The 135,860-nt window shown below is 28.6% G+C and overlaps 1 protein-coding gene across 9 annotated transcripts; it reads right to left on the bottom strand.

Moving 5' to 3' along the window:
• Positions 1-14,531: 14,531 nt before the first annotated feature.
• On the bottom strand, positions 14,532-107,463 carry LOC129973069 (protein CBFA2T1-like). 9 transcript variants are annotated; one of them, XM_056087431.1, is made up of 10 exons: positions 106,907-107,463; positions 31,332-31,454; positions 28,208-28,455; positions 27,803-27,892; positions 26,397-26,584; positions 22,568-22,803; positions 21,020-21,084; positions 19,492-19,690; positions 17,908-18,149; positions 14,532-15,348 (listed from the first exon to the last, which is right to left on the bottom strand). In XM_056087431.1, the coding sequence occupies exons 1-10, from the start codon at positions 106,983-106,985 to the stop codon at positions 15,115-15,117; spliced, it is 1,704 nt and encodes a 567-aa protein (XP_055943406.1). In that variant the 5' UTR covers positions 106,986-107,463; the 3' UTR covers positions 14,532-15,114. The 9 variants fall into 9 exon arrangements, with proteins under 9 accessions (XP_055943406.1, XP_055943407.1, XP_055943412.1 ...); XM_056087432.1 differs by having other exon boundaries at positions 31,332-31,451; XM_056087437.1 differs by lacking the exon at positions 106,907-107,463 and adding an exon at positions 99,803-100,017.
• Positions 107,464-135,860: the final 28,397 nt, after the last annotated feature.

The raw sequence follows: 135,860 nt of genomic DNA, 5'->3' as shown, positions 1-135,860 counted from the left end.
AATTTCTTGAAAAATGACATTATTTTTAATCGATGAAAATTTGAAAATAATCTCTGAAAAAGACATGTTTGCTATAATAACACTGATTGAGTTTTAAGAAATATTGATACGAATAATAAGAAAAATTGTGAATCAGTGAATTAATTGTTTTGTTCGGAAAAGTTGAAGCTATTTTTAATCGATGAAAATTCGAAAATTATTTCTGAAGAAGATATGCTTGTTCAGGAAACATTTGTATACTTGCCGTAATTTAATTTGTAGCTACTGAATGGGTTTTTAAAAAAGAATTGTAAATCAATGAATGAGTTGTTTTGGCAATGAATTGTTTTGCGCAGAAAGTTTAAAGTTATTTTTCAATTGATGAAAACTTGAAAGTTATCGCTGAAAAAGAAATACTTCTAAGGAACTGTTTGATTCATGCAGAGGTTTAAATCAGATATATTGATTGAGTTTTGTAAAATATTATAAATCAGTCAATAAATTTATTTGTTTGGGAAAAATTTGAAAATATTATCTAACGATGAATGTTTCAAAATCATCTCTGAAGAAAATATGCTTGCGGAAGAATCGTTTTGATTCATGACATAATTTAAATTGGAGATATTGATTGAGTTTTGAACAAAAATGTAAATCGGTTAATGAATTGTTATGATTGGGATAAATTGAAGCTATTTCTCAATCGATTAAAATTTGAAAATTATCTCTGAAGGAGAAATACTTGCTCTGGAACCATTTGATATTCATGCTATAATTTAAATTGGAAATCCTGAGGTTTGGAAAAGTATATATCAATCAGTTTTTATAAGATATCTGGGGTTTGGAAACTGTAGAAAATAGCTTTTCATAAAGCGACAGGAACATTTTTTTTTGTTGTTGTTTTTGTCTTTACATCTATACGAGTTATTTGAAATATGCACTCAGTCTTTCACTTTGTTAATGTGGAACGAGATTTGTGATATGTTTTGCTACAAGGATTTTTTCAGGAGACCAAACACATGAAAATCGCAGGGTGACATATCCAGGCTATAGGGTGGATGGTCGAACTGCTCCCACTGGAACCTGGCCAGTTCTGTGTGTGTGACCCTGAAGACGTGTGGACGCGCGTTATCATGTAACAGAACCACACCTTCCGTGAGTAGCCCCGGTCTTTTGTTCCTAATGGATCTGTGTAGTTTTCCTAGTGTCACATGATAGTGATCATTCGTTCGAATATGCTTGTCTTTACATTTACTGCCACTTGAAATGGACGGCTCTCTTTATAAGCGTTCGCACATGCTCCGATCTACGTCGGAGACTCCAATCGCATCTCTAGATGTCTCGCTACGTTCTCCCATAGCGACATAGGCAAATATGTTAACGGTTACGCTTTTACGACGTTCCGTACCTTTTCATTTGAATACCCCTTGTAAAAAAATATTGAATCTCTCGATTTAATCCTTAGAAATCAGATAAATTAGAGCTATCCAGCAATCATTTGGTTTGTTGTTTTCCTATTGCATTGGAAATGTAAGTCATAATTTGAAAATTTTATCAATCGTCTTTTCATATATTATTGAATATTTCCCTTCAAAAATAGTTTGAATTTATTGATAGTTTGTGGAAATAACACTTTCCTAAAGGAGTAATAGCATCTTTACTTTCGTTTGTACGAAGAATAAAAAGAATACAAATTATTGTAATCCTTAAAAGAATTCGAATTCAAGAGTTTACAGAATTCCCATGTTTGGTTTGAATTGAAACCATACTTAATATATGATGCTACGAAACTTTGTAACCTAAAGTGATAACTATAAAACATAAAAACTAGATAGCTAAACATTGTACACATTTTTTGCATTTCACATGAAATTTTTTTATTTTATTTTGAACCAAAGCTTTCAAAAGGTTGATCCTTACAATCAACCATTTGATAATTTCGCGTCCTTGAAATTACGTTCATTGCGCACTTTCAGTCACAATGACTTCATTGCATGATATTCGGTATGTGATCTCTTGACTACAAATCTTGATGTAATCTTGTGTCAAATTTTAGTTTTAAAGCCTCCAAAATACAGATTAGCATGCCAGATTCTGTAATAATGATAGATCCATTACAAAAATTATTTTCACCTTTATTTCATAGCTATGATTTGCTGAGGTCGTGCAGAGCATCCGTGGCCTTACCCAAAGTCCCTAATTTTATTCGTGGTGTAGGAGATTAGAATTTATTAGAGTGTTCTTGAGAAAGTTTCAAGGAGAACACTGCCATGGTTGCAAATACATCTGTCCTATAATCTGTCATCTGTCTTCAACAAACTCGAAAATCTCAAAAGATAACTCAAAAACGGCTTTTGTGGTAGAAAGATAAAATATGATATATGATCTTTAAACTAATTTTTTCATTTCTGTAGAATTTTGAACGAAATCTGTTCACAAGAAGTCTGTATGACTGCCGTTGCAAGAACTGATGAGGTTACGAGAATTATTAAACAGCTACATGAAGAAAATTTAATTCACAGATTTATTATTTAAAGTGTAGATTTATAACAGAATTTTAAACAAATACAAGAAGCGACTGACCGTCCCTCAGTATTACATGTACAGTGGTGGCCAAAAGTGTGGACATTTTTGAAAGTTTCATGTTTTTCAACTTTGCTTGCTTGTAGAATATATAACTTTTCACTTAAATACAAATGTTTATATATCAAATTGAAGGTAATTTAATGTAGAATTTAATAACAAAAATAGTATTACAATATCTGTATTACAAAAACAGTTACGCTCATTTTAGTAAGATCTATCTTAAATTTGCATTTTTTAAAGTGATACTTACACAATCAATACTTAGAAGGATAACCCTTATTTTTTAAGACAGCTTCACAGCGCCTTTTCATCGAGTGAACGAGTGTTTGGAGTTCATCTTTCGTAATCACATGGTGCCAAGAATCAATTATAGATTCAATAAGTTGTCTTTTATTGGATGGATGTTTTTTTCGTACAAGAATTTTCAAACGTCGCCACAAATTTTCAATTGGATTGAGATCAAGGCTGTTTCCTGGCCATGGTAATACATCTATGCCTTTATTTTGAAACTATGCTTTGCATACTTTTTTGTGTGGCATGGAGCTGAATCCTGCTGAAAAATAAATGGTGCTTTGTTGGGGAAGAAATCTCTGATGGAAGGTATCAATTTTGGTTCCAGGACAGTTTCGATGTATTTTTTGGCACTCAGGATGCCATCAATCACTTGAATTCGGCCCACACCATCTGCAGACATACATGCCAAAATCATGGCATTTGTTGCTGTTTTCATAGTTGCTTCAATGCAATCAGGATGAAGCCCTTCACCTACTCTAGGTCTCACGTATTTTCTACCATCACTACCAAAGAGCGATATTTAAGTCTCATCGCTCCAGATTACTTGCTTCCATTCATTTTCTGACCATTTAATGTGTTCTTTTGCCCACTTAACTCGTTTTTCGCGTTGCTTTTGATTTAAATATGGTTTTTTCCTTGAAATTCTAGCTTGTAGTCCAAATCCTGATAACTTTCTTCTTATTGTTCTTGAACTTACTGCAATACCGGCTGCATTCATTTCACATCTAATGGCATCTGATGAAATTTTTCTATCTTGAAGGCATAGTAGTTTAATTTTTCTATTGGCAGTAGCACTTGTGCATTTTCTTCGGCCTGATTTGGCCTTATTTTCCACTGGTTTCGTTTTTTCATAACGTAAACAGAACTTTCGTACACCAGAATAAGTCACTGAACCACCAACTTGTTTTGCAATTTCAGCATAAGAGAGGCCATTTTCTCTCAATATGACAATTCGGCTTCTTTTTGTAGATGTCACCAACAAGAAGAACTGATTGGACATTGTTTAAAATTAGTTTAATTAAAAAAAGGACTTAAAATATTCAAAAACAGCAATACTCTATTTAATTGTACTAGTATGCATCATTCAGCAAAATATTTCCACAACAATAACTGTTTTATCATCCAAATAACCCAAACTATAGTTACAGACATTTGATGGGTCCTCAGAACAGCGTTTGTGATTGGCTAGTACGCTTTTATTACAAAACACGTCATTATTCAAAATGATTTGTGTTTGTTTGTTCTACTAAAATGAGCGTAACTTTTTTTGTAATACAGATATTGTAATACTGTTTTTGTTATTAAATTCTACATTAAATTACCTTCAATTTGCATTTAAGTGAAAATTAATATATTCTACAAGCACGCAAAGTTGAAAAACATGAAACTTTCAAAAAATGTCCACACTTTTGGCCACCACTGTATATGTGTATTATTACATGTATATTTCTACATACATTTAAGTGATATAATTCAAAAACATAATGGTTTCGATACATAAAATTTGGTACACAGTGTTTTGCAGCTGAAGTGTAGATTCTTATTAAATTTTGTATCAAATACGTCATAGAAATGAACGTCTGTCAGTCAATACAATCTCAGGCATGTAAATGCAATAATTCGAAAATGCAACGACTTATATTAATGATGTCTAGTAACTAAAATTACTGTAATGTCACATTTTTTTCATTTTCTCGAAAAATGAATGTTTGTAATTCGAGGTATTTTTGTACAAGGCACAATTTTTTTTAGTACAAGGTATTTTGTACGAGGAACAATTTTTCAGTGAACGAAGTCTTTGAATGTTAAAGGTCTCTTTTCTCAAGGTTAAAAGATTTATTGGGGGGGTCAAGCTTTAGTAGGGATTAGGGGGGGGGGATTTCGGCAATACCATTCTGGCTTGTTTCAATATGCTGTTAATAAGAAATTATATTTTAAAAATTAAATAGGTATAGACAAAGGGTTATATTTGAGGAGTTCAAGGCATACATGGATTACAAATCAAGGTGATTAAGTCATCAAATTATTCAGTACGCATTGGAAAACTTAAATAAGTTTATTCAAAAACATTTCTGCAACTGTAATATTATTTATAATCCACTGTTTTCAAGAGTACCATTAACTACTATTACTCTTTTCACTACTTCTCTTATTTTACAAATAAAAAAAGAATCAATTTTTTAATAAATACGCTTAAGAAATATTTAAAAAAAATGAACCTTCAAGCTTGCGATTTTTAGAAAATTTCGTAATTCTATTCAATTCAAATATATTTTGAAAATATTGCATAAAAAAGATTTAAAATATAAATAACAAAAGAACGAATTTAAAATTGATATTTTTCTATAAAGGGAAGAATTTATTTGCAAAAAATATATAAAGTTTAAAATATTTTTTAAGCAATATTTCATGTTTTTATTTCCTTCCAGTCAATAGTCTTTGAATTACAGATCCGTTTTTATTTCCGTCTACTAATGACATTAAAAAATAATGGAATGAGCAATTAATTTTTATTTTAAATCTAATCCTAAAATAATTCCATTATTTTAAAGTCATAAAAAAAAACTATTTCAATGTATGTTGTGAAATGAATTTTCATTTTCTAAACTATCGGCAGATGGCAGCACCAGCAGCTCAAAACTGTCCATCTGAAAAGGGCATCGAAATATTGCTTACATTTTTAATTAAAAAGATAAGAAGAAGAGAAAACTGAAATTCACAGAAATAACAAGAAAATAACTGCCATATACTTCCAATATAAATTCCAGACTATGCTTAATTAGTTTACCATTTTATATATATCCATCTGATAATTTCAAAAATCCACAATAATGTGAATTTGTAGTGTAGCTGGAATTAACGAATTAAAATTGGCAAGTTAAATATTTCCAAGAATAATATTTCATGGAAATCTCCTAATAAAATTCCATCATAATCTCCATATAAGATGATTTTGATTGCGTAATATTATTTGAAAAATAATACAAGACCACCAGGAGTGTCTTCCTGAACCTTCCTTGCATTCTAATAACAGTTATACTCTCCCTCATAATATTTTGGTCTTTCTGAGAAGCCTTGAATTCCATGAGTACTCAGATATTAATTTTGAGAATTCTGCATATGAGAATTTACACTTCCTAGAAATATAAAGAAAACCGGTACATATGTATTAACGGCATGCTATTGGAGAATTGGTTAAGAGTCTGTCTATAAGAGTGCAATCATTAGGGCTTTTTTGTGGCAAAAAATTAATGGAGTGCGGTTGATACGCAATTACCCAACAACCGGCAATGTGTTTTAAGCGGCTTTTTCCGGATCAATTGAAAGCAAATTTTGGCACAAAACTATAGTTGTAGTCATAATATTATTTATATACTAAATTTTATTTGTTTAAAACTTTACATTTCTCAGTTATTACATTTACATGCAAGCAAAAATATAGATCGAGAGATGTCAATTTTCCAAAACGAGTGTAACTAGATAAGAAATATACTTTATAATTTTTTTGCACAATGCAGTTCTAGAGATAAAACAATTTGAAATGCTGCGAGAAGTCTTTAAAGTTAACTGCTTATCAAAATCAAGAGTGCTCGAATGGAGTAAAATATTTGAAAAAGATAGAGAATCCATCTTAGAGAAATCAAACTTTGAAAAATCCTCTACTTCGCCTCATTTTCTGCATGTTAATCAAATCAGAGAATTGTTGCTTAGTTATAGTTGTTTAGATATTGCAGATATTATTGAAAATGCTCCTACTTCCGAAGTGTCAAAAAAAAAACAAAAGTTGTGTCAGAATAACTCAAAGACTTTGCATGAAGATAAAGCTTCACAATAATATTACACATTGTCAATATTATTTATAAAATTTTGACAGAAAAAAAAACCTATCAAATATGGCTTTGCAAGCTCTGTATTATTTCCCTCTGCTATAAGCGTGCAATTTTTTTTTACTTTAGCTCTTAAAACTGTCTCTTCGTTGTCATTAGTTTGAATCCATTTAATTCATAAAAGAAAATTAGCTACACATTTTTAATTCGTTTCATAAAAACGATTTTAAGGTTTCTTTTTCATGATTGGTAAAAACGTTAGCCGAAGTGCATTGCCGTTAATAATGCTGTGCATTGGAGGAAATTACTTTGAAGTATTTGTTATAAATATAGACCAATAAATAGATATGCCATCATTCTCAATATTATTTGACCACAGAAGTATCATTCAGAAAAGTACATACATGCCTACTTCCATATATAGAGAGTTAAATCTTTTCCAACTGCGCTGCTCATAGAAATATAAACATTCCATTTTATTATTATAGATAATTTTAAAAATAAAAATGATTAAACTATACTTTTATTTTTGTGCAAACTAGTATAATTTTTTTAATTTTTAAATAAATATGAAGGACAAAACAAAATTGCAAAATGGCTTTTAAAAACTTGCATCAAACTAAAATGCAAATGACATTTAAAATATGTTTTAATTTTTAAAGAGTATTTAGAGATTTTTCTTTATATATTATTCATTGGGTCTTAATTTATTTAAAGATAAATTTTCTGCACTTCCTGCTATTTAGTTTTTTAATCGATATTTTTAAATAAAAATAATTAATGTGTGTGTGTTATTTAAATTCTAAAAATATCTTTCTAATCACTCGACCAGCTTCACTTTATTTTTTTAACTGTTTGGCTTATTTCCCATGAAAACTGACGTGTTGTGTTGACAAATTCCTTTTAAAGACTATATAAACTCAGCATACTCTCTCTTTCCTGCTTTATGCCTTCCAATTCGGTACGCTTCTCATTCCCACCGCAGCTTGGACAAAGAATCATGATAATTGATAAAGCACTCCACTAGTGTTTCACCAAATCTGATATATTTATATATCGATAGTTTAATCTTCGATACCTATTAGAAACGTATTGTTATAAATATTATAGAATTTTTCAATCATATTTTTATCAGTGGATGGAGCTTTAATTACATAATCTAAATTCAATAAAAATTAATCGATTAACTGATAATTAAAACTCTTAAAATATCAAAACATTAAGTTGATATCTAGAGAATGTGACTTTATAAATTTTCAAAGCCTTGGTGTATTATAAAATAAATGAAAACTGTATTAACCTATGTTTTCGGACACTTAAACAATCAAATTAACCCTTTAAAGGGCCATTTTTTTAGCCATATCATGTTAAAATATTTTGAGGCTTGAAATTAGAATAAGAAAAAGGATACCTTTAGCTTATTAGATAAATTTAATTAATTAATTAATTAATTAATTTGGTTAATTAATAATTAAGTGACAAATCAAGACACATCATTTTGTGTGATATAAAGAACTAAAGCATCTAAGTTTCTTTCTTTCTAAAAAAAATTGTCAGAACTTATGCCAAAATACATAATTTCATACAAATATTGATAAATTTGGTGGGAAGCATACTTCCCACGGCCCTAGAAAGGGTTAAATAAAATTGCATAAAATTGTAATCACTTCAGACAGTTAAGTTACTTTTTTAATGCATTCTGATTAGTTAATTCTATCCATTGAGGCAACTTAAATCAATTTATAAAGCTAATAAATTTTTTTAGAAGTAATAAATGTTTGTTTATTTGACGCTTAGCAGTTATTGGAAAATGTTTTGTTTGTTTTAAAATGAATGAATTGTTACAAAACTTCAATCTGTCTGTTTTATAAAAGAATTTTTGTACAGTATAATAAAAGGTTAATTCAAGAATAAAATTTTCAGACAATTTGACATTTTTATCACCATATTTTGTTAAAAAATTCCTGCTGAAATAGCAAAATATTTTTTAAAAACGATTTTATCTAATAAGTCCATAAATAATATTAGTTCTTTTTATAATAATTAAAGAATGATATGCAAATTATTGAAATTACAAAGCATAATATTTACATTACGGTCGTATGATGTGCAAAAAGGGATTACAACGGTATGGTTGTGTACTTTTATAAAATTGTTCACATGAAAACCAATTTCTTCCTGTAACATTCTGATATTTTTTTTAAATAACTCTGTAGTTTTAGAAATATATTAGAACTTTCTGTTATGTAAGAGATTTAGGATTTTTATTACTGCCTGTCTTTGCACATTCTAAATCAAATTTACAAGGAAACAAATTATGGTCTGTTGCAGAAATAGAATCATTATGAAAGAATGTATGTGTACTTTCTAATACAAATTCACTTGAAATCAAAGTCTTGCTCACTACTCATTTCGACTATATTCCTCTTGGTGCAAAGTTATAATACGACCATTTTCACAATCAAAAGAATTTAAAACATCTAATACTGTTAAGCTTATAAATGATTGTTTGTGGACATTCGAAAATTGGTTCACTTTAACTTCCAGATCAATTGCAGGCAAAATTTAGTTTCTGCCTGTAATAGATTTGGATCTTTTATAAATATCTATGTAGTTTCTGCACTATTTCTAAAAACAGAATCTGGTTCATAATAAATATCGACTCTTTATCGTGTTTTTTCCATTATATGTAGGGTAAAATTGAACTTTTGGGGGTTAAATATATGTATCTTACATTTGTATAATGTCTAAACTCAATTTACATGGAGCTATTTTCTGTTTCACAATAAATCACAACTCAATAGTAATGCTTTATACAGAATTTTACCATATTACGCGATGACTGAAATACTGTATTATATAGAAGAGTTGCAAATGAATATCTAAATACGTTAAAGTCAAATCAGATGGAAAGGAAGTCTTATTTAAAAAGGGATCTGGGTTCTTTATGAATTCACACCTCTGCAGGTTCAAAAATAAAATAACATCAAAACAAAATCTGGTTCTTGGTTTAATCTCATTTTTTTAAAGATCTAGTTGATCAAGTGTAAAACATTTTACACCATTTTTCAAAAATAAAAATAATGTACCTTAAAATTATGTGCTTGGTACTTTAAAATTTTTTTAAACAATATGAACATTTAGTTTTGGTCTAAAAACAATTTGAACACTTCGTATGCTTGTACTGTTTTTAAAAGAGTTCATATCTGTGATATTTTATTTATTAATAAAGATATTTCACAATATTTTATGATAAAATTCAATATTCCTAAATTTTTTTGATAGTTTGCATTATATAGTTTTTTAAATATAGAAATGAGTATTTTCCAAAATAATTTCTCATAGAAGCATCCTCACTGCGATATCTTTAGAGGCAACACGATTGTTTAGAATATCGAAAAACGTACAATATCACACAATATCTTGTGCTAGTAAAGTAACACGTTCCGATTATTTTTGAATCTTTTAAATGTGTGTCTGTGCAATTTCTAATACAAAATCCGGTCCTATCAGATGTTGGTTATTTATCTGGTAATGTCAATATATTGTACTAATTTTTAAAGGATTGCAAATTATAGTAGTCATTTTGCAGTACTTAGACTATAAATGCATGTTTGTGTACGTTTTAAAATAAAATCACATGAAAACAAAATCTGGTCCATAACATAATGCTATGCAAATAAATAAATTTAATAGGAACCTTTGTCAAACTCAGTTACTTTTCAGTTCAGATTCGAGTTACATGAGGGAAAAAAAAATAAAAGAAACATTTTATGGTGAAAACTTCTGGAGATGAAAACTATACAACAATGCTAATAAAAAAACACACACACTAAAATTGAATACATCTTTGAAATGATACATGTATAATACTTTTAATTTGATTTTGATTATATCAAAAGAAAAAAAAGAAACATTAATTTCATTCATATTTACAAGAAATCATCCGCATTTGATGCTTTTTTTTTCGGTGACAATTGTGTAGCAGCTTGACTAGCGTTACCCATCCTGTTGCAAAACAATGTAGCATTTTGGTTAATATTGCTGTGCCATGAAACACATTGGTATTGTTACAGTGCAGCACCGGTTACAGTCAGTGGCGTAGCAAGGTTAATTGGGGTTCCGGTTAAAGTCGCCCCAATTTGCAATATTTCATGTAATGAAGTGAAAAATGGATGATTCGCTTTTTTGCCCCAGTATCACACATATATTGCATAATATTGTTGAATATTGTATAATGTAATATCCTAGAATATGGAACAATATTGTGCAACAATATATGCTACCTGAGTGCTATTATGGCGCCCTCTAATGGAGCTAGGGGTATTATACTTCTTTTTCCCTCCCCATTGCTACGTCACTGGTTACAGTAAATGAACAATAAATAATCTATACACACAAAACACAATTTTGTACAAGCAAATAGTACAATAGAAAGGTATACAGCATATCTTACAACGAATCAATAATTTCGTACAGCCTCCATGTCTTATGTTTGAAAACAGTCTTTGCAAGCAAATTTTAGTGCACAATCAGTCGACTAAGAAAGACTTTTTAACAGCTGAAACATAAAATGCATTATCTGTCTGTAAATAAAGTACATTTTTGACGTTCTGATTCTTGTATGTACAAGTATGTAAATAAAAGTAAAATATAATTTCTTTCATCATCAACGTCATAGATTCACTAACCTTAAATCAAATAAATGTTTTTAATGAATTAATAAAAAATGATGGAACAAATCTAAAATTAAAATTTTGCAATAGAATTAAATATTTTATACGGAATAAAATTTAAAACTTTACGACCAAATTAATGAGGAAATTCCTTTCAAGTATTTCTCTTAATAAATAATATTTCCAGATGAACTTTTGAAAATAAAATAATAAAATGAATTTTTTCACGACATTTTAAATAATAATTTTTTAAGAATTTTAAATAATTACTGTTTTAAAAATTTTACATAATTTACATTGTAGGAAATTTAAATAATTAATTATTATTAACATTAAAATTTCTAATCACTAAAATTTGTTTAATTATTTATCAATCAATTCTGAATAATTAATAATGATATTATAAACGAAACTAGCTTTTAATAATTTATTTGAAATAAATATTTTTCAAATATAGTTTGTACTTTAAGGATTTTAATGCAATTTAATTCAGTAATTTATAATTAACGACAGAAAATATTTACTATTAAATTTGGTTGCTTTCTTAACGAAAGATAAAATACAAGATTAATACATTATCTTGCAAATATAGTGATATTCCCCTGAAGATTTTGAAGCTAATTGAAAAATACTGTAACTAAATACTTTGATTATTTCAAATAGAAAAAAATGAGAATTCTTTATCGAAACAATTTGGAGTTCACAATTTTTTTCTTACAAATATATTAAATTTTATCAAATAAAAGATTTTGTAAATATATTACCAATAAAAATAAATAACTTATATCTATATGACTAGAAACAATTATTCAATACTTTTCTTTCAGGATTTTGAACTTTTTTTTCTGATAACAATTAAATAGGTCTGTGCTTTTTAACATTCTTTCATAATCTTTGGTTGATAAAAATTCGGAAAATTTTGTTGCTGTCATTCATAAACAACTTAGAGGGCTCAGATTCAATAGTTATTAGTTTCACGTTAAGTTCATAATGAAAATTAAATAAAGAATCCTAAACAGAAAAAAAATTTTTTATGACAAATTGAAGTTATAGTATTTTATAATAAACCATATTGTATATTTTTATAATATAAGCTTTTCACTCAGATAAATACAAATTAATATAAATATCATATTATAATTCTTTCAACTTAAATAAAATAGCTTTAACTTCTTGTCCCCAGAAATAATTTTAAAATTATTTTTTATTTATATTTTATCTTTTTGTTTAATATTAGAACAGACAGTTCAGTTGACATTAAAATATTTATTTTGTTGTTAATTAAAAAAAAACTATTTTCATCTTTAAATAAATCTCCATCTTTTAAATTAACATAAATATATATTTACTAATTTTAGATTAGTTTAACTTAATATAATATTAAATATTGAGATTACATTTTTAATTATACAGATAAATAAAGATCTTACAATTAAATAAATTCCTTTTAAGAGTAAAAAAAATGTATATATTTATTTATTAGATTTAAATTGATTTTATTTGATGCTGAGTAGATTTTGATTTCTTATAATTATATGTAAATAAATGCAAATAAGCATATTTTTAATTTATATTTTACATTATTATTATTTAAAACATTATGCATCCTGATTTATTTTCGAATTATATTTTAATTAATTCTTATTAATAATTAATTATTATAAATAAAATATTAAAATTTCTTATCAATAGAAAATTTTATCTACTTATGAAGAAATTATGAATAATTAATAACGATATCTTAAACGAAACTAACTTTTAATAATTTATTTGAAATAAATTCAAAATAAAAAAAATTATTTTGATATGCATGACACTTATTTTCAAATACAGTTTTACTTTAAGAATTTTAATGCAACTTCATTTATTAATTTATAATGTTTAGAAATTTAGAAATTATCCCTTTAGAAATTTATATATAAAAAAATTAAGAAGTATAGAAAAAATCTGATGAAACTATATTTCAGATTTTTTTTCTACTTTGAAATAAACTCAAGTTACAAAATGTAATAAATAAATGCAGTGATAAATATATTAGTAATTAAATATACTTATATCAATAAAATTTCTCAGTATGGATGATAATTATTTTATCAAAAATTATTAATCAATCGAATTTCATTTTTTACTAATTCAAGAGACAAATTCATTTTCATTGATTTTGAAGGAAATTTCTATAATCTTATGGAAATCTATAAAAAGAAAACACTTTCAAAATTTTATAAATACTTTCAGAATTAAGTGATTGTAAGAATTAAGTATATAAATGAATCATTGCGTTTTTATGATTATATATATATATATATATATATATATATATATATATGTATATATATATATATATATATATATATATATATATATATATATATATATATATATATATATATATATATATATATATATATATATATATATATATATAACTTTAAAAATCTTATAACAAAACTATTGAAAATAAAATAACTGTTGAAAAGAAACTTCCAGATTCTTATAGAAAAGTATCAAAAAAAAATTGGGGGAATTTTATGGAAACTTCCAGAATTCTGAGCCCTCACCACGCATGCATCTCCGAAACAGACAGTTGCTCAAGACAAAACTTATGTATCACTACTAACACCAGCAAAGCTTTACAAAACATCGAAGTTTCAAAATGAAAACACATAAGTATATCCTTCTTGACTAGCAGCAAAATGGAGCACAAAACACACCAACACTTGAACAGTAACAGTAAAATTGATAGTTAATCCATGTCCTTTATAATTTTTCACAGTTATTTTTTTACACACAGATGCTCTTTCAAAGAGTCTCTAGAACACTTTTTTCAATGTCTCTTTCTCCAAAGTTTAGAGAAGATTGAGAAAGTTGTTTGATTTTTTTTTTCCATATTGGATTGTTTTCTGGAACACACGTTTCTGATTTGTTCTCTTTGGATGTGGGATTCACAATAATCAGTAACTTGTGGTTTGAAAGATTTTTGTGAGTTCTTTTGAAAGGCACAATTTCAAAAATAAAAGATTTTTTTTATTTATTAAAAATTAAAATTATTTTTTAATTATAAAAAAATATTTTTAACAATGTACATTTAACGTGTTTAGCTTTCAAAAATAAAGTTCAGTTAAAAAGTATGAAAATTTTTATTCTTGTAATTGAAAAATGAAAAGTATTTCACACTATAATAAGAATGCCATTATTTGGTGAAATTTATTGTAAAAAATCTGCTAAAGTGATTTTAATAAACAAAATTTCATTTTTGATGCAAAATTTTAAATATTGTATATCAGTTTTATACGATATATATGAAACCATTGATATCAATTTTATAGTTAAGTTGCATTTGTTAAAAAAAAGTATACAATTCAGAACAAGTTAATTAACAAAGGAGTTGGAATCAATAGAAAGAAATTTTGCATAATATCGCTTTTTTATCATTTCTAACTTCTCCCATTTAAATCATTTAAAACAATATCAATTAACTTATAAAATTTAGTAAATCTGAAATATTTTAAAAACTCCTTAAACAATTTATATGGTTTTTATGTATCATTGTAATTAAATTCTTTTATCGTCGGATTTTACCTGGACCTATTGTGGACAGCTCTAAAATCTCATGCAACAAATGCCTTTGTAAAAATCTTTCAAACCACATACTCTTAATTGTGGCATCAGTTCAACCTCGTAATGCGAGTACCGTGCTACCGCCACCTGGCGGCATGATCTTTGGTATGGACAAAGCAAAGTTGCTTATGGCAATGTCAATTTTTGGCTTCTGTTTTTGGTCCTTCGGCAACAATTGTCCTTGCCGGAGGACTTTGCTTGCCAACAGGAGGTGTGGATGAGGGTGAGGCGTGGTTGCTGGCGCTGGTGGAGGTTCCACAGGCTCTGTGGTGGTTTTCCCAGTCTTTATGTTGGCAGAAAGCACCACAGTAGCGAGCAATATTGCACCCAGAGCAAGTTTCATTAGCTTTTCTTCCACAGTTCCAGCAACTCTAGGGAGAAGAATAAAGCTATAATCAGTGATTAAAAGAATACAATAAGTTTTTAAATGCCAATTTCAAATTATTTTATGATAAAGCTAAAATGACAGCAATCAGCAAAGAAATTTCCCACCAAAATTTTTAAATACCGTATCATCAATTGATATAATAATAGCAGTTTTCATAACAACTTCAGAAAATTATCATACAAAAATAAAATAATGAATGCAATTTTCATAATTAAATATAATATATAACGACAGTTAGTACAAACGGTTATTTATCTTTTCTCTTATGTTCAATCTATCAATCAATGTTCACATTTATATCTTTTTTTTTCGTGTACCACTTGAGATTATTTCACATACCTTTAGGAGGAAGCATGCCACAGATTGAGAAACGCTACTCTAATTAGGTAATCCGTATTATATTATACGGATAAACAAATCCGTATTATATTCTTAGAATTCTCTAGCTTAAATACTCCTAAGGATCTAAATATTCGATAATAATCATTCGATCAAAAAGAGCGCTTTTCTACGCTGATTAAGCTTATTATATCTAATTCTCAATTATATCTCTTTTTCCATGCACCCCCTGAGACTATTAAGCATACCCTTAAATGTAGACTTACCATAAATTGAGAAATCTGCTCTAATCAGAAAATTCGTATTTATTTATATTCTTGGGATACTCTAGCTAAAATATTCCTAAGGATCTAAATATTCGATAATATTCATTCGATCAAAAAGAGCGATTTTCTACGTTGATTAAGCTTATTATATCTAATTCTCAATTATATCTCTTTTTCCATGCACCCCCTGAGACTATTCAGCATACCCTTTGATATAGACATACCATAAATTGAGAAATCTGCTCTAATCAGATAATTCATATATATTTTTTTTTATTCTTTGGATTCTCTAGCTAAAATATTCCTAAGGATCTAAATATTCGATAATATTCATTCGATCAAAAAGAGCGATTTTCTACGTTGATTAAGCTTATTATATCTAATTCTCAATTATATCTCTTTTTCCATGCACCCCCTGAGACTATTCAGCATACCCTTTGATATAGACATACCATAAATTGAGAAATCTGCTCTAATCAGATAATTCATATATATTTTTTTTTATTCTTTGGATTCTCTAGCTAAAATATTCCTAAGGATCTAAATATTCGATAATATTCATTCGATCAAAAAGAGCGATTTTCTACGTTGATTAAGCTTATTATATCTAATTCTCAATTATATCTCTTTTTCCATGCACCCCCTGAGACTATTCAGCATACCCTTTGATATAGACATACCATAAATTGAGAAATCTGCTCTAATCAGATAATTCATATATATTTTTTTTTATTCTTTGGATTCTCTAGCTAAAATATTCCTAAGGATCTAAATATTCGATAATATTCATTCGATCAAAAAGAGCGATTTTCTACGTTGATTAAGCTTATTATATCTAATTCTCAATTATATCTCTTTTTCCATGCCCCCCCCCTGAGACTATTCAGCATACCCTTAAAGGTAGACTTACCATAAATTGAGAAATCTGCTCTAATCAGAAAATTCATGTTTATTTATATTCTTGGGATACTCTAGTTAAATTATTCCTAAGGATCTAAATATTCGATAATATTCATTCGATCAAAAAGAGCGCTTTTCTACGCTGATTAAGCTTATTATATCTAATTCTCAATTATATCTCTTTTTCCATGCACCCCCTGAGACTATTAAGCATACCCTTAAATGTAGACTTACCATAAATTGAGAAATCTGCTCTAATCAGAAAATTCATGTTTATTTATATTCTTGGGATACTCTAGCTAAAATATTCCTAAGGATCTAAATATTCGATAATATTCATTCAATAAAAAATAGCAATTTTCTGCGTTGATTAAGCTTATTATATCTGATTCCCAATTATATCTGATTTTCCATGTACCCCCTGAGACTATTAAGCATACCCTTAGATGTAGGTATACCATAAATTGAGAAATCTGCTCTAATCAGATAATTCGTATTTATTTATATTATTGGGATTCTATAGCTAAAATATTCTTAAGGATCTAATTATTCGATAATAGAACTATTTTTCTACATTGATTCAACTAGAAGAGGCTAAATTATATCTGTTTTTCCATATATCCTCTGATGCTATTACATATTCCCTTATGAATAGGCATAACACAGATTGAAAAACACTGCTCTAATCAATATATTTCATATCTACTTATATTATTGGGATTCTACAGCTAAAATATTCCTATGGATCTAAATATTCAATAATATATCAAAAAGCGAGGTTTTTTTTAGCACTGATTAAGCTAGAAGATGCTCATTTTAAATAGTTTATTGTTTGGGAGGCAAATGCTACAATGATGTCAATGGTTTCTTGGCTATCTAATATCATGTAATAATACCACACATGAATAAGAACAACTTTCAGAAATTATGTCATTTTAACGCCATTTTTTCAGCAAGCAAAAGCAATTCTCTAAACAATATCGAATATAAAATGTTTCTATAATCTGTAAAATAGATTGCTTGGCGTTTATTTTTACCTCGGTTGATTCATCCTGATGATTGATGGCAGCCATGGTCTCTTCAGCCGCTTGTCTCCTGGCATCGGAGAGCATTCGTTCCATTTTTGCCCTTTCAGCTGCCAGCAGCTCACTGGCCTTGGTCTCTGCAGCTGACACAGCCTTCTGAAGTTCGGCGACCGCTTGTCGCTTTACTTCATGTACGGCCTCTTCTGGCAAGGGGAGAAGAGGGGGTTGACGAGCCCCAACAAGTCCTTCCGGCACTGTAAAAGGAAAATAGTCATGTCTGTTATATAATAAAATTTAAATGCAAAGCACCAGAGTTTAGCAAAATAATTAAATAGAGAAATAAATTGGAATTTTTTAGAAAATAAATAAGTATGCACACATGACACACTTTTGTCAAAATGATGAATTAATCCATGTATAAGAATTATCTATAAAGTAAGCAAGCAATTCTTAAATTGCACTCTATAATGATATATGAATGACATTAAAAATTGTATTTAATTTTTGCCCATAATTCCAACACCACTTAAGAAAGTTTCTACTAAAGATTGTTAATCAATTTACAAGTTTGTTTTTCTATTAGATAAAAATTATGTTTTAACCTATAGGAAATTTCATTTTATCTTTAATATTGTAATTCCTAATTAATGAAAATGTTATAAGATTGGCAGTGAATTTATAAATTCATTTTTCTATTATTTAAAAATAATGCTTTCATCTGCAGAAAAGTTTAATTCATTTTTAGCATTGTAATTCCAATTTAATTAAAAAATATTAAAATTGAAATCACTTTATTTATTTTCTTTTGGGGATTTTCATATATCGATTAGTAGGATTTGTAATTTTAATCAAGATTTTTAAAAAAATCGTTTGGTGCCAATATTATTCTTTGCCTCTCTCTCTCTCTCTTTTTTTTTTTTTTTTTGCAAGAGAAAGAAAGAATTTAATGTTTTACCATAATAATGAATACGTCAAATACTTTTTTTCATACAGATATATCAAATCCGGTTTCAAATTCCTTCTGCGGTCTCAAACTCCTGGAAGCAATCCGCCATATTTATTATTAATTCTGAAAACAATCAATTCTTTCTTTCTTTCATAAAATGTGAAAACAACTGATAAATGTTGTTACTTGTTACGCGAAAAAGGCTTAATAAGGCATGCATAAAAGACTCCTAGATCAGAGTAATTTAAGACTTTTTTCCCTTAAGCAATCGCTTTATTATAACATATTTAACCCCTTGACCTACGAATTCATTTAAGTGCCTAATTTATTTACTGTACCCTATCTGGGATATTTATTGTTATTTTAATTCCTGTGGGGCATTTGAAATACTGAAACGTTTCTAAGTGCAAGTATTCAACGAAATATTGAAACGTTAATAACCATTTTAAATTACTTAATACTTTCATTTATTTGCAATTTCAAAACTAAAAAAACTAATACTTCAATGAGCGTGTTTATATCTGTTACTGTATGCGAAGAGGTTAATATCACGGCCATATATGTCATATAACAGATATAAAAACCTTATTTTAATTAACTATAAACTTCTGAACAAACACTGGAATTAGAAATCATTCAAAAACTAGTACCTGTTCTCCGTCTGACTTCTTCGGTGGACTTATAATGCGGCAGGATATCGGCGGCTCGTTTTTTAATGTCGAATTCCGTGCCATCTAGATGCCGGCTTCTCCAAAGTGCCATATCCTGTCTGTCTGAATAGCTTCGGTGTTGTAGAATTGCTAAAGCCCGCTTTGTCTTTTCCACCATGCCCAGTATACAGTTGAGCATCTAGAAGTAGAATGAAATGAAAAATTTTAAGAAAATACACACCTTTTCATTAATGGGCAAAAAATAGCAATTTTTTTAATTTTATTTTTTCACTTTTAAATATCAAGATCAATTGTTTCCTGAATTTATTTGCAGATGGCGCCGCATCTAATTTTCCCTATTTTTTAGTTTTTAATTTATGTAAAATGTATTATTACAAATGTTGTGAAATTTAGAAAACACTTTTTCCTACCATTAGCACAAGCATTATAGAATAAACATTTCATTAAATACATCTATTAATTGATAACTAAATTTTGAAAATTTTAAATTAGTCTATTGCCATCAAAAACCAACGTGTGTAAAATTTCAGATATGGGTAAGATTGATATAAAGATGAGATCATCACATTATATTTTAAACTGTGCAATTTGTCTTGCTGTATATGTATTACGCAAAAAAAGTGAATAAACAGGATGAAGTTTAAAAATTATAATCAATGTATTAATTCAATTAATTTTAATTTTCTATGTTAAATTTGGATTCAGAATACTATAAACTGTTTAACATTACAAAATTTTCTTCTTAAATAATATTATATCTTTTGAAATGTGTAGATGTTTTGGTAAACAAAGAAAATAGGACTTACATTATTCTTTATTAATTTCAACCTTTACCAATTTAACTTTAGCTTTCTTTATTTTTATTTTATCTTTTGCACCAAAGTTTTATATTTCGCAACTATTGTTCATTGATACGACGCAAGGCATTTTCTGCCTTACCCAATGTCCATCATTTTTTACAGTGACTTTGAAAAATTCAAAAATTAAATGTTGGACTTAAGTTCCATGTTAAAATTTTGATCACATATTTAATCAATAAATTATCAAGAGTCATTAATACATAAACGCTATAAGAAATTTATTAAATATGTGGATCTGCATGGATTTAACTTTTGAAATTTTGTTTGACCAGTTCGAAATTAACTTTTAAAAAAAATTTTCAACCTAATTTAAGCTAGTTGGAACCTTCTGATTTTACAATTTATAACATATTTTCACCAATTTAAATATCATATCATCTTATTTTTATCAATTTATCAATTTAAATATAAATTATCTTTCTAAATAATATAGATTTTATTCATCATTTATTCATCATCAATAGTATAGATTTTATTCGTCATATATACTACTTTAATTTACATTTTAATGAGTTTAAATCAAGTATATTGAACCCATTTAGAAAATAATACTGATTTGTAATTTTCAATATTTTATATACATATTATATAAATTGCACTTTGTATTCAAATTATAGTACAGTAGATTGATTGTTGATTGTTTTTACCGTATGAATATTTTTCCATTCATCTTCCATGTCTCTGTCATCCGTAAAATCTCGATGCACTGAACCTGAATAATAAAAATAAAAAATAAAAAATCAGCTGGTTAAAAAACTTATTCATTTTTATTAAAAAATAATGCGAGATAGTTATTTTTAAGATATCATTTAAATTTCATGATGAAATAAAATAACTATAAGTTAAAATAACTTTTCCTTAATAAATAAAAGATTCATAAATATTCAAACAGTAAACCAAATGCATAATTTTTTTAAAGATAAATGTGTCGATTATATGCCTAATTTACAAAAGGAACAAAATGGCTATAAAACAAATAAAACTATATGGGGGTTTTTTTTCGAAATATTTTGTTAGTTGATAGTTTAGACTGTATATAAGAACATTTTCATTTTGTGAGCTAAAAAAATTAAATGAATGGTGAAAATTTACAATTCTGCATGTTTTTTTAACTTAATGAAAATATAAATATTTTCGGCCACTAAGAAAGATATTCTAGCTATTAATGCAATCAAAATTTTATAAATAAAAATTATTTGCTTTTGGAACCTTTATATTTCTGAAAGAGACATGAAATCATAAAAATGCTAACAGCTAATTAGATGTTCAAGTCAAAAAATAATTGAATCTTTCTGTATTGAAAAACAATCATAAAACAGAGTTTTTAAAGATAAATAAAATTACAAATATCATAAAGTAATGCAATTATGCAATACACCAATAAATATATATAATAATATGATTGACAATAATACTGAAAAGATAATAGGATGACTATTTGTCAATTATCTACTTACATATTTGAGATAATACAGGGTGTTTGAAAATTATTGAACACTTATAAGTTCAGATAAATGAATAATTAGGGATAATTTATTTTTTACGATGCCACATATTACTAGCATTGTGCATAAAATTTTATTTCACAATATTGTCGTTTTTTAGTATCTGATAGATGGCGCTATGTATGGTATGATGCTGATTTAATAAGCAAATTTCACTATGTAGTGTTGCCATGCGATTTTCAAAATGAAGTAAATTAGATTTGTTTTCATGGATAGCTATGGAAAATTAATGTGTATTTCTAGCATTTATTTGTAGAGTTTGAAGCAATACGTCACAGCTGCTCCTTGATCTACAATTCCGAAGCGCTTGCATATACATATGTTGAGAGACTGAATATCGCTTGGGCATGCTATGCTCGATCAAAGGACATGCTACGTTCAATCAAAGTTAATACATTTTACATAGAAATTAATTAACTTTAATAGCTCTAGTAATAAGTAATTAAAGAAATTTGTCTCTATACCTTATAAGTTTTGTTTTACTTAATTTTGCAATAAATCTAAGATTTTCCCAATACTCTGTGTACGCATTTATTATGGCGAATATTTATAATAATAGTATAAATATTCTTTCTACTTTTCTAATCACAAATTTTGTTTCGATTTCCATCTTAATTTTTCAGTTTATCTATGCAAAATACATCTAGAATAAATTATTATTGAAAAATACTTATTTACTCAAGCATTTACCATAGTAAGGCCTGCAGAGATCTCTGTCGTAACGGTCAAACCTCTCATACCTATCCCTTTCCCGGTCCCTGTATAGGCCCTCTTCGAACCTGAAGTTAAGACTTGGCGGCAGGTGGTTTGGTGCCCCCGCTGGACTCATACGGGATCCCAGAGTGGGGCTGGGCAGAGTCTGTTGGCGCTTCGCTGGTGGAGGACCATCGGAACTGTTGTCCGAATAGCCATTCTCACGGGAGCGACTGAAATTTAAAGAACATGTTTTAAATTCAGATCTCTGTATATATATAGAGAGAGAGAGCGAAATAGAACTTCCAAAAATGCAAACACTGTTTTAATAAGCATTATATAAGCAATTACTAACAACAATCATAAATTCGTAATTCAAAATTATCCATTAAAGTTTAAAATTTCGTCTGTCATAGAATGCTTACAATTATCTATGATGATAGTCCAGGCATTCTAATAAAATCGAATAATAAGATTGCAAAAGTCAGTCGGTCAGAACACGATGCAAGATTGCAATCGGTCAGATGACGATGACGACGCCTGAATTAGCAATCCCTCTTCAAACTTCCACACTACACCAGTGGAAAGGAGAAGTTTTACTCCGGTGCAGACTTAACATGCACAAAGCTCGGATATGTGATGATTTAATGAATCAGATTTCGAGTCTATAGCTCGAAGTCCGGCTCGAGGCAAAGGCTTTACCACTAGGTTTACAGAATCAAGCTGTGTCATCCAACTTAAAAAATATAAGATTGAAATTTGTGAGTGGGTAGAGAAATTCAGCAGGTGTAAACTCACCTCAAAGATGAAAGGAAGTGAAATGACAAAATATATATACTACAAAGAAAAGAGTCATTATTTATAAAAAAAAATGTAATTTATAATGTAACAAAAATCAAAGGTTATTTTTTATTAAATAAAACTTTGAAATTTCTCAGAGAACGCGATTAAATATTGTTTTCATTCATTTGTATTATGAAATTATCTTGTGTGATTCTAATTGTTATGCAATTATAATGAAACGAATATCAAAATTTTGGGAGTAATTTGCATTATGTTTAAGGTAATGTTGCATTGTGGCTAATTTGTAGGATTTGCATATACTATTGACTAAAATTTGAATTTAAACTGAAAATATCAGATTTTTTTCTATTTTATATCATTAATTATAAGAGGGCTATTAGAGATTTCATATTTTTTTCTTAACAAAGCAAAAATTAAATTTTATAATAAAAGCACACACATTAAAAGGAAATTTGCAGGTATAATTAGATAAATTTCCAAATGAATTAGTAAAAGAAAAATTTTAAATCACATGAATTGTGCAAGTCTTTATTATTATTATTATTTAAGCATTTCAATATAAGACGTTTCCGTTTCTTTCAAACTTGCAATGATTCTGTAAAACCCTCTTCACCGTATGAACATGCTCCTAACAGGAAAGTTGCTAAAAATCGTCCTTGAAGCCAAAAAATACATATTTTTAGACCTTAAATTTAAAAAATTTCAAAGTCGTTTCCCAGTTTTTGCATATAATTTGGCAAACAGAGCTATTAAATAAACAGCTAGTGAGTATTTAAAATCTATTTCATACTCTGTTGCATGAAGATTAGCTTCACCTTTTAGTTGAAAACTGCAATTCTTGCAAAAAGAAAAAAAAATCATCATTTCAAGGTGCAGCAACAAAACGGATAATCCTTTATATCGTAATAACTATAAAAAAAAGTATAATAGTCTCCAAAATAATTAAAAATATAATGCAAATCCTCAAATCTAATGTGGCATCCCCAAAATTGGTGAGCATTTTTCCATTTCACAACATTTCTACATTTGGCCTTTACAATATTTGCCACTTTATCACAATTATTTATATAAATTCACAAAATGTACAAAAGTATTTTTAAACAGCTGTAAATGTTATAGCATAAAAAGTTCCAAATAATAATAAGTATAAGAAAAATAATAAATACTAAGAAATTAATTAATCTTAGAAATTTGTGGAATAAGGAAAAAATTCTCATATAATTATTTAAGAAGTGTATTTGTTATAGAGTTTGAAGGAAAAGGGTGCCAAAAACAATAAAATAGTAATATAAGTGTTTTCTGGATTTTTAAAATCGTTTCAATTATTACACGCAAGTTAATTTACCAAAACTTAAATCTGCTTTCTTATTAAAAATATATAATTTAAATTGATCATGAACTATTACAATCACATTATAGGGAAATTATTCTCAATCCATTTATGTGTTTATTATTATTTTTTTCACTATATAATGCTATTTTGTTTTAATTTTAATTGCAGTTTAAAATTATAAAATAAACGGTATCGAAAACTTAATTATTTTCTCTTCATTTCATAGATTTAATAGTTTTTGAAATTATAGCGGAGTCTTCTATTATTTCATAATGACTATGTGTTTGATGAAAATTCATCGAAAAGCTTGGACTTAAAAAATTATCGCTGTATATTCATTTTTCATTTATTAAAATGGTTTGCAATCCATTTAGTGCATTTTTTAGGATAAACTTTCACATAAACTTTAGCCTGCACTTTTATATATTTATGAGTAAAAGTGCTTAATTAAAAAGTATTACTGTGTATTCACCTTTCATTTATTAAAATGTCTTACAGCTCATTTTCAGTGCATTTTGAGCATGGACTTTTATATATGATTTAAAGTGCTTGATCCAAACAAGATAAAATTACATGGATATAGAAATAACAGATAAACAACAAAGGTGATTTTAAGCGCAATTTGTCAGTCACAGATTGTTATTAAGAATTTTTCTTCACTGATTTGAATATTGTGTTCTAAGGAATATTCCATACATTCTCATTTCCTTTCGCTTTCAAGTAAAAAAATATGAATATTAGATTTTCACGAAATATTAGATATCCCAAAATTAAGATGTTCCATTTAAATAAATAAAGAGTATAGTTTAGATTTACTGTTTTATATTTGAGTTAATTTTACCATCAAAATTAAACGAAGTCATAGATTTATAAAAAATATATATATATAACGAATTCCTAATATTTCTATTAATTAAAAAATTCCATTCCATTTTATTTACAAAAATTATAGAAAACTTGGCATTATAAAAAAATCTATGAATGAACTATTTTCGAATCAAAAGAATAATTACATGTGACAATTTATAACTATTAACAACATTAACTTTCAAGATCAATATAATGATGTATTAATGCATTATAACATCATACAATTATTTTTATAGATATTTAATGTATCATGTGTCTCATTCACTGCATTTTTAAATATAAGAGGAGCATATCAAAACAGTTATTACTACGAAAATAGAACAAAAATTAATCTCTGTTCATTATCAAAACAGTTATTACTACGAAAATAGAACAAAAATTAATCTCTGTTCATTATCAAAACAGTTATTACTACGAAAATAGAACAAAAATTAATCTCTGTTCATTATCAAAACAATTATTACTACGAGAATAGAACAAAAATTAATCTCTGTTCATTATCAAAACAGTTATTACTACAAAAATAGAACAAAAATGAATCTCTGTTCATTATCAAAACAATTATTACTACGAGAATAAAACAAAAATTAATCTCTGTTCATTAACAAAACAGTTATTACTCCGAAAATAGAACAAAAATGAATCTATGTTCATTATCACATATACATTCCAAAAACATTGACTCGAAATGAAATAGATTTACAGGGGTTATTCTAACATCAAAGCTGAATTATTAAATGACCCATGGGAAAAGCAGGGACTTCAAAACACATAATATTTATTTAATAGTATAGTAATGAAAGAATATTTAATACTCACGATTCAGGTGGTGTCCGTCTTTTCACACTTTCTTTGACGTCGGTCTGGAATATCTCGAAAGGCTCACCGCTAACGTGGGAACCAGACTCTATGATGAGCTGTTCGTGCTGTCGGATGTACTGCTGAGGGGTTTGCTTCGCTAAGCGTGCGAAATGAAGCAGCTCGGCGTGAAGAAGGGGCAGATTGGCCTGTTGAAATGGATTATTAATTTAATGTATTTTATTACAAATTTTGAGATAATATATGACTTTTATATAATTGGTAATAATGAATTTTTGTATTGTAATGATTATGTTAGAAAATTTGCTAAATTCAATAAAATCAACAATCTAAAATGGACAATCTAAGAACAATTACAGTCATGGAAATTGTAAAAATTTAGTGGCAATTATAAAACAAAATCAAACGATATTATTAATGGTAGCGCGTTTTTTATTTAAAAAAAGGTAAAAGAAAACATAGAGAAAAACAAGCCATTTTTATATGCAGACGATATTTTTGACTGTAACTTGATTCAATTCCAATAAAAACACGTATTTATATTAATTTTCTTTCTTTGATATTTATTGAATCTTGGTGTCGCTGCACTTCTACTCAGATTTTGATTTTTTTTTATTGCAGTTGAAACAGTAAAAAAATTTCAATATAAATAAATTTCTGTCTTTTTTTTATAGAAACTAAAAGTCTTAATTTAATTGGAAAGACTCTTTAAACAAGGAGATTTTGCTCTGTCTTATATCAGAATAACAGAGCGATTAAGAAATGGCTAGGTATTACCTAAAATTTATAATCTACGGCGATTATGTTATGATTTCTAATAGCATAACTGCCATAGGTACAAATCTTTATATAGTATGAGACCAAAAAATTGCTCAAGTAAATTTTTATGTAGCTTTTTATTAAGAAAATTATTTTCATTTCTTAATGTTCTCTATGTATATCAGTTAAAGGTCTAATAATATTTTATCTGAATTTGTAAATAAAATTTTACTCTCACAGCTGTTCTGAAACAATTAATCTTATACTTTAAAAGAATTAATAAATCTTATCATTAATAATTAGAATGCAGATATTTTATATTGACGATCACAAAGGTCGAAAGAAAATTCATAAACTAAACGCTTTGTGAATAGTAAAACTAATTATTAATGTGTATCACTAACTATTGGAATTTTCTTTTCAATTGTTTCCAGAATATTTTAATAGTTAAAGAATAAAAAATATTTCCTTTTTTAAAATTTACATTAATTTATGGTACTTTCATCACAGTTATTTCATAAATATGGCAAAGAATAAATGCATCTTATTCATAGAAAAAAATCATATAAAATTTAAATACATCTTATAAATAGAAGAATCGTTATCTATTAATTTTACATACGTTCATAAAAAAAATGAAATCTTACTTTCAAGAAAGGAATGACGAAAGGCCTTAAAGGATAATTCGTCAAGTCTTGGACTTTTTGATGAAATTCTTCGATGGGTAAAGATGAGCTCTGCAGGAAAAAAAACAGCATTGTTTGACAAAAATCTTTTATTTTCAAAAGAAAATGAAATAAAATCAACATTTTTTAGTATGAATCTTTAATTCTTCTATTTTCTCTCTCTCTCTCTCTCTCTCTCTCTCTCTCTCTCTCTCTGTGTGTGTGTGTGTGTGTGTGTGTGTGTGTGTGTGTGTGTGTGTGTGCGCGTGCGTGCTTGCGTGCGTGTGTGATTGTCTTTTAAATTATTACGTGAATTGATTAAAATGGCTGACGATTACTAAACCAAACATTACCGGTCTTCAAAATTTCAGAAATGGTTTTACTTACAACGAGTCCCAGAATGAGAGTATGCATTCGTTCTCCCGTGTCCGGCGAGATATCCGCTCCGAATTGTTGCAGTGTCGTAAGGAACCTTTTGAGCTTGCTGAGGGGCCTGACATTCAGGCCTAGGCCAAGATCTTGGGGACCGTTCACTGAAGAAGGAGTTGGGGCCACGGAAGAGGAGGTGGTTCCCGGGGGAGAAGGAGTGCGCCCTGCTGGAGTAGTAGAATGCGGAGAATGAGACCCGTTCATACCTGCAGATGAAAAAGAAAAATGAATGGTACAGATATACAACATAAAAAATTAAACTACATAAAATTTTCTAGATTAAAATTCAGATATAAATATCAAAAATTTAGCATCCATGCTGCACAGTTTCAACTGGCAGTTTTGCCGCTCTTCATATTTAATTATAGCTCAAGATTGTATGATCCATTCAAAAACAGAATTTGAGTAATATCGAGAACAGAAGGCTAATACAACTAAACACTGATAATACTTTTGCAAAAAAATTTAATTAAACTGTGGCTGAAGTTCGTAAAACAGTTTTGGTCTCCTCATTATTCATTTAATGAAATGAGGAAAAAAGCACTTAACTACTTTAGGTGTGAATTCTGAAATCTAAAAATCTAATAAGAAATTGCTATATATTTTAAAATATAATCGAGAATATTTATTATAGATAGAATTTATCTTAAAATTCTATAAGATAAAATTAAAGCAGTTAGAAATAAATCAGCATAAAATAAAATTTAATGTATAATTGTTTGTGTATAGCATAATGAAGTTATTTAAGGCTTAAAAAAATTACTTTCTACGCTTAAAGCCAAATGTCTAAGATATTTTGTTAAATTTCGGATTTTTAATGTGATTGACTATTTGCAGATTTACGCAACAACAAATGGCCTCGAAAACTCAATACATCTTACGCGAAGGGCATTAATGTCTAAATTTCTATAATAATAAGGATGAAAATGAATAGTTTGTGAGAATTTTTGCCCATGAATTATTTCTAAAGAATTAAAAAAATTGGAAATTGCTAACAAAAACAATAAAAACAATTCGATAAGAAAACCTGATAATAATAAAATTCAAAAAAAAAAATTAATTTGGGTCAGAGTTTATTATTCATATTGTTGATAATATAAAATAAAACGTACTTAGAATATCCACAGAAATTAATGCTCTGGTACTAATACTTTTCTTGCAAAATTTAATTCTAGATCCTTATAGTTACAGTTATGGTCGAAAGAATAAATGCATCACTACTTCAAAAAATAAAAAATTTAGATTTTTTTTTCCAAATTTAACAGAATGAGATTCGAATACTTTATATTCAGTAAAGCATCTTAAAGTTCTATTGGATTAAAGTTCTACTGTCTTTTTCAAAAGGAACAACTACATTTCTTTTGTGTTTAATTCAGAAAGAATTTGCTTAAAAACAGACCATAAATGTGAAAATGGCTACAAGTTGTGAGGAGTCACGGAGACTTTGTTGCGTGACAATAAAGCATTGATTCTACGTTTGAAGAAAAATGATGTATATATGCTGCGCTGAAAGCAAGCTGGATTGAAATAATGATAATAAAAAAAATTACTTTAAAAAATATAAACAAAAACTGCGCCAAATGTAGCCAATGGAACAACTCCATTAGACCATCTGCAAAAGTGCACACGGATTTTGTTCTTTTTTATTATTCTTTTATTTGTTTTATATCGTTTTTTTCGTTTGGATTGAGCGGAAATGTGAATTAATATTTCACTGATATAAGCAGGTGGGTAAAATTTAATGGGAAACAAGATTAGAATCGTCTGTTGTTTCATTTCATGAAAGCATTCGAAATGCTCTTTGTAGAAGTGTTTTTTTTTCGAACAGAATACTGCCTTTATTTAAATGTAATGTTATATTTTTCATTTTATCGTTTTCATATACTTCAAAATTTTTGTTTTAAATAAATAATTTTTTTATTAAACTGAAATAAGAAAATAAACTGGCAAGAAAAACTTAATCCAAAGTAATAGTTCTTAATTCTTGTAGTTTATAATGCACATAAAAATTTTGCATGATTCATTTTTTTTTTAAATTTCATTATTATGTAATACTGAAAGAAACTTCTAAATCAAGTTTTCAAAACTGCGATCAGTAAAAATTTTAATACTGTATTTAATGATTTAGATGTTGTATAATTTTTAAGCCAACGAAAAAAATAAAATAAATATTCATTAAAATATACTTAATAATTCATAAAATATACTTAATTATTTCTCAAAAAATTAAACTAAAATATTAACATACTTTTGCTACAGAGTTCACTTTTACCTCATTTACCTCATGTATACAAGAAAAATCTTTAATATTATATTTATAACTAAGTAATGTTTGAAAAAAACTTATAACGACTTTTTAAAAAGAGATGATGATTCTTACGAAAGAAAAATAAGAACTTATGCACAAAAAGAAAAGCAAGAAAAAAATATTTATGCAAAATATATTTATTTATGAATTGTAGATTTGGGCATTCATTATGACTTCACATACGAGTTTACATCTGATAATTTTTTAACAAATAATTAAATATCTATATATTTTTTTTATAAATTCGATAAGATTTTTAATCATATATCAAAAAAATATAATTGATTTCAAAAACAATGACTAATAACTTACATATTGGCTTAATTTATGAAGTTTTTATTGTATATTTTTAAAAAAATCTGCTAGATATTATTTTGATTTATAACGAAACATTTTATAGCAAAGAGGAAAAATTATAAAATAGGTAAAAATATTTCGTGGTGCTAAATTTCAAGAACGAACTTTCTTTAGATACCTTATTAGTTTTTCTCAAATATTTTCCATTTCAGCAATCTTTTCATCTATTTCTTGCTAAATAAGCTTTAAACTGTTTAAGCAAATAACTTTTCCGCTGAAAAACTACTAAACAATTCCGCTATCCAAGTGTCCATATTTAATTTTTCTGCATTTTTAAATCCATTCCAAACATCAAGTACATTCCGTCTGTTCTCTCTCTGGGCGGTTTTAACTCAGCATCCACTGACCAAACAGAATTATTTTAGATTTTTCTAGCTCAAAGAGAAAAGAAAGATGAAGTGTTGAAAAAGAGATTACCTGAGCTAGATTTGTGGGAGGAAATGGGAGCAGAGCTCCTGCCGCTAGAGGGCGCCGCAAGATGTTGTTTCACTGCACTCGGTGACTCCGGCATCCTTGCGGAATCGGAAGTAATCACATCTGCTGGAAACAAAAAAAAATAAATTATAAATCGTTTGCTCGTTTCTTTTTTTTTCTTTGTTATCTGTGAGTGCATATTGTGAGAAGAGAAATAAAAATATATATATAATTGAAAATAACTTTGGAAAAAAATCGTAAATAATCGGTACAACACCAAAATAACAATGTGAAAAAAGGAACTCGATAAACAGATGTAACAACAATATCGGATGATAAAATGACAATTTATGTTTTTAAATAAAAGTCGCAAAATGTTTATTTTTTAAAATTGGCATCAAACATGTTCACAGAAACTTTTTTTCTATTCATAAAACAATAAATTAATAATTAGATATTAAACAAAATCAACAAATTATAGTATGCTTAAGCGGATTATAAATTTAATTTCAAATGCTTTTTTTAATAATGCTTTTACATTACCAAAGAAAAATATGTAATAATTTACTTATTTTTTTTAATTTCGTTATATCAAGTATTTATGAAAAATCTAAGAGAAAAGAGCACAAATAATTGAATATAATTATTAAATATCATGAAATTTTTTAAATAAATAATTAAATTATTATCATTCCTTTGTATGTTATATGTTATATTTATCTGAAGCATTAAAATAATTATATATGTGTTGCATGCATAAATAGTTAATAAAAGTTTGCTTTAACCAACGATAGACAAATCAAACTCATGGAAAACTATTCATGTCATATTTTAACTATAAATTTTTTATGGCAAATGAATCGAAATTTAATCTAATATGGCCTATACGTTTTCAGATTACTCCTGTTAAAGACATATTTCCAAAACATATACACAAAAACAATACGTAAAAAACGTATGCTCCAGTAGTTCAACTGTATCCAGTATATTTGTTTAAAAATATGGAGAATTACACTCTATGCATTTTTAAACAAAACTGTAAATGTATATGGCACACAAATTATTCTTTTTTCAAAAAATTATAGCAATATTACATATAATATTTAAATGAAATAAACAAATTATGATAGATTTTTAGTTGATTTCATATCAAATGAACAAAATTTCTCGCTTGATAATTTAATAAGTAGCAGAACGGTTCATTACAATTGCATAAAATATATACTTTGGGGAAACATGGAAGATTCGTCTTTGATGACTGTCACATTAAAAAATAAACTGTAAATTAATATTTTATTATCATTTTGTTTTAAAATTAAAACAACAGTTATGATATTTAATTTAAAATTATTTTTCAACATTCAAAGAATCAGTAAGCATAAAATGGCTAAAGGAAAAAATTATTTGTCTTTTAAATAAATAAAATAACCAATTAAAGGAAAATAGCGATTGATTTTCAATTATTCATCTCTCAAAAAAACCAATAACGCTTTCCATTTCAATAGGAAAAAAAAAAAAAAAAAAACTTTTAAACATCCAATGCATGAATTTTAATTTTTTTTTTCTCTTCATAATATTGGAAACACACCATTTCTATAAAACAAACAAATAAAAAATCATTTTTATGCTACGCCTGCATACGATAAATTAGCAAGAGAGAAAGATAGTTCATAATCCCCACCACAACCCTTTGTATCGAGACAAACAGTCGATATCTCACCGTGCCCCCACACATAATACCGGCTGCAACCGGCCGTTCAGGTGGTCAAGTGTCCAGGCTCCCACACCTCCGGTGTTAGAATTCGTTGGTCAATTAATTGAATGGCGGACAAGTTTGCGGAAAATCGAAATTCTGGTCGATTTCTCCAATAGTTGAAGACAGTTCCTCCCAGATCCGGGTGTTTATGTCACACAACAGTGCTCGAATAGTCAGCCTCACACAATCAGAGTATTATTATTCAAACATAAAACTATTCGTAAATGCATTTAAATGTTCATTTTTGTTATACTCCCAGGGAGGATAATTTTATAATATTAACCCCTTAATTGTAACGCACTCACTGGCATAATTTCTACAAAGTTTATTGAATTTTATATAGTTCTAATTTAGTTTCATCTAATTCTAAATTAATCAGAAAATTGCACAAATTAATCAAAAACTGCTCAATGGTTGACATAATTTCTATGAAGTTTATTGCATTTTTTAACGTTCTTATTAAGTATACATAGAATTACAAATTAATCCCGAAATTGCTCAAATTAATAAAAAGTTGCACCATCATTGACATAGTTTCTACGAAGTTTATTGAATTTTAAATCGTTCTTATTTAGTTTCATAGAATTCTAAATTAATCATAAAATTGCACAAATTAACCAAAATGTGTATAATTATTGACATAATTTCTACGAAGTTTATTGAATTTTATATCGTTCATAGTTAGTGTTCATAGAATACTAATTTAATCATAAAATTGCACAAATTAATCAAAAATTGCACTATCATTGACATAATTTTTCCGAAGCTATAGAATTTTAAACCGTTATTTTTTAGTTTTCATAGAATTCTAAATTAATCATAAAACTGTTAAAAATTAATCAAAAGTTGTACAATCAAGGACAAAATTTCTACGAAGTCCGTTGTATTTTATATCGTTCTTATTATATATTCATTGAATTCTAAATTAATCATAAAATTGCACACATTTTTCTTTTAATTTTTTTTAATAACAAAAAGGAAATATCACTAATGTGATTTGTCAGTAGAAATATGAAGTCAATTTTACTGCTTTTTTAAGATTGTTCCATTTTGAGAAGTTTTAATCAATATATGAACTCAAAACTAAACAAGATAAATTATCTTTAAATAATTTTATTAATAAGCAGATAAATTATTTGAAATCTGCAACATAAGATAAAATGCTTTAAGCGCGAATTTCTTTTTGACTATTATATGATTTCAACTAATTTCTGAAAAAAACAACCATTAATAATTTTTAAGTCACATAATCTGATTTTTTTTATTGATTTGACTCATAAATTGGGTTAATTTCACTTACAGAGTTTGAAAAATATCTTTTGAACTAAAAACGACAGTATTACAAGAACGATGCCTTGTCGTCAACTGTCTCAAGGTCTGTAGAAGCGAAACTAGATGAGAGTTCTCTCTCTGTTGTGGCAACATTTCAGTTTCTGAGAAGGATGGATGATCACTCTATGTTTTCATTTCAAAGTTTAAAATGTAAAATTGTTGATTATCTTACATTGTTTTGCCCTAATGAAATTTCAAACAATGTTTAATATTTAACTTTCTTTGTACATCATAGCTTGATGTACAAAGAAATTTAAAAGAAAAATTTTCTACTCAGAAAATTGAGTAGGAAAGTTTCGATTCTGATATTAATAAAATATATCTAATATTTTATCATCCGTAAATAACTACGATTAATTTTTTTCAAACATCGGTAAATAATTATGTTAATTCATGAAACGATGGGATTTTTGCCAATTATCATTTTAATATAAGATAAAATTGATGAGAATAGAAAAATGCCAGAAATGCATATCCCGTAAAGATACAGAAACGATTAAATTTGTTGGAAATCAGTGTTGCCAAAATTTATTTCGATACACTTAAATACAAATGAAATCAAGAAATCTAATAAATTCCTTTAGCAATGTGACGATGTCTTTCTTCCATAAATGTACATTATCATCCAACATTTTTTAATTCTTTGCCTAGCTGTAATACTTTTTTTTACTATTTAATTCATTGTCAATCAAATCTTCTTACTCTTCTTTTTTTTTAACTGAACCGAGAATTTCTGCCAAGTTTGTAATTTTCTTTTATTGGTTAGTGGATATACGTCTGATTCGTCGATTTTTATTGTAAATATTTGCTCCTGAATCTCTATAGATTAATGATTCTTTTCGACTCTTTTTCACTCGTAAGAATCTAGTTGCTCATTGCCATCATAAACACTAAATTTCCAAAAATAATTTACAACTTATATTTAGTAAGATGACATTCTCAATTATAGCATTTCCGAATTATTTTTGAAATACGGCAATAAGTCAATCATAAATCATACACTTTCAATAACAGCAGACGATTTTAGTATATGTTGCCATGACGACTAGGATAAGTTATTTCTTCACGTTTCAGCAAGCTTCAAGTAGTTTTATTATTTGTTGTTTATTTATTTATTCGTTGATACAATGAAGTACTCGAAACTACTTGTTAATACAATGAATTATTGTATTGTAGTTTTACAGAAAAAATTACTTTTGTTTTAATGGCAATTTCAAACCCATCGAAATTTGAATGTCTGTTTTGATAATGACATCCTATTTAGAATAACACTTGAATATCTTCTATATAGACTAGATTCGTAGTCATGAGAGATGACTACACTCATGAACGATGCAGAGGATGTTAAAAGGAGAATCGAAAAAATGATAGATTGTTTAATTAGAAAATCGTGAGAGAATATTTCTGCTAATTATCATACAATAACGAGAAACCTTTCAATATGTTAGAAAATGTATAATATTAAAGTAGTAAATGATTATATTCGGGATGACTTTTTCGAAAACCGTTATTTTTTATAAATTTTTATATAAAATATTTTTTTAAAAAAACCACACAAGGATATAAAATGTACTAAATAAATAATAAAAATCTTCTTGGAAAAAAGTAGGAAAAATTATGATTTTTTTTTATTAAAAGAGAGATATAAAACAAAACATTTTACTTTAGAAGTAAAATAGCATTCAAAAGTACATTATGCAAATAAAAAAAAATCTATACAATTCCCCAAAGAATGAATTTAGAAACAAAATTCAAAGCGTTTTATAAAGAAGAATGTATAGAAATTTAGAATACTGTATAAAAACCATTTGGCATTCTCGTCAAAAATCGACTTTTTATCGTATTCACGTACCTAAGAGTATATATAAAAATATAAAATTATCTTATTTTATTAAGTAATAATTAAAAAAAAGATAATTTAAAAGATCTTTGCTTATATTTGATCCAATAAGAGACTCAAATTTTCAATGGATTTTTATCATTTCTTTTATTTCCGAATTTTAAACATGTATAATAAAGAGAAGTAACCGTAACCGGAGAAAAAAATTAAGGAACTATACAACTTTAAATTATCTTAAGTCGGTTCTTTACTCTGTTTAAATCTCTCTGCACTTTTCGGAGTGAGTTTAAAAATAAATGAGCTGGTAAGATTATTTAACGTTTGCAGCGTGAGCATGAATTGACTTCAGTTTGTGCAATCATATTTAAATCTTCGTCTGCTTCTAATTCTGTGAACGCAAAATAAAAATATAGGCGCATGCGTAATTTCAAATGCTAATATTTGAATATTGTTAACATTGGTGATAAAAAGAGTCAGAAAGTTTATTTATGATAGTTATTCAATTTAACTTAGATACCATAACAGAGTACCAGCACTCCAATGTCGAGACATGTCCAAAGAAAGGGATTGTCTTGTGGCCAATGATAGGCTTTATGGACTCAAACATAGTTTCCACAAGTGTGCTATAGAAACAATCATGGTCCTTTAATTTAACTCAGTTGCTATAGCAGCGGAGGGGCAGTAGCTCTTTTGTTGTTACATTAAATGTCGCGATGAATCAGAAAGTATAAAAAATGTTGAAAAAGAATTCAAAATTCAAACAGATTTAGAGCTTTTTTTAACTGGTCATATTAAGTTTTTCAGAAATTTTTAAATTTATTTAAAGAATGCATGCTGATGGAGTAAGGTTTGATTTAACAAGTTATGGCACAATCTTTGATTTCAAAACAATGCACTGTTTTGAAATTTCGGAATATATGATTAATATACCTTATCTAAATAAATGAATTTGGAAATTACATAGTTTATGTATTACTACATTAAATAACAAAATATAATTTACGTAGAAGTTTCAGTCGGTGGTTTTGAAGTTTATTTTCACTTTAAATTTTCTCAAAACTTAAAAATTTGACGACAACAGAGCATGTATTACTATTTTGAAAAAGAATTCTCTTAATAAATATTGTCATTTGAAAATTTTAAATTTCTTTATTATGAATGTAAATTTCTTGATAAACGCTTCATTTTAATCATCTGTATAAAATATTTTATTTTTATAAGGATTTTTTTATACGAATTTTATTTGGAAAGTGAATTTTCTTGCCAAATTCATCACATTATGTTTCGTTTCTCAAATAAATTCTAATTTAATTTAGACACATACGAAATATGATAAGTACGTTTCTTGTCAACAAGGATTTTTGGATACAACTTTATTTAAAAACTAATATTCATCATGATTATAAAATGTATAAGAAGTATTTACAGTACATTAACAACATAAATTCAACTAATAATTAATTAATTAGAAGTTATTATTTATCTCTTTTGAACTCGAACGTCAAAAAAACCGTTTGTTTCCGAAATACCAAAAATAAATAATGGATGATTGATGTTAAAAAATATTTATTAGTTTCTCCATGGTTAAATATAAGGCATTTTTTTTAAATCTGTTATTTATGTTTGTTTAAATCTAAATAGAAGTTTTTGTAGAATCAAACACATGATTTTAAGCAAATCTCTGTACTAATTTTATATAATTTTTCCATGACAATTGAAACATTTTTGTAATTTATTTAAAAAGTCGACGCCTAATTAGATTGCAAAGAACAACATTCTAGAATGATATAATACATTTCATTTTAAGAAGCAGATTAATATATAAACTATTCATTATTCGATTTTTGTAAAAATACTAACTTATGTGTTTGGGATTTTGCAGGAAATTACTCATACGGGAGAAAAAAGCAAATTTTTAGAATAATAAAAGATTAAAACAGTTTCTTCTGTATAAAGTAAATGCGGAATTATTTCATTTTTCCAAACGAATGTTGAATATAATTTTTTCAAGAATATAATTTAACGAAAATAAGACTAATAAGAAATAACCAACTAAGTCGTGAAATTAATGGTACATCCAGTTTAATATTAAACTTTAGATTTTTCAATAATGTAGCTCTCAGTAAAAGAATTATGAAAATCTCTACTGGTATTCCTAAAACTTACAAGATGGAAAAATTATTTTCTTTAATATAAATAAGAATAAACACATACACTAATGTTTCATTCAAGATTTTAAAATTTTTAATGAAATCATAGGTATTAAAAGAGAGAGGCAAAAATACCCCTCGAATCAGATAGCTATTAAATATATTTGCAAACATGTTAACTATATTTCATGCAAATGTTTGTTTTGATTAATATTAAAATAAAAAAACATTTATTTATGACTCCGGTATATTTTATATATAAGAATATGATGTTTTATTATTGATAGATAATTAATTTTACATCAAATATAATTAAATTGTATTAATACTAAATATTGAATATATATTGAAAAAAAAACCAACTGATCAAAATTTATAGCTTAGTTTAGCCAATTCCAGGAATCTATAAAAGATTTTTTAAGATCTATAAACAGTAATTTAATAACTAATATGTTAACTATTTTTTTTGGTATCTCAAACTTAGTAGGGTCCTTCAGTAACAAAACAAGCTTTCGTATATTTTTGCATTTCGTCTGAAATCTACATATCCAACTATACGTTGTTTTTATTATCATTTTTATTCATTCCAAAATACTTTTTAAGTAACCAACTTACAAACCATTATAAGTAAGCCACCCCCAAGAAACAAAAGAATATTCTATTTACCTTCGCATAAGATCATCGGGGATCGTCTACCCAAAGAGAGCCAGAGGAGAGAAAGAGAGAGAGAGGATGGAGAGCGATTCCGCTGGGAAGAGCAAGAGCAGCTGCAAGAGAGCGTCACTTCGAGCCACCCCACTCTGCTGACACAGCAGATGAACTGAGGAAACGGAGATCAGCGAACTGTTTTAGGTTTACTGGAGGCTCCACTCTCGCCAAGCTTGGCGATGGACTTTAAGTGGTTGGCGACTAAAAGGGTTTTAGTTTCGTTTTTGATGGATGAGGATGAGTGCTGTCGCTAAAGAATACTGATGCGTTTCTAGGTATGCTCTGTTAAAGTCAATGCAGATGTTTCTACTTCAGAAAAATGGGGGGGGGGAGGGTTCCACTGGTTTTAAAAAACTGTATAGATTTTAAAATTTTCATTCGGTTTCAAATATTTTTTAACAGAGTTGTAAATTAAAATTATAATTTGTAACTATAAGATTTAACTGGAAAAATCTTAATAATTAAGAAAATTTTATGAAAATTGTAGATCCAATTTTTTTAATTAATTAAATACTAAATTAATATACATACTCGAAAGCAAATAAATAATAATTGCATCATTTATATCATCTTCTTATAAGCTCACTCATCAAATCATTACAACATATAAAAAAAGAATTTAGATGTTTATTTCATGAATTTCATATTAACTAATAACAATCTTTCATTAAGGAATTTCAAAAAAAAAAAAAAATATTTAATATGCATGTACGGCTTTTACAAAAAGCATGTGATGTAGTGGTGAACATATACCGGATAGATATTTTGTTATATTTGATCTCATATTATATATTTTACATTTTGCAAAAAAATAATTCTATACAGCTTAAACTATTAATTATACAGCTTTGAAAGGCATTTTTGGAATGTGAGTAAAATTCCTTTAGTTAAAAATGTTTTCTCCCTTTTTTTTTTTTTTTTTTTGCTTCTATACTGACAAAAACCTTTGTATAGTTTTGCATTCCACGTTGCCTGTTATTACAATTTTTGTTGTTAAAGTTTTGTAATTCATTAAGTTTTCCTAATAATAAAGAATATAACTTTAAAAAATAATTTAGAAATACTTTTTTTTCCCATCAACATGAAATATAACATATTCTATTTATTTGTTATGTTTTTTCCAATATGTAAAATTTCTTTCGTAATATAGATAATTTATTGCAATATAACAAGCATATATAGGATTGTGGAAATTACTCTATCATACAGAAAAATTACTACAAAAAATAAGAAATATCTTAATTTAATCAATCACAATTTTAATTCCAATCAACTACAATTTTTTATTCGTATTTTTCAAAAAAAAAAATTTTTTTAATCAGTTTTTGATGCACTTATGGTGATGGTGATACATTGCCAAAAGTAGCAAGCCAATCTTTTTCTTAACCAGCAATCATTCTTCAGTTCGGCACTAGATGGCGCCAGGCATGGTAAAAAAAGGATTAATAAAAGGAACAAGGAGTGAAGGAAAAGGGGATCCAACAATGACGGTGCCTGGGGGGGACGACATAACTGGTGGGGTGGGGGTCCTAGCGACACGCTCCCAGCTGGCACTCTCCTGTGGAAATACACCAGATGGGCCGACGCAGTCTTGATGAATAAATGCCACCCCACACAGGCGGTACATACTTTTCTCCCCCCTCCCCATTTCAGTGCCCCCCCCCTTCTCTTTTCCAGTTTTCTTTTCCTCCCCAGCATCCTGAGAACGTTCCGCCATCATCAACGTTTGGAGAAATTCTCTCTCTCTCTCTCTCTTTCTTTCTTTCTCTCTCCATAGTTTGGCGCAGCTGAATCCTTTGGTCTAAAGAAGTAAAGTGTTTTTCCATTGGGGTGGAATTTTTTTTTCCATTCCCCTCGCCAAGTTGTTATTTATTTTTTGTTTCTTTTGGCGCGATGGTGTTAGCACTTGGCGATAAATGGGCTCTCGGAGATAATTAAGATCGTTTCGGATGTTTAGATAGGGCGGTGTTGGAGGTTTGTGTGTGCCTGAGATGGGTTCGCGAGAGGTGATGTATGTACTGTTGAGGGGTCACGTGATGGGGTGCGAAATCGTTTTGGAGGTGTCGGCGGTGTCATTTGTCTTTTTTTCGTCTTCCGGAAGGCTTTACAAAATCGGGAGAAAATCTTTTTTAATAAATGGAAATGTGTTTTATGTTTTTCAGCCATTTTTAAAAGCAGACGATTTCCTTTTTCATAGCAAAAAATATATTTTAATCCAAATGCTCATTAAAAGTATTATGACACTGTCGTCCCAAAATGGAAGCTATGTTAAACTACCATTAAACTTTTAGATTTTTTTATAATAAATAATAAAAGGAATACAGGAGATACCTAGTTTCCTGTACATGTTTCATTCACTTCATAATGTATTATTCCTTGCTACTATTTAAATAAGTGAAATTTTGAAACTTTTTAAAAATTTGTTTGCCTTTATAAACGGAATAATTTGTTACCAGTGAACATCAGTATTGAAAAAACCAGCTCATTGTGATAATCATTTATTATCTAGTATTATGGTAACATCACTGCTGGTGATAATTAACTGGCCGCGGAATAATACGCTCACTACGATGTTCTCTTATTATACGTGACGTAATAACAGACAAACGTCTTGTACGGATAATTACGCTTACAGAATCAAATAGGTAACTAGAATAATAGATTCAGATATATTTCATAAACAAATGGACTCAAATTATTAATTTTCAACACTTTAAATAAGTTTAAGGAATGTAGGTAAATTATTTTAGAAAAGGAATTTTTAATTTATTTAAAATACTGCAAATGCTTGTTTGAAATTGCTTCATTTTAAAACTTTCTTATTTTAAGTTAAAAAAGAAATTACAAAAAAATGTGAATAAAATATTTAATTAATCAAATAATTAAAAATAATTGTATAAAACAAAGATTTTAGAAATCGTTTTTTAATTATTAAAAATTAATTTCAAAAAGAAAAACATATAGGAAAAGAATTCATATATATCATTATGTAATGAAAGGTTAAATAATATATAAAACGTATTTTTGTTCAACTATTTACTTACGAAAGAACTGCACATATTTTCTTTGAAAAAAAACGCCCACTGATTTCTTTGTGTCTTATTTTTAGAAAATGAAAACATTTTATCGAACATAACACGAAAGAGAAGTACAGAAAACACCTGCTTTTAAAATCGCTTCACAATATTTGCTTAACTGCAACCTGAATTTGAACAAGCTCAGTTTTCACATTTATTTCGAATTCTACAGCTTTGACTCATTTCTATAGAAATCGCTCTTTTCTGTTTGTTAAAGTACGAGTGTTAAGGTGTACTCACTTGTGTAATTCGGTTAAGCATTCAAATGAATTCGGTTATATGACGTCATTTTTTTCAGTTAATAATTTCAAATATTTTTTTTAAATATTAGGGTGTCCCTTAAGCTTCTCATAAAGTGTGTGTGTCGTGCGTGCGTGCATGAGTATAACGCTTTGCCCATATTATTTAGTGAACAGAATAACTAGAGTAATTTTGTTTGGATTTTAACTGGCTTGGAATATGTTGTTAGAAATGAAAAAAATCCCGGACGAGTTCGTAAATGGCCCAACTAGCTCAAAGGAAGTGGAATGGTGGGGGATTGAAATTTTCATTTCCCTATAACTTTCTTAATACTGAAAATAGAAAATCAAATCTAATGAGCCAAATTAGCGTCTCATTAAAACAAGCAATTTTTATAGCTAAAATTGTCTGTTAACTGCAATATCTTAGAAGTTAAGGGTTAAAAAGTTATTTTCACGAACTAATTTTGTCTGTTTTTAACATCAAGAATTTGTATTTCCAGATAGTAACTTAGATGTAAAGGAATCTACCTTTTTTTTCAGTGGTGAACCAAAGTCAAATTGCACCGGTATATAATATATTTTTCCACCACGCCCTCATTCCTCAACAATGGCTTAAGAAGCATATATGGTCAGGGCCGATTATTATTTTTCAAATCTCAATATCTTTTGTCTAAAATGTTATACAAGTTTTGTCTCGAACCTTCAGATTAGAGACAGAACTAACTGTACTACCCCTAAACGCTACCGTCGCAATGCCATTGCTTAGTTTCTAGGGAAAATATTTGGTTTGCAGGAGCTTGTAAGCAAGTGTTTTGTTCTAAAACCCAACTCGGCGTTCAACATCCCTCTCTGGAATATGAGCAAATTGTATGAGAGAGAATAATCAAAATGAAATATTTAAAGTTATCCAAATATACTAACCAATGGGAAAGTTTTCCCTCTGATTTTCGTATACGCAGCTTAATACATTAAAGCACACTGAAATAATACTTTAAAGTTGTAATAATAGCAGTAATAAAGCAGCTGTAATAATACTAATACTGTAATAAAGCAGCTGTACTAATACTCTAAAGCATACTGAAGAGAATCGAGTATGAATATTAAACATTTTTCTATTAATTTATTAAATATAAAATTTGTTATAGATCTTTAATTTCTGTGATAGGACCATTTACTAATTTCACTTATCTGGGAATCTATTCTGCGTTTTTGTACTATCGCTTTCATATATGCATAAATATATAGATTTGGAGACGTTCTACGCGTTGATGACTTGATTCAAAATTTAATAGAAACCTAGTAATAAAATAATATTCCCAATTTCATCCATAAATCTCTCCTAATATACAAACAGGGTGGTGTTCATTGCTTTGATGGATTTGATCCAGAATTTGATGCAGATCTATTGATAAAACCATATTTTAAATTTAATCCATAAAGCTTCCATAATATGTAGACCTGGTGGTGTCTAATGGCTTGATTGTATATTTATTACAACTCTAGTTACAAAATCATATTCTGAATTTCATCTGTAAAGCTCTCCTAATATGAAGACGGAGAGGCTTCAATGCGTTGGAAAATTTGATCCAAAATTTGATACAGATTTCTTAATAAAAACATATATTAAATTCTATCCATAAAGCTTCCCTAATTTACAGACTGGGAGGCGTTCACTGCTTTCACGGATTTGATCCAAAATTTGATACAGATATAATGATAAAACCATATTCTAAATTTTATCTATAAAACTTCCTTAATATGTAGAACAGGAGGTGTTCAATGCGTTGAAGAATTTGATCCAAAATTGGATACAGACTTAGTGACAAAAACACATTTTTAATTTCATCCATAAAGCTTCTCTAATATGTAAGACAGAAATGCTTTCAATGTGTTGACGGACTGGATCCAAAATCTGATATAGACCTAGTGACAAAACCATGTTCTAAACTTCAGTCATAAAGCTTTTCTTATATGCAAACCTGGAAGACAGACTTTGCAGAATTTGATCCGAATTTGATACAAATCTATTAATAAAACCATATTTTAAATTTAATCCTTAAAGCTTCCATAATAAGTAGACCTGGAGGTGTCCAATGCAATGATCGAATATTTAAGACAAATCTAGTGCCAAAATCAAATTCTGAATTACATATCTAAAGCACTCCTAATATGCAAACCGGGAGGCTACAATGCGTTGTAGAATTTGATCCAAAATTTGATACAGATTTAATGATAAAACCGTATTCTAAATTTTATCTATGGAGCTTCCTTAATATGTAGAACAGGAGGTGTTGAATGCATTGAAGAATTTGATCCAAAATTGGATACAGACCTAGTGACAAAAATATTTTTTAAAATTTCATCCATAAAGCTTCTCTAATATACAGACAGAAATGCTTTCAATCTGTTGACGGACTTGATCCAAAATCTGATACAGACCTAACGACAAACCATGTTCTAAACTTCAGCCATAAAGCTTTTCTTATATGCAGACCGGGAAGACAGACTTTGCAGAATTTGATCCGAAATTTGATACAAATCTATTGATAAAACCATATTTTAAATTTCATCCATAAAACTTCACGAAAATGTAGACAGGGAGCCATTTAATGCGTTCATGGATTTGCTCCAAAATTTGATACAGATCTAATGATAAAACTAAATTCTACATTTCACCGATAAATCTCTCCTACCATACAGACTAGGAAGCGTTGAATGCGTTCAGGGATTTGCTCCAAAATTTGATACAGATGTAATGATGAAAACATATTCTGAATTTCATCCATAAAGCTTACTTAATATACAAAAGTGAAGATATTCTATGCGCTGATGCACTAGAAGTTTGATGAAGACCTACTGATAAAAATATATTTTAAATTTCATCCATATAAAGCTTCCCTAATATACAGACCTAGATATATTCAGTACGTTGACGGATTTGATTCAAAAATTTGATATACACATAAATATATAAATCAAGAGATATCTAATGCATTGACGGAATTGGTGATAAAACTATACACCAAATTTCATTCATAAAGCTTTCGTAATCGTACACGATATTGTACGATACCTTCTCAACATTGATGGATATTATAAATATTGATCAAGATCATCAAGATATCGTAAAATGTTGTTGGGCTTTTGTGCAAATAGGGGTTTTACATTTCTGAGTTATAATCTTCGAATCTACGTAGACAGACAGTCAGATTTCACTCAAAATTATACAGAAATATGCAATTTTAGTGTAATGATCAAACACCAAATTTCATACATCTAGGTCTTTACGCTTACGAGAAATCATGATCGCAAAAGAGACAAGGTTATTTCCAATATATATTTTTCTGATGCTCAGAAAGTTCTAAACCATGGAGATTCATCAAATCTTGAGGTGTCACGTTCTATATACATTTTACATACTTCATAGACATAAAACTTAGTAGTTTCTATATATATCTTTCTTTTTTTATGAAAATATCAAGAGTTTTATTAGACATTGAAGAAAAAAGATCAGAAAATAAATGGTATAGAAGTTATCGTTATTAAATTAAGAGTTGTATATGTCTAAATAATTACGTTTCATCTTTATTTCATAATTAGTTCGATGATTTGGTAACACAAGCAACTTTAAATTGGCAGCGGAAATTAATGCAATTCATATTGTTATCCTATCAAATATGGTAGAATTTCATAAATCAGCACGTAAAATTAATATTAGAAGAGCTGTAGTAATGTTTATACTTTCTCATTACCAAATTTAGAGAAATATTGTAATCGTCAAAAAACTCAAACTCAAGGTTTTGACAAATTTGATTTGATTTTCTGAATCCTAAAAACATGTTTTTAGCTTTCTGCCTTCTGTTTGCAAACACTAGAACTCAAAATTACTTTGAGGTAGATGAATGAAATTCGGTTCATTGGCTTATTACTAAATTTGTAGTTTTCTATTGAATGTTGCCCGAAATAATTCGCAAGATGCCTCTTTGCCAAACTGTTCGAGTACAAATGAGTTCTATAACAACAAAGCCCAAAGAGTTAGGTAGATACATATAGTACACAGATTTATTCTCCAAAATATAGATTCTATTTCGATTTTGAACCAAGTCTGTCAAACGGTTGACCGTCTGTCGGTCTGTTCTTTCGCATGCATATAAACTCAATAAATCGTAAACGCAACAGCTTAAATCAATGAAATACGGTATGTTGTCTTGTGACTACAACTGTAGTTCTGTTTCAAATTTTAGTGTCAATCGATCAGGAAAAAGGCATCCAAAATACATATTCTCCCGATAGATTCAGAAAACTTGCTATGTTTGCGCAAAAAAAAAAAAAAAAAAAAAATCTATATTTTATAGCTATATATCATCAACTCCATGCAAGGAATTCGCACCCATACCGAATATGTACAATTTTATGCTGAAAGAAGGAGATAAAAGATTTATTAGAATGTCTGCGAGAAAATTTCGAGGAGAACATTCCTACTGGATTGAATTGAAATCATACTTCCCTGTGATAAGATACTATGAAAATTTTAGGAATTTAAAGTGCACTTTATATGTGCATATAATAATTTTGCTTGTATGAGGTTTTTTGCCTGCTATTTCAAATGATACAAGCAGGCAATACATTTTTTTTTTGATATCCGTATTTAGGTTGCTGTGAAATAGTTCTAATTTCACGTAATGATACAATTTCTTGGTTACAGCTACAATTTCCTTCGTAAAATATGTTATCAGAAACCAAGTGGTTCCACTCCAGAGAGGCGTACTATCAGAATATGCCATTTCTGAATCACTGAATTGCTTGTGATGAGTCCATCTTTTGGTTTCCCAGATCAACATATCTCTTCTGTCTCTATTAATATTTGTAGAGACATCTGAAAAATCTAATGTAGAATTGATTTGGGAAACTAAATGGTATTTAAACTATTCAAAGGGGCAATTATCAAAATGAAAATCATACAAATGATTAAATAGTTTCCAGTTTAAATCTCCAAAAATTTGACGGCAAAATATATTTCAAAATAATCTATGAAAATGATTGCCTATTTTATCTTAAATTACAGTTATAAATCTATGAGGTAAATCAATTGAAAACAAAAGCAATGTATAATTTCAGAAAGTTCGTCAAGTAAATTTGGAATTTTGCTTAATTCTTTTTACAAATAAACTTTTTGCTTCCATTCTAAAATCGATGTTTCAAACCATAATAAGCTTAACCAACTTTTCAGCCAATAAATATTAATTTCAGAACAGAATTAATAATGAATAAAAAATTGAATAAAGATTGACAATTTTTAATATTCTAATATCTTAATTATCACAAACATATTATAAAAGAAAATGATCAACTTCTTCTTTCTAGTTTTATTATCTAAATTAGAGAGTTATATTGAAAATTATTATCATGTTATGCTTATTTCTTCCTGTCGGATGATATGCGCCGTCATTTTATTATCATTGCCATTATTTTATTAGATATTTTTAACTTTAATTTTTAAAAATAATTTATTATTAAGGTTGTGGCAACAACAAAACACTTCCCTTGATAAAACTGCATTTAAAGTTTATAAATATGATTCTGAATCTATTGTTTTTCTGCCGACGTTGAAATAAATTATGAGAGTTTTATTAATTTTTGCATAATCAGACAAAACACTGTATTACAACGATAGTAATATTTGCAGATATTATATGCAACTTTCTAAATAGCTTTTTTCTAAGTACACAATGGACCACCCTTTTTGATAACTGAAACGCTGAATATTCTAAAATCAATTTTAAAAAATTGCAGTATTTCTTTTTCTTTGTTAATGTTTACAATTTGTTGGGTGCCTATAAAATTTCTTTTAATAAGTTGAAAAATATTAGTTGTTTTCTGAATTATCATTGTGTCAGGGAAATCTTGCTCCAAATCTTTGCCTATTTTATCTTATTGTACAACGTTCATCCAGTAATCTCAATTGAAAAGTAATTAAACTAACTTCTAGCAAATACCAGCCAAAAAAAAAAAAAAAAAAAAAAAAAACGGTGTCATTGATAAAATTTTTGGTTTGCGATATATATTTTTTTAAATCTTTTCACTAATAAAAGATACCGTAACAATTAGAGTATAACCTACCAATAAAATAAAAAATAAAAAACCGCTTTTATGCATTTTAGCACAACTGTTTTGCCCTTCTTCTTCTTTTTAATTCTTCACATAAAAAAATTGCAAAAAAAGGAATATCGTAGATTACAAATAAAAAAACATAACAAAAGGATTAAAAAAAGCTTTTACCAAGCAGACGATTCTTTCCCGCTGCCAATTCTACTCACGTAATTCTTCCTCCTAAGCCTAAGCCAATCAGTCACCCGAATTAAACATTCAACTCCAAAACGGTTTTATTTATTTATTTACCGGCGTGCAGGTGCAATTTTGTTGAGTGGGAGTGGGGGGTTGGGGAGGAGGCGAACACACAGAAACGAAGCAATGCAATCTCCCTACACCAAGCACCTTACTAACCAGGCATTAAAACAAAAGGTAGTGGAGTAAGTAGAAAGCGATCCGAGCTGAGTCACCCCATCGGGGCAGGTGCACGCCGCTTTTGGCACGGGCTCGAGCTCAGCTGCAGCGGTTCTGCACCTGTGCCGAGTTGTGACTGTTTGATTGGCAGCTGCACCTGTCTTGGCAGTGGAGTTGCCGCCCAGGGAGAAAAAGTCGTATTTTATTATTTGTTTGGTAGGATGGGTTATTGTTGTTTTTTTACACGGTGACGCGTGCAGCCACGCGTGTGGGGCTGACTTAATTAGATGGCCTTTAAATAAACACGCAATGCTGTGTGATGGGTTGGTTATGAATGGGGAAATCAGATGGTGAGCATTCAGGGCTGAATGTCAAGGGGATAGTACATTTTTTTAAGATGCCGGCCTCTTTTTAACCCTTACGTAAGGTGAGTACGATACAATTGTACCCCTGAATACTCATTAGAGGATTTATTGCAATAAAATAATACTGTATCACATTTATTATTTGGTTAATTATATATTTTATTTTCATCTGCTAATTCCACTTTCTAAATCATTTATTAATCAAATACATACACAAAAAGTGGTAAAGGAATTAGTGCCATGCAAAAGGAGAAAGAAAGGAATTAGGAGGAAAAAGAATTAGTATCCTTTATTTGTCACAACAGGATAAAATAATACACTATCCCATTCACTATTCTTTTAATTACATATTTTATTTTCATCTGCCAATTCCACTTCCTAAATATTTTACCAGGCACAAATACACGCACAAAAGGAGGGCAAGGAATAAGTATCTTTTATTAGTTACAACAGAATAAAATAATATTCCATCCCATTCACTATTCTTTTAATCATACATTTTATTTTCATGCACTAATTCCACTTTCTTAATCCTTTATTAGTAACGAATATATGACTAATAAAGGATTAAGGATACTAATATTAAATAAAGGATACTAATTCCTTTACCGCTTTTACAAAACTAAATGAAGGAATTAGTATCCTTTATTATTCACAACAAGAATCTATGGCATCCCATTCAGAATCAGTGGTTCTTTTCAGTTATATAACGTTTTTCTTAACCTTTTAATAATCGCCCTGTGTAAATAATAACATAACCCTGCGTTATAAATAATAATACAGGAATAACTTTGTTAGTTGTATTTCATTCAAGATTCGTAGCTATTTTTTATATTTACATATTCTCATTTTCATTCCTTTTATTAGTATTCGAGATCCAATAATCCCCCACGCCGAAACAAAAGAACAGTAAAAAAAACACTGTTTGTTTAAGTATCCTGAGACGACCAATTTTCGACGATTCTATCTCATTAAGGGGCTACACGCAGAAAGATGTGGAGTTTTTGTGACTACAAGTGTAGTTATGTGTCAAAATTTATCCAATCGGTTTATCAAAACTCGTCTAAAACACAAATTTGATTTTTGGAGAATATGAACGCATGCCAGGGATAAGTCACCAAATAATCGCCAAGGATGTCATGAGATTCAGTAAAAATGCTAAATTCAGTCAAAAGTTAATATTTCGTAAGTATGGTACGCCAATGCCATGTAAGGAATCCTCTGGCATGACAAGTTTATTAAAGAGTATGAAGTATACGAGAAAGTTTTGAGAAGACAACTGCCGCTGGATTAATATATATATATATATATATATATATATATATATATATATATATATATATATATATACTTAAAAGCTTTCGGCCTTTAATTCGAGGCTGAACTCTAAATCTTGAGAAAATAAGTCTACACTGAATATAAGTGAAAAAAAATAAATACCAAGATCACTAAAATCATATGCACAGCGTGATCTTTCAGAAAAATTAAGTTTTTAAATCAAACCAGAAAAAAAAATCAAACGATAAAATAGAAGATAACTTTAATATTTAGATACACATGCAACGAATCGAAACAATTTATAAAAAATATTTTATGGAATTTTAATAATTTTTGATGTTTTTTTTATTTTACATTTAAATTGCGATGATTCTATTAATTTAAATTTTAATTCTAGAATTAATCGACATTACGAAGACAAATAGGAACATAACTTTGAAGCAAAGCAAATATAACTTAATTAGATAATTTAAATATTTGCAGCAAAAGGAGAAGAAAAAAATTACTAATTGATTAAAAAATTATTCGTAGAAAAAATTTTAATCTAAATATTAGCTAAAAGAAAAGGGGTGATTAAAAGTTTTATTTCCTGCATCCAATATATTAGTAATTTTTTTTTAATTTCATTCAACTTCTCCAACAAAGTCTTTTTTTTTTGTATTATGAAATTACATTACAATCTCGGATTATAAAAATTACAATAATAAATTAAAAGGAAGTTAAGCAACAGCTTAAATGTTTCTAATTAGAAAGGACAAAATAAATTTATGAAATAGCGATCTGAAAATTTTCATTTAATAATTCTGAAATTTCACAAAAATTTAGCAAAATTGCAAGCAATTGTCGGAAATTTTTGATTTTTTAAAATTGTATTTTCTTTTTACATAAAAATTAAAAAATATTATAAAACTCAGCATAGATTATTCATATAACAGGGTATATAAGAATGCAAATGTGCAACTTTATAAATAACTGCAAATTAAATTAACAAATACTAACAAAAGTTGAAGAAAACATTTGATAAAAAAAGTTATTTTTTGGGATCAAAATTCTGTTTTTTTTTATTTTATTTTTAAATAATATCTGTTATAAAATATTCTTTAAAAATCTTTTTGGATTATCCATATCGTAAGTTAGAATGAAACCTCATAATATTACAATAACAAGTCAACTAGTTAGAAAAATATTTCCGAAAGCGGTGAAAAAAAATTTCAACTGATATTTCAATTTAAACCTAAGTATAAAGAAAATAAATAAATAAAATTTGAGATCAAAAGTTTTATTTTTGTTATCTAATTTTATGTATTTATTTATTTATTAAATTTCGAGCAACCTCCCCCCATTATAAAATTTTTCTTTATAGCGAAAACTCCACTCCATTTAAAACCAACTTTAACTGCCTTTCCTGCTGTTTGTTTTAAAACAAACTCGAGACATTTATAAATTCCAAGTCCTCATCCCTTCACGACTTAAACCAGTTTCCCTCCAACTCCATTCCGTGCAACCGAGCCTCCATCGGTCGCCATCTTGTGACGTCATAGCAGCACCGTAACAGCTGGTCAGACCCTCGGTATGCTCGTAGCAGGTGCTATTGATGCCTAACGTGCTTTATGGAGGTAAAAGCAAAGCAAAGGGGAGGGAAAATCCTTAAAAAAATTGGAGGAAAAAGCAAAATTTCTTACTCCGGACTGCCACTATTGAAGCGTGTTTCTGATATATTAGCTTTCTAGAACTAATAATAAAAAAAAAGGCTCCGGGCCTTCGTAATATTTTTTAACGTTATTTTTCTTCGTCGGATTTAAATGTGCGAATGCTTATTGCAAAACTGTCAGCTTCGGAAAGGATAAGTATCGATTTTGGGATCATTTGATTGTTAAATCTGAAAAAAGGCTCACTCGCAGTATAAGCAACGGAATGAGAAAAATTCGTTGTGTTTATGTTCTCCGATTGATTTTGTAGACTCATTTTCTGCTTTTGATTTTTTAAAGTAAATTGCCCATTGAATTACGAATTGCGCAATTCAACAATAATACTAATGTTAACTATTTAAATAATTGGAAAATTTAAAAAAAACCACTAATATTATTCAAGATATTTCCAACTTCATAAAAATAAAATAAGAATAAGCAGACGATTTTTTAAAATGAAAGAAATTCACTCAGTTTGTGTATTTGATTCATTTTATTCGTACATTTTCTATCGTTGACAGATTTTATGCAAGAAAAATTCTTTATTTATATTTTTTAATATGGTAACACTATTATTTTTAGGTGTAAAAAGCACTTCCTAAAAGAAATTTTGTTTATTCTAATAACTGCTGACAAAGATGTTCTGATATTTTTAAAAACAAAATAAAATGCAAATTATTTGTTTTATCATGCTCGAATTGACGGCATAATGTCTGGATACTAAAAATTAAATAAAGTGCTCGTATAATAGTCATAAACACTTTATCGATTTACAAACTTTATATTAAATTTATTTTTCCAATATTAATTTAGGCTAATTAGGCTTAATTTATTTAATATTTTAATGTTTTTATTCATTTGATAAAGCCTTTTTAAAAGAAGCATATTGTTACTTATTATTATAGATAGTACAATAAAAGAATACATAGTACATACATTATACATAGTACAATAAAAGAAAATCATAATTTTTTTTAATTGAAAATGTTTCACTTTCTACAGAATTAAAATCTTATATTTAAAATTAAAAGTACTAATTTAAAAAGAAATATCTGCATGTGTACAAAGAACTGTAGTTAATTTTATACCAATAATTCAAATTCTCAAGAAAATCAATGATATGCAATTAATTTTAATTATTATTTTGATTATAAAAAAAAGATACGAAAGTATACCAATCTACGAAATTCAAGTTAATGCTTCAACTTCGTGATAAAGACATATGTTTTTTAAAGTTCAATAGCCTTGATGAGGAAAGAACAATATTATATCATTGATATTTCAATTAAATATTATTGAGAATGTATGCAAAATGCAATTTTAATATATAACCAGAAGTATAAAGTGCATCTTATGTTTTTCTTCTATCTAAACAAATAAAATGCTGAACAGCTAGTTATTGTCATAAGTACACCAATTGCTGTTAATTTTATTTTCCTCGTTCCTTACTGCATAATTATTGTTCATAGAAGAAATTCATCGATCTTTTACAAGTGAAATTATCCATTTAAATGAAACTAAAACGCCAATTTTTATATTCTTTACAATGCGACAAACACTGCAACAACTTTTCTTCAAATTTTTCTCATATAAACTATAAAGCAAAAAATATTTTAAAATAGTTATTTTTCATTAATTAAAAACTATATTTATTTTGTACATAAGCAATATTGCGCTAGCAAATCAAAAGGCGAAGAGCCAATATTTGTTTATTAAACTGAATTTAAAATAGCTTTAGAGATACTTAAATAAAAATATTTTTTACCTTATAAATTCGAAAATTTTTCTTTAACTTGAAAAATAGCCTTAAACTTTCTTCCTATTTAAAAATTAATTCAAAATCTGACTATCTGCTTTTAACGTCAACAGAGATTGAAACTCACTATTAAAAATTTTGTTTATATTCCACGTTATAAATGCATATTTAAGTTTCCAATCACAATGCTTAACTAAATTTTGTAATAGAATTAAGTGAATCCTAGAACTGAACAAAAAATTGAATTAAATTAATTAAAAATAAAATTGCAGACGATAAAAAAATGTATTGTATTATCTTATATAAAATTATCTTTTGCTTTAAAAATAAATTAAAAAGCGTTTGATTATATACTCGAGATTTTGTCAAATGTTAATATAAAATAAAATTTTGTTTGTTCGTATAATTCAAAATTATACAATTATACTAAAATATTATATATATTAATTATCAAAAACTATATTAATTTCATATTTAAATTTAGTTTTAATGTAATTTTTTTTCTTATTCTGTTTTTTTATCACGTTTTCTCTTATTCTGTTTCTTTATGACGTTTTTTCTTATTCTGTTTCTTTATCACGTTTTCTCTTATTCTGTTTCTTTATCACGTTTTCTCTTATTCTGTTTCTTTATCATTAATTTCTCTGTTTTTAACATAAATTATCTTTTTTTAATATTTCAGAGAAATTCAATTTTTAAATATAATCACAGTTTTTCTAATTAAAAATTTTTTATAACATATCAGATTGCGATATGTTCCTATCGCAATTAATTAGCAGTTGTTTTAAATCTGAATTTAAAGAATTTAAAAATAAATCTTTCTAATCGCATTATTAAAAGTAATAAATTTATTCCGTCATCAATAATCTTTAATCCCACAAAGCAACAATGTCATATTCTAAACATTTTAAATTCAATCCATATTTGTTCATCTTAATTTACATGATAAATCATACGACAAATCAAAGATAGGAGAGAGATCCATATTTTACGTTCTGGAAGGATAGAGTATTTAAATAAATTTCTTATCCTAAAGGATTCCGAACTAATAAAAGACCCACACATGCACAAAATCCATTATATTCAATCGGCAAAAAAACAAAATAAATCAATTCTCAAACGGACAAAGTGGGAAGAAAATTCGGTCGTTTTCTCTGCACCCGCCCTATTCTATATCCTCCACCCCCACCCCCATATTCCAAAAGGAATACACAAACAATAAATCAATGGAACGATGAAAGATTTCACGTAAGACATAAACAAAATGGCGCTGACAAAATGTGTTTATCGCACGTTTGTTCACACAGCAAACGACTCTGAAAGAATAATAATAAAAAAAAGGTGTCGACCATTTTTGAGTGTGCTTGTGTTTTCAAACGTTCCTTGAACAACCATTTCTTATTGATTTTGCATTTCTTATTTGATTAAATCATGCATTCGACATACATAACACATTTTCTTAATATTGATTTGATTTTTTTTATTCTGTCTCGATTTGTTCGCGCAAATTGCTGAAATTCCGATAGGAAATAGTTTTGCGAATCCTATTTAAGATCGCTGAAATCTTCTATTTGCATTACATTGGAATTGTTACTTCAACTCTAAATTTGCGAACCTCAAGTTTTGATTGAAATATCGTTTTTATTAAAATTAACAGGCAAAAGTGCAAACGATTTTTAATTGTGCGTAAGTTCCAATGTTTCTCTGTTATTTTTCCTAAAATAATCATTCTAGATTCATATATTTTTTAGCTGGAAATTTGGTACTAATTAGAATTCAAGCGAAATAATTAAGAAAATTATCTGCAACATTTAATCAATAATGCAAAATGCAAATAGTTTTCGAAGGAAATTCAGGATTATATTGTTTTAAGACGAGTTTCATTACAAATTCCCAATCAAAATTTTTAAATATTTTTTACTGCGCTTAAAATGTTAAAACGATGTTTTATTGCGCATAAGTTTCTAACGTTTCTTAGCTCTTTTTCCTAAAAAAGTAATTCTATATTCATATATTTTTTTCTCAGAAATTTGCGAAATACTAATTAAAATTCTTACGAAATAATTGGCAAAATTAAGTGTAGCATTTTATTACTAATACAAAATACAAACAATTTTGGAATAAAATTCGTAATTATATAGTTTTAAATTCTATTTAAAGTATTTATTAAAAATTTTAATAAATACTTAAGATTTTGGTTGTATTAAGATCTAGATTAGAATTCTAGACTTTTAAATATTTTTTTATTTATTTATCTTGATTTGTAATTAAAATTATTGCTTTACTGTTTTAATTTATAAAAAAATAATTTTATTGTATTTTTGGTAAAAGTGTAAGAGAAAACGATTATTTTAAACAAAAATGTAAAGATATAAAAAGTTTAAATCGAAACACATACTATTTTTTTCAACCAGTTGTAAGTTGCATTATAGTCAATTTTAGATATATTTGTATTTCCTAATTTTAAGAAAAAAAATTCTAGTTTTAAAGAATTATGAAATACATTTTTAGGTTAATTTATTCTTGAAATAACTTATTTCAAGTTTGAAAATATTAATAATGTTAAAATCTATATATTTCAACAGCATAAACAAATAATAATTCGCTCATTTACAAAAATAGTTCATTCTCTTAGCAAAATTTTTATTCGATGTCAAGCTATTTTTTAAAAATTCAGATGCTTTAAAATCAATAATTTTTCAAAATTTTCTCTGAAAAAACGAAATAAATTTCCATCTATAATATGAGGTATCATTTGACTACTGTTTTAACCATTTTATCTATATTTTATAATTTAAAAATAAATAAAATCCGTCTTAATCTGCAGAGTTAATTGGTTTTACTTAGAATTTTACAGACTTTTTTTCTTTAAATGCTAGATTAGAATTGCATAAAAAACATTAAAATTCCTACCAGATTGTTATTTTTGACATAAAAAAAACTATAAGTTGGTAATTTATTTGTTTAAAATATGCCATTACTTCATAAGAATAATAGTCCAGGATTGCTCTTTTCCTGAACAACATTGCTAAAAATAGCTTTCAACATTTCTCTGACCACTAGTCTTGAAACTTAAAACAGAAATTACCAACATAAATTATTCTCGGAGCAACTTTCGGCATTTCCGGTAAAATATTCGGTAAAAACAACGTTTCATAATAAATGAATTTGGTAACTAATGGACGCAGGAAACTTTTACCCGTTGCATGCAAAAAAACAATCTCCCACCCATATATTTCGCCCCCCCCCCTTAAAAAAGATGGAAAAAATTGAGTGCATGTCAGTTTTTCAACTCTTCGCCTGCACTTTTGCATTTCGTTTTCGGCATTCCAGAAAAATGGTTTCCCACGTTTGCAGATAGAATTCTAGAGCAAAAAATGGAAGGCGGTCGCTTCTGTCTGTCCGAAGGCGCTAAACTTTACTTCTCTACGCTGCTGGCAGTTCTCAAGATTCATCTGAAAATCCAATCATGGCGGAGAAATAGGGTTTCTTTTTTAGGCTTGGCGAGCAAACATTCTTGCCATATTAGAATCGCATGAATTTGAGGTATTAATTTCTAATCAATGTGGTAATTAAAATACTTACTCTCTTGCATCAAATATTTAAAATTCATGTAATTTAATTATCATATGCAATTAAAATAGGATTTTGAAGAATTGCTTTTACTTCACGATATGGTAATTATGATTGATTGTTTATGATATTTCGGTAATTTTATATAATTTATCTAAGATATGCTGATTTGAATTTATTCGATTATTTTAAAATTTATTTTAATGGAGTTATTAGTTTAGTTATATTAACATTCAATCTTCAACAAAGCACTTGAGGGTTATTTTAGAGCTGATCTCAAAACTTTATTACATACAAGGCGACATCTCAATTTTCTAACTTCTTTTCATACAAGACAGAGATTATTTTGATGGAAATTAAGTGATATAATTATTAAGATTTTTGTGACTATTTATTGTAGTAAAAACGCTTACACGAACATTTATTTTAACCTTTTTCTCATCTATCAAAAGGATATCGCGAGTACGCGGATGTGAATTCGCCATATAAGTAGATTGCTCTTTTTCTAGAAAGCTCATTGATATCATGGTTGTGTTGACTGCGTCTCTCTGATGGATCATATAGCCAAAGGGAAGGATCTGGTACATGGGCCGGTGATAGGTATTTTGCGACTGATGATAAGATGATTCACAGTTTTCGATGATTCGGATGCCCCATATAGTCTTATAATGGTTAAGGCAGGGTAATTTCTTACAAATAATTCTTCTAACTCGAAAAACTTACAAATGCCGTCGCATCGTAACCAATGAATGCATCTCGCTGATTTATATCCAACAGGAAGGGTATGGTACATGGGCTGGTGACGGGTATTTTGTTACTGACCTTAGATAAGTATATTATTCAAAGCGAACGACCATTCAGATTCACTTTATTGTCTTAGAAAAGTTAAGTCGGCATAATTTCTTATGAATAACTCTGCGGCGTCCTGGCACAGGGGTAGTGCGTCTTCCCCGTGATCTGGGCGTCCTGGATTCGAGTCCCAGTTTGGGCATGGTTGTTCTATCTGTGAGATGTGTGAATGTGCCCTCCTGTAAAAAGGGGTTGTGCAAACGAATGAGTGATGTTTGAGTAGCGAAGTCGTACTCTTGGCCCTAGTTGGCGCTGCTATAAAAAATAAGAGACGTCCCCCTCAGGCTTAAATCGCTGTCTTCGTAACAGCGAGCTTGTCCATGGCAAGTGCCATAAGAAACAACAACAAACAACATGAATAACTCTTCTAACTCGGTAAACTTACAAATAACGTTGTATCGTAATCAATGCATGTTCACATGATATATGGCTATTCTAGCAAGTGGCTCATTAACTTGCACCGTGCAGTCTTAGTACAGCCAAATTGGGATGATTTCTTATGAATTATCTTTTTTCATTAAGCTATTTATAGTCATTTCTATGACCTGTCCAAATGACAGGTCATATCTCCACCAGAAGTTGTCCATTTATCTTTAATTTGTAATTTACCCAAGATACTATTTGCTGTTAGCTACAAAATGATCCTTCCTACTCGGGAAGATTCAAGAATAGAATCAAGTCAGAATCAACGACTGCTCATGTGGTATACTTCAAATGACAGATTATACCTGCTATGAAAGAAGTTGAATCATTTAGATGTGTTGTACAGCCATTATGCGGACAGGAAGGAATAAGTTCCAATGAATTATTTTTTCTGAATCGGATGACTTACAAATAGAAACTCATCAGAATAATGAATGTTCATAAAGCACATGACAAATGCAACTCTTAAATTAACCCTTTAAAACCGAAGTCACTTTTCTTGTCATTAAGTGAGTCATTAGCAAGTCATTGTCATCAGTAAGCATCTACTATCCCGAAATCGGTCAAACCATTAGTATAAGATTAATTTTTTTATTTTTGCGGACTGTAAATGGAAAATGGAAAACAAGAAGCATTCTCCTCTCGACTTTCTCGTATACTTTATACAATATAGCATCTTTTTTTTGGTTTTTCTATATAAACAACTGCATTCCTTCAGAGAATAAAGGAATTGGAGATGGAAGTGGAAGGGGAAGCCAATCATCCGAGGTACTGCCAAGTCCAGAGTTCCAGTTTCTTCCTTCATCCCACTTCAGCTGGTTATAAATTTAGTATTTGGCATTTTGTTTCGAAATATAAGGAAAAAACTCGATTATAAATTTCAGACTCGAAAATTTACTCTCAGCCATCTGGGTCCTTAATTTATTACATCTATGAAACTTCATAACAAATATCTTTTATTAAAGTCATTGCGGTTTTAAGCTACCATGTTCACATATATGCAATTAAGCGAAAGACAGATATACTCCCTTAGACGGATTTGGTACAAAATTTAAAACTTGCACAAATTTTTGTTGCTAAAATTAAGTACGAAATTTCATCTATTTATCTTTTTAAATTTTCGAGTTCACATGTTCACGGACAAACAGATTTCTTTTCTGTGATTTTTTTTTTTTTTTTTAATTTTGTAAAAAATTTTTAACTTTGTACAAGGTACATGTACAAAATTTTGGTTAGATGTATTCTGTTAAATGCACTTTTGAGTTATCATGTCCAGAAATATGCAATTCAAAAGAGATGTAAAAATTTATCAAAAATTTTGAGATACAATTTTTTGAAGATTGCAAAATTTTCTCTTTCTGTATTTTGTAATTAAGAAAGTAAAAGAGTGAAGTGATAGCATAGTTTAAAAAAAATTTTAACCTGGTATCAGATTTTATGCTAGTTACGTTTTTCGTTTGAGCATGAAGATACATGAATAAATTCTTTTATTTAATACAGTTTGATAGGCAACACCACAAAGAAGTTACATGTAACAAGCCCTTACCTGCAAGTTTTTGTAAGAGTAGTCGTGCATAACAATTAGAATCCCCCCCCCCGCTGAGAGACTGTTTATTTTATAAACAATCGCTCAGATTGATTAACTAATACAAAAAAAAACATTTATAATTTTTAAAATCTTTTTTAAAATTATTCCTTCAGTTATTTCTTTCTTGCGTATGAAGTATACAAAAAAAATGTTTATGAAATCAATAATAATTCGACCCTGTCATTTTGCTGAAACTTTATTTTCGAATTCAGACTCTTTCCGAATCCTAAAAAAATAATTTTGGAACTACGCTCATAAACAAAACTCTAAAATACACCAAAATATATAGAATGAACTTGCCTTATATAGTTTAGATAATACAGCCTATTAGCCTTTATATCTGTTTATATGCAATTACATAAGTACACCTACTATAAGCTTATAAATTAATTAAAACAATAATTATGCAGCTTAAGGGCACTGTTATCTTCTCTCATATGTAATAAATTCCATTAATACTTGTAGTATTATCTGCATCTAGGGAACTAATCGAAATAAATACAAGGAAATAATATTATTTTTGGATGATTAGAAATTAGACAGATAAGTGCTGCAAGGTTGTGACATTATAAAAATTTAGCACATTATTTGTCACGATTCCGATTGTAATTCAGACATTTTCAAATTAAATAACCTCCTCTTTGCTATCTGTAGTAGAAATGAGGTCATCTAATTAGAAAATAGTTATAAATCACAGGCTTTTAATGCGGCAGCTAACATGTTAATGTTACAGTATATCTTTCATTATTAAAAGTACCCTTTTTTTATTTTTAAAAAATTGTTCCGATTATTCCGATCCGATATATCTGTAAAAACGATGAAAAAAAACTGAAATTTAAAATCAATTAAATGCTTATTATTGAGCTAATCAGAGAGATAAATGACAGCCCCCCCCGAAATGTTCCCCCTTATTCTCCAAATAATGTACTTGTATATTATTAACAATATCCATTCAGGGAATAATAATTATGAAAGAGCCTATCCGAGTACGATCTTGTTTTTATTTGTTTGGCGATTCATCGCAGTTATTTTATTCGAGAAAATCGAAGGTATACATTAGACGCCCTTTATAAGACCAGTAAAAACCAAATTTTGACACAAAACTACAATTATAACAACAAATTTACATACCGAACTTCATATTTCTAAGGCAATCCGCTCTTGAATTATCATTTCTAGGTGCATGTGAAAACACAAACTAACAGACGGTGCACCCTTTTACGGATTTGGTTCCAAATTTGGACACTCCAGATGTTAAATCTGTGTACTAAATTTTATACATTTAACTCTCTTTTCTTTGTAGTTATTGTATTAACTAACTTACATTCGGACAGCCAGGCAGACAGTTTCATCTGTATGAATTTCCTTCAAAATTTGATAGAAATCTTTAAATTCAGAGTCAAGTTTCATTTGTCTAGACCAAAGAATTATTGAACTATCGAATTCATAGATAGGCAGACGTAATTCCAAAAAATGTGTTTTTTCGTACTGAAGGAGAATTAAAACAAGGAGATCCGTCAGAATCTCGAGTTCGAATTTTTGGACGATTACTATATTGTGTCTGCAAACTTCAAATACGAGGAAAGAAAAAGATTTAGAAATATTAACCTTAGAAATTAAATTGAAAACCATATACTATAACATCTAATATACTATATGTATACATTATATATCTAATCTATATACCTCATCCATTCTTTATCTAAAAAAATAAGAGATCATCACAACAGCAAGCAATAAACTTTTCATAATTTCCAAATTTGAAGAAAAAAAATACCGATTATTATGTTTAACACCATCAATAATGTTAAAATATATGTTCTGTAAAAAGTTTTTCTTTCTAACGCTTAAAAATGTTTTTTAATGAATTAATGTATTCGCTATGAATTCGTTCTCTTATATTGCCGCATTTAATGATTTCACAACATTCATCAGAACAAATAAAATTATTCCAACAAGTCAAAAAACTTCAGTTCTAAACCAAACGATTTATTTTGATCACAGTTGTATTCCTTTCTGATGTCAACGATATTCTTTTCGTTTTCAAAATGTGAAAAATTGGTAATTTTGAATAAAACTGCATTTTATCTATATGCATATATATATATATCATTATAAAGTTACATTATAGCTTTTAATTCTTCGAAATAATTTTTCATGGAACAGACTAATAACATTTAAAAAAAAAAGAACATGGTTTTAAAATAAATGGAAAAAAATCAACTAATTATAATGAAATTAAACTTCTTTGCTGTATCAGAGAATAATGTAACAATAAATGCACTTACCAAGTGCAATACAGTAAGCCATTTATTTTTTATAATAAATACTGGATTTGATTTATCAATACGATAATTTATTTATATGAATAATTAAATAATTAAAGTTCTTCATCATGCATATTTTAAAATAACTTTTCAAGTAATCGTATACAAGTAATTAAGTGAATTAACGAAAGGTAATTTTAAAAAATGTCAAAACCCAAAAAAAAACATCTTTGAATTTCTGTAAAACGATTTCCTCAGCGAGATTTAAGCTTCTGTGAAGAAACAAATACACAGGAGCTACATTGGTAAATGGGAGATGAAAAATTACTGCATCTATTGTGGTAAGGTTTTTTCCCTCTATTTTTCTTTCTTTCTTTTTAATTATTAATAGAACAGTAAAATAACTTTATTTCACTTAAAGTTTAAAAATTTTCTAACAATTAAAATTTAAAAAATATGCAAACATGACGAAAAAAATTACTTTAAATTGCTAAAAATCTCCTTAATATTGTGAAGGACTAATTTTTTTTCTCTAGTTTCGACTTTTATACTGTTTTGAGAATAAAATGCCAAGTACAATTCTGCATCATTATTACTCATAGGTAACAGAAAATTAGCTGTGATATATTCAAAGTATTTTTCATATAGACAATACAAATTCTGTACCTCTAAAGTGTTAAGATTTCTATCTTCACATGGAACTAACCTATTGTGTCATAATCATTGGTAATTAATTTTACATTGTTCTATTGCATCGCTTGTAAGTTTAGAGACTGAAGTTATTGCTGAGCAGATATAAAAATTTATTACACTTCGGTCGGTCGGATTGGATTACAGATTTTATTTTCCAATTGCTTACTTTAGACGGTGGAAAAGTGTTTCTTAGCTTATTCGACAGAAATTCGTTTTAATCAGATATTTTGAGATTTCATCTGACGGCGAATCAAATGCAACCTGAAGATTGCATTGAAAGTGTCGAAAATATTTTAGAATAATCATTAAAATGAAATAATGATCTGTATTATATGACGAACAAATTAGATATTATAAATGAGATAATGAATATTTGTTTGTAATAAGTAATTGCAATTTATATAATTCATCATTAAACATTAAATTGTGGTTGTTTTTATGATAATATATTCCACTTACTTCTAACATATTCGTTAATTAGAATGATACGGAGATAATTTTTGAAATGTTATATATGTAGGCAAATGTGATTAATCCGGTGAATATATATAATTATTGCTGATTATTCACAATCACCACTAAATTTATTGGTGATTATGAATAATCATTGGTAATTATACATACTCACCAGTTTATTACATTTACCGTTACATATATACGTAATCATTCGCTTCTAATTAAAATTCAAAAGGATAAACATATTTTGCCCAGAAAATCTTACAAGAGAATCTAACAATATTCTCTTTCTGAGAAGGAAACTGGAAAATTACCACAGGTGATTATGAATAACCATCAGTAAATATACATAATCACCAATTTATTACATTTATCGCAGCATAAATATGTTACCATCGCTTCTTATTAAAATTCAAAAGGATAAGCACATTTTGTAAGAAAACTTTACAAGAAAAAAACCCAATGATATCCTCTTTCTGCGAAGAGAACTGAAAAATTTTGTAGTTGTGAACAACAGTTTGATAATGTCTGCTTGTCTTTAATTCTAACTATCTGTGTTATTTTCAAATGTATTTTAATGACAAGAAACTCCTCATATTTCAAAAAGTAGAATTTTTATCTCTATTAATGGTTTCTTTTTACTTCTACTAAAACTCTTTTAATATTTGAGCTTTAATTTTTGAAATAATGAATCATTCATTTCCTATTTTAAAATTTCAAGAAATTAAAACTGTAACATATGAACTCTTTTTATTCAAACGATGAATAATTCATGGCAAGTCTAAAATTTCAGAAAATTATTACAGTAACACAATCGTTAAAAAATGTTAAATAAAAAGGATCTTGCTGAAAAAAAACTTCTATATTTTTGTGTATCGAGGATTGATTCTAAATTCAACATTAATGCTAACTCTGTATCGAACCCCCGACCGACCCTTCTCTTTCTTGTTTTCATTGAATAGCAAACAATAAAATTATTACACATGATAAAACTTAATATGTTTATAATTTTATATCTAAAATAGCGTGGGTTTTTTTCTGGCTGATGTTCCATTTTTATACACTTTTACGCTACTTGACTAATTTCATATAATTATAAAAATGGAAAATATTGTAGACGATTATTTTTCTCATTTCTTGATGTTCTAGTTTTAAAATTTTATCCCATTGCATGTTCACGATATCAAGTCACTATCTTAATATAAAAGATGAATTATCAGCTAATCCATCCTCATAACTAAATTTTGATTCCATACTAATGGCGACACAATTAATATCACTATGCAATGGCATTTATAATATGAATTATGAATTAAATACTAAAATACAAAAATGGTTAAAATACAAATTTCTATTTTTTTTAACAAAATAATTAGAAAGTTTTTAAAAACAGCAGTAGAGTCAATTAACATAAGCGTAATCATATTTCAATTAGCATTTTGTAAATCTTCCAGTTTCTTTTTTTTTTCTTTTACTATTTTAGTGACGCCACATTCTTTTTCTATTTAATATGTGCATCTGCAGAAATTAAATATGCCTCTTGTGTTTAATAATTGCAAATTTATGCAATTTGGCGCTATCTTGGCTGAAAGCATTTGATCTTTGCAATGTGCCATGAATGGTCTCGCTTACGTAATTCTATATAAAAGAGTACAATGTACTGAAAAAAAATTTAAACTATTTTAGAAATAATTTTAATTAAAATCTGTCAAATCGTTATTTAATAATTAATCATTATTTAATAAAGTAATATCCTTTAAAAATTTCCTAACTTTCTATGAAAAACGGAATCTGCAAATTAATAAATGGCTAATTTAATAACGTTACTTTAAAATATTTTTATTTATAAATGTTGATTAAATTAGAATTATTTAATAACTTTTTCAATATCAAATTATTTCTCACTTCAGGACAGAAATAAAATACTCAAATATTCAAGAATTAATTTAAAAATTCTATAAAAGGAATTAAGGTTCAAGTATGCGCCAGTGAGCGTTTAAAAGGAAATAAACATAATCGCCAAAAACGGATAAATCTGCCAACCGCGGCGCTCCTTCCAAAACATCTCTCAAAGGGCGTCAGCTGGCCAAAGGCACACTCTTCCTTTCAAAAAGTAACGGCGACTTAATTAAATACGGGTGGCAACACGAGTAGAAGCGCTCGCCGCTAATTCTTTACTTCACTTCACTTGGAAGGATTATGATCCATTACTGGGAAAGAAAATTTCCGCGAAATTCCTTTTAAAAAATATTTTTCGCGCAAAATTAAAATCCCGAGGTGTAGTGGACTGAAAAAAAAAATAGGCGAAAAAAAAAAAACTAAAATACCATATAATAATGCCGGTGGATATTATATGTATGTATGCAGGAGTTCTGAGTTTACTTTTATAATCAAGAACACGTGTTGGATTTCGCATGCTTCGCTTACGGGTTTTGTTGGGAGAAATGCAACACGCTATAGCGAGTGGGAAATTTTAAAGAGAGAGCAACAGCACTCCGTTTTTCCTCTTCTTGTGTTTAATTTAATTTAAAATCCTTCGTTTTTAGTGCTTTATCGTGTCTTGAGTTTATTGTTTTCTCTTCTTGGGTTCTTATTCTTAATTCAAGACGCAGAGAATTATTTGAGACCCTGCAGTAGATTAAAATTCTTTTCGGGTTTTCTGTTTTTCTAGCTCAAAGGAAATGCCTTGGATGTCTTAAAAAGAAAGGAATTTGATTTTTGTTCTTGTGAATTACTGAAGAATTCGTGCAATTCTTTTGACACTTTAGTAAATTCTTTCATTTGAAATAAATTTTGTTTTCTATCTTTCTCTCTCTTTTTTTAATTCTTCGTTCTAATTATAAAGTTGCCTTGTCTGGTTCCTGTGAATGAAATTGAAGATTTTGTTAAATTCTACTTTTGTAAGAATTTTAAGTGCTGTTCAAATTATATATTTTAAAATTAATTTAATAAATAGTTTAAGAAATTTAATAAATTAAACTTCGAAATGAAAATATCGTTTACTCTTTTACATTTTGGAGCAAAAAAATATTGTTAATCTTTATATTTAAAAATATCAAGAAATTTTTACTACATATTACTTGTAAATTTAAAATAGTTAAAAATTGGTTTAATTAACCTTTAAATGTTTTATTTTCTTTACTATCTAATAAAATGACACCTTTTATTTTGGGAATATTTTCTTATTTTGATTCAAATGGAAATCCATTGAATACTTCACTTATCTATGCATTCGAAGTAATTTTAATATTGAATTATAATCGTTATGAATGGTTTATTTTTTGCTTACAACTTTCAAAATTCGATGCACCTATGGCACTCGGGAAAAACAATTAAACGGTTAAAGGGGAAAAGTGTCGAATAAATATTTTTACAACACATTATTTAAACTATTAAAATAAAGCAATAAAGGAATGATTATTACTTTACTATTTTATTTTTATTTACGTATATATTTGCTCATTATAAAGCATTTTTTTAATCTTTGTAATAAAGAAAACAGGATAATCATGATGGAACTCTTCTTTTTAACCGACTGAAGAAAACTGAGTATGCAAATTGGATATCTCAATAAAAGCGGAAAAAATAATTGAGTATGCCTATTGGAAAACTGCAAGGATTATATACAATAATTGGAATATATACAAAATGCTCATTCTGATTGAGTTTTAATTTCTAATCACTTAGAAATAGATCCATTATTGCAGTTAGAGAAATGATATCAAGAATCTTATTTCTTCACTCATTGAATGTATCACTACAATTAAAATTACGATATCTAACATTTCGTATGATTCCTTAGTTTATTAGTCATAATTAGTAAAATATTATTGACATACTAATATTTTAGGCAAAAAAAAAAGGTTCGATTTTTTCTACTGACTTTATTATGAAGCTTTGAATTTTATTATTTTAGACCAACCAACACCTGACTCGAGAAAATGAAGCTCTTTGATTAGATGATATTCTTCGAAAAAGCAGTTCAAACAGTCTAAAATAATATTATTCAAAATTTCATGAGTTTTATTCGCAGAAAAACTTGGAATTCCTTTCTTTAAAATTAAAATATGAATAATAAGAATAAGTGAAGTGCATAAAAATTTCAACAATTTAAATTTTTCAGCAGTACTTTTATTCACTGAAACCATAAAAAAGGCATTTAAATATTCAAATCAATTAAAATTCACGTATTTTAGTGTGTGGAATTACGCATGTTTTTAAAAGTTCAAGAATTAGCTACAAACCATGATAAGAGCGAATACCCGTATCTATAAACTGTTAAAAAAAATAAGGAGCACACACACACACAAAAAAATAGAAATGTAGAGAACAAAACGAATTTATTACTTACGTACAATCATGGTTAATTTTCGACATAATAGCTGGGGAAATCCAGGCATTTGTCATATAGTTGGTTTCAGATCCCTTTACTCTCTCTGAAAAATACCGCCAATAATGTGAAAAGGGCTTTTACGTTTCTTTGAATATCCTGATGTGTCTGGTGTCATTACGTTGGTACCATAGCGAATTCTTTAAATTCGGGGAAGAAACGACAATGATTCGGTTCTAAAGAGAATTCTCTTTGAAGAGGGACAAGGTCGAATGATAATTGCAACAAAAGATTTTGTCCAACAAGTTTTAATAACGGAATGCAGGTATCAGAAGCAACGAATTGATCGACACAGAATATCAAGATTTCAACTTTAGGATGGAACATTGAATCATTTCTCCTCTGTATTCCTTTCTTAAAAGAAATTACAAACAATATTATGGCTAATGAGGAGCTTCAAAGGAGCATTAAGGCCCATCTCACATCACTGAGGCAACGTTTTTTGAAGAAAGAAAAGAATCTTCATTCACAGATATGACAAATGCCTGAATTTTTATGGCGATTATGCCGAAAAATATCCATGACTCTACATAAGAATCGGAAGCTTCATCCATAGATATGAAAAATGCCAGAATTTTTATAACGACTGTGTCGAAAATTATCCATGACTCTACATAAGAATCGGAAGCTTCATCCACAGATATGACAATGTTGAAATTTTTATGGTGATTATGTCGATAAATAGTCATGATTCTGCATAACTTTAGGGAATACATTTTTTGTCTTTTTTTATAATCCATCAGAGCTTGATAAAAAAAGGGAGGGTATCATATAATAAATAACGTTAGGAAAGCATTCTTATAAAATTCATATACAGATCACATAATTAAAATGATGAAAATTGGTCTCATTTGATTATTTTACTTTACTCCATTTTTAAGCTTCGCAAGGACTATTTGAAAACAGACTACGTCATTTTGTTCAATGGCTGAGACACGATAACGAATCTGAAGAAGTGACATAATACATATAAAAAAAACTAATCAAAACGTCAATTTTTTTTTTTTTTTTTTTGAAAATGAATTATAATTTCTTTTGCATTATTTTATTTTGTACAAATTCCTTCTATATCATCTAACTAAAATAGATCATCAGTTTTCATTACACAGTGTTTAGAACACTTCTTAAATTTCATTGACTAAAATAAACTTCTAAAAAAATTTATTTTAATAATGTCCTAGTTTGTTCTAAAAAAGTTTTTTGCAATAACAAAATTCTTACACTTGATTCCCACTTAGAATCACAATATGCAGTTTAGGATTATTTGATTTTAAATACGAAATTTCGAATTATAAATATGCTAAATTCATATTTTAGAATGCTATTGTTTAGTACTATACCCTAATGTAAGAATGTTGTTATTTAGAATATTAGTCCTTCATTTATAAATATACAAATCCAGATTTTAGAATGCTCTTGTATGGAATAAAAAAATATTTATATAATCTTAGAATGTTGTTATTTAGAATATTAAATCTTTCATTAATAAATATACTGATCCAGATTTTGAATGCACTTGTATAAATTATTTATAAAAATGATAAATCCATATTTTAGAATGTTGTCTGATTTTAAAAAATAAAAACTTTAATCATAGTTATAGTCTGCAACACTAAGCTATTAATTGTCTCAGTTATCTGTTTAATCTACCACAAAATTGGACCCTTATTAGAAACATTTGTACTACCACAAAAAAAAAAAGATTTCGTGTATTGCTTTTATTCCTTAGTAAAATCCGTGTTCCATCCGTCACGCCACTGTACATACCTAAGCAGGGACCTTTTTTATGTGTGTCTCCATTTTTTCCCCTCTTCTCCAACCAGCTATACGTCTTCTAGAAAAGACAGGTCTACAAACTTCGTGTCTGCACTAAACATGAGGAAAGGGGTCCACAGATGGTTCTACGAGCAACGGATCCCACAGTTTCAGTGTTGGAGCAAACTCAACAAGCTCCCAGTTCTGCTGCAGTACTTACAGGAGGGCACAGGTGGTATTTTTCCCTGGCCAAAGTGATGCGATTTTTCCCTTTTATTTTCCCTAATCCCAGGTGAGTTTGATTCTGAAAGGTGATTTGTAGAACATTAAAGATGGATGTAATCCCAGGGTCCCGACACCTTGAAATAGTAAAGGGGGGGATTCTATTTCAATGTTTTGGAAGTGATGTAAAATGAGAAATGTGTGTTTAAAAATAAGGAAGATTCAGGCGTTTTACAAGAAAAGGTTGTAAGATTTTTAAGGATTGTAAAGTGTATTTATATTTTCTGTTTTTTTTTTGTTTGTTTTTTTCGATGCTGTTAGATCAAGTAAATTCGTAAAATATTTTTTTTTCTGTAAGATCATTACGCCAAGGTTTAATTCGTAAAAATGCCGATGCCGAAATATTATCATATTTTATTATTTAAATGCTTCGAATTGTTTTGTTATTTTGATAATAATCTATTTATCAAATGAAAAGTATTTTATTTTCATTTGATTCTAAATACATTTTTTTTGTCTTTCATTATACTCATTAAAAAGATAATTTCATAATACTCATTTTTTTAGATAAAAAAAAATACAAATACAACAGCCTAAGAAAAAATGAGTGAAATTTGTCAATGTGAGCTACTATTACCAAAGAAATCATCATACCAAAAGAAATTATACGCAGTGATGTTTTTAATAACATTTTTAATTTCGAAACTGCGAGTGAAAATACAAATACAATATTTTGCGAAAAAAATAACTATACATGTTCAATCCGAATGATAGTTTAAGCACTAGAAAGTTATTCTGTTATTTATCTTTAAATGTGATTAACTTACAGTGAACTTCCTGTTACTATTTATAGGCATTATAGTCATTAATAATAACTTTTATTTGCAAAAATATCAGAAAAATGACATTTGTTTCTGGTATGTATATATTCCGACAAGTAAATATTCGACGAAAAAATAATGAAAAAAAATTAATGATATCAACTGTAATTTTAACGTTTTGAGATTGCTCTATTAATTCGACAAGAATCAACAATGGCACTAATGATACATTTTCAATTCTACTGTTGTCACTCCCCACTGGTGTAGTGTGGAAGTTTGGAGAGGAGGTGACAGCTCCTGTGTCGTCCTTGTCATCTGACCGTGGCTCAAAATTACGAAGTATGCCCCAAAATAGCCTTAGAGTTGCTTTAAAAATGGGGCGTTAATATAACGAAACTAAACTAAACTGAATTGTTCTTAATACGTAACAACGTTCATTAAAATTATTTTTAGTTCTGAAAACAGAACTTTTCTCTGACCTTACAAATACAGCTCTCCAAGAAAAAATAATTTAAGAAAAGTTAAATTTTAGAACCAAATTTCATCATATTTCCTCGAATATAAGACATTCATATTTCAGATAATAACAATGACAACATACAGTTTGTTTCCTTTCATCAAATGCAACTTTCTTATTTTCCCGTATAAGAAGTATGGAGGATGTATTGTGATCGTCAAAAAATACGAAATCTAGATTTTATCGAATCTCCATTTTTTAGACCTCCCTGATTCAGAGAAACACATTTTTGTCATGTCTGGCTGTCTATGAAAACGATAACTAAAAGACACTTTGAGCTATTCAATATGCAGAATTATATTCAAATTTGAAGATTTTTATCAAATTGTGAACGAACTCCATTCATAGGAAGTCTGTCCGTCTGGCTGTTTGAGCGCAAGTGAACTGTACAATTAGAAACTGCAAGGAAAAATTTAGATAGATAAAATTTAGAACCCATCTTTAACTTCTAAAATAGGCTTATGAAATTCTAAACTACATTTTACGAGCGATTGATTGTCTGTCCATCTGTACTTTCGCATGCACGTCAACGCAATGATTTAAATCTTTAAAATTCAGTATGCTACCTTGTAGCCTGTATCTGTAGTTTTTGTGTCAAATTTTGGTGTCCATTGGCTCGCAAAGTATGTATTCCCCCAACAGATTCAATAAAAATGTTAAATTTAAGTCAGAGATCTATATTCCGTAGCTATCGTTCACCAATTCCATGCATTCTCGCAATATGGTAAGAGAAACAACAATAGAATTGAATAATTTCAAAGGCAATACAAATATTACCCCCCCCCCTTTATCATACATTTTAACAGATTAATAAATTATTCTATGCAAACAGCTAAGATATTCAAAAATAACCTTAAAAATTATTTTCTGTGCATAGATTTTAATTGTTCTATATGAATTATCTAGTAATGCCATCATAAAACCACTATCCATTTCATCAATAATAATAGAATCGATTCATCTGATGTCAAAGTCATATATGACGTCAGACGAATATCAAGTACACCTGCCAAGTAACATTTACTCGTTGTTTCATGCTGAGCTGAGAATGTCCATTTTTTTTCCGCAATCAATTACAGATACATTTTCATTTAATATAACGATGAATTTATTTTACATCACGAGTCATTATCATTCATAGATATTGTCAATATATTGATTTATAAAATCAGTTTTTGATAATTAAGAAGTGAAATTTTCATAAGGTTTATTAACGTTTATTTATAAGTAAATTGACATATGTTTAATTTATAAATTATAATTATGATCTCTATTTTCAATAAATAATGATTAACGACAAAAGAAATTAACAACAAATAAAGATTTCTTGAATTTATAGAAGAAATTCCTCACTTAAATACGAGTTCCTATTTTAAAAATGGGATAAAACCAGTCTCACAGTGCTATATATATATATATATATATATATATATATATATATACCATTAAAATACATTTCGCTGATTTTAGTGCCTTATGTATTACCACAAAATTTAAATTAATATTTACAGAATCAAAACCGATCGATTTCACTTCTAATTCAAGTAAAATGCTGTTTCATATTTATATTATTTACAAGCATATAACTCTTGAATTTGTATAAAAAAATTTACAATGAACCATTTTACAAATTCTTTTGAAAAATTAAGATTATATATTGTTTATTTTTATAACTTTCTGATGATTGATTTAATTGCATTGTAACGAATTGTAACATAAAATTAAAAAAGGAAAATGGGTAGCTATTGTGTTGTCAATGGAAAGCAAAAACTATTTACACGATCTGGTACAATTATTAAATATGTAATATGTACCACATTTTAAGTATGTATGCACACAAAAACTGAATAAAAGAATGCTTCAAGGCGGAATTTAAATCATACAGATAGACGAATTAATTTCAGATATAACATTTTGTTCAATAATCTCGATTTGAATAGATAATTCATATTAGGCTGAGTTTTGAAAATTATTTTGTCTGGGTATGTATTCCTATAAATAATTTCACAAATACTACCAACTCTAAAGTTGCTTAAATAAATATGAATTTTATTTAATATTTATTAATTTATTTTATTCCTAAAGATTAGAAATGATAATTATCCACATCTTCCTTTCCATGCTGACAATCCACTGTCCTCCAAACCGAAACCCATTTTTCCCTAAAAATCCCTATCCGCTATCAGATTTTCCTCTCTCGCGGGGAAAATGCAAAACAAGTCGCCAAGAGATTTCTAACGATCCATCTGCGAATTGCGAACGGGCCAACAATTTTGAAAATGAAGACAAGTGGTGAGATTCGCAGAGCATTGTTACCATGTCGTACACGGATTGTATTCCTGCACCCCCTGCGCCCCTCCCCCTCTAGTGCATGCACGCACTCATTCATGTAGCCTTGCATGTAATTCCATATTGTAAGTATTCATAGCCTAGATACGAAACTAAATTATTCATTTGATAATTCCCTAAATCGTTAAGGTTTGAGTTGAAATCGTAGATGACCGAGTAATCGTGCCGTGTTCGAACAAGGAATTATGGTTTGAATGAGAACGATTTTTTAAATTTTTGATATGCCATTCGCCCAGATTTTGAATTTTTGTTTCTGTTAGCTTAATTCTTGCAGTAATAAAACAAAATTCTAAGATGTTGGGAAAGCACTATTACAGTTTTTGACTCACACGATGGTTATTTTCGAATATTAGAATAGTTAAGTTTTGCAATGCTTTAAATATCTTGAAAATTCTGAGAGAAAAGCATGCATTTTTAAATTGGGAAAAAAATAATCTTTTTTTTCCCACTCTTGGATTAAAAAAAAAAGCGAAACATTTTATGAATCATTTGAAAGTGATTTCCATTTAAAAGATGATCCATGTTTGATTAAAAAAATTATTTCTTTGATTTGATTTTACCTTCAGATTTGAAATAATTAACAATTTCTCAACAGAATTCACTACTTAAAAAAATACATGAATTCAAATAACACTTAAAGCAAATTTTGAGATCTTTACCGTTATGACTATTAACAATAAATGTGGGGAAAATGTAATGAAAGACAATATATTTTGAAACTATACGACCCCGATAAAACAGTATGATACAATATAAACATTTTAAGTGATATCGCTGTCGATGTTTGAAACAAACTTTAAATTATACCAATAATTAAATGTGCCGAAATTACGGAAAGAGAAAATAATTCATATTTGTATAGACCTATATTAACATATAATCTATTACACAGCAATAGGTCTTTGATTATATAACTAAATAAAAGTTAAAGGTTTGAATCCTTGTCTAAGTGTTTCTATTCAAAGACCCTGTTGTTTTGCTCTATAATTCTAGTAAAAAGAAACTTATGATAAAATCCGGCAATTTCAAAAAAAAAAGTTTTATATTCCAATAAAACAGCTGTACATTAAAAGTACAGTAGTCAGGAATTCAGTAAAAAATTTGCAGTTAATCATTTCAATTCAATCAAATTGATGCATTTCATTCAAAATATATTGATTTTGAATAGAAATAAAACTTATCAAAGAATCAGGAATCTTCTTGTCATCTAACTTCCAGTGCAACAAATAAAGATATTCTATTACTTTAAAAACTCATGAAATCATTTTAAAATAATTAACCTAAAAAAAGGAAAGCAAGTGAAGTATTTCATATTTTAAAAAGCATTTAAAAGAAAGGAATGAATAGGTGCTAAACATAAGTTTCGACTTTTAAATTCAAAATGATTAAACAAAAACTTTTTCTTAATTTGTTTCTAAATTATGGAACTGATTTTAGTTGCTGCAAAAAAACTTGCATTAATAAAAAGGACGTGAAATGGTCCAGAAGATCGTAAAAATATTACATCAGAATCTTATGCAACAATAAATTCAGATTAAAAACCATTTTTTTAATGCAAAACAATAGATACTACATTAATTAGCGAGTTGCTGCAATAAAAATAAACGCACACTAAAGCAATTGAGAGTCAATAGTAATTAAAAATAATTTCAATATAAAAAGTCATTCAAAAATTAATTCATAATCAAGGAAATAAATTAAATAAAATAAATATTTAAAAATATTTAAAAATCAATGTCGACTCGTAAAAGTGCAATTTCTTAAAATTAATGAAACTATCATAAATTACATTTTTTTTACAATTTTTTTGAATTTCAGATAAAAATATTACGATATAAAATACAATTTATTTCAAAATGGTAAATACAAGGTAAAATTCAAATTATTTCCAGTAGATGTAGCATTTATTCCTGAAAAGTGCAGCTAATATTGTTATTTTTTAAACAGAAATAAATTTAAAAAACAAATAATAAATTTTAAAAAAATTATTTTTAGAAAGCGCACTTTTTACTATAAAAATTAGGGAAATAGGATATAAAATTCAAAATTTACAAAAGCTTAAGGCACAGATAGAATTGTTCGAAGCATATATTAATTATAATCGTATTCATAACATATTTCAATTTTTCTACAAATGTTATTTAGGAATATCCATTTTAATATTATTCCTTTGGACTTGTAGTTTCCAACACCTCAGATTTTCACAATTTTCTATGACGGTGGATTTTTTCCTTCTTATTTTTATTTGATAAATCAATTTCTATCTTTTTAATTAATATCTCAACTCATCCTTTATCATTATCTGTGTTTTTACGTTATTTATATTTATTAATTATCTACTTTAACATATAAATACTAAGTATTATAAATTTTTATGCAAGATTAAATATTTGTATATTACACCTTCTTATAATAATCTTAATTTCCCGTTTTGTAGATAGATTTACTCTGCAGAACATGAAATAATTTCTGACAACGAATTTGCTCTATCTAAAAACTATTTTAGAAACAGGTACAACAGCTAATTTGTTCTTAAATTAAAATCGAAACTAAGAAACAGTATTGAAAAATCTAGTTGAAAATTAAATTCTTAAAATATTGAAATATTATATTATCATCGAGAAGAAGCAACTATACAAAACTTCAAAATTCAAGCACAGAAGGAAATGAATGAAGCATCCGTTAAATAGTTCAACAATTACAAATACAAAACGCCTAATTAAATAAACGAGCGTAAAAATCGTCAAATTGAAGACTATTAATTTCTAAACCGTTGCATTAAAATAAAATAAGTGAATAATAGTAAAGAATAAAAAATACGATGAAGATCAAAATCAATTATCAGCAAAATCTAAAAATTCTGAACTGTAAAAAAAAAAAAAAATTAAATAATCTTTTAACTGTTGCATTAAAAGCAAATTCATATCCAAATAATTAAATAAAAGACAATAAAATATAGAAACCTCGCCGCAAATCAAAATCAACCACCGGCCGGAAGTTAAAAATTCTTAATTGCAAAAAAAGAGAGACGGAATTCCATTTCTTTATCTTTCTCTTCTTTCTTATTATTCTATTCGTTTCAATTTAAAATGGTAGATATATTTTCCCCCTTTCTTTCTTTCTTTCTGCTCAACTCATTTTTCCCTATCTACGGAAGTTTCTGCGATCTTACATCTAATACGGGTGGTTGTCTAATTTTCTCTCTCGCTTCCTCGTTCCAACACTATGCAGTGTAAATGAAGAACGAATCGCACAAAAAAAAATAGTAGATAAAATAAATAAAAAACAAAACCCGAATTAAATAAATCCCCCACCCATCCTATTTCGGAAAATAAAACACGGACTATTTCCTTTAAAAAAATTCCGCAAGCTAGAATTTGAAGAGGATGGGGAAAAAAATATTAAATAATAATAAAAAAAAATCCCCTTCTTCTTTTCCAAACAGCAGCTGAAGTTGACTGCACGCAAAAAAGCAAAAACCTTCATCAAAACTTCCTCTAAGAATAGAGTGTGTGTTGGTGGCGTGGGGGGTGAGGTTTGGTCTGTTGGGGGAGGGGGGGAGCAAAACCGCAAGATGGAATGAGAGAAACGCCTTTATGATTAAGGAGATGGAAAAATGGGGGGAAAATGAAGGTGACTGCATTCTTTTTTCCTTTTTTTTTTTCATTAACACAAGGAAATATTTTCATAGTCCGTGCTTCTATGAATCTGATTTTGACAAGGTTTTGCTCACCTCTTTTCATATCAAAAGGGTGTCGAAAATTGAGTTATTATTCCTTCTTTTTTTAAACCTGAGGGGCTTCCATTTTCTTTTAATTTTACGTGATGGAACTTTTTCCTGCCTTTCTTCTTCTTCTTTTTCCTTTTTTTTTATTTCTTCTTTTTAACTTTCATACCCTCAGGGAATCACGCACCGCGTTAAGCTAATGAAAGATTAAAGATTAATTAAATTATTTTTAATTCGAACCTGAGGTGAAAAGAGATGTAGAATGGGGGATTTTTTTCCTTTTACTTTTTTTTTATATGAATGACCACTTATTACTAGAGTAGAAAAGGGTTTGTGGTGTGAACAGAATTTTTAGAATGAGGTAAAATAAAAAATAAAAATTAATATTTGTAAAAGGAATAAAATTTTCACGGTTTTTTTTACGCATCGTTATTGAAAAAATGTTTTATAATTTACGAAAATTTTAAAAAAATATTTTTAAGTAATGAAAAATAATTATTATAATACAATTGAATCAAGGATAAATTATTCTATGGAAATAGTAATAAATTCTTCTGCAAAATATCATTATAATTAAAAGAATAATATCTTGCAATAATGAATATAAAAAGATTTAACAAAGCTTACATCTAATTTTAAAATACTCCAAACCGCTTATAATAATAAAAAAAAGTTGGAAAAAATTGTAAGACTGATATACTATTTATTTGACTTTTGCCTCAGGAAATTTATATTTTGAAATTTCTCCTAAAATATGGTAGTATTTCCCACAATTTTTATTCACTAGAAATTAATCTTTTTTAGTTTAATTATAAAAGATTATTTGTAATCTTATTTAATTAGAAGTTGTTTATGCTTAATTTACTAGAAATTAATCGTTTTTACTTTAATTGCAAAAGATTGTTTGTAATTTTATTTAATTAAAAGTTTTTATGCTTAATTCATTAGATACTGATTACTTCTGATTTTATTTAATTACTAAATACTTATTAATTAAAAAATTATTTATTTTTCAGAGCCATTAATGATTCCATTGACTCTCTAGAAAAATAAATACGCTGTGGTTTTTCGATGGCTGAAATAAAATTTACAAAGAAGTTTAGAACTTATTGAAAGAAAGAAATACCACAAAGAAATTTCGCATCTTAATTGGATTGAAAAATTTGACGAGACAAGTTTTGTTACTAATAAACCACAGTCTAGCAGGCCACGTAGTTATGAAGAAACTTAAGAATTAAAATAATAGTGAATAAGTAATTTAAAAAAAAAATAGAATGTTTCTTCTTCTTCTTCTTTTTATATATTCTTTCAGTACCACATGATGCACAAAATAAAACTATTAGAAATGAAGATTCACGCAAGTTAGTTGGGAATTAAGAAGAAGATATTAAAATCACAGTTGTTAGGCAACCAGGAATGAATTTTTATTCGATTACTAATTGATATAATCAGTGTTGTCAGGTATTAAAATATACTCATGTGTAATATTTTTAATGAAATAATGACTCCTTGTTTATGAAATGTTAAAAGACCAAAATCCTTTTATCATTGGAAACATTTTTTATTATTATTATTTAAATGAGAATCTTGACGCAAACGATTTTTAAAAACCTCCGATAGCAAATTTTAATATTACTTCTGTAAGTTATTAAATAATTGTTTTAATTTTTATTCCTTATTAAAATTTCTATACAACATTCGATTATAATATTTATTTATTTATCACTTCATAGAAAAGGCAGGTAAAGGTGGCCGGACATTTTAATAACATTAATATTTAATCTAATTAAATAGACTTTAGAATTTCTTTAAATCAATAAAAAAATACTTAGGAAAATAAAACAGGAATATTAAAAATTTAAGTTTAGAAGGAAAAAGAGGATAACTTTAAATTCTCAACATTTCCTATCAGTAGATTATTTATAAATATTTTTATTTCAAATTCGTCTATATCTATATCTAAATGTTGATTTTGAATAAAACAACCGAAATTTGTTGTAGCACCTCTTTTCCCCCTTGAGCAGAGGGCCCCACGTTGGGCGCCACATTTTATAGTGAGTGTGTTGTGATTTTCTAATGAACTGCACGGTTTTAAATATAATATTTTTAATCTACACAAACACAGCTACACTACAAAATTTACAAACTCACATAGACAATTAGGTTAAAGAAAACAGTATGGTGGAGGGATTTCCACCGGTTCCAACCGAAAGCATTCTTCGTTAGCGCAAGGGTTGCGCATAGGAAAAAGTCGACCTCAGGATGCAGGTCTACTGTTCACCTGCTTGTCTGTAAACGTCACAAAGGGCTTCTGTAAAACGCCACAAGGGGGCGCTCTCTACTCAAGGGAAAAAAGAGGTGCTACAAAGTGACATTTTTCCTTTTACATCCACAAATATAATAACATTTCAAAAGCTACAACTAATTTAAAAGACATATAAACTTTCTAAGTACACTGTGTTACCAAATTTATTCAAAAGCGTATAAAACACAAAGCTTTCCACAAATAGTTCATAACTTTTTTCCGTTTGATGTATGTGACGGAAATATAATATACTTTAAAAAGGGATATGTACACAATAGAACATATTCGTGATGTCTATATCGTACGAAGTAAGGAGGATATAACATTTGTGAAATATGGAAGAAATTCAAATTCCTGAACCGTTTTTTTTTTCTTTATTACAATTATTAAAATGGACTCTCAAATATTTAAATATGAATGGAAAAATTCAGTTAAACTATTCCACATACAAATTGGAAAATAAGTATAGCATTTAAATACTTGGTACTTACTTACTTTATTACAGTTTGAAACAAGAAAGTAAAACTTTTCTTCTACATCTTTTCAATAAACTTTCACAAAATGGTAAGATGTAGTTTTTCCCAAGTTTAGTTTTTAAGTATATTTAATGTCTTTTTAGTAATCTAAGTCTTCAAGAAAAGCTCCTATGCATAGTAACAGAAATATTCTAAGAATCAGAACAATTGTAAACATTCAGATTTGGTGAGTTAATTAGAAAAATTCAACTTTCTAGATAGTGTTATATTCGTAAATCTAGTCAGTATTTAAAAATACAATCATTTTTCATGACGGTAATCTTCTGAAAAATCCAGTCTCGAGTAAATCCATTTTCGGATAATCAAGATAATACAATATTTTTTTAATTTAATCAAATCGGAATCGATTCGAAATGTTATTCTTCTAGAGACTCATCTATTATGTGACGCTGTTGCATTTTCCATTAAATATTTTATCTTTCAAAATTATATAATTGCTGGTTACGGTAGGTAGATTTTAATATCCATAGTTAGATGTTGCATTGCAATAATATTGAAGTCTTCACTTTGAAGCCGGAGATTCAAGATGGGATTTGACCGAAGATTCACCGCATGGATCTCGTAATCGTTAAATCCGTCGGACTCATAAAATTTTGTCCATAAATGTGGAGAAGAAATAAGAAAGAGAGGTCATGTTCTTTATCTTAGGATCTATCTTCAAATAGATATAAGGAGGTTTATGAAATAGAAGGTTATGATATAAGGATGTTTTATAAAATGAAGTGCTAATGTCCTAAATAAATCTACAGCTACATTTATAAAGAGACAAATCGTCTGAATTCAATTACTTTTTACTTTCTCGCATGCGAAGTTTACAACGACAAAATATTGCAATTGACAAAAAAAAAAAAAAAAAAAAAAAAAAAAGATTATGATGAAATTCTACGTTTTAGACCTCAGTGAGTCCAACAACAACAACCAAAAGCATACTTTTGGAATTATGTCTATCTGTGAGAACAGCAACTGAAATAAAATTTAGCCAAATAAAACAAGTTTAACATGTAATTTTTATATCAAATTTGTAGTTTTCTCTCAAATTTTGAATCAATAAGTATAAAACATAATGAGTCCTATGGATAAAATTAGATATAGATATCAAGCATTCTAAAATGTAGATTCTTATAGAAATTTCAAATAAACATTTCAAGAGATTGATTGTCTGCTGGTCTATATTTTCGCATGTAAGTACACAATAATTAAAAATGCAATAACTTACCTAAAAGAAATTTGTATACGGTTTCAACATTCAAAATATAGATTTTTTTTAAAAATTAGAACTAAATCCATCATAGGGTTGACTATAGGTCGGTCTATACTTTCGCATACAAGTTATACAATAACACCAAAATTCAAATACTTAGATGTATTAATTTTGATACACAGATTTAGCATCAAAAGTGTATATTTTTGTTAAATTTTAAATCAAACCCCTCAAAGAGTTGTCCATCTGTCAGTTTATACTTTCTCGTGCATGTAAATGCGATTGCTCAGAAACGGAAAGGATTTGGATCAATTAAATTGGCTATGTGATAACGTAACCAAAATCGTTGAATGTGAAATTTTGGTATCATTCGTTTGAAAATAGAGATATCAAAAATACATACTAGATTTTCTTCAGCATACTATGAAGACACAGGCTTATATACGGCACATCACAATTTTTCCTAATGTTTTAAATATTTTATGAGAAAAATCACAGTTTTATTAGAGATTATACGAGAAAAATTTTAGGAAAACCCTCCTTTTCAAGAAGTAATTTTAAAAAAAAAGATCTTTTACTTATCAAGAATTTGGATTAGGACTTTTGACAAATTTCCACGAGTTTCACAAAATCATTTCTGAATTTCTGATATCATTTCGGATTTTCATTTTTCCGAAAACTAATTTTTTTTTTTTTTTTCACTGGGATCCATGTTAAATAGGACAAAGAGTTTCATTCCGAAAAACTTATGAAACATATTTTTAAGAATGTAAATTTATTGTTCATAATGCTTGGTTTTTTTTACAAGAAAATTATCTAAAGACATTTGTCTTTGGCCTATGCTTCAAAATTTGGCGAAAATGAGACACAGTATGAAATGAATTTATGATGCACAGGGCTATTACCGTATCAGGGCGATGTCTCTCAACATATGATGCAACCATTTCCTATGCTTTCAGAATCTCGCTTGTATTACTTAATCGTTGCGTCTATTATTTTGTTCGTCACTTGTCCAAATCTCCTCCGCAACTTTTTACTGTGACGCAAATGGCAGCTTCATTAACTATTTGGTATTTCTAGCTATGTTCTTTCACCAGCTCATACTGCCGTTGTTATCTACTTCTGGCTCTATAACTCGGCCAAAATCTTGTCGATTAAGGCACCGCAAGCATTTGTTAGCCCTGACCCCTCAATGTTGCGTTCGATAATGGTACACAGTCAAAACTTTTTCCATGTAGATATGAAGGCTCATTTCAATCACTGCTAGCCCCCAGGTAGTTCTAACTATATTTTTTCACCAGCTGAAAATGTAGTTGTTATCTACTCTAGCCCCATAATTTTGGCCAGAGGCAGAATCTCGTCATTAAAAATTCCAAAGGCACTTGCTTGCTCAAACCCCTTGAAGTCGTGTTCGATAACGCTAATCAGCCAAAACTTTTGCCCATGTAGATATGGGTGTCTTGTTAAAACAAACGCTCAACACATGATGATGCCTTAGATACAAACTAATCCTGCATGTAACATCAAAATATCTCCTCGTCACTCGTTTTTCAAGACATCACCCGTTAAGAGAACAATTTTGTTTACAATTTTATTAGCTCATTAACTAAATCCCTCGTTATGCGAAGTATGACTGTATATGGCATTTACTCAGGTTCAGTTAAATCCGTAAGCTGTGTATCTTTTACGTATATACGGCACTAGAGCAAAATGACAGTACGGTTACAGTCAGTAATTCCGCATAATCTTCTTTTTGTACTCTTTAATTCGATGGCTGTGATCACATAAGAAAAACCAGCAAATCTCTTTCAGTGTGACAAGTACAGAAAAAAAGGACAATCCTCTGATTTGAATTTCATCTAATCTCCTTTTAGTAGAAAAGTTTCTTCGTGAATGTGGCAATGAAAAGTACTTTAACTACTACTACCACAGACAAGAGATAAGCGAGCGGCAAAGCTACTGCCATTCGAGACTTTCCAAACCAGTATTCCTATCGGTAGAATTATATACCAACAAAAATAAATAAATAAAAAAAGAAAGGAATGGAATAAGAGGAGGCAAGGCAAACTAATCGGAAAAAGTAACGTTACAATAGAAAACCTTAGTTTCTTATTGAACTTGCAGCATTACTTGCCTGAAAAGGCTATGACTCCAAGAAAGAATAATAAAATAAAAAAAAGGAAGAATAAAAAAAAAGTAGCGGGATTCAGGTCCCAACATTCCATTCGAGCCAATAAAAAGGAGGAGAAACACCTGCTACAATGTCACGTGACTCATTTCTAGGCCCTCCCTACAGTATCCCTACTTTGTTCCACTTCATATAATTCCATTGGAAATTGAAGAAAATCCCTACGGATTAGGGAAATGTTACGTGAGAAATAAATGGTGAGAGGCAAGGGGGTGGGGGTTCGGAAGACGAGGACTGAATTTTATTTTTACACTACTACACTTATTAAAATTGAAGGGTGTTCTATTCTGAAGTGTGAGGAATACGAAGTTGGAATCGTTTCAAACGTTTAAATAATTGCAAGTAGTTCCAAATTCTTCGTCAATTCAGTTGTATTTGTATATTTGGTTCTAATCCATCACCACCCATTTTTCACTAACTACCACTGGCCGGACTCGTTGACTATTTCTTTTGCAAAATAGCACTTCTATGTTAGAGCAGTGACATAATGAGAAAAATCCTGCGTGTATTTTGAACTTCAACCCTTCATCCAAAAGACACAAATATATATCAATATTTACAATTTTAGAATCTTAATCATTAAAAAAACTGCGCTCTTGAATTATGGCTTTCACGTGCATACGAATAGACAGATCGACAGACAATAGATTTGTTCAGAAATTCAAGTCATAATTTGGCACTAGTTTTAAGGATAAGACTATAAAATCAAATATCATATATCTAACTGCTTGAGTTTTTGCTACTGTAATTCAAGCAATTGGAAAAAAAATATAGACCAACTTCCTTTGGCGAATTTCGTCCAAACTGAGTTATTATTTTCACAAGAACGCATAATTCTAAAACTATACAATTTCAGAACCTTAAGCATTAAACAATTTCTTGTGCCTAAGTCATTGCGTTCCTTAATTAACTCTTTCACATACATACGAATAGACAGATCGACAGATAATCAGTATGTTCTCAAATTATAGTTAAAATTTGGTACTGATTTACAATTTTAAGGGTAAGGCTATAAATCAAATATCATCTGTCTAACTGATTGAGATTTTGTTACTGTAATCCATGCAGTTGGATAAACGCAAAGGTGGACATTTTTTGGAGGATTTCGTCCAAAAATAACATATTATTTTTACAAGAAAGGATCATTCCAAAATCAGTTTTTTAGGATTTGGGGATCTTTTTACAGGCAGATTGCTCAATATATCGAGGTCAGATTTTCTTTTCTATACTGCTTGTACTAGAATACAACCGGCGTCCTGGCATAAGGAGAGCGCGTCTTCCCCGTGATTGGACATCCCGGTTCGGGCATGGTTGTTCTTCTGTGTTCTATCTGTGAGGTGAGTGAATGTACCCCCTGTAAAAACGTGATGTGCAAGCGAATGGGACGCATGAAGTAGCAAAGTCGTACTCTTGGTCCTAGTTGGCGCTACTGAAAAAGCAAGAGATCCCCACTCGGCTTAAATCGCTGACAGATAACTACCAGCGGGCTTGTAACGTGGTATAAGTCACAACACAACAAAAACCAGAATACAACAAGTACTCAGCATTTACATCTTAAGTTAATTGAAATAGCCAAGTTTTTTTTCATGATTTTTAAGGGTTATTGTATTATATATTCATTAAATGATTTGCATTATACTTAAATTTCCGGATTTGAGGATATTTATTATAGGCAGATTATTCAAGATATCAAGGTTAGATTTAAGAACCATTATAATATTTTCTTTTTCTATATTACTTATACTAGAATACAATAAGTACTCAGCGTTTACATCTTTTAATACTTAGTTGAAATAGTTGAATTATTATTCCATATGTTTTTCAAACTACTCTACTAAACACTCATTAAAATAATTTGCAGTATACTAATATAGCATGACATAAAAATCAGTTTGTTTCTTTACAAAATATGTATGAATTCCTTTAGAAACTGGAGCTTGAAACATAAAGAATGTTGAGTAATTGGAGGATAATTTATTGATGATATTTTTTTCCTTCTTTTTCTTGTCTCTTTTATTAAAAATCACGGCTGTCGATTTTATAATAACTTGGATATATAACGAAGCCCTAGAAACAAAACGTTATATAAGATTGGAAGAAATAAATATGTCTGGAAGACAAGAGCGTTATTATTTACTTTAGAAAAGGTGTTAGTGAAGATATCCCGAACCAATAACAAAGATATATAGCCCAAACCTTTTCAAAAGCAAAAACAAATATATAAATGATGTCCCAAAATTAACGCAATATTTGAATTTGCCATCATGTGAGCTGCAAAATATTTGCGACCCTATTAAAAAACATTTCACAACTGATAGTTTAGGGTTAGTAAAAATGGAGCGTTACACGATAGAACAACATGTTTTCATTGTTAAGCAATATTTAAAAAATAATGAAAATCTGGTGGCCACAGTTCGAAAATTTGAGAATTTGCGCCTTGAATTGTGTGATTTAACACCACTGGATTTCTTTTTATGGGGTTATTTGAAGTCCAAGGTCTATGCCAACAAGCCTACAAGCACGCGTGCATTGATTGAAGGAGGAAATTCAACGCAGCATCAACGAAATTCAGCCAAATTTATGCAAAATAGTCATAGAAAATTTCGACAAAAGATTGCGCATGTGCCAGCAAAGCCGTAGAGGTCATTTGCCCAATGCGTTATTCTATATATAACCCTATCCTATGTGCTTTACAATTCACTAAAAATATAACAATTTTAAGAAGGAAAAAAAACTGTGTTTTTTATTTAATTCAAATCTTGCGTTAATACGTTGTTCTTTCGTATAAACGTTTCACTTTTACTAACTCTAAACTATCAGCTATCGAATGGTTTTTAATAGGGTTGTAAACACTTTAATCCATGAATGGTAGCGTAGCGAATTCAAATCTTGCGTTAATTTTGGGATACTTTTTATAAATTCAACATGTATTTATTTCAAACATATTAATCTCTCGAATTTAAAAGAATCGTTTTTAAACCTTAGTAAGACTGCGTCTAATTCTGGATTAAATCTCATAAAGCAATTATATTCACACATCTGCGAATTAGAGATTTCTTCTCAATAACCTTTATGTGTCTTTAAATTAGTCAAAAGGAGGAAGGAGATTGTAATAATTACAGAATATTTCATGTTCAATCTCTTTTTTATCCTTCTTAATTTTAACATGAATCTCCAAACAAAAATTACTGGAATTACCATTTCATCTTTAGTAATTTTAAAGAAATTCATCATTTAATATTTAAAATGCGCCCGCACTCAAAACATACAAACGTATTACAATCAAGTCTGTCTCTTGCAGGAAAGGCCTTTCATAGAATTTCTTTGACAAATAATCTGTGAAAACATTTCTCAATATTTTCCTTTCTTTAATTCGTAAATAATTTATCAAAATATTTTATTTTCACAAAGTCTAAAGTTAGGACTGGAAATCAGAAATAATTACAAACGATTCCAAAACATACAAAAAGAATTAATTTTACAATTTCAAAAAGAATCGACATTGATAGAACATTTTTTTATGTGTATTAAACTTGCCATAAAATTGTAGCCACTGAAATCAATTCGATTTTCATACTCAGTTTTAAGAAATAAACATCCCTTAAACTAAGTCTTCAAGACTCAATTCAACAGCTCGCAAACATCTGTCATTCTCAACGAAAACATTTTTCTTTAATAGGTGGCGTTCTTAAAATGAAAACCAGTTTTAAAACAATCCTATTCGACTGTCAACTACACCTGAGTACGGTTAGAATTTGGAACTTGTGGTTGTAGCTAGAAAAAGATTCTCTAATCTATTCGTGCTAAACGGTTCCCACATTGTTGCCATTTCATTTGTGGCAAACTTCGACAACTTACTTGCAGAAAATTCGACATTTTGGATAGGGACCGTATTGCCAGTAACTGCTGTATATTTATCGTTTGGCAACAAACTGTTTAAAAAAATTATCGTTTGGAACAAAAAGTGAAAAAAAATATGGATATATAAAAGAAAGGCATTAAAAAAAAAGATATGAAGAAAACAATATCTGTTTACAAATGCAATTAAATTTCACAATTTTATTTATTTTTTTTCTTTTTTTAAAATTTTTTGATGTAAAATATTACAAAACTTTATTACGGAATATGAGTTTCTATGTTCTTGAAATATTGGTTGGGTTACATTATTATCATAACAGTTTATTTGATGTTGTTGTTTTTTTTCACAAATTTCTGGAAGCAACAATTAAGTATCTTTTTCCTAGCTCTAACTCTTAAAACAAAATTGAATATTTTTAATGGAACAAATCATTGATTCTAGATAGTTGTATATTTTGTACTGAAACCGTTACCGTTTGTTTTGTTATACTTTGTTTACTCCGATGAAACTTCATGCTCACATTTTTTAGTGAAATACGGTATTCTTATGAATCTCTTTGCAAAACTTTTTACATACAACTAAATAAAAATGAATCAAAACAAAATTTGAAAGTAATAGTTTTAACTATTTCTTTGCAACAGCTAGTTGGTTTAAATCTTCAGATTATCAACTATATATATATGCATATAAATTAATAGAATAATAAATTATATTATTTCAAAAATTAAGATGATTAAATAAAAAACATCCATATCCTGCCATTAGTTTGTAACAGAATTTATTAACTTTTTTTCACTCGAGTCTTTTTTAATGTTAGAAAAAATAACTGGGATCCCATTTTGAAATTTAAAACTTTATAATGACTCCAAAACTAAAAGACCAATACAAAAATACATTTTCCGGCAATAATTGTATTTTCTTATTTATTTTCTGTACCGTTTAAGAAGATGGCATATTCTATTTTGGGAATATGCTACCATTAGGATTGATGGCCCAATAATCCATGGGAATCGTAGATATTAATGGATCCGTTTAATATTTGTATCGAATTCTAAAATCTATGAATAGTTTAATTTTGATTTATGCATTTAAAATTGCGATAATTCGGTGCATGTGTTTGATAAATCAATTATTTAACTACAAATAAAAATAATCAACAACTGGATGTAAAAATATTGGTAAGTTTTAGTAAAATTTTCAAAGAAAATTTTTGTTTGTTTAAAAATGTCTTATATATATTTTTATATATTGTACTCGTCAAGCAACATGATGAGAATCAAATTAAAAATGCTTTTAGTATTAAATCCCCTATAAAAAAACTGATGAAATAAAATGAAATCCGAAGTAGAACAGCATTTACGGTTCCGCGTAACAAGTATTACAAATAAAACTATGGCAAAGCAACTATGGCAAACTATAAAACTGTGGCAAAACCTGGCACTTATCGCCAGGTAAGTAGATATCATGGTAAGTTGATTGAAAAAAAAATTATGTATAATTATGGCGATTGTAACTCTAATTTCATTTGGCCTAGCATATCCAGTCAAGTCCTTGATTAAAGGATTAAAGAGAAAATGTGAATGTGGCATCAGCAATGGACCAAAGGCACCCAGAATGTTGTGCAACATCTAACATGGAAATTCCACTATGATTTTTCGTATGCAATGATTCTTTGAAGATTTTCAAGGAAAATGTCTGTTTATGTTTGTTTGCAGTAAGTCTTCCAGTAGACAGATCAAGCGCAGTAAGTAGTTGACAATTGATCAAGAGCTTCTATCATTCAGAAGATACACTCATTATTTTCTTTCCCTTCAAGTTTTTTGCCCATATTATTTTTTAACCTCTATAATACAAAAAACTTGATATTATTGATATTGTAACAATATTCTTCTAAGTTTATAGTATTCTAATAAAATGATATTAACAATCAATTTCGAACGATGAACCTTCTGCAAATATACAGAATATACAATTTTTATATTTCACGAGCCCAATTAGAGACATAATGCACACTTTAAGAATCCTGTTTTTTTTTCATAAAATTAGTGTACACAATACTCTTAATCTACTTAACAAGCAACTGTACGCCCAATAAAAATTTCTCCGATTCCATTACTTTCGTCAGTCAGTTTCCTCTTATCCGAGGCCAGCAGCAAATCACATCCCACTTCATCTGCTGCCGGGATTTCAATTCGGGACCTCTAGAGGAGCGAGGGGCGTCCCGCCAACGAAAGGCAAGGCCGCCCGCCCCTGAACATGCCGACAGACAGACAGAAAATAAAGGATGAAGTGATCAAAGCCGGGGCGACACGAAAAGCACGAATAATGGAGGCCGAACGCCCCAAACTTTTCCCTAAATGAAAAGGGAAATAAGGGGGGAGGGCATTGGTGAAAGCCCCTGGCTGTCAACTACAGGTCCGGCGCTTATAATGCACTCTTTTGCTCAGGTTTTGACAGCCCCGGCATTGGGGCGCAGAACCCCTTTGTTTGGACGCTAGGGCCTGCAGCTGACAGGGGCTTCTAATGGTGCAGAGATATATCCTCTGAGCACTTTTCGCACTCTCTTGCTCTATCGCTCTATCTTTCCTATTTTAGCCGCTCGTTCTATCCCGTATTTCTTCATCTTCAGCCATCTTGGCCTACATATATAGATATATCTATCGGGGTATATTTAAGAGCGGGGAAATGGGGTATTTTTACACTTGTAAGAGGATACGTTTAAGCTCTTTTTTTTCTCCCCTATTTCTGAGGGAGATGTGCTGTTCTTTTCGCTGTTAAAAGTGGAGAGGGTAATGTACGATTTGAAATTAATCCCTCGTTATCTCAATGCTCAGAACATAACATTCGATATTTTGGGTTATCTTTAGTTATTATTGATTCTCATACTTTGGAGAATTATTTCGTAATAATTTCGTCATGTTATAAATGTTACACATTATGTTCATAAATTATTTCATCAAAAAAAATAAGATATCTTAATAAGATATTAAAAATATTTACATCTATAGATAACTTAATTAAAGCGCCTTTATTTTCTAGTATAGAATAATTTTTTAATTTCTGCTTTAAAGGGAAAAATTACATACCGTAGTAAAAAAAAATCAGTTAATATTGTATGGGCTACTAAAGGTGTGACGATTAATGCATGCTGTGAAACTGATCACTAGATATGAGTTCTTAAAAAAAGGTCAAAAACTAATAAGTAAAAAAAAAAAAATACTTAGATTTAATTAGAATTTAAATATATTTTAATGAAATGGTTTATAATATGGGCGATGTAATTGCTCAGACATTACTGTAATATTCATATTTTCAATAGACTAAACAATTTTCCCAATGAAAAAATAATAACATTCCTTTCTTATCTTACTCAAAAATCCCCGTACTTGATTTTGGATACCCATCGATATAAATGATTTCTATATATTTTTTTAATGTAAATTATTTGTTTTAAAATATTTAGTGAACAACTTATGTAGTTACTAAATATCACAATAACTCTGAATTATATAATTAGAATAGTGAATCATATTCTAATATAACAGAGTATTAAAGTTTTATATTAATGCAAAGAAATAATGATAGATGGCAGCCAAAAATTTGAACATGTAATGCGTTAACAATACACATAACAACAATACATATAACATTTTTTCTCAATTATATAGTACTTTTTTACATGCAACAGTACATTTATTTATTTTTAATTAAGTAGTTATATCAAATTGACAAAATAGTTAATTATCTTATTGTTTCGATATTATTTCATTCCCCTAACACCTAAATATGAAATGAAAAAACTTTTGCAAAAGCAAACATCAGTGAATTATTACTGCTTTAGGTTTCCATAACGTGCTAATTTATTTATAAAATATTATAATTTATCCAGCTAGATTTAAACTACACAGGAAAGTAAAATAAAAAAAAATTGATTTCTGTCCTAGTTCCATTTAAAAAAAAAAAAAAAAAAAAAAAAAAAAAAAAAACCTTTCATCTGACTTTAGAAGTCATATTAAAAATATCCGACATGTGAGATTCTTCTAGTAAGAATGATTCATTTAAGATAAGATAGAAAAAATTACAGGGAAGAACTAATTATATTAAATATCTAGAAATTACATTATGGCTAATAAAATAATAGCAATAAAAATTAAAGAAATGCTGCGCATGAATCAAATAAACAAAAAATAAATTAATCATATCTGAAGAGAACAATAAAGTGTGAACGAATCTAAGTAAATTAGTTGTTTCAATATTAAATAAAAAAAGTGATGGAAAAAATATAGATAATAAATAAAAGAGTTTAAAAAAATATAAATAAAAGAATAATAAAAAATAAGAATTTTAAAGAAAAATAACTGCATAAATAAAATCTGAAAAAAATACAATTCCCATAATATCGTGTAATATTCTTAAAAATGCATTTCAAGTTTAATAAAAACAGCAGATGAACCAGAAGCATAATAAGAGGTTTCCAGCAAAATAATTATTTGCATTAAGAAGTAATTTTTAATTCCACTTATAACAACATTTATATAATTTCTACGTTATCGTTAGTGCATTTTTAAAACAATTTCTAATGGTGTTTCTGCGGTCTTTATAGAAATTATGTAAAAAATAGTTGAAAATGGTGGTACATTTTATATAAGACATCATCTTTCTTTTTAAATAAATGAGAATTCTAAATTATAATACCGTATATCACATTCATTTGGCTAATCCTATATTGAACAATAAATAATTTTAATTTTGCTAAAATTTGTTTTTAAAAAAACTTATAATTTATTAAAAGGAATTAAAGGAAAAGGATTTAAAATTTACGAAATGCTCTATCCCCATGTTTTGAAACATTAATGTAGTCTTTTATATTTGTTTTATTTTATATTCAAAAATTCCAAAAATTATTATTTAAAATTTTTTATTGGAATTTAACAGTAATTACTGTCTTTTTTTCCTTTTTTATGTATAGCTTTTAGATAAGATTATTATCTAAACATTTCAATAATTTTACATTTTATGCGCATGTTTGAAGTTTCTTATGAACCAAAAGGTTAAAGTGTATGCCTACTGCATTCCGAAGGAGTGAATCAGACTCATACCAATTTTTTTTCTAAAAACTATTTAATGTCATTCGAAAATTAATAAAATAATAATAATAATAAGATATAAAAGTATCGAGCTTATTCCAATTTCTTAAATAAATAAATATTTATTTAAATGCCTAAAAATTAATTGGAATGAACATTAAAATGAAGAAGGGTATAATGAAGAAATGCGAATAGAATATTATGTTAATATTTTCTTATTAATATTAGGTGGTAAAAGAAGAAAAAAAATATCAAATTTGTATCTTGTACTTGCAATTAATATCATGTAGTAATTAAATCAAATGAAACAGCGAATAAATAATTATTCCTTCGAATGCGTTAAACTAAGGAAATGATAGAAGGCATACAGGAAGATGAATATGCTGTCTTACATAATAGGAAACACGTTAATATATTTTATCGTTGGTATATACATTTTACACATCAACTGAAAACTTTTAAGAATAAATAGAAAAATCACTGTTATAAATATACAAAAGTTCTAATTTCGGATAATATTTCAAACAAAATGAAATATTTAAGTATTCGCTTTTTTTTCAATTAACTTCTTTTTAATCGAAAGCTAAAACTGTCCTGTTCACCCAAATTGAAGTTATAAATGATTAGACTGAAAAAAAATTCTAAATAAATTTTGCTGATTTTAAAGATCTTGAGGATGCTGATTTGAAAGATAATGTCACTTTTGCCGAATTCTCTATGGTTTTCAGAATAATGCAAATTCTCAGTCTTTTAATGATGTCTGAGATATTAATTCGTATTGCTGATTTTAATTTTATTGAATTGTTTGCCTATTTTATTCATTTTACTACTTCATTTATATATTTAATGACTCAATCGAGATTATAAGAAGCAATGTTTTAATATGAGAACTTTAATATGAGCAAGGATCGGGAATGTTAATATTCAAATTAAATGGGAAAAACTATTTAAAACTTAATGTTAAAATAATCACTTAGAATACTAAGGTAAAGAAAATTCTTTTATAATTTATTAAAAATCCAGAACTTGTATATTGCAATGATATTCCTCATCTTTCTTCTTCTTATGGGTATAGAATATGAATTAGGAGATTAAAAGCTTTTTTACAAGTAGTTCAACCAAAAAATTTGAAATGTCAGTTAACGCACAGCGGTAGTAATTTTCATTCGTTGCTGATTGCTGCCTCCACAAAAATTTAGGGAAAATATGAAAATTTTAAAATAGTTTTGTAGAAGCTCTATTCTATTTGCTTTGATTTAAAGATAGTCAATTTCGTACCGGTACAAAATAAAATTGGACAAAAAAAATATCCATGTTCCATTAGCTAGTGAGACAGTAAAGCAGACAGAGATCGTTGCATAAAGTGAAGTAGCCATTAAGAGAAATGCTGACTATAGGTACAGTGAAGATATTCAGAGAGCCATTGGATGAGAAAAATAAGATAATTATCACATTACATAATGTAAAAACGTGGATAACTGGAACAATTCATCAAGGCACATAATAAAGATGATTACTGTTTCCAATACATTTGTAAAGCGTTTTCTGCATAAAGGGAGAAAAGGAATTTTCTGTTTTAACTAGAAACAGGGATTTTTTTTATGATCATCTAATTCCTAAGCTCGTTAAGATTGAAAATTTTAAATATCCATGATTAACATTTTGAGTAATTATGTTTAATCTTACTTGCCAAGAATTTTTTGCGAAGAAGAGAACAATGAACTTAAAGATTTTGAGAAATGGGCAGCAAATATAAGCATAAAAATGTGTTTTCTATACAGTCAATCGGACAGATTTCCAGTCAATCTGGGACATTTTAATACGGAACAAAGCAAGAGGTTCCACCAGAGTATTATAGTAATGGAAAAAAGTAAATGAAATAAGAACTACCAGATAGGTAGTTCACTTATACAATAGCAGAATATTACCGCAACACGAAACCTTTACTATACTTGAAATTATACAAGGTACTCTCCCTTTAATTAAATAAACCAATTCATTTAGTTTCCATTTTATTAGACTTAATACAATAATCATCATAATTTTAATATTTGCCTGTGTTTCTTTAATAAAATTTAAAGCAATACCAGTTTAAATTCTTTAATAACTCTAAAATGTGTAAATTTCTTTGAAATTCCAAAATTGTGATTTTCAGACAAATCTGACTACATTTACCGTTTACTTGCATTTGAAATTCAAATGATTTTTGGAGACAAATTTAATTTTAAAAAAAGTAGGCCGATCGTTAAATTAGATTATCTGCCTTTATGTTAAGCGGAAGATTTTATGTTAATAATTTGTTCATTCCATTAAAAGCAAAATATTATCAACTAGCATTAACTCATACCATTAATACCAAAAATGTATTTATGTATTAATGCATTAATGTTATGGAGTATTTGCCTGGAGTTACCATGAATACATAATAATTAAATGCTCTTACATAAATAATTGCAATATATAAATTTTCCAGATTTCCTTTCCGATAATCCTTTAAGTTTGTGTTTGCAAGTTAAAAAAAATACTTCTAAGAACAAAAAAAAAAAAAATAATAATAATAAACATTACAAATGCACTAAGGACCAAAATACTTAAAAGAACAAATATATTTTCCGATTTCTATTCTGTTTTTTCCTTCTTCTGGATTAGCGAGCTCTTCATGAAAGAAGACAATAAGCAGACGATTTTTTTTATGCGTGGAATCTGGCATCGGCACAACGGGCGCCATTTCGGCCACATGTGGCTTACTCTGACTGATACAAAACAGGTGGAAAATTCGCGGTCAGCTGGAGAATATCCGTTCTTTCGGTTTTCTATTAAACTTGGTGGTAATTCCATATATAGACAAAGAGGTTTGTTTTGCGTTAGGAATAACTGGAATTATTGAATATGCATTCTACTGAGAAAAAACAGTATTTTTACTTCAGTCTATTAGTTTAATGCATTTCATGCAATGCAAAGAAAAGCTAAAACAAGATCTATTTTATTCGCACGAACTATTTCAAAAATATTGCATTTTCTTTATATTAAACTCTTACTGATATACTGGAATATATCTTACAGAATTTCTAATTCAAAAACTGGATTAGAAATAGAATATGTTAAATATGGAACAACCAAAAGTACCGGAAATATTGATAGTTTTTAACAGTACTATTATTTTTTAAACGATTAAGAAAAACTAATATTTTTCACAAATCCGAACCTAAACTGTTGATTTGCTTCCATAATTGCCATCATTTACTTATGTAATTTTGGAAACATTTTTCACCACAGTCATGATAATTTATACTTGAATAAATATATTTAATAAATTAGCTAAATTAAATAACGATTGTAAGTAAGAAGAAAAATTTAAAATGAGAGAGAATTTTCTTTTAAATGAAAGGAAGCTGGTAAAGAAATTCAATAATTATTGAATTTGCAATTTTTAAAGTTTTCAATGAATTGAATAACAATGGTAGGTTGAAAATTGTTGTACATCAAGTCTTTAATTTTTAAATATTTATTAAATGAAAACCGCATCTAATAAAATCGTAAGCTATTGAAATGAAATTTTTAACACTATTTTTCAAAAAAATTAAATTCCACAAAATAGCGAAATTTTCCTTTTTATGAATTACATAGCTCCGTATAATAGTTCCTAATAAAACAATTTGTTAATATGAAGTATTTAGTTACTTCCGATATTTTTGGAAAAATGTTACAATTTTAGAATTTACAATTTTATTTTTACTTCTGGTTTTACTTTTAAAATTGCAAGTGATATTTTAAAAATACACTAGTCAGTAAACAAAGTTATAAGTTTAATGTGAAAATTTATAATTTATTTCTTTAAAAATATTTTTTTTCTTTAACGTGACAGTACTGATTACAAATTAAAGTAAATTTTGCAGATTAATATAATGCGGGACTTAATTTTTAAATTATTAGAAACTAAATGCATTATACCTGCTTAAAGTGAGAATATGGAAATATAATATGCAAAATATGGATTCGAATTTAAGTCTTCAAAGAAATAAGTTACCAATAAAAAAGAAAGAATCTTTATGACATAGACGCTTAAACACATATGATGGCATTGGATGAAAGATTTTTTAAATACTATTCAATTTTAAAATAAAATACTGATGTAAAATAAGATTATTACTGTGTAAATAATGAAATCAAATTTTTAATTGAAATATTTAAGTAATATGAATCAGATTTTGGAATATAATTAATTCCACAAGCTAAAATTTAAAAAATAGACAAAATAGACTATAATTCCTTTTTTTTTACAGATATTATTGCATGAAGATAAGTTTGGTTAGTTGAAATTAAAAGAAAAAAAAAAAACTAAGAGCGACCGCATATCTTGGAGGATGTAATTCGCATTTCTAATCTTTAGTAGCAAAACAATCTGATGAAATATATGCCTTTAGAATAATTCTTTTTTAAAAGTGCAAAGATTAGTTTCTGTATTATTTTTAATTTTGATATACGTTGCATGAACACTAACGCAAAATTAAAAAAGACAAAGCGAAATAACAAGACAATAAACGAGACCAATTGCAAAACAGTTTAAATCAAGAGGATAGACATTGAAAGTAAAGAAAGTGAAATCATTCCTTTGAAGAAACAGTAAATAGGTAAATTAATTCAATTTAACCTTTATCATTTGTTAAGAAAGGATTGCAATAACTGAATAAATCGAATTTTGCCGTAAATTTATTCGTCCATAAATTTCTAAAATTTGAGACATTTTAACACTCTGTAATTATAGCATTTTTATGAAATTTGGTTTTGAGGAATTTATTCTTAAAATGATATATTAATTCATAAAAAAAGTGCGTAAAAGATAGTAAACATTCATTCTTGTTAATGAAACTCCAAAAGCTTCAATTACGTGTCACTTTTTGTAAACATGCGCAGTTCCAAAAAAATTTTAGTTCAACTCTCATGTCCAATATTATAAGATTTTATTGAATTTTGAGAGTAACTTCTTCAGTAAAATGGGTATTAATTAAAAATTTACATTCCAAAAATCTCAAAAAAATTCACTGATTATGATGTAATTCTAGAGGAACATTTCGTTTATTTAATAATTAAAGTTTTAAATTAAAGTTTGCATTGCTTCTAATTTTGGCTCCAATATTATTTTTTTTTTCTCTGTTGCATTTGCAAAATTGCACAAAATATGGTACAAAATATTTCATAAAGAAAGTATTTTTAATTCACTGAAAAATAAAGACATTTTAATTCTTAAATATATTCAAAAGAAATGATAATCATTTTTTTAAATAACAATGAAAAAAAAGAAGTTTTATCAGAATATGCTATTCTATTCTATGTAAGTAACATTAAATAGAGAGCAAGATTTGTGGAAATTTTTTATCTAATTTCCCCATTTTCCTCAATTTTCAGTTCTCAATGTTTCATGAGCAACATATAGAAATTCTTAATACATTAAAAGTTAAAGGTATTATCGGAAGTTTTATAAGTTTTATAATAAAAGAAATTTAAAATTTGCATTTAAGAATTATTGAAAGCAAATGGATGACAACAGACTATTTACTTTAGCATTAAATTTGCTTTTTATTGAAATTTTATTCATATTTTCATTTTTTTTAAATGAAATAAAAATTTATACATTTAGAGTAATAAAACAATGCGTAATTAGTTTCATCATCTGTGTAAAATCAGAATAAATTTTATGCTACAGAAATTCCAATTACGAATAGATTTTCCTGAAATGTTGCTCATAAAGACTGTAAATCAAAGAAAATTTATAACGAAATTTTTTATAAAAAAAGTGACAATCAATTGAATTAGTTAATTTTGTATTACTTAAAAATTGAGTTTCCATACATTTAACACATCGTTGTTTTTAGTGTTGCCATCCTTGCTGAATAAAAGTATCGGTTATATTTTTAATCTCTTCATTTATTTGCCTCCAAATATCCACCTATAATGCAAATTATTTTATTATTTTGAAAAAAAATTATCAACTATTTATCGAAAAAAATTAGCTCCGACGGTTTAAAAATTTCAGAATGCAATAGAAAATGTAAATAATTATACATAATTTATCTGGAATCTAACAGATTTCAGGAACAAATATTAAAATATAAATTTTATAATATTAAAGTATTATCTTGTTAAATTTTATTTATTTTTTCAAAATTCTGTGTATATCACCTAGTTATGTAGTATAATTGAGTGTTCACACTTATGTAACATAAATGTCTAGTCAATTTCCTCCCCTATTATAGTTTTAAACAAACATATTTTGAAAAACAATCGGGCTTGTTGTACTTAAACTTATTCAATTTCAAATAAGTGTCTCTCTGAATTAATGGTATTGAAAATACTATTTTGCTTTACAAACTAATTAATCAAATACATATGGAAATATTAGAAAGGAACGATTTCTTCAAGACTTTCAATATTTCAGGTAAAATATGTACTTTATAGTGTATTTTGGAGTTAGTGCTATTTATATTCACCACGTTCTTTAGACTCTAGTTATCAAAGTGTGCGCTTATATATATATATATATATATATATATATTCTTATGAGTGGAATTTTTAACAAATATTTCAGAATAGAATTTGAATGAAATAAATGAAAGGAATAGTTTGATTCATTTTAATATATTAGCAAATAACATTCAAAAATGAAACATTTGTTTCATTGATATTTTATCAAAAATATTAGCTATTTATTAAAAAAAAATTTTAAGTATATCCTATATTTGAAATTTTTTTTTTTTTTTTTAAATTACATTTAAATTTATCGAATTTTTGTCAAAGTACTTTCTTTTTCCAAAAGATTAAATAACTGAATATCTTTTTATATATTTTATTTGTTGCAAATTATATTTGAAACTGGTCCATTCGCAATTCTTGGAATTCAACCAACTTTAATTCTACTTCAATAAACGCCGAATTCACGATTTAAAACAACACCATTCAGATGAAATTACTCACCGGCAAAAATTGGCGGCTATTGATAAGTTCTAAGCAATTTTTCCTCCTTTTATCTACAGCGCACAGCACCGAAAACTCGAGTCAAAGTTAATCAACTTAAAAACCATCGGCTCTTGAACTCGGCACTGATGCACCTTGCGTGGAATTTTAGGTCCGTTATTCAGGTTCAATCTTTCCTCTTCTTGTGCATCTGGCATCTGGATTTCACGCCTCATGGGTTGCCACAACTTACGGGACTTCAATCAACGCAGCGCCAAAGCTCTCGCCAATTTGGCAAACTCCTAGTGATTGATTCCGTCGCCAAGCACACAGTGTTTTTTCGTTTTTCATCTCTTTGTGAAGTTGATCTCTTGAGTGTTCAGCTGTCAGTTCAACCAATTAGCTTTGATCGATCGCGCCAATGACAAAATAATGGTACGTTTTAGTATCGGGTTTGATAGAATTTGTTTTCATTCTTGATCAATTAATCAGAGTTGTTTACAATTTGTGACGTCAGAAGATTTTTTTTAAACAGATTTCTTGTTCTCGATGAAAAATTTTACTTGTTTGCAAGTTATTGATATATTCATCTTTAAAACGATTAAACATGCGAAAAGAAGTTGCGTAAAATATGCTAGAAGTTCAAAAATTTCTTACAATTTTATATTGTTTTTATTCCGAGAAAACAAATTTAATATTTTTTTATTAGTAAGATGGCTGATTTAAAGTCGTATGACTTTTTTTTTTCTTTTTCTAACAAATGTTATATTGATTTGAAAGATTCTGAAAAGATTAATAATAATTTAATCATTTAATTTTGAACATATTTTTTTTTCATTTTTAATTACTTATTTTTTTTTTCAAAACTATATTTTATGCAAAATCACAAAATATAAATTTATATACATTCTTCTAGATTTCATATTCTTTCCTTCTCAATCCTTTCTTTTTTCATTTCTTTTCTTTTTTGTTTCCAGTAAGATATTTTTCGAAATGATCTTGTTCTGGCATACACTGTATCAGAATATTTTGCTTTAGTTCTGTCAATCCAAATATGATGATAAATCACCGAATGTCATTTAATTATGAAGCCGAACAACTACATTGATAAAATTTTGAATCTTAGCATGTGCTGGTTAATAAAAGAAATTTCGTGACAAAATATGATTATTTCATTAAAAAAATAAACTATAAGTTAAATAATTGATAATTTGAAAGTGTGTCTTTAAAAGTTAAAAAAATCGTTATTGTAAAAATATGCCATTTTTAATTACATTGATTTTAAGCAAAATTATATGAATAGTATCGGGAAATTTCAACACTTTTTTTAATATTTATATTCTAGACTGATTCAAAGTTCATATCTTAAACTAAAGTAATCTTTCAAAATACATACAATAATTTGAATGTTTTCCGAAGATCTTCATATAATTAAAAAGTCTCGAAATTGGAACAATGTTTAATACCAGCATTTGAGAATTATCGCTATCATTTTTAATCAAAGAAAAATATTAGTTTCAACTAAGAATATACAGAATACGACGAATGAATCTTTTATTGAATGTGTGTGCGCAAAAATTAAAGGTTTAATTGCGATTAAGGTATAAAGCATAATTGTTTAAAATGTTTCATTGCATAATACATTATTAGATAGTTTTATTCAGTTATATAAAACATAAATACTAAGATTAAATTTTATTTATATAAACAAGAATTAAATACTATTTTTCCCCTCTAAACTACATTTTTTCCAAACTACAGGATTGCCTTCATTTTATTTTTCCACAAATACTGTGAAGCATAAAAAACATTCTAGTAAAAAATTCTTGGCAACGAGTTAAATTTTGTTAATTAAAATTAATATTTCCATTGCGCATGCGTAGTGTGTGAATTAAACAATATATGGGTTTTTAGAATTTATTTAGCTGACTGAATTTCAGGAAACTAAATCATGAGAAAGAGACATATTTAAGTAAGGTGAATTCTATCTTATTGATAGTAAAAAAAGGAAGAAAAAAAATGCTTCTCTAAATTGAAAATATGCAGTTTTAAAATTTCCTGTCATTTAGAAATATTTTAAAAAATTATTTTTCATTTAAGATGGAAAAGATTGGATTTTGACTTTGAAAATGCTTGTTTCCATACTCCAAATTATAATGTTTAAATTCCTGCTTATAATCTTAAATGTCGTATCATTCTTTAAAAATCATATAAATGACTTATGGGATAAGTAAACCTTCTGTAATTAAAAAAAATTGTTTGGTACTTCTAGTACGTTCTGTAATTCTTCGAGAAACTACATATAGATAAATTTTGGCAATAAATTGGTGCAAAATTATTCTAACAAAAATAAATTTGCAGACGACTGAAAGATCTTACGTCATTTCCAAAGTTAAGTACAAATTCTGTTCGCTCATACTGAATTAAAAAAAAAAAACGTACAAATGGAAGTTTGTAACAGTTAAATAATTAAATTTTCATTAATAAAAAATATGAAAATATTTTTAACTCGAGCAACACTGGGTATATTATACAGTATATAATATTTTTGATGAAAATTCAGTAATGTAATATTAATATTCAAATCAAAAATGCACGGAAACTGCAATATACTCTTATCTTAAGGGCTAGACAAATATTGTCTTAAATTGAGAAGTTTGTGGAAAAAGAAAAATACTTTCCACATTTTTTTCCCTGCTCATTTGAAGGTAAAATTTCTTTTTTTATATGGACTGTCCAGGTGTTTACATAATAATTTCTATTTTCCACATTACAAAGCTACAATTTAATGACAAAACCGTATCCCAAGTTTCGTCTATGAGGCTTGTTCTGTTTTTCATTTATCGTCTTCACGTGAGCTTGAACGCAAAAAATGTGATGCATATTAAAGACAACATATAAAGTTTTATTTGTGTACCGGTTCCATTTATTTATCATCTTATTTACAAATGGACCGATAGACATGCATGCGCAGTTTGAAACGTGTTCTTTAGTAGATTCGGGAGGGTCTGAAACGCAGAAACTCATAGAAACGAGGTCGATTTTTTGTAAGATTTTAATACATTTCTTTATACTTCATAAACAAGAAATTAAAAAGAATAACTGGTACTATAGCCTTGGAATCACTTAAAGAGCGAAAGTATATTAATGAAAGAGGGAAGCGCGTATAAAACTCTTCAAAATGAATATTTGCAATAATTCTAATTTTCAATGGGTGCCTTCTCTTTTGAAAGAGACGATATTACCCAAGAGTACTTAAAAAACCACAAATTTTTTCAAAGATATAACAAAAGGCGAAACAAAAATGCAACAAAAGGGAAAGGAATATTTTAAGTCAAAAATTAAAATGTCAATCAAAAGAACATATAAAGAACACGATATTAATTATTTCAAATTCAACAGAAATAGGTGAGAAACTAAGAAAAATTATTTGAAAGTGTTAAGATATAAAAACTCGTGCTAGAAATTAAATTCAGAACCATTGCTCTATTATGTAAACTGTGAAATAAATTACTCAACAAGTTACATTGAATTACAGTACTAAGAAAGAAAGAATTTTTTTAAAATTTAATTTAATTTTATATTATGAAACCGATTTCCTTTTCATATTTCAATTCTAAAGGGGGATGTTTTGATTTTGAAACATTTAAATAGGCAAAAATTTTATTTAATCCAATGTTAAAATGAATATTTTCCTTTTTTTTTTTTTTTTTTTGTTGTTGTTGCATTCTTTATTTTTAGTGAGAAATAACAAACTAAAAAATAAAAAAAAGATAGTTCATAACAAGACTTTCTGCAAACACAATCATGCATGTTTTTTTCCCTTGGGAGTACTCTTCAGGTAAAATAAGTAAATAAAAATAAAAACATATTTATTCATAGCTTTATTTTTTTTTATTTGAAAAATACCTGAAAGTCGCAAAAATCAAAAAATAAATTTTTAAAAGTTATTTTCAATTCATAATAATAAAAGAATTTTAAAAATATTTTTTTACCAAATCTGTATTAAATTTTTTAACCTAGCGTCCTTTTTGCCCATATTTTTTATTAAAGATAATTTTAAATAAGAAAATAATATCAAATTACTTTCCGATATTATTCAGCACTAATCACAACTCAACTTTTACATTTCAATCTAGACAAAATCTCGAATAACACCTTAAAATAGAGAATTGTAATGAGGAAAAAGAAAAAGAATTTTTTTTTAGTTTTATTCTTTCCAGTCATTCGAACATAATATCAGATTTCTTTTTCATCATCCATGGATTTTCTTATTCTTGTTCTCATCAGTAACGAAAGAATACCTTCCATGCGATGATAGTACAGAACGGAAAAGAGTAATGTATTTACATATTTATTAGAGACAACCAAACAATAACTATATGAGATACGGTGTCTCTAATAACTATTCAATTAGTCCTGCTTAGAGGCAAAAAAACTGCAATTGCAGCACCTATGCAATCCTCAAAATTAGATTAATTTGATTAACATTCTGTCGCAAAATTACATGAGTGTAGTTTTGGGGAAGATGTATGATTTTGATCACTGGTTAAATGAAAAGAGGGACACTTTATACGGTATCTCATTCCCCAAACTTCCCAATATACCAACGTGAAAACACTTAGGATGCATATACCAGCTCCACATGTACCGCGGGTCGTCGGCGGAAACTGGATGCGATCTTCCAATTCGTTTGATTTAAATAATTTAAAATAAAATATTTTTTGATAAAAGACATTCTGAAAATGAAGGAGACATAAAAGTTTCAAGAACCCTAATATTGTTCAATGCAATCCCCTTTTGGAGACTCGGCGAGCAGTTAAAGAGACACAGATAGAAAAGAAAAAATTGCAACAATATTGCACCTTATTCTCACTACACCATCAGTAATACGTGGGCGAAAAGTCGCCAATTTCGGCTTCTGTCTACCTTCAAGTTCTCTTCTCAATTTCTGGCAGCAAGCGCCGGCAGCTGTGACAGACAGCGTCTCTCAACCAGTGGCAAGCCGACCTCTGAAAGCCTCTCTGCCAATCAGAGGCCTGCACACTGCGCGCTCAATAACTACAGAAATGCTGCCGTTATTTAGCGATCAGAGGGGGTAGGCAGCGACTAGAGTGAGTTTTAAGCGCTTTTAGTTTTGTTTTTCATACCTACCGGTGTTTCTTTCTTTCTTCTGGCAGTTGGAAGTTTTGCTGTTCCTTCCTGCCTTATTTGTTTTTAAATTGACGCGGTGTAATTTTTGGAAATTTCTCTGGAGGTAACACGGGGGAAGTAATTTATTTTTTAATAAGACTGCAGAACTAATTAGTTAGTATCCTAATTTCAGTTTTAGTTGTTTGGGTTGCCACTCGTTTGAGGGAAAAACAGATTGTTTCAATTAATTTAAATCGCATTAATAGTGCATCTGTTATTTCTTATTTACTTAGTGACGCAAAAGATTCTTTCGTAAACCAAAACTAGAGCATAATTATGCACTATAAATCTTCTAAAATTAGTGTACTAAAATTTTGTTGCTGAACTTTAAGTGTTGGAAGTGATCAAAATTTACTAAGCCGTCACAAAAATTAGTTAAAATGTATTTTTGATGATTTAATAATTTGGAGTAACATTTGTTCATTAAAACGAACACTAGCAAGTAAACATACAAGCATTTAATTTTTAAAAAATTTGCTTTCTATGCATTAAAAGATAAAAGTTTCGAAACCCTTTATTTTATTTAAATAAAAAATTAGCAAGTCATTCTCTCTCTCTGCCTTTAACTCTTTTATTTCACTACTATAATGTAAACTATAAAGAATAAAGAAATAAAATAAAAAAATCATTTTCCCATTCCAAACAGAAATGAAAATTTTTATTTGGAACATTGAATCTCTAATTTTTTTTTTTATTTCATGAATTTACATAATTATTTTTTCGATACATAAATTAATTTGGCACTAATGAATGAATTAATGTTCACATGATGGACATCAAATGAAATTCAAAAAAAAAAAAAGAAAGAAAGAAAGAAAGAAAGAAAGGAGGGGAAAAAAAAGACATCGCAACGCATTATAGGCTGGGCAGTTATATAGGAACTGGCATATATACTTGCCTTTCTAACATGTCAATGATATGAAAATTGACTCCATAAAATTTAAGTAATTGGAAAGCATTGAATGTTGTTATGAATTATTAGAAGGACATATAAAATGATTGAAAACAATGATTTTCTCAAAAAAATGCATAGTCTTATGAATACGCTTATATATTAGATCGTGCATTATGTTAAACAAAGCTAATCTTTTCTAATATAAATACATGGAAGTTTTAAACAGTTGTTTCAGTTTAAGAAAATCCGTATGTTACATATACCCTATGTTAGAGGAGATAAGCTTCAAATGTTAATATATATATATAATAATAATTATTATTATAACTATAACAGCAACTCATATTTTGCTATTTAAAAAATAAAGAAAATGAATTCATTAATATAATCGACACTACTATCTAAAATTAAACCTATGCAAGCTTCTTTACAATTCTCTTTTATATTACACATTTGATAGAAATTATTTAAGTAACTATGGAGTTTATAATCAATGTTTAAGATTAGTGATAATTTTCATATCAAAAATTGTAATAAAAATATAAATATATATATACGAAATATTAGAGTTTCAATATTTAAGATCCATACAGATTGTTGTAACGCAAGAAGGATTCAACAATTTCATCTCAATTTTCTAATTAATTTTTATTATTTGTTATCAGATTTTTATTATTTTTTTTGCAAATCGGCTTAAAATAATTAATCATTTTTAAAAAAATTCAGAAATTTGGTAAATGGCATTGTGACTGGCTACAATGTGATAAAATAACATTATTCGTATAATTTTTCTTATTTACTTATTAAATATAAATGCTTGATATGAATATCATTATTTTAAAAGAATATTAAATGTAGCAACTACTTTTCAAAATTATTAACGATTTTTTTTTCCTAATTGCTATTAGGTAATTATTTATTCGATAAAAGTTACAATTTGCGCGCCATACAATAACAATTTATCCTGCTTGTTCCAAAATACATTTATGAATCACTAATGCTTGTTAAAGATATAGTTATATAAAAGAATAAATTACCTGCGTAAATATGAGGCGTAGGGCTCACCATCTGACGTGAAAAAAAGGACCTTGGCATAGTCGTTAACAAGGAATTCATATTGCACTCGAACAAGTTCCGTCCAATCGAAAAATTCACACAAAAACATGAAGAACTAGTTCCAAAAACTTCGCGCCTTGCGAGATCACATAGTTGAAAAGTCACATTTTTGGTAAAAGAACATAGTTAAGATCCAAAATTATAATCCTTCGATGAAAATATAAATTCAAATATCTTGAACAATTTGTATTTCTCGTATAAGTCCAAAGCAACACTCACACTTTTGGAAAAATTTGTTGATATTTTCACATCCAACAACAAAACAAAAATACTTTTATCAAATGAATTAAATAAGAATTATTCTTCAGTATTGGATCATATAGTAGTGTCATGGCAATACGAATCAGGAACAACAAGAACGCAAAACGAATTAAACAGGAAATTAAAAAAAAATGTATAAAAATCGTTTGATCTTCTTACAGGCAAGGTAAAATACACCTAAACTTCTCGCTGCGACGAATAACACCAAACTGAAACTTCCAAGCGGTCTTTGCAACACCCCAGAGAGTTTGTGGGGAGGGAAACAGAACACGCGTTCAAAAGGGGGAAAGAAATACACGGGAGCGGGGAAAGGAAGGGGGGGAGAGGTTCATGAAATACTAAGCGCAGCTGGGCAGCTGATTCAAGTTTTGCTGCTGTTACTACTACAACTACCAGTGACACCAAATCACATGTTCTAAATGAGGATTGTACGTAGTGCTTGATTTGATATTTTTTCCTTGAATTTCGCTTAGCGTCTTCCAAAAAAAGAAAAGCTCTTTATTTTTATATTATTTGCTATAAAGTTAAATAGTTTTCGAAAGTGCTTTTGAGTTATTGAACCAAATATGTCGTAATACCGAGACAAACATGAAGCATGCTATATATTTTAATCATTGTTTCGTATAATTTATATTTATAAACTATAATTTTGATTTTTAAAAAATAACTTCTTTACTTCTTTAAGTCAAAGTAACATAAGAATGCATTAAAGTTTTATATAGTGATTAATTAAATAAAACCTATTAGCTTAAATAAATAGATCTTCTATAAAAAAGATACATTCAGTCTATAAAAAAAAAACTGATACTGTTGAATATTTAATGTTTTTCTTCATAAAAGCTATAATTTTTTATTTAGTATGACTGTATACATATCAAGGTATAAAAAGTAATTGTAATAATAGCAGATTTTGCAAATAATATTTAAAAAATTAATGAGATTTTTTTAATTGTAGATTTCTACTCTGGGAAATCAAATTCTAGTCTAAGTTAAACATTTTTTTAAAAAAATTAGGAATTAAAGTAGAATATACACTAGAAAATATTTATAACTCGTCATATTATCTATTATATCATAAACGATAGTTTAATATAAATGCCGATATTTTTTAAACAGTATTTGTTTTATAACCTGGAAAAAGTTCAAAGAATGCAATGTTTTCTGCTCAATCATAAATATGATAAACAGGTTTTGAAATTCAATTCTTGGATATTTTTCAAATCAGCTGAATTAAGGCAATTTAAAATGCCAACTTCGAAATAAAATATATGTAAAATTAATAAATAAATATTTTGTAAAATTTATTTATTTATAAAGTAGGAAACGATCTTTATTTATATTTAAAATATTTATCGAAAATATTTTATGTATCTATTTGTATTGTTATAAACGATATTCATTTGTCTTTGAAGTATTTATCATAAAATATGATTTTTTTGCTGAAGAACAAATCAATAAGAGATAAACTCATTTTTTTCATGTGGGGGTTTCATAAATACTTTTTCCCTTCTTGACCTCCTTTTCATCAAACATTTTTTTGTGACCCCATTTTTGAATAAAAGATTCTCCAACACTATTCAACTATGTAATTTTTTTCAAAAAAAAAAAAAAAAAAAAAGACATACAATATAAATTAAAGTATTCATTAAAAAAAATTCGTGCATTAATTTAGAATATTTTAGTGAAGTAAATTAAAAATAAAGCAGTTTTTTTAATTGCATTTACGGACTAATTTAGAAAAAATCACTCAGTGAAGCTTTAATTATCCCATTTTATAATTCCAATATGAAAATTTCCGATTTTAGATTTACATGAAAATGCTCTCTTCTCTTCTCTTCTTGTTCTACTAGTGACCCTCCTCCTCCCACCCCCCAGCCCTACAATTAGAAAATCATTTACCGGTCCTCTTTTCGTTCAAATGGATCCTATTTCATGCGATACGAATATTTGTAATTCCATAATTTCAAAACAAACATTAAAATGATGTCATGATTAATTAAAAAGAAAAATTAAACTTATTTATTGTTAATATTTCTGAATATAATTACTTTGGAAAATTTATTGAAATGTCTCAAATTGGGAATTTTTTTATTTATTTTTTAACAAACGTTACAAATATTTTTTAAATGTAGAAACTGCAAATATTTTTATATCCCCCCCCCCGAATTGGGTCCCAAAACCCCATTTGAGATCTCGTCCCATAATTGAAGCAATTCCTAATTAATAAAAAAAAAAAAAAAAAAAGATTTTCTGATTAAAGTTTGTTTTTGAAATGCAAAGACTATGATTGTATGTATAATAATTTTATTTTCTTCTTTATATGTGTATAAATATTTAACTATCATTTTATATAGGACTTCAGTCACCCATTCTTAACTCACACTTCAAGAAATGTCTGTAAAAGCATTCAGAAGTTATTTTTCATATGATTTCAAATCCGGAAGTGTACTTCTGTTTTGGGACAGGAAAGACATGGGTGTTCAAGAGAAGGGGGGGGGGAGGGTCAAAAAATCTTACCCGATCACTTTTTCTTTCCATCCTCCACCAAACGATATCCTCGATTCCGCGGGCTTCTGATCCTGATGACGTAGTTCCTGCGTCGTGTAGTCACACCTGCAATTTCGTCTCGACAGCTGGCAACACAACAAAAGATATGCACGTGGCTGCCGCCTGGGTGTACCATCTGTCTGCAAAAGACTCTAACCGTACCCTCCCCGCACTTCTATCGGGCTTTTCTGGTCCCCATTTATTTATTTATTTAATACTTTATATATAACCGCATGCTCTCCAAAAGTACAGAAGCCGCGAGGGGAGGAGAGAGAAAAAAATTATAAAAATGCTTCCATTCCTTCCCGTAAGTTAAAAAATATCGTTTGGGGAAAGTTAAAGGCGGATATAATACGCATGGCGAACAGGGGAGGTAGAAATGCCGTTAGTGTGTGCGAGGGGGGTTGCGGAAAATGATTTTTCCAGGAGAGATGTCTTGTTTACACTTTCCCTTAAGGCTCTAGAGACTAATCTCATAGCGTATTTCTGGACGCCGTAGATAGAGTCGGGTGCAGTTTATTTTTGTTGTGTAAATAAGAGGGAGGTGCTTTTTTGCGAAAAATTGGGGGTGTTTTTCGAATCTTCGAGGAAAAATTTCTGAAACAACTTGTTCCATTCTTTACAATGGGGAAGAACGGACGGCAAAAATTTGGGTTGGGGGGATTTTGAGGGATTGGAATAAAAAAAATTAAAAAAAATTAATTTAGCTAATATGTTTGGAAATAAAATTGAGTATGTAATGAGAAAGGGATTGGATTTCATGGTTGAATACTTGGTAATAACAGCCCCACATACAAATAATAATAATAACTATAATTTTCTTTATCCAGAATTATAACATATAAGCCTTTTATTTTATGAAAGTAGTTTTCACGGTCAAATATTATATTATTCACTATTCGTAATAATATCCAGAGTTTAAATATAAATCAGCGTTAAAAATATATTTAGAGAGAGTGACTAAGAAATTATTATGATAAGTTAACATGGAAATTATAAAGATAAGAAACTCTTCTTTTGGATTTCGAAATTCCAACTTCATCAAATCCATTGAAGCTCTATATCTTTTAAGAAAAATGAAAAACAGATTTACAAAATTTTCTTTACTATTACTTATTTATTATTTTATTACTATTACTATTCTTTACTATTATTTCTTTACTTTACTAAGTTTTTTCTAAAACTATTTATGTATTTAAATGAATAAGCGCTGACTTTCATATTTAAACACAACTCAGATGAGGGCAAAGAATCGTGAGCTTTGAAAAGAAGAATAAATTTAAAGTAAATTTTTAAGTAAAAGAGTCCTCCTTATTATAATATCTTTACTTATCTTTTTATAACGTTTTGAAATTGTGAATCCAAATAGAGCACAAATGTAATGTGCAGAACCCTTTTCGCGCATGATGTCTAATTGGGACTAAACCCAGCCCCTTTTCTGTGTGTATAGTGGTTTAGGATTAAAAATAAATGCACTTATATTAGAAAAAATATTTTAGAAACATAGTTTGAAAATGAGTAAAAATTTCGGATAAAGAATTAATAATTGCTTCCATTCCATTTCATAACCATGACCAAAAAAAAAAACTTATTTTAAATTTTTCTTGCAATTTTCAAATTTTTGGTCGAAAAAATTATCAGTTCTTCTTATTCAGTCTAATTTACAAAATGAGTTTTTACATTTTTTTTATTTTACTGCTTTTGATAACATAAAATAATGATAAGCATTTATTAAAGGAAAACTCATAATTTTGAAGTTTTAAATAATGTCATAAAAGTGAATTGAGCTTCATTTCTATTAAATAGAAGCGTTCTATGGCAAGTAGTTTTTTTGCCATGAATATTGGCTTTCTATGTGTTAAAATATTAAAACTAAATGCAGTTATTTAAAATTTCATCTTTTCATGCGATAAAACTGAAAAATGTGAATTTTCTTAAATCGAGGCTACAAATTACTAAGCCAACAAATTAGAAAGTGAAATTATTATGAAATAAAAACGAAGAAAATGGAAACCTTTCGTCTGAATTAATGTTAATGCTATAAAATGATTTTTTTTCTGTCTTTATTTTAGTACCTGCAAAAACACGCAATTGAATGCTTTGATCGAACCATGAAATTGCTTGAATTTCATCAAAATAGTAAAACAGTGTTAAAGAAGCCATATCAAATCAAAATAAGAAAAATTATTGAAAATCAATGAAAAATTGGGTTAAAAAATTATATCTATATCAATAAAAACACAATTTTTCTTGTTCTATGATAATGCAAAATTAATTTTTTTTTATGAAATAATAATTTTAGAAGATATATTTTAAAATCATCCAAAAAACTCTTCTGTGATTTCTAATTAGCACATTTTAATTAATTTCTGAATTTTGAAAAATTGACATTGATTTTCCTCTATTTTTAGAGCAAGTGTGAGCATTTCAGCAAAAGGGCGACATAAACTGTAGAATTGTATAGGAAACACGTAAGAAAAGGTTCTTCTTTATATGTACAAATAAATTTACTTTTTTTATTTTTTTAATAAAATATTAGCATGCATTTAGAAACAATAAGTCATAATTAGAAGTATATTCATCCGTCAATGAATTTAGGGTTTAAATGAGAAGAAACGCTATATATTGGTTTCTTTTAGTACGATTCAATTCAGAAATGCTGCATACGAACGGAGCTTGCATGTATTTTAAAACTAAAGGAATGATATAATGACATAAAATAATTATTTAAATAATAAAAATTATTATAAAAAATTAATATAATTTTTATGATGGGGTGTATTATTTTTTATTTATTTATTTTACTTCCCAGGAATAAAATTTGTACCAAACAGACAAGTTAATATTACATTGCCATCCATTTCTGAACTATGTTTAAGGCTTCAAAATTTTAGTCATCGGGACATTAGTTTAAAAATCTACATCAAAATTTGTACCGAAAAGACAATCAAGCAGACAGGCAAGAAAACGAATTGATAAAAATATATGAAAGTACAAAAAATTATCTTAAAAATTATCTATAGTTTGAGTAATTTTATATTTTCATCTTATTCACTTTGTTTTTTTTCTGTGTCATAATACACTCTGTGCCAAGTCAAAGTATGATATATGAAAAACAGTTCATCCTCCATTTATGAGGGAGCAAACAGGAAATGCTGACCTCCATTTCAGAAGTCCCCCCCCCAATCTGTAAAAATCCGAAAAACATCCGGAAAATTAGAAAGATTGATTCCTTTGAATTTCATTGAATAACAATAGTTGCTAGATCTCAACTTATGGACGCCGTAGCATTTTTTTTATTTCTAAAAGTTTAAAATTTTCAATTAATTACTAGTAAAACTTTAAAGTAATTGAAATAAAATCTTCATGCTAAAGAAATATTCTTTTAAGGAATAGTATTCCTATAGTTTGTATTCAATGCAATATAATTTTACTTTTTTAATTATAAATAAAATGTGTATTTAAAAGTTAAATTCAGTTTTTAATCTTTTGATTGTGAAACAAATTATTTACAATAATAAAATATTCGAAAATAATATTGTGGCACTAAGCGCATGTTGTTATTCACAAAAAAAGAAAGAAAAAAAAAGGATATGAAAATGTATGTGAACAAAAGTGTAAACTTTTAAAGTTTTGTACAGAAAAAAAGAATTTGACGCAATATTTTTTAGAAACAAAATTCACGAAACCAAATATTTTCCCCGTATTAATTAAAGAAAACCGCTGAAAGCATTATCAATATAAGATAAACAAATATACGTTTTGAATTTAATTGATATATCGTAATCAGGAGGGTTTAAAAAATATTTTTTATTCTATTTTAATTTTAAATATGAAATCATTCTCTCATATGAAAAAAATCAGTTTTAAGTTTCAAGAAATATTGTCGATTTTTAATTTTCCTGTATTTAAAAATTTAATATTAAATAAATCTTATTTGGCAAATTATTAGGGAAATTCCGAAAGAAAATATCTTAACAGATATTCTGTAACACTTGATTTACTCAAAAAAAGTGCAAAGCAAAAATTTAGAATTGAATAGAAGCAGAGAAGCAGTTTATCATTCTTTTAAGAGGAAGTAAACAGGAAATACTGACCTCGATTGACGGAGTCCTCCAACCCGTAAAATAAATATCAATATATCCATTTATACTGGCTCGAGAAATCTTCAAGAGAAGTATTAAATTTATGATAAATAAAAAAAAAAACATTTAAAAAAGATATTTGATAAATTTATATAATATTTTTCAATAATAATGTTTTTAAATTTTTCTTTTTCTGGTCTTTATATGTATATGAAAGTATTTTCTTCCATGAAAATAATTAGTTTCTAGATTGAAGAATTATTGCTTATTTTTATTTCTCCCGTATTAAGAAGTTTAATTAAATTTCATAAAGTTAATTATAGTTTAAATTTTTTTAAAGTATTATTTTCCCTTGCTAAGCAATTTAAACAAATTAAAACGCTCCTTAAGAGATAAGCTTAAGAAATATTATAAATTCTTTGTCTCCTGGTATCCATACTGATTAAAAGTTGTCTGGTTTTCAAAGATGTTCTTATGGATAGAGTTAAATCTTAATGAAAGTGAAATGATTATAGAAAATGTCTTATAATTGATTGTTGTAAGGAATTCATTCATTCAATTCCTACTATTAGATCACACTCTCCCTATATATACATACATACATACATACATATATATATATATATATATATATATATATATATATATATATATATATAGTTCCAATTTTCAATCGTTAATAAAATATTTATTCATCCACTCAAGTTCAAATACATTTTTTAAAACTTGTAGTGGATGATGTTAATACAGTTTTTTTTTTCAAATATTAATTCATTAATTAAATATATCCAGTAATTTCTATTTGGTCGCCAAAGTCGCCATGTCACCAAATGGTCGCCAAATTTGTCGCTAAGTTCTGAGATTACTGACGCGATACTCGATCATAAACAATATAAAAAAATAAGTAGGAATTCAATTAAAAAAATTGCCACTTAATATTATAATTCTGTTATATGTATATACATATTTATATTAATTGTAATTATTTAATAAAAAGCAACTAAAATAAAAATAAAAATGTGTTGACCTAAGTAGGAATTGACAAAAATTTTATATATATATATATAATTTTTTTATTTCATTTACAAGAGCCATGTATTATTTTAAAATATTATGTCAGTGAATGTATGCCATGCCACTGCTAACTATATAATGCTAACTATAATCTTGTGTACTTTGCAATTCTTTATTAACTTCAGGGTTGAATTACATGTAGACAATGCTGGCTGCTTTAGTCCCCCTCGAACTGCAGGGTCAAGAAATTTCGAGATATTATAAAATTTACTTATTTGCATAATTTTCATTTCAATTTAATTCCATTCTTTCATTTTATTTGTAAGAGCCATGTATTATTAGAATGCATTATGCCAATACATATATATCATCCTAATATATATTATGCCATGTATTATCGCAATTATAAGCTTGTGTTATTTGTTAACTACTAGGCCAAATTATCAAATAGTAATTTTTTTCAAAAAAAATGAAAAATATAACGTAATTTGGAAGCATATTTTTGATATTTGATTCTCAAGGTTCTGGCATCCTTGTTCCACTTCCACCCCCCGTTCTTCCTGCTTTCGTGGTGTGCCCCTCTTCTCGGGGGGTGGGGGATGCATCCTCGTAATTCAGAATGAGTGCAAGGAGGGGTTTTTCAAGAGGGATGCTCTTACCGTCCCGTTAACACTTTCTTCGGCACTTAAGTGTCTCATAAAATATGTCGGAATAAGGCCTGCTTTAAGAGTTGCAAACGATTTCATGCGTCACCGTGTTTACCCACTATCACTCCTGAACCACCCTGCTCGATACAGGGAGAGCCCTTGTGATACCGTTTTTTACGATCTTTTAAAAAATCGTTTGTCAGTCTGCATTCTTCGGAGAAGTGCTTCGAGTGATTTGTGAAGGACCATCAAACGATAAAAGGTAATAATAATAAAGAAGAATCTCTGAATCACGTGATTTACAGCCATTAGATTTTAAATTATTTGAGAAATCTCTTATTAACCGAGAACTGTGATGACTTCAACTACTTTTTAATGAATTAGTGGAATATCATTTGAGAATATAAATTTACTTATTCCATATAAATTAAATCTTTTTTAATGATAAATATGAATAACTGTGTGCGTGTGTGTGTTGGCGCTCTATAGACACTGCTGGTAGATATATAGACAAGTTGACTCTCAAACTTGGACAAGAATATCAAGATTGGTATAAATATACTTCTGAGGCTGGAATTTTGCAACTTAGAACGATCTTAATAAAAATTAATTAATTAATTACGTGTTAACCGAATGTTGGTGTTTTTCCATGAAAATCTCTGTTTATTCAGAAACACAAAAGAAAGATATTTTTACATCATCTTAAAACTCAGAAAAGTTATTTTTCAATTATATCATTTTTTACCATACAATTCTTTTCTATTTTTTAAATAAATTTAATAAAAAAATGATTCAAGCATATTTTGCAACAATATGTTTCATTGTTGAAGTGAAACTCAAACAGTTTTCATTGTTGCTTCAAATAATTACCTTTGGCCTTCTTTTTCTATTGTTATCACCAAGATAAGAAATTAAGGCTTATTTTCTAAATACTATATGGCTTCAGTTTAAGGCATGCTTTTAACGAAATTTTGTTGTATTTAAAATTAAGATTTCATTTCAAAATCAAACAATGGTGAAGATTTTTTTAAAATTCAACCATTTGCAAACATTCTACTCTTTCTTTTTATATCATTGGATGCATAAAAATACAGACTAAAGGTCAAGGGAATGCTAAAATGCAATTAAAAGCACGACGTAAGGCTTCTAAAATTATATGAGTTGCATATCTTTCAAGCTTAAAATATTTTGCTGAGGAAGATATGAAGACAAAGTTACAAAAAATATTTAATTGAAATTTTTAGCAATTCTTAATCCTGGCCAATTCGTCCCTAATGGCTATTAGAATTCAATATAATATTGAATGATACATACACACGTATATAAAAAATAATAAATACTATGATCGAGTACAGTGAAAGAGGAAAGAGATTTCCATAACTAGTAAATTAATTTTTTACTTAATTCGCAATTAAAAATTAATTCTCAACTTTTTTTATCCGCAATTGATTAAGCCTTCGTTATTTGCAATTAAAAAAACTGAATTAATTTTATAATATAAGCAGTGTATTGATAGGTAAAAAGCGGAACAATCTGCGATATTTAATTCATATACGGAAAACTTCCACTCAGAGACAAAATAATCGGTATAAAATGTTCTAGTTAAGCTGGAATGTCTGGCCATAAAGAATGGTTCAATTCTAAATATTTAATTCAAATGTGGAACACATTAACGTAAGAACAAAAAATCGGAAATTCGATGCATTGAAGCTAAGTTGGAATATCTAACCATAAAGAGCGAGTCAATTCTGGTCATTTTAGTGAAATCTAGGATAAGTTTTCACTCCAGGATGAAAGACCGAAAATCTGATCTCATCGGACTAAGTTAAAACGCCTGTTTCCTTTATAAATATCGTGAATTCTGGGATTTCAAGATTTTTTAATTAAATTTAGGTAGATTTTTAATATGAGCTAATTTTTCTAGATAATCCGGGTGTCAAATATTTAGAAAAAAATTTTTTTTTACTGTTTTTCGCCAATCTAGTAATCTAGACAGTTTCAGCTTATTCAAATGTTTTTATTTAGAAATTATTTTTAGTGCAATGAATTTTAAGCAACTTAATGTTAAAATATCTCATCTATTTTTTTTCATTCATTTTATTTTATTCATAAAATATCTTTTTAATTAATTCGATGCCGAAGCTAAAAATCATAATAAACAAAAGGGCAAAAAAGCATTAACGAATTTTTAACGATTTAAAAATCTTAGAATATTTTAAAAGTGAATTATACTGTTTATTTTGTAATTTTATTGTTTCACGGTTATGTTCAAAGAATTTCGTATTGTTTGTTTATCAAAATTACAATCACGTTTGTTCAAATTATTATTTTTAAAATTACAAGTTTTTTCATTCAAAATTATTTTCATTTATTTAAAATACTTAATTATTTATTTTTTTAAATGTGTATGAGTTATTCTAAAAAGGTTATCATAAATAAATTCTTACTTTTTTTATTTTTAGTTACTTGTAGTATTCATATTTCAGGCCCAGTTTATCTTATGTCAAATTTTTGAATAAATCGTTTTGAATTCTGGCCGCTTCGGATTTTAACTAAATAAGTTTCATCGAGCAAGATTTTCTGAAAGAAGAATTCGAATTTTTAGATAATTTCTATTTCATTTCTTGTGAATGTGTGCTTAAATCTGTTTTTCGGTTTTCGTTCAAATAAATTTTACCGACCTTCTTTTTTATATAAAATATCATTACATGACTTCAAATGGAAAAAAAAAATATTAAATGTTAACGGAAAATAACTTTTGAACCGTAAAATTTTTTTATCACAGTTGTGTGTCAAACGCTTGTTGAAATGAATCAATTTGGGGCAAATTTCAAAAATACTTCAGATTTTCAGCCTCCCCCCCCCATCCCTTTCTTCTTCTTCTTCCTTTTTTTTTGAAGTTGAACTAAAAAAAACCCTCTGTTCAAAGTTGCCACAACCCCGAATTCCATATGTAGCTGCTCCCAATCATCTACAAAGCCTTGATTTAATAAATCATACGTCCAGTCAGCATAACTTACATCCTAAATATGCATACACATTTCTCAGATCTTTTCACACTAAAAAATCCCAGCTTTTTTCCCTCTACAACCTTAACACGCACCACAGATCTACACACTCCCCGTCCCCTCCCCCCAACCCCCACAGAATCGTCTTTATTTCCACAATCAAGCAGATGTTAATGAAAAGAACTCAAAGATTGTTCCTTTTTCCTCAATTTTGTAAACCTCCCCCCTCCAAAACAGCTGATCCGGCGAATTCACAATGGAGGCATTCTGCAGCTTCCTCGGCCCCTCGTTTCCGGAAAAGTTGTTGGAGGGGGGGGGGCACAAAACTTCTGCTCGATCCCTCTTCACAATATAGGCCAACAGTTATCACAAGGTGAAAAATTCTCGCCTACGCTGATGGTTGCGCAGTTACGTTGCACCGTTAGGGGGAGGCTGGTCCAGCTGCCCTACCACAAGAAGGCTTTGAACCCCCAATTTTCGGTGGGAGAGAAATGTAGAAAAGGGGGTGCAAGGGGATTTGTGTGCTTTTCAAGGATGAATTGCGGTCTACAAGGTGTCATGGTACTTACTACTCTTCCGCGGACGTTGGTCAGCGTAAGGTGGTATGGGGTCAAAGAACTTCAATGAACTGATTGAAGTCTGGCTATAGTGATAGCGCATATGATAAAATAGTAGACTTCACCATTGTATATGAAGACCGTGGTGGCTTGGTGGTGAAGTCTCGGCTTCCGGACTGGCCGGTTCCAGATTCTAAACCTACCGAAAAACTGTCGTGTAAACAGATACCAAAAACACCATGCCTGGTACACTCTAAATACGCCAGGGCCAAGTTCCCTGCCAGTGTTAAAGTGCAGAAGTTTGAAAAAAGACACCAGCCCAAGTGCCATCTCCGCCATCTGACCGCGGTTCAAATTATGTTGCTCTTAAAACGGGACATTAATGTTACTAAAATAAACTGCTATATATTGTCCTAAATTTGTGTGGCAAGTCGCAACAATGTTTTCTCGCAACGCCTTTAAGATATGTTTGGGGTATCTATATCCTCTGCCTTCTATTTGCAACTCTATTGTGAGCTAATAATAAATTTAATAAATACAATATAATTTAAATTATTTTAAGGAATTGATTGAACATTATTTCCTATTATCAATACCTAAAATGCATGACAAGTAGCAGAAACGTTTTATCCCTGTAAGATATGTTTGGCGCATCTATATCCTCTGCTCCATCTTTGCGACGCTATTGTGAATTAATAATAAATTTAATAAATACGAAATAATTTTAAAAATTGTAATGAATTGATTGAAAATTATTTTCTACTGTTAATTATAAAATTATAGCGTAACTGTATAAATATTGATTTTTTTTTTTTCAAATAATTTATCATTACCCTCAGATCGAAAGACAGAAGAATATTATATTTCAAAAAGCATATATAGATCTTAGGTGAAAAAAAGAGTAAAATAAAATGCACACATATAACCTGAATATACATATAGAGTAGAAATTAACCAATCGTAATAAATCGCACCAAACAAAAAAAAAAGATTGATATTTTGTGATTTATATTCTATTGTGAGCTAATAAAAATTTAATAAATGCAAAATCACTGAATTATTTGAATGAGTTGATTGAACATTATTTTCTACTGCCAATTATAATATTATAGCATAACTAGTTCAATATTGATCTTGTTCAAATAATTCATAATTAACCGCAGATCGAAAGACAGAAAATATATAGATATTAGATGGAAAAAAATTGCATACAATGATGTAATCTAAATATACAGAATCTAAGCAATCATAATAAATGGAACCAAGCAATAATAACAATAATAATAATAATAAATTTATCTTTCGCGATTAATCTCTAAATCAGTGAAATTTTTTTTGGCTGTTTTAAAATAATGCATGCTTGATGGATAATTTCAAGATAATTTTACCTCCTCAAATTGCCTTCTTTGTATTTCAAATGTACATTAGAGTTAAGCGCGAATGAATAAAATAAACCATTTTTTGTTTCTGATCTTATTAATCGCCGAATCAGTGAAAGGTTTTTGGTTATTCTAAGCTTATACATGCTTGACTGATAATTTCTAGATAAGTTAACCATCTGAAATTGCCATCATAGTATTTCAAATGTTCATTAAAGTTAAGAAAGAAAAAATAAAATAAATCATTTCTTATTGAAAAAGAAAAAATCACAATTCTGCTGTAGAAATGACTAATTTAAACTATTTATAACCAAATCTAACCACAAACATATATGGTCAAATAATAAGCCCGGATGTAGAGGTCAAGGAATCCTGAATGACCTGCGTCCAGCTGTGCTGCGGCAACCGAGGGATCTCCAGTTCTGATGGACAGTAGCTAGCCGCTTTGTAATCGAAGAATAGAGCAGTGACTGCAAGGTGCTGCGGTCACTTTCCATTGTCAATGGTCAAGACACTTCGTAAGGTAGTTAGGGTCAAAGTTCTGTGAACAATCTGCCCCTGTCCAGTTGCTGTTTTGTTGCACATGAATGGCTTTGTCAGAAGAAAGTTTACTTTCTCGAAGAGCTTGTAAAAGGTCAGCGAACTTCACCATTTGAAGTCAGAAAGCAGGAAATTGACATCTCACTTAGGAAGCACACCGTATGAAATTAGATAAAAGATATTTATCCATAAATACTCCTAATATAGTGTAATTAAATATATTTCGCAAAGCAAAGAATTTCCATCATATAATTGCAAAATTCAATTCAATCAAATATAAAATTTTGCAGAATTTTGGCAATTTTATAAGAAATGTTTTCTTCTTTATTGAAATAAAATCCAACCTATTTTCATTGTTTCATCATATATTTAATAGAGTTTATTAAGAATGAAAGATTCTGCTTATTATCACTCGCAAAGTTTCTGTGAGAAATCAGAAAATGAAACTATAGTTACTTCGAAGAATAACATGTAATTTGAAGATGCAGTTACATGTATGATGGCAATATGACTTTATGGGACTTGACATTACTAGGAAGGTTCAACTTAAAATAACAGGTGATGTGTAAGATAATTAAAATATCCCGGTTTTAATTTCAGTATAGTTTTTGTCATAATTTGATATCAAAATATAATTTGTTAAGGGAATTAAGGTCATGTTCTTCTTCAGAGATTTCATTAAAATTAAACACTGCAAAAAAACCCCGGCGTATCAGCTAGTAGACAAAAGTGGCTTCTAAAATAATATATAGAGTATCTGAAATATTGTGAAAAAAAAATTGAACACGCATTTCCTCCCTTGTTATATGAAATTCAAAATTCGATATAATTTTAATTTATATTATAAATCTATCTGGTCATACGACTGGATCAAGGATACAACTCTTGGTTAAAATATTTTAATAATATTATTCAAGTTCCTATCTATTCCTTCTTAATTACGTTCATTCTAGGTTCAGAAACCCTATGCGCTTTTGCGAGTGCGCCAGAGTAGTTTATTTCGTTAAAAAAGGACGAGAAGAAAGATGAAAGGAAAAATGCTTACATTTCAGTGAATTCAGATTATTCGAGGAATTAGAAAACGTAATAACTCCTTATCTTTCGGTGCATCACCCATCAGTGGCGTACAATCATCAAAAAGTACTAATCTCCTAATCCGGAAACAAACAATGATTATTTTCAAGCGTCTATTTATAAAATATTGCGGATAAACGTGAATACCACATATTAAAGAGTCGTAATAATGAATAAAATCATATATCATATCGTATCATATCAATCATATCGTATCATATCGTAACGCTAATGAATAAAATCATATATCATATCGTATCATATCAATCATATCGTATCATATCGTAACGCTAATGAATAAAATCATATATATTTTCAGAGAATTGCTAAAATTGTCCTAAAATAAATCATTAACATATTAACGAAATAAAAAAAATGTGCAGAAATTAAACTGCCCAGTTTATTAAAAGTTTGATTATTTTATGCCCAATGGGTAAGGACACAAAAATTCTAAATCTGTATTGAGCGTCTGTATTGAGCTCCGGCATGGATTTAACATTTTTACTGAATTCATTGCAAGATTATGCATTTTGGGTACATTTTGCCGCATACTGATATACTGATATTAAAACTTTACAAATTACCTTTGTAGTCAGTCATACGAAAACCTACCGAATTTCATTGCTATAAGTCATTACGTCAATGAGTTACTACAGTTACATGCATACGGAAGTACAGCTGGACATATGGTCAGCCGTTTGACGAATTAAGTTCAAAATTTGATTTCCATATTTTACATGTTAAATCGGTGTTAAAAATTTTATTTACGTAACTCTTTGTATATTGTAGTTCTTGAGTTCACTTGCACTCAAACAGCCATACTTCCTGTGTATAAATTTCGTACAAAATGATCTACAGATTTGGTCGTAATTCTATACACCAAATTTCACAATTTCAGGCCAAAGCGTCTTTGAATTCTCGTTTTCATAGACAAACAAACAGATGTAATACAAAATATATATTTTTCGGATTCCGGAAAGGTTTGGCGGAGGTTCGCCAATATCTCGAGTTCATTTTTTTTTTTTTCTTTTTCCCTACTTTGTAAACAAGAAAATAAAATCCAGCCAGAGTGATCTCACCAAGACTTTCCCACGTACTCTCCAATAAACTTGTCATGCCAGACAACGTAAGAATTTGGCATTTTTAATGAATCTATCATATCATCCTTGGCGAATTATTTGGCGATTAATCTCTGGCGGGCGGTTAATAGCACCCGAGAATTGAATTTATGCTCGAGCATTTTCCCCAACCAATTGAAACAAACATCTGATACAAAATTACATTTATAGCTACAAAATGCCATGCCAAATTTGATATATTTAAGTCATTGTGGTTTTGAATTATCGCGTTCACATGCTTCTGAAAGTACAGACCGACAGACAATCAACCTGTTATTGGATTTGGCTCAAAATTTGACAGGCGTTTAAACTACAGGTGTTAAATATGTGCACCGAAGCTTCACGGAGAGATGGTTGGGTTGAAGGGGCGCCTAGCTCCGGCAGGGGCTTATCTCCGGTAAGGGGAGACTGCACAGAGCTTGAGGGTCAATACTTTGCCATGGCCGTCACCGAAGCTGCACAGAATCTGTCTCTCTTCCTTTTGTAGTTATCGTGTAAACTTATATTCGAACAGCCGGATAGCCGGACTTCCTCTGAACAGTTTTTGCTCAAAGTTAGACAAAAATCTGCAAATCTGGTGTAATTTATTATTAATTCCAACCGTATACTAAATTTCAACTGTCTAGCACAAAGCATTTTTGAGTTATCTATGTCACAGATAGACAGATAGATGGACATTTTCCAAAAATGTGTTTTTCAGACTCAGAAAGGTCTAAAACGTAGAAATTCGTCCAAATTTTGAGTTTGAATTTTTTGACGATTGATATATTTTCTCTATACTTCGTTTATGAGAAAGTAATAATTCGAACAAGAAGATTTATTGCTGAATGCGAAAGCTTAGAGTTCAGATATTATGATTACATAACATGAAGCTTGATCGTAATAGCGTCACAATACTTGGTTTCTGCCCGTCAGTAAACAATTACTGCTAACACTACGTACTAGGCAGCAATCCGTTTCCTTTGGCCTAGAAGAGAGAAACCGATATTAATCAGAATCTTTTCATATAAACGAGCAAGTTCAATAATGACTTGACCTATTTTTCTAAAAAGTTCCTTTGTTGCATTTTAATGCACGCCCGAACATTTCTAGACACATATAACTCCCCAATCTATACAATTTTAGTTTCAAAATTCTAAAACACTCGTTCTTTAGCATGGATTTCACTCTACTTGCCTCTTTAGATCTCTCAGAAATGTATTACGTTGACAATAATTTATAACGAAATATGACATGCAAGCTGCTAGGAATCAATGGTTTACCGTCCAATCAAAAACCGTTTTCACTCTAGTAAAAAGAAAACTTGTGGATCGTTGGATTAAAAGTAGTACTATAAAATTAGAAGTTTTTGTAAAGAATTGTCGTTTTTATTCAAAAGATAACTTTGTTTACTTATATATAATCCAAAAATAAAGCATTTCTTATTTTTGACTTGTTCTTGATGTTAACCCTCTATTGACAAAATGAAAAATTTATTCTTAAATGTTTGTGGAAAACAATATAAACTTATAAAGAGATTAAATTTTGCCCAAACAAACAACCTAGTCATAGTTTAAACAACAAAACAAAAGAGAATAGAAGGAAAGAAAAGGAACGACTTCCAATTTTAGTTGTCCACAAACTAACCAATGACTTGGAGTATTTTGGTATAAAACACGACTGTGTAACGGTTGTCCAACCATTCACGTCTCGCTTATTCAAACAAAATGGCAGCTGTGCAATGACTTCGGTGTCGCGAATCACCTGAGACAACACTCTCTTCGATAATGATGGACAAAAAGCGATTTATATGAAACGTCGTGAAGTATAATGATGGCGTTTGTCGCAGTATGAAAAAAAATTGACGCAATAAGTTACATCATGTCCAAAGCCAACTAGAACGATATAAAAGAAATGAATAACATCAATTGCTTCTATTTAGAATGAATTCAATATTCGTCTGGGTTTGTACCGATTACAACCGTTTTTGCTGTGTAAAAGCTAGTTAATTAGTTTTAATATTTTTATTTGTTTACTAAATGATGCTTGATACTACTAATAATGGTGTTTGGCGATGTACTAAACAATTGGCACAATAAGTACATCATGTCCAAAGCCAACCAGAACGATATAAAAGGAATAAATAATATCAATTGCTTCTGAATATCAATGGTGAATTGACTAGATTCTATTTAGAATGAATTCAATATTCGTCTGGGTTTGCACCGATTATAACCATTTTTGCTGTGTAAAATCTAGTTAATTAGTTCTAATATTTTTATTTGTTTACTAAATGATGCTTGATACTACTAATGATGGTGTTTGGCGATGTACGAAAAAATTGGCGCGATAAGTACATCATGCCCAAAGCCCACTAGAGTGATATAAAATAAAGGAACAACATCAATTGCTTTTATGTAAAATGAATTCAATATTCGCCTGGTTTTGCTTCGGTTGCAACCGTTTTTAACCAAAAACTAATTATTGGTTTTAATATTTTTATTTATTATTAAATGCAAAATATACACGAGCAGTTAATTTTGCGCTTTAGTATATGAAATTTTAATCATTAAAAAGTTCTACCTCGAGGTTTTGGTGAATCTTCTTATTTCTAACCTTCTTGAGTTTGGAAAAAGCCATTCAAGAATTGTGTCTATCTGTCTGTCAGTTTTGAAAAACGATCATTCAAAAACATAATGGGATACAGACAGGAAATTTAAGATGTATACATGGGGTAGTCCTTTTTACTTTTTAGTATACAAAGAGAACATTTTGTAATCCTTAAAACAATCCACATAAAATTTTGCGGAATCTTAGAATTTATCATTTGATCATTTTTGGAATTATTTTTGTTGTTTATTGATCTCAGATGTTACCTATCCTCAAAGTTTTACGAGATGCAGAGTTGCAATTTGGCAGTTTGTTTTTTTAAAACTAAATTAACGGATTTTTAACCATTTTTGAGGGAAATAGCTCTGCGTGAAGTATATTTGCTTCGTCACACACATCCATGAGGACTCGGTAATCAAATAATTATACAACTAGATCAGTGCATTTAAGTATAGTTTCATTATAATTGCAGTGCATTAAGTTAAGTAAGTTTCTTCATTAGAAATGTTGATTCGTATAAATATTTGGATGCAATCGACACGATCAATCAAATGAAATATTCTCAGTTTTCATTAATCTTCTATGATGTATAAAATTGTGTCTATTGTGTTAGTATATGAGAAAGCTGAGAAATAAAAATTACTGTTGATTAGATTCTCTCTTAATTGTCAATTATTATACGTATATAATTTTTATATTATACACATTAATTATATATACATATATAGTAATTATTATACATATATAATTACATATGCATATATAATAATTATTATACATGTATAATTATATATGCATATATGTTGTTGTTTCTTATGGCACTTGCCACGCTGTTCGAAGACAGCCGATTTAAGCCTGAGGGGGAGCGTCTCTTGCTTTTATAGTAGCGCCAACTAGGGCCAAGAGTACGATTTAGCTACTCTCACATATCACTCATTCGCTTGCACAACCCCTTTTTACAGGAGGGCACATTCACATATCTCAGAGATAGAACAACCAAACCGGGACACCCAGATCACGGAGAAGACGAGCTACCCCTATGCCAGGACGCCGGAGATGTACATATATATAATTTTTGGATTTGAAATTATGCTAGAAAACTTGTTTTAAAATTTTTTCCCTTAACCAGTAGTTCCTAATCCGTAGAAGTCTGCGAACCTTAAAACAGAAATTGAACCATGTGGGGACCACCCCTTATTATCGACTTGGAAGTGAACCTTCTGGGAGGTATAGAATATCTCCAGGAAAAACCTGGGATTTTCTCTCGAAAAATTTTGAAAATTAGGAGGCTAAGAAGTGCATTTAAAATAATTTTTATAATGCATTTACTTGTTAAAACACTCGAACCTCAGGAAAGATAGACAGTAAAGCTATATTTTAAAAGCAAGTTCTCCCGATAAAGATACAGGATTAACATACGCACTCTTTGTGTCAATATTATTTTCAATTTTTAAAGTTAGCTAATCTAAATCTAGCCCCATTATTTGGCTACTTTTTTTTAAATGTGTTGTCGGATATTCCCTCAGACCAGTCCTCAATGACTACTATTGGGAATCACTGCTACAAACTAGATAACAAGCACAAAAATGCTTTTGTTACATTTCCAATAAATTAAGTAGAACTTCAGTTGAATGATATTAAAGAAAACAATGTTCTTCTAAATAACATCTTTTTAAATCAGCAGGAATGCTTTCCCTCGACTTTCTTGAAAATTTGTACAATATACTGCATTTTGTGTCAAAATTTAGTATCATAATGAAGAGAAACAAAATGCATCATAGAATTCTTTTCTTTGAACAGATCGAGTCGTTTAAAGTTTCGGGTTATCGCGTTCGAATATGCGAGAGCATTCGGATCGAAAGACTGTAAGCTCTTTATTAAATTTGGTCCAGAATTTGATATATTATTTTATGTTTTAAAGAAGCTATGCATTAAACTTGTTTCTTTCAAATCGTTGAGTTTTTTTAAATAAATTGTATTCATGTGTTGACGGAGGAACGGACACACAGTCTTCATCTAGAAGGAATTCACACAAAATTTGACATAAATTCACAATTTTGGTGTAGTTTGTCGATCAGTATCTCACACGAATTTTTTTAAATTTCATTCTGTTATTGAGTTATCATGTTCACGGACAGACAGACATGCTTATAATTCTAGAAATGATTGTATCGAATTATGGGAGGTCTAAAACTTGGAGATTCCTTAGAATACTGAGATTGAATTTCTATGCTCCATTTACATGCTCATTTATATTTCGTATACCAGAATGTGAAGAAAAAGGCATCTAAAACAATATTTGGGGAGTATTGCTATAAATAAATAACCAAAGGAGTTTGATTTTGACTGCCCCTGTAAGCTTAGAACTTCCATCTTCCAGAATCAAACTAAGCCATACACGCCTGCGCTGGTATGCCAAAAATGAAAGCAACTTATCCTGCTGCATCAATATAGAAACTAATTCCCTAGCACATTTTCAGGTGCTTCAACTATCATCGAAATCAAATAATTATTCTCACGATATAAAACAATATTTAGGGTGTATTGTTATAAGTACATAATCGAAGTAGTCTTATTTTTGGCTGTTATTGTGAGCTTAACTTTCCAGAATCAAACCAAACCATACACGCCTGCGCTAGCATGCCAAGAATGAAAGCAACCCATCCTGAGGCATCAATATGGAAACTAATTCCCTCGAATATTTTCAGGTGCTTCAGTTATCAACGAAATCAAATTATTATTCTCACAATATAAAACATTATTTGGGGTATATTGTTATAAATAAATAATCAAAGGGGACTAATTTTGCCTGCCATTGTGATCTCAGAATTCTTATTTTCCAGAATCAAACCAAGCCCTACTCGCTTACCCTGGCATGCCAAGAATGAACCAACCCATCCAATGGCATCAATATGGAAACTAATTCCCTCGCACATTTTCAGGGGCTTCAACTATCAACGAAATCAAATTATTATTTTCATGTTATAAAACAACATTTAGGGTGTATTGTTATAAATACATTATCGAATTAGTCTGATTTTTGGCTGTTATTGTGAGCTTAGCTTTCCAGAATCAAACCAAGCCATACACGCCTGCTCTGGTATGCAAAGAATAAAAGCAACCCACCCTGCGGCACCAATATGGAAACTAATACCCTCAATTACTATTTCATTTTCAGGTGCTTCAACTATCCACGAAATCAAGTCGTTAATCTCACGATCAATGTTACTAGCCGTTAAAAAAACTCCACCCGCAGGTCGGTAAACCACATGGAGGCGTCAAAAAAGCAAAGAAAATCAAAAACCACAGCCCATCCCACACAACATCTCCATTTATTTCCTTAACCATCAATAATATAATCTCTCTCTCTCAAAACGCTGTTGGTTTTTGGGGGGTGATCAGCAGCGTTAAGAGGGGCGTGGGGTTGGAGGTTGCTCCAAATTGGCGCTTAAGGCCTTAGCTGAGCAATCTCTGCATGTAATGGGATATGCAAATGAACATCGGGCCTGCTCTGTACCTAGCCAGCTGTTGGAGTTCTGTTTCGAAGGTATTTCCAAGAGTAGCGTACACTTATTATGGAAATAAAATGCGACGGTTTTTCATTTTTTCCCGTCCTTCTTTTTCTTTCTTCTTCATTCTTTAATATATATAAATCAGAGCATTGAGGAAATTTTGCAATTAGATCCATTTAGGGTTGGAGGGGGGGGACCAAGTCATGTTGGATGCCTGCTGCCCCGCTTCTCGATTTTTCCCAGAATGCAAATAGCGTGGGAGCTTTGCTGCTTCCTTGGGGAACTCCGATTCGTTCGTTAGGTGGGACTTTTTGTATCTGTTGCTTTCGCGGGAGGATTTCGTTTTAAAAGTGGAAGAGGAACTTTAATTAAGGGATTCCGATGGTGTTTTGAATGGAAAGATTTTGAGTTTGGAATTGACTTTTAGAGGTCTCCTGTGACCTCAGATTATATAGACAAGATCTTAAAATGAAGTTCAGAGATATAAAACGCGTGTATTCAATTTTGGATAAAAATTAATTAGATTTTTGAATAAAGTTGCAAGGGAACAGACGTGAGTATACAGATAAATTGAATTTTGTTCATTTAAAAATGTATATAATTGAATTTCCTTTTGAATAATAAAAAGTAAATCCTTCCCGATTTATTAGGAAAACAAATATTTAGCTTTTGCTCTATTGTATTTAGTGTTTCATAAAAAGCAAACTTTTGAAAGTTTTCTTCCAAGTATTAAAAAAAGTTTTAAAAAAAAGGAAAGGAAAAGAAAAGAAAGAGAAACAGAAATGAGAATGCTAATTGAAATTGATAATTAAATACATCACTATTTGATATAAAATTTCAGAAGCCTAGACTTTGAATTATAAATATTCAGTAACTTATAACTTTATACGAGCAATTCTTTTATATATACAAATTTACTTCTTGTATCTCGGAAACTGCTCTAAAAATTTAAATCAAATTTTATAGTGATATAAGATTTTGTCTTTTAAGTGTATCTATATAGGTGTCTTTCCTGGAAAAAAATGATTTTACACATACACACAAAAATATAACATAAGTATTGCAATGATTGCAACGAAACTAGAATTTCTTGACTACAAATTGTTGTTTCTTCGCGGTGAAAAAGAAACCAACTGCTATTTGACTCTTGTAAGAATAAGATGCCAGTAAGGTGTCTGAATATAATTCGTGTATGCTTTCCCATATACGAAGTACAAAAAGAGAAAATTACAAAAAATAACTTTGTAATTTTACGAAAGACGGGATTTCGGTGAATATCAGTGTCTTAAACCTTCAAAATTCGAAAAGCCTTTTCAGAATTATACCTATATCCACCCGAAAACATAGTAAGAAAAAAAATGGAACAAACAGTAGAATAAATTTAGAATATCGACTTTACGAGAAAACTGGAGATTTGTATTAAATTTTGGAGGATGTACGACATTGGCAAGTTCGTCTACTTGTCCGTATCCAGTGAACCTAATAATTCAAAAATAATCAGATTAGCTAGATTCATAATTTTTTTCACTAAATTTATGACTCTATATAAAATGTTTGACTAAATCTATCAGCTTATTGTTTGTATGTCAATTTGTCTATTCGGGTATATATGAACAAATTGAAAAAAAAAATTTTTTAAGCAGAACTTAGCATCAGAATTATAGATCTGTATCTAATTCTTGCCTTTTTATACATGATTTGATAGTCTGTTCAGTATATGAAGATCGTCTGTTCAGTATGAAGAAATGCATGAAGGTTTATAGTTGAAGATACCGATGCTGTCTTGACATCGAAACTGTAATTCTATGTCATATCTGCCACAAAGATGGAGGCCAAAAGGCCTAACCCTACCTGGTGATGAGGATGATTTGGTGTCCGAAGCATGCAGTTCATTTTACGTACCTTTGTTTGAGCCCTAGAAAATACAAAATAACGCAAAATACAATCATTTTGACTCTCCATTCATTAGCACCAAGAATATTTATACCCCTTGTATACCCCTCCACATAGCTGAGCCACTGATTCAATATTTTCTTGATTATTCTCCATATCTAGTTGCAAAATTCCGCAACCTATCATATCATGTAGATAGGGTTAAGGTAGATCACCGCTTCTGATTTGCAGTAACGATCACAGTAAAATTGATGGCCTAAATGAAGGTTTCTACATTACTGGAACTCGACTCCAGGTGTGTTCACTTACAGGCTTCAAGATAATTTACTCAGAAAATTTTCTCCAATTTACTATTTTATAATTTTGTCATAAAATGAACTTTAAATGAAATATTTCATTAAAAGTTGGTACACAGAGCATAGTAATAGTATTTTCTTTTACTCATTAATAATCAACACTTTATTTTTATTTTAACATTGGCAACATTTTAATGATTGAAATTTTATGAAAATATTTGATTCCTAAAATAATATAGAGTTGATAAAAGAGTTTGAGTATTTCCCAATGGTGTTTAAGTAATAAAAGATTACTGAATTTTAAGATAAAATTTGGTGTATTTTAAATGAAGCTGAAATTCATGTTGTAGATAATCATCAGAGACAATTTTCAATGAATAACAATAATGCCTATGCAATAGACATTAATAGAAACTATCATATAATAATTCTTCTTCTCGATTTAAAATAAAATGTCTGTAATTTATTAAATTGGCCAAAAATTATTTCGTTACATAAAATGGTAAAGCTCTTAGAATGAAAGGATTTTAACTTCATAATTCTGTTGCATAAAATAAAAATATGCAATGTGACTGAGGGATTTAAGAATGACAGACGCCGGCTAGATCAAATAAAATTATATTTAAGATCTAATGAGCTACAGTTACAAAAAATTAGATGCAAAACTTTAATACAAAAAAATTTAGACAAATCGTAACAACGCTGCATTTCCGATGGCTAGCGGTTGACTACTTATTTCTTTCTATATCCGCTAGAGAGCTATCTTATTTGTTACAGGAATTTACATAGAAAATCCATTAATGCTATGCAAATCTTTATGGAATAAACTAGTCAATAAATTACTATAGAAACTGAAATTAAAAAGAAAAACATTTATTCGGCGAACATTCGATACATGCTTTAATTCCAGCATTGAATGAATATGAAGGTTGTTAACTATTGAATGCCGATTGTTGGAATGTCTAAAGTACGAAACCAATATTTGACTCAGTTTCTTGACGTTCATATCGAAATTTTATATTTAAATAAAGTTTTGCTTTGTAAGTTTACCTATATCTTTTCCCTGAGAAAAAAAAGTGGAATTTTGCATACACACACAAACATTTTTTTATAACTAACTATTAGAGGCATTTTCTATCAGCTGTCATGCTGACAATGTCACATAGCATTATTTCGCAAATTTTTGTGGTACTTGCATTGTTGTCATAGGTTGATAACCTTATTGGTACCTCAAAATTTTGTGAGATGGTACTGATGGAAGTGAGATGAGATAAGATTGAAAAATATTTATTTGTAATCAGTATGCGATTCGTATCTAAATATTTTCTCCTTAAAAAACCAAGATTTTACACATAAATAAAATAATAAAATACTCCTTGCCAAGTGAAGCTCGGTCTCCTATATATTTCAATGTAAGATGACATAGAGCCGAATTAGAATTACACACCTTGTTTTTGTGGGGGAGGAGAAGAGTAAGTTTCGTATAATTTGATTTAAGATTCCTCTTGGGGGTTGGGAAACAAACTTATTTTTCCGGTAACTCTTTACTTTAAAAAAAATCATTGGTCAACAAGAATACATAAATGCTTTTTCTCAACTTTTGAAAGTTAAAATTGAAAAGATTTATCAAAAAATTGAGGTCGAATTTTTAATGATTACAATGCTATCGCTTTGGATTCAAGAAACTAAAAATCTGATATACACCATAATAAATCATTAATTTCTCTATATAAGTTATAACTATAATTAAAATTATTTTCTTATTAGTATTTTTAGAAGCAACTTAAAAAAGACAACAAATAAATTGAAGAAGAAGAGAAATTTATTTTTGTTTACAAACTATATTTATAAACTTAGTGAAAGAAAGAAAAAGTTCCACAATCATTAACACACTCAACAACAGTATTTTATCTGACGTTACCGTCTATCGTCAACACATAATAAATGTTCTCTCCATGTTAAGTATGGTTGAAATAGTCTAAAATATGCATAAAAAAACATCTAATGTCAGGAATTAATTTTAGGTCATGAAGCAATTGAAGAAAAAAGGATCGATAAATTCTAGTCTTATGGAAATTCCGAGCTTCATTGTTTACATGGCCTGATTGTTTTAATTGCTGTACCTGCATCCAAAGCATTATAGGAAAGTACGAACACAACTTTAATGATCTGCTGGAGACAGTTGCCTGGAGGTAATATATAATACCGAAAAAATTCCACACCGCCCGAAACCAAAAGACACGAACAAGCAAGGAAAAAAAAATTCCATCGCTGTACAACTACTTTAATCATCACCAGAACAAAGAATCAAGCTGGTTCGGAATTCATTTTTTATCCTGTGCGTTCTAATCCGCAAGAAACAAATTACGCAGCTTGCAGGGCGAAGGGCTAAAATTGAAGGCTCGGTTATTGATTGGACAAAGAGCTTTAATGACTTAAGTAAATTAGGGGACTCCTTTGAGAAAGCAATCTGTCAATACCAGAAGCTTTTATTAAAAATGGTGGGAGGAAAATATTTCACCAGATGGCGCTCCCGTATCGAGCGGGAAAAACCGTTGTGTGAAAATGGCTCAGAGTTCGATTAGAACTGCTTGCTACATAGCCATTCCGCTTTCGATATTTTATTTTATATTATATATAAAGCATCAGCTGGTCGCGCATACAAAGTACAAGCTGTTCCTAAAGGCTTTTTCGGCTCTTCTTTTCTTGATGTGTTCGCTTTTCGCGGGACGCGCTATTTATAAGAGATTTGGGATTTTAATATCTTAGAAATGGAAAGCTGCGCCTTTTCCCTTTTTATTTTTTTCAATGCGAGTGGACAAAGGCCTTTTTCTAACTTTTTCGCCCTTTTCTATTGCCTGCCGTTCGCATTTACTAATGGGGGTGAATGCATTTCTACGGGAGCAAAAAGTTTATTAAGTATCAAAGTGGCTGCTAAAAATGCATTGTTGGTAATTAAATAGAAATGTCTTTTTCAAGCTTCTACTATTTCTTTTCAGATTATTTGAAGCTAAGTGGCGTATTGGAAATGAAATCTTTTGACATGAAATGAAGGTGCTTTGGTTAAAAAGACATTTTAAATTTCAATAAAAAAAATGTGTTTTTCTCTATATTGAACTTGAATATAAAAAGTGAAGGATATAGCGACAAAGGCTGTTATCCCATAAGAGCGAAAAAGTTACAGTTAATGGATATCAAAATACTTGAGGGCTTGAATAGATGCTTAGATGATATTTGCTTTCGAGAGCTTGAGACAAAAGAAACGCAAAAGAAATGTTCGGCTGTTCGATGTTAAGTTTTTTCCAGAGCGCTTCTCTGTGGACTGTATATTTTGAACATTGTAACAAGATGTGGGAAATGCCGTCGTCTTTGTTGTATTTTTTGTACGAATTGTTGTCTGAGAGATTGAACCTGTGAAGAAAACTTGGCGAAATGATCATTTTACAAATCACCCGTACAATAAGTTTATCTTGAACTCTATTTCTAGTCCAATTAGTGATTGTGCGAATGTCTATATTATACAAAAAAAAAAAAATTATGTAAACATTGCATTTTAATCGCTTTGTGATTGGTAGATACAAGTCACCTGACCTATGACATTTGAGGTTTGTTTCACCTGTATTGTTTTGAAATAATTAATGAGAATCATTAATACGTCTTAGTAAGTATTCATATTGCACTTCATTGTGAAATAGTTATAAAAAAGGAAATGTAAAGCCTTAATTAACACTAAATTAACAATAAATGAGTTTAAAGCAATATTATTTGTTAGTTTTTATTTTAGGCACACCATTTGCGGCAACACCAATAAATAACCTTTCGGTTTGCTTACCCTTTTCGAATAAGAGAAATTTTTCGTTTATCGGCTAGCAATCGTCGAATGCCTACGCAATATATGTATTAACCCTGAATTGTTTCTTTTAAATAGTAATTGGGTGTCTAGCAGTATCATATGAAGAAAAAATACGAGGACCGTGGGGAAATCTGTCAATTTGAAAAGAAAAGATGATCCTGAAGCTACTATGTTGCTTGCAAAACGTGAAAAATTGAATCAATATTTAGATAATGGATGTATGAGCAAAGAATGTTCTCATTGTGGAGCTTAGAATTTTTAATTGGAAGTAGGTCGAATGAATGTTGTCATATCTTGAGTACAATATGGGATATCTACAGTAGTTGAAAAACATCGGGGTTGGTTAGCAAAAGGGGGCCGGGGACTGAACCCCCTAATAATTTTATAAAAAAATTGCAACTTAGGATAAACCCTGTGAATAAAATATAATATCTAAGGGCAGTGGCATAGCGGATGGATCAAAGAAAATGTCAGGGTTTCAGGCCCAATAATAGAGGGCTAT

The sequence above is a fragment of the Argiope bruennichi genome, chromosome 6 (assembly GCF_947563725.1).
Source record: "Argiope bruennichi chromosome 6, qqArgBrue1.1, whole genome shotgun sequence".
In the NCBI taxonomy this organism is placed as follows: Eukaryota; Metazoa; Arthropoda; class Arachnida; order Araneae; family Araneidae; genus Argiope; species Argiope bruennichi.
Note: the sequence above shows the minus strand (reverse complement) of the source record. Positions and strands in the feature narration are given on the sequence as shown.

Coding starts and splice junctions, on each gene's coding strand:
- LOC129973069 (XM_056087431.1), bottom strand. CDS start 106,985: ATGAATTCCTTGTTAACGACTATGCCAAGGTCCTTTTTTTCACGTCAG. Junction 31,455..106,906: donor TACGCCTCATATTTACGCAG/GTAATTTATTCT, acceptor TTTTGTTTCCAG/CAGATGTGATTACTTCCGAT. Junction 28,456..31,331: donor CTCCCACAAATCTAGCTCAG/GTAATCTCTTTT, acceptor TTTCATCTGCAG/GTATGAACGGGTCTCATTCT.